This window comes from Hyperolius riggenbachi, chromosome 3 (assembly GCF_040937935.1).
Source record: "Hyperolius riggenbachi isolate aHypRig1 chromosome 3, aHypRig1.pri, whole genome shotgun sequence".
Lineage (NCBI taxonomy): Eukaryota > Metazoa > Chordata > Amphibia > Anura > Hyperoliidae > Hyperolius > Hyperolius riggenbachi.
The window spans coordinates 123,791,543-123,935,721 of record NC_090648.1 but is presented as its reverse complement, the minus strand read 5'-3'; the positions used below and the strand labels follow the sequence as shown (position 1 = coordinate 123,935,721).

The 144,179-nt window shown below is 44.9% G+C and overlaps 3 protein-coding genes across 7 annotated transcripts; 2 read left to right on the top strand and 1 right to left on the bottom strand.

Annotated features, from left to right (window-relative positions):
• Positions 1-10,432: 10,432 nt before the first annotated feature.
• On the top strand, positions 10,433-21,949 carry LOC137562989 (histone H2A.V). Its single transcript, XM_068274877.1, has 5 exons — positions 10,433-10,597; positions 19,165-19,242; positions 20,974-21,087; positions 21,272-21,401; positions 21,596-21,949. Exons 1-5 carry the CDS (start codon positions 10,595-10,597, stop codon positions 21,655-21,657), a joined length of 387 nt encoding a protein of 128 aa, XP_068130978.1. The 5' UTR covers positions 10,433-10,594; the 3' UTR covers positions 21,658-21,949.
• Positions 21,950-31,196: 9,247 nt separating this feature from the next.
• POLM (DNA polymerase mu) lies at positions 31,197-84,380 on the bottom strand. 5 transcript variants are annotated; one of them, XM_068272393.1, is made up of 14 exons: positions 84,230-84,299; positions 83,826-83,871; positions 71,910-72,016; positions 68,450-68,642; positions 66,955-67,147; positions 62,753-62,857; positions 61,749-61,919; positions 57,496-57,567; positions 55,200-55,320; positions 54,995-55,127; positions 53,042-53,144; positions 50,172-50,444; positions 31,513-31,596; positions 31,197-31,417 (listed from the first exon to the last, which is right to left on the bottom strand). In XM_068272393.1, the coding sequence occupies exons 4-14, from the start codon at positions 68,632-68,634 to the stop codon at positions 31,331-31,333; spliced, it is 1,527 nt and encodes a 508-aa protein (XP_068128494.1). In that variant the 5' UTR covers positions 68,635-68,642; positions 71,910-72,016; positions 83,826-83,871; positions 84,230-84,299; the 3' UTR covers positions 31,197-31,330. The 5 variants fall into 5 exon arrangements, with proteins under 5 accessions (XP_068128494.1, XP_068128490.1, XP_068128493.1 ...); XM_068272389.1 differs by lacking the exons at positions 71,910-72,016; positions 84,230-84,299 and adding an exon at positions 84,342-84,380 and having other exon boundaries at positions 31,198-31,417; XM_068272392.1 differs by lacking the exons at positions 71,910-72,016; positions 84,230-84,299 and adding an exon at positions 84,346-84,367 and having other exon boundaries at positions 31,198-31,417.
• A 110-nt stretch (positions 84,381-84,490) lies between these two features.
• SH2D6 (SH2 domain containing 6) lies at positions 84,491-140,744 on the top strand. Its single transcript, XM_068272388.1, has 12 exons — positions 84,491-84,981; positions 92,091-92,116; positions 92,215-92,252; positions 101,315-101,331; positions 103,464-103,572; positions 105,025-105,083; positions 108,790-108,811; positions 112,508-112,648; positions 122,632-122,660; positions 135,454-135,537; positions 136,441-136,584; positions 140,505-140,744. Exons 1-12 carry the CDS (start codon positions 84,841-84,843, stop codon positions 140,619-140,621), a joined length of 927 nt encoding a protein of 308 aa, XP_068128489.1. The 5' UTR covers positions 84,491-84,840; the 3' UTR covers positions 140,622-140,744.
• The last annotated feature ends 3,435 nt before the right edge of the window (positions 140,745-144,179 follow it).

The following is a 144,179-nucleotide window of genomic DNA, read 5'->3' as shown; positions in this document are numbered from 1 at the left end:
ATTACTATTAATAAGCTCCAATGTAGCCAGACATTCTTACGTCACAAGCTGTTCCCTACCAACTCATCGCATGTCAACAGTTTCCATCCTCCTTTCCAGATTTGCAGTATACCTCAGTTACAAGCCCACCCAGCAAATTGTAATGCTCCATACCAGAAATGTTCTCAGCACCTACACATAAACAAGTACCTTTCACCAAAATAACTGTGGACTTGTACCCCTCCAGCAGCAGGTGGCCTTCCGCACACTACAGACTCACTTGTAATTCACCTGCAAGTGGCATCTGGAACTTAGAGCTTCGGTTTCACCCACAGGAGGTTCTCATGACATTTGCATGAACTTTGACCTTTTTCTTGTTGGCTTGCCAAATGTGTCCCATTTGTTGTTGTATATGTAGATATCAATTGTATCTGTCTACTAGTGATTTGTAGCTCACCTGTGTTTTCAGTGGCACATGGTGCACTATTTACCATAAACATTTTCACATGTAAGAGGTGTCCAGTTCTAAGTGTATTGACACAAGAGTGTTAAACTGCTAACTTTCTGTGACAGATTTTTTTTTTTGTATAGGACACTAGTGCATGAGGGGCAGCGATGCTTGCTTTTGGCCCAGTAATATATAAGGTGTATTGTATGGGTGCCAGAAGCATGGCAGGCTACAACAGTGGCTACATCATGTAACGGACATTTACATTATTTTATGTTGAGCCAATTATTTGACCTGTCCATAATATCTTATAACTAAGAACATTTTTCACCATAGAACGCAAATGACCAGTTATATCCAGCCCCATTGGCTGCTATTCAGCCATGATCTACTAGGGAAAATTTGGACACGTACAAAAACACGTAACACATCCCAAGCAATTGTTTTAGCAGACTAGAGTCCAGTGTCTTCCATTAATAAACTTGCTTCCTTCATTCCTTGGATTCTGTTACAAAACAGCCCCAGGTTCTTACGCTTGTTTCTTCTACAGAGGTCCAGCTCCAGAGCAGGTGATGTGACCACGATTGTTATAGATAAGTGTCATGATGGCCACACTTCTTATTGGACTGCTGACAGATGTACTTCCTGGCTGTGAGGGTCAGTGCAGGAGGAGGCTGAAATAAGTGTGAAACTTGGGAGTATTTAGGAGACTGTTTACATGGGTAATTAACACACAACAGACCAAGAAGTCGGTAATGACAAGTTAAAGTAAAACTGAAGCGAAAGTTGTATACTTACCTATGGATAAGGAAGGCTCTGGAGCCGATAGAGCCTATCCAGTCCTCTCATGGTAAACTCATTTCAGCACCAAGAGCGAAGGTGGCAAATTTTAACCTGGGACAGCTCTGGGATGCATGTGCACTACAAATGTGTGACATGTGCAGAACGTTTCTAGCCGCGGGTGCGTGATCAAGGGTGCGTGTTGCTGGACAATGCATACGCACTGCTCACTGACCCTCCCGACCAGGACGTATCTTCGGGTTAGGGGGGGCGCCTATTAAAACATAACAAAGGGGAGCAGAGGAGAATGGTGGGCATGAGGAGAGCATCGTACACATGCTGTAAATTTGTCAGATCAGTAAGGTTTCCTTTAACCACTTCCCGACCGCCGTATGTACAATTGGCGGCCGGGAAGTGCACCCCGCAAGGACCGCCGTATTGACAATTGGCGGCGGTCCTTGTAGGGGCATGGGCGGAGCGATCGCGTCATCCGTGACGCGATCCTCCGCCTGTCACCGCTCGCTCGCCGCAACACCCCGCCGGCTATACGGAAGCGCCGGCGGGATGTTAACCCCACGATCGCCGCATACAAAGTGTACAATACACTTTGTAATGTTTACAAAAGTGTATTATACAGGCTGCCTCCTGCCCTGGTGGTCCCAATGTCCGAGGGACCACCAGGGCAGGCTGCAGCCACCCTAGTCTGCACCAAGCACACTGATTTCCCCCCCCCCCCCCCCCTGCCCCAGATCACCCACAGCACCCATCAGACCCCCCCCCTGCCCACCCCCCAGACCCCTGTTTGCACCCAATCACCCCCCTAATCACCCATCAATCACTCCCTGTTACTATCTGTCAACGCTATTTTTTTTTATCCCCCACCCTGCTCCCCGCCCCCTCCTGATCACCCCCCACCCCTCAGATTCTCCCCAGACCCCCCCCCCCCCCCCCCCAGACCACCCGCCCTGTTTACTGTATGCATCTATCCCCCTGATCACCTGTCAATCACCTGTCAATCACCCATCAATCACCCATCAATCACCCCGTCACTGCCACCCATCAGCCAGCCCCTAACCTGCCCCTTGCGGGCAATCTGATCACCCCCCCACACCAATAGATCGCCCGCAGATCCGACATCAGATCACCTCCCAAATCCATTGTTTACATCTATTCTCTCCTCTAAACACCCACTAATTACCCATCAATCACCCCCTATCACCACCTGTCACTTTTACCTATCAGATCAGACCCTAATCTGCCCCTTGCGGGCACCCAATCACCCGCCCACACGCTCAGATTGCCCTCTGACCCCCCCTTATCAATTCGCCAGTGCAATATTTACATCTGTTCTCCCCTGTAATAACCCACTGATTACCTGTCAATCACCTATCAATCACCCCCTGTCACTGCCACCCATCAATCACCCCCTGTCACTGCCACCCATCAATCACCCCCTGTCACTGCCACCCATCAATCACCCCCTGTCACTGCCACCCATCAATCACCCCCTGTCACTGCCACCCATCAATCACCCCCTGTCACTGCCACCCATCAATCAGCCCCTAACCTGCCCCTTGCGGGCAAACTGATCACCCACCCACACCAATAGATCGCCCGCAGATCCGACATCAGATCACCACCCAAGCGCAGTGTTTCCATCTATTCTCTACCCTAAACACCCACTAATTACCCATCAATCACCCCCTGTCACTGCTACCTATCAGATTAGACCCCTATCTGCCCCTAGGGCACTCAATCACCCGCCCACACCCTCAGAATGCCCTCAGACCCCAGCCCTGATCACCTCGCCAGTGCATTGCTTGCATCTATTCCCCCTCTCTAATCACACCTTGAGACACCCATCAATCACCTCCTGTCACCCCCTAGCACACCTACCCATCAGATCAGGCCCCAATTTGCCCCGTGTGGGCTCCTGATCACTCGGCCAATCCCTCAGATCCCCCTCAGACCCCCTTCCGATCACCTCCCCAGTGCATTGATTGCATCTATTTTCCCCTCTAACCACCCCCTGAGACACCCATCAATCACCTCCTGTCACCCCCCTAGCACTCCTATCCATCATATCAGGCCCAATACAACCTGTCATCTAAAAGGCCACCCTGCTTATGACCAGTTCCACAAAATTCGCCCCCTCATAGACCACCTGTCATCAAAATTTGCAGATGCTTATACCCCTGAACAGTCATTTTGAGACATTTGGTTTCCAGACTACTCACGGTTTTGGGCCTGTAAAATGCCAGGGCGTTATAGGAACCCCACAAGTGATCCCATTTTAGAAAAAAAGACACCCCAAGGTATTCTGTTAGGTGTATGACGAGTTCATAGAAGATTTTATTTTTTGTCAAAAGTTAGCGGAAATTAATTTTTATTGTTTTTTTTTCACAAAGTGTCATTTTTCACTAACTTGTGACAAAAAATAAAATCTTCCATGAACTCGCCATACACCTAACGGAATACCTTGGGGTGTCTTCTTTCTAAAATGGGGTCACTTGTGGGGTTCCTATACTGCCCTGGCATTTTAGGGGCCCTAAACCGCGAGGAGTAGTCTAGAAAACAAATGCTTCAAAATGACCTGTGAATAGGACGTTGGGCCCCTTAGCGCACCTAGGCTGCAAAAAATTGTCACACGTGGTACCGCCGTACTCAGGAAAAGTAGTATAATGTGTTTTGGGGTGTATTTTTACACATACCCATGCTGGATGGGAGAAATTTCTATGTAAATGGACAATTGTGTGTAAAAAAATCAAACAATTGTCATTTACAGAGATATTTCTCCCACTTAGCATGGGTATGTGTAAAAATACACCCCAAAACGCATTATACTACTTCTCCTGAGTACGGCGGTACCACATGTGTGGCACTTTTTTACACCCTAAGTACGCTAAGGGGCCCAAAGTCCAATGAGTACCTTTAGGATTTCACAGGTCATTTTGCGACATTTGGTTTCAAGACTACTCCTCACGGTTTAGGGCCCCTAAAATACCAGGGCAGTATAGGAACCCCACAAATGACCCCATTCTAGAAAGAAGACACCCAAAGGTATTCCGTACGGAGTATGGTGAGTTCATAGAAGATTTTATTTTTTGTCACAAGTTAGCGGAAAATGACACTTTGTGAAAAAAAACTATTAAAATCAATTTCCGCTAACTTGTGACAAAAAAAATAAAAACTTCTATGAACTCACCATACTCCTAACGGAATACCTTGGGGTGTCTTCTTTCTAAAATGGGGTCATTAGTGGGGTTCCTATACTGCCCTGGCATTTTAGGGGCCCTAAACCGTGAGGAGTAGTCTTGAAACAAAAATGACCTGTGAAATCCTAAAGGTACTCATTGGACTTTGGGCCCCTTAGTGCAGTTAGGGTGCAAAAAAGTGCCACACATGTGGTATCGCCGTACTCGGGAGAAGTAGTATAATGTGTTTTGGGGTGTATTTTTACACATACCCATACTGGGTGGGAGAAATACCTCTGTAAATGACAATCTTGATTTTTTTACACACAATTGTCCATTTACAGAGGTATTTCTCCCACCCAGCATGGGTATGTGTAAAAATACACCCCAAAACACATTGTACTACTTCTCCCGAGTATGGCGATACCACATGTGTGGCACTTTTTTGCACCCTAACTGCGCTAAAGGGCCCAAAGTCCAATGAGTACCTTTAGGATTTCACAGGTCATTTTGAGAAATTTCGTTTCAAGACTACTCCTCACGGTTTAGGGCCCCTAAAATGCCAGGGCAGTATAGGAACCCCACAAATGACCCCATTTTAGAAAGAAGACACCCCAAGGTATTCCGTTAGGAGTATGGTGAGTTCATAGAAGATTTTATTTTTTGTCAAAAGTTAGCGGAAATTGATTTTAATTGTGTTTTTTCACAAAGTGTCATTTTCCGCTAACTTTTGACAAAAAATAAAATCTTCTATGAACTCACCATACTCCTAACGGAATACCTTGGGGTGTCTTCTTTCTAAAATGGGGTCATTTGTGGGGTTCCTATACTGCCCTGGCATTTTAGGGGCCCTAAACCGTGAGGAGTAGTCTTGAAACGAAATTTCTCAAAATGACCTGTGAAATTCTAAAGGTACTCATTGGACTTTGGGCCCTTTAGCGCAGTTAGGGTGCAAAAAAGTGCCACACATGTGGTATCGCCGTACTCAGGAGAAGTAGTATAATGTGTTTTGTGGTGTATTTTTACACATACCCATGCTGAGTGGGAGAAAGATCTCTGTAAATGGACAATTGTGTGTAAAAAAAATTAACAAATTGTCATTTACAGAGATATTTCTCCCACCCAGCATGGGTATGTGTAAAAATACACCCCAAAACACATTATACTACTTCTCCTGAGTACGGCAATACCACATGTGTGGCACTTTTTTGCAGCCTAACTGCGCTAAGGGGTCCAAAGTCCAATGAGCACCTTTAGGCTTTACAGGGGTGCTTACAATTTAGCACCCCCCAAAATGTCAGGACAGTAAACACACCCCACAAATGACCCCATTTTGGAAAGTAGACACTTCAAGGTATTCAGAGAGGGGCATGGTGAGTCCGTGGCAGATTTCATTTTTTTTTGTCGCAAGTTAGAAGAAATGGAAACTTTTTTTTTTTTCCTCACAAAGTGTCATTTTCCGCTTACTTGTGACAAAAAATAATATCTTCTATGAACTCACTATGCCTCTCAGTGAATACTTTGGGATGTCTTCTTTCCAAAATGGGGTCATTTGGGGGGTATTTATACTATCCTGGAATTCTAGCCCCTCATGAAACATGACAGAGGGTCAGAAAAGTCAGAGATGCTTGAAAATGGGAAAATTCACTTTTTGCACCATAGTTTGTAAACGCTATAACTTTTACCCAAACCAATAAATATACACTGAATGGGGTTTTTTTTTAATCAAAAACATGTTTGTCCACATTTTTCGCGCTGCATGTATACAGAAATTTTACTTTATTTGAAAACTGTCAGCACAGAAAGTTAAAAAAAATCATTTTTTTGCCAAAATTCATGTCTTTAATGCTGAATATAATAAAAAGTAAAAATCGCAGGAGCAATCAAATAGCACCAAAAGAAAGCTTTATTAGTGACAAGAAAAGGAGCCAAAATTCATTTAGGTGGTAGGTTGTATGAGCGAGCAATAAACCGTGAAAGCTGCAGTGGTCTGAATGGAAAAAAAGTGGCCGGTCCTTAAGGGGTAGAAAGCCCTAGGTCCTCAAGTGGTTAAGAGGCAGCTTTAGTGCTGAAGCCCACTAGGAGTGCCTCTGTAGCATTTGCCATTGGTCAGCAATTAGCAAAGCACTACGACAGTGGAACCCTATAAGGAGGATTCCACTACAGCACTACAATTTCTATGAAATTGCAAAAGCTACAGACCGATCGCACTAAAAAGGAATGCAGGGGCAAAGTCGCATACCTTCATATCACTTTGAAAATCACTTGGTATTTTGTATAACAAATTGCAAATGCTTGGCGTTTACAATTCGCAAATCCTAGTAATTTCCAGTCCTTACCCGCATTTTGAGGTGTACAAAGCCAATACTCACAAATCAGTGCACACCACTTTTTACAGATTATATGGCTATGCAGTGTGCTAGGGACACCTAGCCATCCAGAACTGGTCCTTCTGATGAAGTGGCCACGCTATGCATTAAGGGTCACATTATTGCATAGAATCCCTTCTCCAGCCCTCACTACCCACAGGGTCTGTACTTTGTCACTGCAGGTAGTATCAATTTACCGGGACCTGCACTGCCATTGCATTGGGATTATTGATTTTTCATTGCCCTTTAATATTTTTTTTCTGTATGATCTCTATATGCACTTAAATATAGAGCGAGTGTCAAATTTCAATATCAATTATAAAGTCATTGTGATATTAGATACTCATTGCTGCAGAGTAGTGATGGGCTCACAAGTAGTTACCTACTCGAATTCGTGCTAATGAGGCTTAATTGCGCCAGTAGTGTGCTTGGGAGATGGAAGGTTAATTACCCAGAATTCAGTTAGCTTTTATGCGTCCCAAACATCCTGCACGCGGCCTATAGGATGCGTTGCAAGACTACCGCACACTTCCTCCTTCAAGCCGGAAGGAGGAAGTACGCGGTAGTCTTGCAATTCATCCCATAGGCAGCGTGCAAGACGTTTGGGACGCATAGAAGCTGATGGCATTCTGGGTAATTAACCCCCCCCATCTCAGGCAATTAATCCTCATTTGAATCACGAATTCATGTAGGTAACTACTTGTGAGCCCATCACTACTGCAGTCACCCATCCCATAACCCGGGTCATACTCTTGTATGGGCCTTTAATAGCCCCTGCTGGAGTGCCTTTTCCTGCCTTATTATTGTACATTTCCCGTTGTCCTGGTTGGTATGGGCCTTTGGTCCTCACAGTGTTTTTAAAGTCTGATTACGTCTAATGGCTATGAATAAACTTTTGTATTGATTGAAATTAATACATTCGACTGGTCGAAATTTTTGTGGGCGATTTATAATATGACAGTGTAAAGTGGCAACTACTGTTATTAAAAAAACATCAAATACATTAACAAACCTCAAAATGCTATGTGCAAAAAAGAATATGTTCTCTTGAAACAGCATGTTTCAAGAGAACATATCCTTTTTTTGCGCATAGCATTTTGAGGTTTGTTAATGTATTTGATGTTTTTTTATAACAGTAGTTGCCACTTTACACTTGACGGCTAGCTGACACCATTACACAAATATATCTTCTTTACATGAATTATTATTAGCACTTTTTTTTAGCATCAGCTCTCCGCTCGGAGATGAGCAGAAATAGCCGATCGCTGTCAGGTCCGCTCTACTGTGCAGGCACAAGTCTCCAGCGCCTGCGTAGTAGAGCAAACCCGACAGAGATCGCCTATTTCCGTGCTGAGAGCCAAGCGGACCCGCTGGAGCCAGGGAAGGTAAATATGTTAACCATGCCAGGATTGCAGGAGACTTCGGGGGAGCCAACACTGGATTGCCTGCAGCTACAGCGGAAGCTTCTTTAGGACCCTGAGGCTTCCCCTACCGAGGTGAGTAGCCCCCAGGGGTCATTTTTTTGTTACAGGTTCTCTTTAAAAAAAAATATTTTTTAACCAGTTCACCCCCAAGGGTTTTTACCCTAACGGACCAGAGCAATTTTCACATGTCAGTGCTCCTCCCTTTTATTCCCTAATAACTATATTACTACTTATCACAAGGAAATGATCTATACCTCATTTTTTTGCCACCAATTAGGCTTTCTGTGGGTACTACATTTTTCTACGAATTTTTTTATTCTAATTGCATTTTAATTGGAAAAAAAAAAATTGGGAAAAAAATCATTATTTCTCAGTTTTCAGCCATTATAGTTTTAAAATTAAACATGCTCCTGTTGATAAAACCAACACATTGTATTTGCCCAGTAGTCCCGATTATTAAACCGTTTAAATTATGTCCCTATCACAATGTATGGCGACAATATATTATTTTGAAATATAGGTGTTATTTTTCTGTTTTGTTTTTGTTCTGGCCATAATTACAAGCCCCTATGTAATAAAGTAAAATTATTTTTCTCAACCAGGAACCCCAGGGTTCCTTGAGTACTCTGCAGGACCCCCTTGGCAGGGGATCCTTGGGTTCCTTGAGTACTCTGCAGGGGATCCTTGGCATCCCCCCCCCCCCCCATTGTGGGGGAAGTATAATAGGCCTGGTGCACACCAAAAACCGCTAACAGATCCACAAAACGCTAGTGGTTTTTGAAGAGTTTTCTTCTTCTTATGAAGCGTTTTGCGGTTTTGTGTAGCGGTTTTTTGTGTAGCAGATTACATATATTGTTACAGTAAAGCGGTTACTGAACAGCTACTGTAACAAAAACGCCTGGAAAACCGCTCTGATCTGGCGTTTTTCCTATACTTAACATTGGAGGCAGAAACTCCTCCGAAATCCAAAAAATGCTGCAGCCCAGGAGTAAGTTTCTGCAAAACGCCTACCGCTCTGGTGTGCACCAGCCCACTGAAATACATTACCCAAGCGTTTCCACATCCGCAAGCGGTTCTAAAAACGCGACCAAAACTGCTCGGTGTGCACTAGGCCATAGAGCACATTATATTGGGGGGGGGGGGGGGGGGGGGGAGATTTATAAATAAGCACTAAAAGCTTTGCTTTAGCGGATTTACATTCAGACATTTATCACATGGTAATATTTTTACTGCAGGCAGGTGATGTCACTGGAAGGCGATGCTGTTTGCGGAGTGGGACATCTAAGAGTGGAATCATAGCAAGGGGCACAGGAGGACTTCAGGGGGCTAGAAGAAGCCCCAGCTAAGTATATAGGCATTGTTTCCCCTTGTCAATAAATAAGTGACATTTCGATGTCAAAAAAAAAAAAATGGATGGTCATGTTGGGGACATAAGGAAGCATGCTTAGGCAACTTAGATTATAACCGTGATGGGACACAAATCTCTTCTCCAGACTGTTTAAATACTGTAATTGTAAGAATTACTTTAGTTTTCCTTTCAACCACCATGAACCATGTATGTATCAGATAACACTTTTTTTTTATATTATGGATTGAACACAATCACAGCATCGCACACAAGTGACTTAATTTTATGATTGTATATGCTGCCAAAAAAATGGATTTGTTTTTAAGTATTATAAAATAGAAAAAAATGTACACAATCCCCGTGATCCCTGCTCAATTTTAAAACCTTGCCAAAGCGCTTTTTGTCACTCTTCATCCACAATAACGGAAAGAAACAGCAGGAATCAGCAGCATTCTACGTATTACGCGGAAGCCACCACAGGACTCATTCCCCCCTCACTGACACTAAACATCAAGCGCCATTTTAGCTTTTCCTAAAGCAAACAAGACTACGAGGGCGGGAAAGGGACGGCCCAGCCTCACTCCACAAGCCATTCATACTATTGGACGGTAATCCTGTCATAATGCTGCCTAACGCGCCCACAGGGAAATCCCTGCCATGATTCGTTAGCTCGCTCGTCAGTCACAGCAAGCGCTCCGTTCCGATTGGCTCTTCCTCTCCCGCTGACGCGATATTATCACGCCTACTCACTTGCGGGCCGTGTGCAAAAGCAAGCTGAGAGGCCTTGGGAGGGAAACAGCCGTTAAGGGAAAGGGGCGGAATCTTGCGAAGCACCTGGGAAACAAGAGGGCACGCGATAGGCCAACACGCGGTTTCAAACCAGGAAGGCTCGCTGGGATTGGCTGCGTGGCGTCCTGTCGCTCGGGCCTGACGGGCGGGGGGGTTATTGTGTGTGTAAGGCTGAGAGTGCGCGGTACCGGTGGCAGAGAGGAACACAGGCACGGGGGAACTTTAACCGGACCTTCTTACGGTGACGCTCGGAGTTCCGGAACATGGTAAATGGCTCGTAGGGCACCACCAATGATGTCGGTGTGTAGCAGCTACTGAGCTCCGCACCAATTCCCGGGAAAAGGCGGGAAGAGCGCCGTACGCTGCCCCGTGAGGGAGTAACTGTCCCGCGCGGGTCTGTCCTACCTGTGACCCTATGGAGAGCAGTACTGCGGGCTAGGATGCCCTCGCTGCGGCTCTGCACCATAAGCTCCGCTTACTGTTGCTGCTGCCTCCCAGTGCTGTCCAACCCCGCACTGGCTCCCGGTGCCCACCACAGACCCAGCTGTCACCTGCTAGTCATTATCTTCCAGTACGCCTCGGGTCAGCGCCGTGCCCTGTACCCACCACCCGCACTGTCCTGTTACTCTACCCAGCATCCTACCCCGTACTCACAACAAATGCTGCCCTATCACCGGCTACTTGTCAGTGCCATCTGCCCAGCATGTATTCACAACAAATGCTGCTGCTTGCAGCCACTGTCCTGAACTAACTACCAGTGCCTTTACCCAGCATCCTGCCCTGTGTTCACATCAAATGCTGATACTCATTTCTTGTACGATCTACATGCTGTACAATTTTCCACACTATTCACAATTAAAATGCTTTTGGCTCCCACCATTCCTAGTTTTCTATGCCATCTATCAGGACTTCAGTCTGCTACACCCTTGTCACATTCAATCCTGCTTACTTGTAGCATCTATTAGACTGCCTTATCCTCGATTTCGAGCCCACCTGAAATGCTACTACATTCTCCCAGCCCAACTTCTCTTTAGGCACTTGTTGGCTTTATGTTTGCCAAAAAGCTCTGCACAGCCCTTACCTGTACTCATCGCAAATGCTACTGCCCCCTCCAATGGTTACAGCAACTGCTTCTGCTTGTTCTTCCTAGAAAAGTATAATTGCCTTCCACCCCCTTTCCTTCTGTCTTTTCTGTACTTTTGTCTCTGCCCCCTCCCACTACCTTCTATAACTGCTTCTGACCTGTCTACTTTGTAAACAAAACAGCTGCTTGTGCACACTGTGTTGGCCCCTGACCCCTCTCCATCCTCCTACCAAACTTTACAACTGCCTCTGCACCTTTTCACATTTAGTATACTCAATGCCACTTTCTTTGCTACATCTGTACAAAGATACAAATTTGGGTACCTAATACATAGGTAAACATTTTTGACAACCAGAGTAATTTAACAAAGCATGCAGCAATGACAGGAAACAATTTGGAGGAGGGGCTCTGTCTGTACTCCCTCCCCTCTCCCATTAGAGTCTCCTTTTCCATGGAATTCTGCATACTTCCCATTCAGATACAGGCAGTGCTTTTCTGCTACAGCAGCATCAGCTGCAGGTCTTGAAAATCAGAATTATACATAGCTGTTGTAATGCAAACTGACCATCTCCAGTTTGCACAAATAAAATCTAGCCACAGATTAATTTTTTTTTTTATTCTTTATTTATACAAAGACATATTTTCCAAACTCTTGCAAAAAATCCAATATACAATCTTTACCAAGTGTGTTCCAAAAGAAATCTCTTTTCCTCCCCAACATAGCTTATCCCAAGCTTGACCCATTAATTTTCAAAATATTTGTCTTGTTTGTTTTAACCGTCCAATTTATACACATACATGTCCAGATTGCACTTGGTTTGGAAAATTAAAGTCAAATCACAATTGGATACATAGTGGTGATATCACTGTGCTCATTAGTAAAGGTCACTTACAGTTAGGCCCCGTTCACACTTGCGGTTTTGTAAAAACCAGAACGGATGTCCGGACCTGATCCGTACGGTTCCGGATCCGGTCCGTTTGCATCCGTTTTCCGTGCGGTATGAACACGGTTGCGGTCCGGATCCAGTTTCTTAAAGAGATAACAACCTGTATAAATACGTGGGGTCTGGGAGGTCAGCAGAAGCTCTGGGGTCATTGTTGGATACAGGTGGACGTGTGGAGACCATCCGTGGATACAGAGACTGCAGTTGGTCCGCATCCCCCTTGTCCCACAGGGCTGGTATCTGCTGCACCTGTAGGATGAGGTCTTCTGCTGTGTAGGGCCTCACCTCCTCGTTATCAGACATATCATCAGACATGTTGCTGCCAAAGAGCTCCAGCATGAATTCGCTGCTGCTCCACTCTGAACGCTGGGCCCATGTGGTCCCCATCCAAAATGGCCACTATACCATAGAAAAAGCATAGGAAGTGGGGTAGAACGTCCGGTTTTTACAGCCAGTGTGTTGTGCACTCTCCATTTCTCATTGGTTTGTATTGGCCGGATGCAACAGTCAGGCTCCGCTCCGGATACGTCTGCCGGAGGAGCCGGACCAAAAAATAGCGCATGTTGGATCTTATGCCCGGTCCGGCTCCGGACGAAACGGACGCATAGACTTTCATTGCTATGCCGTGCGTCCGTTCCGCATGCGGTCCGGCACAGCAATTCTGGACAGCGACCGCTAATGTGAACCGGGCCTTATTTACACAGCCTAATGGAAATTAAAGGCCAGTTCACTTCAGATTTCTAATGTTGTGCCCCAAACATTAAAATGTACCTATAGTACAAGACCTCATCTTCTCTAAGACCCCGTTCACACTTGCGTTTTGGCAAGTAAACAGACCGGATCCTGACCTGATCCTGATCAGAACCGTACGGTTCCGATCAGGATCCGGTCCGTTTGTATCAGGCTGCCATCCGGATCCGTGGGCAAAAAATAGTTAAATATAAATAAAAAATGTTCGGGTCAGCAGAAGGTGCACATGTACAATCCGGTTCCTCCGCTGTAGGCATCACCTCCACCTCCGATATTCTGCCAAACAGCTCCAGCACGTCTGTCACTGCTGCTCCACTCCAGACATGCTTGGCCCATGTGTCCCCATCCGAAATGGCCGCTTGGATACGCATAGGAAGTGGGGTAGAACGTCAGGTTTTTGTAGGCAGTGTGTTCTGTCCCTTCCGTTCCCCATTGGTTTCTGTGTTCCGGATGGTGCTCAGTGTTCTCCCCAGGCTCTTTTAGCCGGGTGCTCCACCCGGCTAGATTTGGTGACCACCCGGCTGTCATCGGCTCACCTCCTATGCTGTAAGCAGAGTTGCCCTGCATTTTCCTCTCAACCCACCCGGCTACTTTTTCATGCCACCCGGCTACTTTTTCATGCCACCCGGCTGGAAAAAAATTCTGGGGAGAACACTGGTGCTGTCAGGCTCAGGTCCGGCTCCAGTCCGGGTGCGTGGGCCGGAGATCCGGACACAAAAAATAGCGCATGTTGGAAAAGAGTCCGGATCCGGTCCGGCTCCGTACTGTACGGAACGTACGTATGTATGTGAACGTCCGCATAGCCTTTGCATTGCTATGCGGAACGTAACTTCCGTTTGTACAGTATGCGGTCCAGTTCAGATCCGGAAAATCCGGATAGCGAACGCTAATGTGAACCGGGCCTTTGGGCCTGTTTCCACTATGGCAAATGCACATGCATTAGCCGCAATGTATTTCAATGGGCCCATTACAGGTGAAATTCACTCCCACCGCAAGTGAAGAAAACAGTCTCCTATAACAATTTTCCACACGGTTTTTGCAGGTACACACACATCTTTGTTTACACGTGCGGATGTCAATAAGGATGAATAGCAACAGGAAAATAGAAAAACAACTTGGTATTGCATGCAAATTTGCATGAAAATGCACGCAAATTTACAAGTGTATTATTTCCAGGCAGATTTGCCTAGGCATAGTAGAAACGGTCCTAAAAGTATCATACAATAATTGCACCAAACTATTCTACATTATAACCATCCTACAATAAGCATAATTTTACTTCATAATGTAAATGGTTCAATGTATCACATTTGTGCAGACTCTTACTTCTTTCAGAGGGCGTATTAGATTGTGAAATCAAATATTTATCATTACTGAAAAATATATCAGTACAGAAATGCTCGTTTTCTGATGGAAATCAGAGGTTGCTTGTTAGTGTTGTAAACACAGGAAGATTCATCCTATATAATAAAATGCACGTGTCTCTGCGTGTCCCTGCTTATAACCAAACTGCGCATGTGCACAGAGACACTGAGGGGGAGTAACGTGCAGCTTCAAGGGGCGGACGGGGCCAACGGGCGAGCATGTGCGCGCAGAAGTCGCAGTGACAGACCTAGAGCCAGTTTTTAAACAGGCTTAGGTCAGCTAGTATACTATAATTAATAAAAACCTAGGCAGGGGTCACCCTTGCTAGAATCGTATGCATTTTGCTGTATTACCATTGAAGTCAGTGGCCTGCTTGGTAATTGGAAACATTTTGCATTCTTAGGCCAGAAACCCACTAGGAGCGATTTCTAAGTGCTAGTGATTTGAAAAAGCTCTTGCTAATGCAATGCTATGGGGGAATTTTCTTAAAAATCAAAATTGCTCTAGTGTGATCACACCCATAGCATTAAATTAGCAAGAGTTTTCAAAGCGCTCAGAAAAAAAATCGCTCCTAGGGAGTTTCTGGCCTTATTCCAAGTTTTTAAAATAAGACAACCTTCTGCTTTTTTTCCCCACAAAAAGTGCACATTTTCAATAACAGTCTTGCTGCGGTCCAGAAAATTGGGAACAAACATGGAAAAATTGATTAAAACGCCATTGAAGAGCACCAGCAAACCCAAAATCGCATGGGGAAACCAGGACTGTGGAGTCAGCTCAATTTGTGGGTACCTGGAGTCAGAGGTTTAATAAACTAAGGGAGCTGGATGATTTTTGTGCATACGTACAAAAAGGGCACCCGGACAAAAAGGGCGCGGGGTGTAAACGCTAATAATCATTAATAGCGTTTATAAAAATAGTGTGCTATATTTCGTTTACAAATATTTTACAAAATTATAAATCATTAAATGTTTATGAAATCGGCAATTGTGAAAACGTTAATCTTCCCTGTTTCAAAAGTTAAACTTATAATTACGTTTATTAAAAAAACAATATTATATGTTTAATTGGTATAATTGTATATTATTTTGAATAACCTTCATTTATGGTTTGTTATAATAAAATCTGAAAATATTCTTTATAACGATGATATAAATATAACTACGTTCGTAATAAGTGTTGTAAAACATTAGTAAGTATTACTAAAATTTTACTAAAACTATACCTAAGCCTACTCTTACACAGAACCCTCCCTGTACCTATCCCTAACCCCTAGACCCCCCTGGTGGTGCCTAAGACCCCCCCTGGTGGTGCCTAAGACCCCCCCTGGTGGTGCCTAAGACCCCCCCTGGTGGTGCCTAAGACCCCCCCTGGTGGTGCCTAAGACCCCCCCCCTGGTGGTGCCTAAGACACCCCCCCCTGGTGGTGCCTAAGACACCCCCCCCTGGTGGTGCCTAAGACACCCCCCCCCTGGTGGTGCCTAAGACACCCCCCCCTGGTGGTGCCTAAGACACCCCCCCCGGTGGAGCCTAAGACCCCCCCCCCCTGGTGGTGCCTAAGACCCCCCCCCGGTGGTGCCTAAACCTAAGAACCCCCCCCCCCCCGGTGGTGCCTAAACCTAAGAACCCCCCCCCCCCCCCCCGGTGGTGCCTAAACCTAAGAACCCCCCCCCCCCGGTGGTGCCTATACCTAAGAACCCCGCCCCCCGGTGGTGCCTAAACCTAAGAACCCCCCCCCGGTGGTGCCCAAACCTAAGAACCCCCCCCCCCCCCGGTGGTGCCTAAACCTAAGACCCCCCCCGGTGGTGCCCAAGACCCCCCTGGTGGTGCCCAAGACCCCCCTGGTGGTGCCCAAGACCCCCCCTGGTGGTGCCCAAGACCCCCCCTGGTGGTGCCCAAGACCCCCCCTGGTGGTGCCTAAACCTAAGACCCCCCTGGTGGTGCCTAAACCTAAGACCCCCCCCTTTATTATGTGGATAATAATGTTTTACTAATTGTGGCTGCAAAAAATATATTGCAATTTACGTTACGTACTGATTGCTTTATTTTGTGAATAATAATGTTTTACAAACAGTAAGGGATAAAACTTTAAATAATGTTTTAATTAGTTAAAGATAAATATGTTTAGTATTTTTATAAACGTTATTTGGCACGGGTGCATTTTATAAACGTAAATCACCACAAGCACACTTATAAATCATTAAAAATCTCCGGGCGCCGTTTGTAAACGTTATTTATGTCCAGCGCCCTTTTTTCCTGCTCAGCGCCCATTAAACGTTATTTATTATGAGAGTGAATGGCAGCGCCCTTTTTGTCCACTAGCTGCCTGCGCCCTTTTTTCCCAGCTCAGATTTTTGTACCCACTCCATAGCACTTCAAGGGCTAATTTCAAGGGATAATTTTGGTTATCTGAGTTGGAGGTTTCATAAATTGAGTTGCAGTCGGATTATTTTTGTGTTTTGAGGAAACGCACAAGCAAGTATGACTTATGTACATTTTAGTAGTTCAGAGTATACGCACTGCCATGCGCATTTAGGCAGTGCGTATAGTGTGCGACACGCAAGAACGGTAGAAGGGCATAGACAGCCCATATGCGATGCGCAGCAGTGCGCTGCGATGCGCTATCGCACTGCTGCATGCATTTTCGTGAATCAGAATACCATTAGTGAATGGGATCTGTAGCGCAGATGGCATGCGATCGTATGCGTTGCAATCACACAGCCATCTGCGCTAAATGATTTGAACGAGGCCTAATACTAAAAATTCTGCACACAAAAAAAAAAGGTTTAATCTATCATATATACACATTGGTTCATCAAAGAAAACCCCTGGTTCATCTTAAATATTTCCATAATTAAAGTGACTAACATTTTTTCACCAAAAATGCAAAAGCTTACAGCTAGGTTAGGGGATTTTTATTTATTTAAATTAGTCCCGGATTTACTTTCTGTAATTACTGTACATTCCGGCGTATAAGATGACTGGGCATATAAGACGACCCCCAACTTTTCCAGTTAAAATATAGAGTTTGGGATATACTCGCAGTATAAGACTACCCCTCTTCCAATGCACACCAAATTAAAATAAAAAAATCATGTACTGGTGCTGTGTATGAACAGATACTGTTGCTGTACTGTATGTGTTACCCAGTATATAACAGTATTTAGGCGATTGACTTGTTGCATTGGTCAACTCTCCTTAAATAGACTGGTCAGCTCTCCTTGTCTACCTGTTTATCAGAGCGGTATGGAAGAATAGATTGCGCTCCCTCAGCAGGGAGATCTGAGAGACGGTAACAGGATAGGGCGTATCACCCAACATCAATGACACCCGGCGTATAAGATGACCCAACTTTTCAGAAGATTTTCAAGGGTTAAAAAGTAGTCTTATACGCAGGAATATACAGTATATGGAACAGAACAGTGGCTATTTCCATAAAATTAGAAACTTGCAAGTTAACCTACTTGAGTCTACACAAACATTTTATTTCAATATTTATTCAGCACTGATGCAATAATAGCTGTTCTGTGAGCTTTGTAAACCATTTCAATCTATTACTGTCCTCAAAAAGAGCTCACAATCTAATGGGACAGTTTTGTGAGGGGTTGAGGTCAGTGCTGTTGAAATACATAGTAATGTTCCAGTCTCAAACAGCCAGTTTAGTCATTAACCAATTAATACCATGTTTTAAGCTCGAGTGTAATTTAATTCATAATTCAGAGAGGTTATGAGAGGCAACCACAGGGAACCATTCAATATTAGGACCAGGGTCCTAAAGCCCCATCTACATGATACGATTCTTAGTACGATTCGATTACTGTTCTATTTACCATCCGATTGAATCAGACATGTCCGATCGGGATTCAATTCTATTCGATTTGCCATTGCAAAACAATGGCAAATCGAATCCATCGGACATGTCGGATTTAATTGGATCGTAAATAGAATTGTAATCGAATCGTACTAAGAATATCATGTAGATGGGGCTTTAGGACCCTGGTCCTAATACTGATTGGTTCCCTGTGGTTGTCCCTCATAACCTCTCTAAAATATGAATTAAATTACACTCAAGAGCAATTACTAAATCTCTCAAAAGGAGTAGTTATAGTTTTGACACCTCATTTAAAATCAGTATTTCTCAACAATGTAATAACAGGTGGCGGCCATTTAAAATATTCCAGCTTCCTTATCTGTGATTGGTTGTTTCAGCACTATTGCCTGACAAGTCTCACATACGACTTGATGCAGCATATGGAGAAAGGGTTCACAGACTATAGGTGGAACTCGGACTAATGGAGTCCTGTAGTGTTGTCAAAATCCACCAGGCAGGGAGTGGAGTCAGTCGAAGACATTGGTACACACAAGATTTAATGCTGGAAATACACCATAAGTTTTTTGGCAAATAGATGGCTCGATAGATAATTTCTGACATGACCGATCTGATTTTGATCATTTTTCTGATTGATTTTCTCATAGAAGTGAATGGAAATCAATCAGCCAGTAAGCTGCTGAAAAAACTCGTGTATTTCCAGCGTAAGGGAAGTACTGGTGTTGTCAAAGTTCACAGAGTTCTCAATAGGGTTATCAACCTGTGTATTTATTTTATTCATACAAACTACTGTGAAGTATAAAATGTGGATATTAAATAAAATTTAAAACAAAAAACTTAATACTCTTCTTAATTCCTTATATAGGCTGGTGGTAAGGCTGGGAAAGACAGTGGGAAGGCTAAGGCCAAAGCTGTATCTCGCTCTCAAAGAGCTGGACTTCAGGTGATTTTTTTTGTCTATTGTTGTATGGAGTCTTTTAAAAAAAAAAAAAAGCACGGAAATGCATTTACTGTAATTGTGAGGCTGGGAAAAATGAACACAGCGTGCTTTGTGTGGGTTGTTCTTGCATGAAAAAACAAACCCTATTGAAGTGAGAACTAACTAGGAATTTATGCAGATTTTATATTGTTTGCTTATTTGAAACTCCCAATAGAAACAAGGTGGTTTTTAATAAGCCATTTTACATGATACAGTCTCATTAAAGTACTTCTTGTCAATTTCTATAGTTCTGGCTTCTGCAGTGAACTGTCCTGATTTGTACAGTGGAGAACGGAAAATTGCCTTTTTGTAGTCCATTCCTTAAAATCGGATTGCCCTTTTGTGTTACTTAAAATGGTAATCAGTGTTTTTATGGTTGTACTGTGACCTAAACTGCCAATATGCAGATCCATTCACTTGGGAGTAATATTACCAGCTACCAAAAGTAGCAGTACATAGCCCACAGAAGTACACCATTGCTGTATACCACTAATTATGATCTGCAGTAAATGCAGAGTTCAACTTCAGCTCTCTGGAACCAGTTAATGTGAATCTGTTAATAGTGGTGAGTAGTTTCAAGTTAGTTTGACCTGAAATCATTTCCCTTTATGTTTACCTAGCAGCAATTAATGCTTTTGCTTGGGGAATCTACTTAACATTTACTTTAACTGTAGCTTTCTGTAATAAGCTAGAAAAAAAAACCCACACAAAAAAATCAGATCCTTCCCTAAGGAGAGGGAAGGCTCTGGGTCCTATAGAGCCTTCCAACTGCTCTCACGGTCCCCTAGTTTCAGCACTGGCTCCCCCGGTAGCAGTATTCAGATTGGTTGAATAAGGCTCTTTGCCACCACAGGAGGCTTCGGGAGCCCAAGTGCTCCATAAGATGGGCGGCTCCGTACTGCGCAAGCACCCTCTCTTGTGCACTCACACATGCGCAGTACAGAGCTGTCTGTGTTCGGGAGCATTTGGGGTCCCTTAGACTAAGAGACTCTAACATCAAAAACCTCCCCTGGGGGTACTCACCTCGGGTGGGGTAAGCCTCCGGATCCTAATGAGGCTTCCCACGCCGTCCTCTGTCCCACGGGGGTCTCGCTGCAGCCCTCCGAACAGCCGGCGACAAACACGACTGTAGATTCAATATTTACCTTTGCTGGCTCCAGCGGGGGCGCTGTGGCTGCTTTCAGCACGGAAATAGACGGAAATACCCGATCTCCGTCGGGTCCGCTCTACTGCGCAGGCGCCGGAAACTTGCGCCTGCGCAGTAGTGCAGACCCTACGGCGATCGGCATTTCCGCCTACTTCGGAGCAGACAGCCGTCAGAGCGCCTGCGCAGGAGCCGGGAAGGTAAATATTGATGTCACCGCTGCACGGAGGGCTGCAGCGAGACCCCCTGAGGGATGGAGGACGGCGTGGGAAGCCTCATTAGGATCCGGAGCCTTCCCCCACCCGAGGCGAGTACCCCTCGGGACGTTTTGTCGTTACAGTTCCTCTTTAAGAAGCCTCCCACTGTGGGAGATTTAAACGGGGGAGACATCTGTGGAACGTGGGGACCATGAGAGGATCTGGAAGGCTCTATAGGACCCAGTGCCTTCCTTCTCCATACGGATCGTATTTGCTTTTTAGCATAACACTAGCTTGCAGAAAGAAATTGGTAAGAATGATAAGAACTTTCAGCGTAACTTGTTTCTGCTTTAGTTCCCAGTGGGTCGTATACACAGACACTTGAAGACTCGCACTACAAGTCACGGAAGAGTGGGTGCCACTGCAGCAGTGTACAGTGCAGCCATCTTGGAATACCTCACTGCTGAGGTAGGTCTCAGCTCGACAGATAATGTGCCATCAAAATATGTTTCAGTTGAATACCTGCTGCGACTGCAATATAAAATATACATGCATGGACTCAATTGAAAAGAAAAAAAAATACCTTCATTTTAGAGAACATACGGTTGCAAATCTGGGGTCATTACAGTCCCTTTTTTCTCTTTGAATCCAGGTATTGGAGTTGGCAGGAAATGCCTCTAAAGATCTTAAGGTCAAACGTATCACTCCTCGTCACTTGCAGCTAGCCATCCGTGGTGATGAAGAGTTAGACTCCCTCATCAAGGCCACCATCGCAGGAGGAGGTGCGTTGTCTGACAATCTGTCTTTAATCAGATCTTGTTAATACCAATTCAAACGACCAAGCATTACCCAACTATGAATCAATACCCCTAATTCAGGGTGACATGAACAGCAGTGTTAATGTTAGAGATTATACTGTCCATGCTGAAAAGGTTTAAATGATTAGTGACCTGTACTCTTCACCATTTCCTTACAGGTGTTATTCCTCATATCCACAAGTCTCTGATCGGAAAGAAGGGACAGCAGAAAACTGCATAAGGAATAGGGTCCTGCTGCCATCTACCATTGTACTGTAACTGGGACAGAAGAAAGATGGGGATATGTGGAATTTTTGTTTATTTTCGTTGAAAATTTTCATTTTCTAAAAATAAATAGTTAATGGAATAGACAGCAGAGTGTAGACTTAAGAGAAAACCTTTGTATGTTGTTTAGGTTCAAAGTTTGAGACAAAGTTCCTGGAGTCTTGTAAATGGAATCTGTGTGTTGATTGGCTAGGTTTCTCCCGTGTGTTTTATACAAAAATGGAACAGATAAACCATTTTTTACATAAGCTTGCCTCTGTGTGATAAATCTTTTAACTAGCCCTCAGGCCTAATTTCTGGAATAGTTTTTAAGCTTCAGCACCATCTTTGAAATGTACTGAAATACTTTGGGCTTTATCTTTCAAAAATGAAAAAAAAAATGTGCATCTCTTAAGTAGTAGCTTAACCTGCCTGGCGTTCTATTAAGATCGCCAGGGAGGCTGTGGGAGGGTTTTTTTTTTTAATAAAAAAAATATTTCATGCAGCCAACTGAAAGTTGGCTGCATGAAAGCCCACTAGAGGGCGCTCCGGAGGCGTTCTTCCGATCGCCTCCGGCGCCCAGAATAAACAAGGAAGGCCGCAATGAGCAGCCTTCCTTGTTTTGCTTACATCGTCGCCATAGCGACGAGCGGAGTGACGTCAGCCGACGTCCTGACGTCAGCCGCCTCCGATCCAGCCCTTAGCACTGGCCGGAACTTTTTGTTCCGGCTACGCTGGGCTCAGGCGGCTGGGGGGACCCTCTTTCGCCGCTGCTCGCGGCGGATCGCCGCAGAGCGGCGGCGATCAGGCAGCACACGCGGCTGGCAAAGTGCCGGCTGCGTGTGCTGCTTTTTATTTGAGCCAAATCGGCCCAGCAGGGCCTGAGCGGCAGGCTCCGGCGGTACTGGATGAGCTGAGCTCGTCCAGACCGCCCAGCAGGTTAAAGGAACCTAAACTGAGAAGGATATGGATTTTTCCTTTTAAAATACAAGTTGCCTGACTCTCCTGCTGATCCTGTGTACTTTCAGCCACAGCCCCTCAACAAGCATGCAGATCAGGTGCTCTGACTGAAGTCAGACTGGATTAGCTGCATGCTTGTTCCAGGTGTGCAATTCAGCCACTACTGCAGCCAAAGAGATCAGCAGGACTGCCAAGCAACAAGTATTGTTTAAAAGGAAACATCCATATCCCCCTCAGTTAACTTCCCTGGCGGTAAGCCCGACTGTGTCGGGCTAGCCGCCGCAGGGGATCTCATGGCCCCGGGAGGATTTTTTTCATAAATTTTGTTCAATTTTCTTCAGCTAGCACTTGACTAGCTACCTGTGCCCCCCAAGTGCCTCCGCTCTCCCCCAATCCCCGCCGCAATACATACCCCCCAGGGATCCCACGATGGCGCAGCCTCCCGATCAGCTCCAGGCTTCGCTATGGGGAGGATCGGGACTGCGCATGACATGTCTGATTGTCGCCATAGCGACAACTGAAGCGAATTGGGAAACTGTGGCTCTCGCAGGATCGCGGACGGGTGAGAGTTGCCGGCGATTAGAGAAGCAAATAGGTGGCGGGGGACTTGGGGACACAGGTAGCTAGCCTAGTGCTAGCTACGAAGTTTAAAACTACTTTTATTCTAAAAATCCCTCCCGCGGACGCAGCCTCACTGAGTACCGCCAGGGCGGTTAAGGTTCCCTTTAAAATACCGTATTTTCCGTTGTACAAGATGCACTCTCCCCCCAAAATGGGGAGAAAATTCCTGCGTCTTATACGGCAAAGGCAGGGAATCCCCAACTTACGAACGTTTGCTGATATGACCCCAACGCCACTTTAGGGGTTCCCTGCATGTATGTTCGCTCCCAGTGTGTAGCTACAGCTGGCTTACCTAATCTGCCATGTTCGCGGGGATTGCAAACCAACGGCTCCTTCACGCGGCTCCCCCTAGTCAACAGCTTGTACTGACGTCATCAGCACAAGCTGTTCATTAAAGCCAGCCACGGGTGGGAGACGGAGGTCTGCATGGCAGATTAGGTAAGCCAGCTGCAGCTACACACTTAGCATACACAAGGGGAGTGGAGACACGCTGGGACTGAAGGAGCCACAGGACAACATCATTTGGGGGAGAACATGCACAAGACGCTTCTTGCACATGGACACACCATGTTTAGTATTTAATTTTTTCCCTGGTTTTTGCCCTCTGAACCTAGGTACGTATTATATTCTGGAGCATCTTATACAGCAATCCTGAAATGAAAATAAACTGATAAAGAATATCAATCTTTCCAATCCTAAATGGAATCCCATAGTCTTATTTTATATTTTCACCACTGAGTGTTTTTTTTCCCCTTATGAACAAGAGCAATTTTCACCTTTCAGCGCTCCTTCCATTCATTCACCAATAACTTAATTACTAATCACAACAAAATTATCTACATCTTATTTTTTTCACAACCAATTAACCATTCTTATGGCGCCCATACACATTACAATAAAAACGTTACATTTTCCCGTTTATGCGATCTAAATGATCGAATGAAAGTTGAAAAAAAAATTTTCAGATCAAGAAATTCAAACTATTATCCTGTTTTTTGAGAAAAATCTGATCGGACATGCTGGAAAAATCTTTATATTCAATCTAATGGATTAATCGAACTAAATTATCTAATTGAAAAAAATAAAAAATTGCACCATGTATGGGCACCTTTAGGATTGTACATTTTGCTAAGAATTATTTTATTCTAAATGCATTGTTAACGGGAATAAAAAGAAAGAATGGAAAAAATTCATTTCTCAGTTTTTGCCATTATAGTTTTAAAATCATACATGCTACCGTAATTAAAACTCACATTTTATTTGCCTCAGTTTTGCGTCCATCACCATTTACAAGCCCATATTTTCAAAAATAACAGTAACAATACGCTCTTGACATACATATTAAAGTTCAGTCCATACTTTTTTTTAATGCAAAATGTATGCGTTTAAGTATGGTTATTTATGGGAGAGTGGGAGGTTAGGAGTTAATTTTAAAAATGTGTAGGTCTTTATTGAAATAAAATGTAGATGTAATTTTACTATTTGGCCACAGGATGTCCTCACTCATTTTCTTCCTGCCACATAGTACGCTAACAGGAAATAATGCGTGCATGGGTAATTAAGTTTGTGTAAGTTTGTAATAAACTATAATGGCCGAAAATGGAGAATGAATTGTCAATTTTTTCTAATTATTCCCATTAAAATGCATTTATAATAAAAATTCTTAGCATAATGTACCACCCAAAGAAAGCCTTATTGGTGGTGAAAAAAACAGATCATTTAGTAGTAATTAAGTTATTGGCGAATGAATGGAAAGAGCGCTGAAAGTTAAAAATTGTTCTGGTCCTGAAGGGGGAAAACCATCGCACACATTCAATTTGAATTAGCCAATCACTGACCAATCTTACCACACCCTCGTAGTATGAGGGCCAACAAATTTTGAATACTATGAACAGATTGTGTACTTCTGATGAAGTTGTAAAATTGGTCAATCAAAACTGGATGTTGCGTACCAGGCTTATAGGAGTCATCAGGCCAAATATAATAAAATAGATGCTACTTACCGGGGGCTTCCTCCAGCCCCAAGCTCCCAGCACGTCCCTCGCCGCACCTCTGCAATCAGCCGTTCGTTGCAGCTCCATCCCTGTCCCTGGCAATGGCGTCAGAGCGACCTCCAGCAGGGCCGCTCGTGCAGGCGCAGTACAGAGCAACCTGGAGGTCGCTCTGACGCCATGGCCGGGGACCGAGACGGAGCTGCGGCGAACGGCTGATGGCAGAGGTGCGGCGAGGGACGTGCTGGGAGCTTGGGCCTGGAGGAAGCCCCCGGTAAGTAGCACCTATTTTATTATATTTGGCCTGATGACTCCTTTAAGGAGAGGCCTCTGGATCCAAGAGCTTGTCCGATTCCTTTGTGGGGTCTGTGTTTGGCAACGGTGGCCTAGAGGTTGGCATGGAAAGCCTCTACAGGAACCAGAACTTTCCTTCTTGGTTAAGTATTTAACTTTTGACCCAAGGTTCACTTTGGGCACACTTAAAGAGAACCTGTACTGAGTAAAAATATTTAAAATAAACACATGAATTAACTTCAAATGAACATTACAGAGTTACCTTGCCATCAGTTCCTCGCAGAAGCTCACCATTTGCTTCTGACAATCCCTTCCAGTTCTGACAATATTTTGTCAGATCTGAAATATATCAGTTGCTGTCAGTAAAATATCAGTTACTGTCAGTTATAGCTGAGAGGAAAACTGATGTACCAGGTAATGTCCATGTTTCCCTATGGCTCAAGTGGGCGACAGTTAAACTGTGTGCTGACCAGAAAGCGGTTATGGGTAATGACTTTTCAAAATGGAGGACGGAAAATCCCCTTGATCACAGTGAACAAACAGGACACAGGACAGGAGAAAGACACTGAGGAGTAGACTACATGGAAGGTAAGTATGACTTGTGTATGCTTATTTTGACTTAAATTTTCAGTTCAGGTTTTCTTTAAATATTGTAAAAGAAAACAATTAGCTTTTTTCATGTACATCAGCAGGTTGGTATATTTCCCAATTACCGTAGTCTTTGTGCGTAAAATATTCAATAGATTTATACACACTGGTGTGCAAAATTAGATTTTGAAAGTCTGATCTGCAGTAGATTTGGGCTCAACCACACTATAAACGCTTTTCTGAGCACTTTGTGATTGATTAGCGCTTTCAGTGCGGATTTTAAAAATCACTCCCATTCACTTTTATTAAAAACACAATAAAAAAAATTGCAGCGATTTTTACCATGATTTTAATGAAAGTGAATGGGGAGATTTTAAAAAAGCGTTTAGAAAGCACTAATCACAAGCGCTCAGAAAATCGCTTATTAGTGTGGCTGAGCCCTAAGGGTGGCCACTAACGATCCAATCTTTTTCATCCAATCTTACCATTTCTATGTAATATAAGGGACTGCTTATAGTATCTATTTAATATATTCACTCAGTTTACTCTTCTACTACATAGATTTGGAAAGATTGGATGAAATAGACTGGATTGCTAGTGGCCACCCTAAAGCTCACCACACACCGTACAATCTTGGTTGTACAGATTTACCAAATCTATGTAGTATAAGGGCCAACAGATTGAAAATACCTTGAATAATTGATTGGATAAGCTCTTATACTACATGAAAGTAGTAAGATTGAACAACCAAGATTGTATGGTGTGTGTTGAGCCTAAGATACTAGCAGTAAGTGACACAGGTGGTCCAAATTTATGCAAACTGCATAAGGCCTCTTTTCCACGAACTGTTGAGCTGTGTGCTCAGCACGCAGTTGCCAGGCAGCAAGCAGTTACCAGGCATCAGCAAGCAGTTGTGAGAGTGAGAGGCATTTCACTGCCTGTAAACAGTTTGTGGAAAAGAGGCCTAAGAAATGCAAAGCTGGGATTGATTACTATGATGCAGGGCTCTTACAGAGTACCACATTCAGTCATTGGCCTCAATTCACTAAGCTCATCTCCTGTCTTTAATAACTTCTAGAGTTGTTACCATGGTGATAAGGCATGTAGTATTCAGGAAACATTTTACCTCAGGCAAACCTAAAGTTAACTCTTCTGTCTTTAAGTTAACTCTTTAATCCTTAAAATAACTCCAGAGTTAAAGACAAGCTGTTCATTAACTGCGTGTGAAAACAACTACAGAGGAGGTAAATTAACTACAGAGGAGGTAAATTAACTACAGAGGAGGTAAATTAACTACAGAGGAGGTAAATTAACTACAGAGGAGGTAAATTAACTACAGAGGAGGTAAATTAACTACAGAGGAGGTAAATTAACTACAGAGGAGGTAAATTAACTACAGAGGAGGTAAATTAACTACAGAGGAGGTAAATTAACTACAGAGGAGGTAAATTAACTACAGAGGAGGTAAATTAACTACAGAGGAGGTAAATTAACTACAGAGGAGGTAAATTAACTACAGAGGAGGTAAATTAACTACAGAGGAGGTAAATTAACTACAGAGGAGGTAAATTAACTACAGAGGAGGTAAATTAACTACAGAGGAGGTAAATTAACTACAGAGGAGGTAAATTAACTACAGAGGAGGTTAACTACAGAGGAGGTAAATTAAGGAATGAAGAGATAAGATAACTCTCACTATGTGGAGGTAAGTTTTCTCTTGTCTTATCTCCAGCATGATCTTAGTGAATTGAGGCCATTGAGAGGAAAAAAAATCACTAGGATTCTTGTAGAGGGTCCAAAAGGGAACGGAAAAGGCTATGTAAAATACAATTTGCAAATATTTAACTTCATGTGATCGAGAAGTTTACATTCATAATGCATTAGTCAGGGTAACACCTTGACCTTGTAATTCCTACCCATTGAAACATTCCATACATTGCACTGATGGTCAGATACCATGAAGCAGTAGTCTGCAAGCTGGATTATATGACCCTGTAAAATAAGTTTTAGACATGCTGTATACCAGTGGTTCAGGGTATAGCCTTGTTTTACAGGGACAAATAGGTTTGCATATTCACTCTCCAACTTGAAGTAATGCATTATGGGAGTAACCTCTTGCTCACATGCAGCTAAACATTTTTTCAATACCATTAGCACATGTGTATTTCTTCATGCAAGGAAGGAGGATGATGGCACAAGTACACCATGGAGCAGCTTGGTGGGCAGGGTAAGGAGTAGGATAACCCTATGGCCTACACCATCCAATATCCTCTCACAATCGACAAATGATTTATCAGTCATTTCATCTGGAGTGACTCTCTGCCAACCAATTGGAAATGCAGGGGAAAGAAAGCTGTAGCAAGTTGGCACTAGTGTAACAAAGCTGTGAGTTGTGCACAGGTGGCTAACAGATGTCCTCTATAAGTGCTGACAGCGTGCTCTAGCATACAGATTGCATCAATATTGCTTGAAGAATGTGGAAAGCTGGCAGTGCTTAAAACATGATGCATAATATACATAGGTGTGTAATATGAAAAGTGAGCATACCAGATGGATGAAGAGAGGCACACTGAATGGCAGTGGGTGCAGGGCACAAAAGCCTGATGGCCCCTGAACGGCCCATCTGGTATATTGATGACCTATGTATATTATGCACCAGCGAAGTACAGCAGATTTGAATTAACAGCGTTTTATAGCACTGCCAGCTTTCCACATTCAAGCAAAATGGAAATGCAGGGGAACCTAGAGCCAGTGATGTCCACTTTAATAAAGCAGCGATAATTGATTAGATTTTATGCTAAAATATAGTAAAAATCGTAGTGGCAGTAGCAGATATCCCTTTCTGATCAGATATCTGAGAGGGATCTATCTTTTTGGCTCGTTGGGGGAAACTGCCAGTGTATAAGTACCCAACAGAGCAAACCATACTGCATGTTAAAGGGGTTCTCTGGTATTTCTAAAAAAAGCTAAAACTGACACTTGCCTTGGGCTTCCATCAGCCCCCTGCAGCTGTAATGTCACGCGCAGTCGTCCTGATCACCCGATCCCCCGCCGCTGGTAACCTGCTAATTATTTGTCTAACTAGACAAATAGAACTGCGGCTGCACGGCCTGTGCAGTAAGCGCCCAATGACACGCACGGCTGCGCAGCCGCAGTTCTATTCGTGTAGAGAGACAAATAATTAGCAGGTTATCTGAGGTGGGTAACTGAGCATCGGAGGACGGCGCGTGACATTACAGCTGCAGGAGGCCGATAGAAGCCCCAGGTAAGTGCCAGAGAACACCTTTAAGAACATAGGCCTTAGAATTGCAACTTTAAACTCCCATTCAATTCCTTAATAGCAGGCGAGAGCATTTACTAATTTATATACTGTTTTGCTATTATTCACAAGTCTGGCCTTAAAGGGAACCTAAACTGAGAAGGATATGAATTTTTCCAGGTAAGTAATACCAGTTGCCTGACTCTCCTGCTGTTCCTGTGCCTCTAATACTTTTAGCCACAGCCCCTGAACAAGCATGCAGCTAATCCAGTCTGACTTCAGTCAGAGCACCTGATCTGCATGCTTGTTGAGGGGCTGTGGCTAAAAGTATTAGAGACACAGGATCAGCATGAGAGTCAGGCAACTGGTATTATTTAAAAGGAAAAATCCATATCCTTCTCAGTTTAGGTTCCCTTTAAGCCGCATCTACACGCGTAGATGCGGCTCCGATCCTCCTTATCAATCGAGCCGCTGATGCGGCTCGATTGATAAGATCCGACAGGATGGATCTTGCTTCCGCTGATTCCCTGCACGCTCCCCGTGAGGGGACAATGGCAGGGAATTGAGCAGAAGGTAAGCGGCGCCGGCGGGGACGTGCGGGGAATCGAATGCGACGCACGCGCGGGGACGCGGAAGAGACGATCCGGCGGCTAATCGAGCTGCCGGATCGCAGCCTCATCTACACGTGTAGATGAGGCTTTACTGGCTTCTCCTGCATAATATGCAGCCTTACAACCCATGAAGATTACAGTGATCCACTACAGGATTGCTTTAACAGATGGGACCATGGTTTGTTTTCTTCCTGTCAGCTGTGGAAGCTTAGAGCATGAAGAAACACTGACAGGTGGAGTTGTAGTTATAGGGGGGGGGGGGGGGGGGGGGGGGGACTATGGCCTCGATTCATCCTCTTTGCGATAACTTTTTCCAGTTTGTTAAATTACCGAATTCGAAGTTTAGCGATTTCTAGTTGTATTCATCAAGGTTTTTCCTCATTCGGTGTGAATTCGATAACAATTCGGTAACGTGTCGATATTTCCATTTTACAGCGGTAATTTAACACAAGGCCATAAGATTCCCATGGAATTGTGGGTAAAAGGCAGTCCTTTGAGCACTACGTAGCAACATTCTGAATAGGGCGTAACACCTGGACCAGGATTCTGAAAGTGGTTGGGACAATCCCACAATTTGATAGGAGCCTTTTCTAAAAAATTATAGTGCAGCTAGCAAAATTAGTTAACCCTGACACTGCCTGTGTTCTCTTACAAGATGATTCAAGAGAAATGCAGATGTCGTGTTATAGCAAATAAATCTATTCTCTTACAAATTTATATGGTTGCAGACCTTATTCTTGCCCTTCTGCGCCTTTGAATCACTCTCAGCTGATACATAACCACTTCAAATGGCTCCATCTTCTCTGTCAGCAATGATCTGACAGGAATAACGACAGAGCAGTGAAGGAGATAACTAATCCTAAATGTAACGCTAAACCACGCCCACTTTCTTTTTCATGAATTGCACTTTATTCCGTTTTAGCGAATCGTTACCGAATCGTTACCGAATGTTCGCTAACAGCTGTAGATAACTTTGATGAATCCTGAAATGAAGTTAACAAATTCGGTATTTTACCAAACTGTTAACAAATTTGCTAAGTGTTGATGAATCGAGGCCCATGTCCATTAAGTTCAACCTCCGAGCACCCCAATCCAGAGGACAGAAGAGCCATGGTGCATAGAGACATCGTCTTTCCATACCAAACAATCACACTTGTGAATGCCGCTGAAGAGATACTTAATCCCCAACTAAAATAAATTACGTCTACTGCAATTTTTTTTTTTCCAAAACAAATTACATTAAAACTCTGAATGTACAAAATAGAATAACTTTACAAGTCTTCAGTTTAAAAAAAAAAAAAAATACCTTCATCACCCATACACTTATCAGGCATTTCTGTCTGACGGAGGCACATACTGTAGACCTAAATATGTAAAGATGTCTTCCTCTGAGGTGGCCGAGATGAAACACTTCTGTGAACAGCAAATAGAGGAGTGTTAGAGAAGATGTGCTCAGTCCTTATACTGGAAGCCAATGTACTGTATCTTTATATTGTATCCTATCATACCTTTCCTGCATCATGGAGTCCATGACTGTTAAGAGTCAGTTTTTTCTTATCCCATGTGAAACGCCGTAGCTCTCTCTCAAAGTGCTGAAAGAAAGATAAATGCATGAGCAGCATTTCACACAGGCACACTGCTTCCCATAAGGGTACGGATATACACAGCAGGACAGTCCAGTGTGCAGCCATGACCTTATGTCCTCCTGTGGCAAAACTATTTAAAGAGTAACTGTTATCCCCAAAAATGAAATTTAAATCTCTATTGCAATGTTTTATTTACTGTTTAAGTGAGCCAAAAAGGCAATGCAGAAGTTAAAAATCAATCTAATTTTTTTACTATGTAGCCTTTTCCCCAAGCTCCGGACGCAAAGCCGCATATCAGATACTGCTGAGCATGCAGAGCATGCCTATGTCTGGCCCCCCTCTCCCCCCCAGGCAGGGCCGCCATCAGAAATTTTAGGGCCCCTCACACAACATCAAGCCTGGGCCCCCCTACAGACTGCTGTGCACGCCCAGTACAGTGCCCCAGTATAGCCAGTACAGTGTCCCAGTACAGTGTCCCAGTACAGTGTCCCAGTATAGGGTCCCAGTACAGTGTCCCAGTATAGGGTCCCAGTATAGCATAGTGCCCAGTATAGCCAGTATAGTGCCCCAGTATAGCCAGTATAGTGCCCCAGTATAGCCAGTATAGTGCCCCAGTATAGCCAGTATAGTGCCCCAGTATAGCCAGTATAGTGCCCCAGTATAGCCAGTACAGTGCCCCAGTATAGCCAGTACAGTGCCCCAGTATAGCCAGTACAGTGCCCCAGTATAGCCAGTACAGTGCCCCAGTATAGCCAGTACAGTGCCCCAGTACAGTGCCCCAGTACAGTGCCCCAGTACAGTGCCCCAGTACAGTGCCCCAGTACAGTGCCCCAGTACAGTGCCCCAGTACAGTGCCCCAGTACAGTGTCCCAGTACAGTGTCCCAGTACAGTGTCCCAGTACAGTGTCCCAGTACAGTGTCCCAGTACAGTGTCCCAGTACAGTGTCCCAGTACAGTGTCCCAGTACAGTGTCCCAGTACAGTGTCCCAGTACAGTGTCCCAGTACAGTGTCCCAGTACAGTGTCCCAGTACAGTGTCCCAGTACAGTGTCCCAGTACAGTGTCCCAGTACAGTGTCCCAGTACAGTGTCCCAGTACAGTGTCCCAGTACAGTGTCCCAGTACAGTGTCCCAGTATAGCATAGTGCCCAGTATAGCCAGTATAGTGCCCAGTATAGCCAGTATAGTGCCCAGTATAGCCAGTATAGAGCCCCAGTATAGCCAGTATAGAGCCCCAGTATAGCCAGTATAGTGCCCAGTATAGCCAGTATAGTGCCCAGTATAGCCAGTATAGAGCCCCAGTATAGCCAGTATAGTGCCCCAGTATAGCCAGTATAGTGCCCCAGTATAGCCAGTATAGTGCCCCAGTATAGCCAGTATAGTGCCCCAGTATAGCCAGTATAGTGCCCCAGTATAGCCAGTATAGTGCCCCAGTATAGCCAGTATTGTGCCCCAGTATAGCCAGTATTGTGCCCCAGTATAGCCAGTATTGTGCCCCAGTATAGCCAGTATTGTGCCCCAGTATAGCCAGTATTGTGCCCCAGTATAGCCAGTATTGTGCCCCAGTATAGCCAGTATTGTGCCCTAGTATAGTGCCCCAGTATAGCTAGTATAGTTGCCCCATAGCCAGTACAGTGCCCCAGTATAGCCAGTACAGTGCCCCAGTATAGCCAGTACAGTGCCCCAGTATAGCCAGTACAGTGCCCCAGTATAGCCAGTACAGTGCCCCAGTATAGCCAGTACAGTGCCCCAGTATAGCCAGTACAGTGCCCCAGTATAGCCAGTACAGTGCCCCAGTATAGCCAGTACAGTGCCCCAGTATAGCCAGTACAGTGCCCCAGTATAGCCAGTACAGTGCCCCAGTATAGCCAGTACTGTGCCCCAGTATAGCCAGTACTGTGCCCCAGTATAGCCAGTATTGTGCCCCAGTATAGCCAGTATTGTGCCCTAGTATAGTGCCCCAGTATAGTGCCCCAGTATAGTTAGTATAGTTGCCCCCACTATTGTGCCCCAGTATAGCTAGTATAGTTGCCCCCACTATTGTGCCCCAGTATAGCTAGTATAGTGCCCCAGTATAGCCAGTACAGTGCCCCAGTATAGCCAGTACAGTGCCCCAGTATAGCCAGTACAGTGCCCCAGTATAGCCAGTACAGTGCCCCAGTATAGCCAGTACAGTGCCCCAGTATAGCCAGTACAGTGCCCCAGTATAGCCAGTACAGTGCCCCAGTATAGCCAGTACAGTGCCCCAGTATAGCCAGTACAGTGTCCCAGTATAGCCAGTACAGTGTCCCAGTATAGCCAGTACAGTGTCCCAGTATAGCCAGTACAGTGTCCCAGTATAGCCAGTACAGTGTCCCAGTATAGCCAGTACAGTGTCCCAGTATAGTGTCCCAGTATAGCTAGTATAGTGCCCCAGTATAGCCAGTATAGTGCCCCAGTATAGCCAGTATAGAGCCCCAGTATAGCCAGTATAGTGCCTATGTCTGGCCCCCCTCTCCCCCCCAGGCAGGGCCACCATCAGAAATTTTAGGGCCCCTCACACAACATCAAGCCTGGGCCCCCCTACAGACTGCTGTGCACGCCCAGTACAGTGCCCCAGTATAGTGTCCCAGTATAGTGTCCCAGTATAGTGTCCCAGTATAGCTAGTATAGTGCCCAGTATAGCTAGTATAGTGCCCAGTATAGCTAGTATAGTGCCCCAGTATAGCCAGTATAGTGCCCCAGTATAGCCAGTATAGAGCCCCAGTATAGCCAGTATAGAGCCCCAGTATAGCCAGTATAGAGCCCCAGTATAGCCAGTATAGTGCCCCAGTATAGCCAGTATAGTGCCCCAGTATAGTGCCCCAGTATAGCCAGTATAGTGCCCCAGTATAGTGCCCCAGTATAGCCAGTATAGTGCCCCAGTATAGCCAGTATAGTGCCCCAGTATAGCCAGTATAGTGCCCCAGTATAGCCAGTATAGTGCCCCAGTATAGCCAGTATAGAGCCCCAGTATAGCCAGTACAGTGTCCCAGTATAGCCAGTACAGTGTCCCAGTATAGCCAGTACAGTGTCCCAGTATAGCCAGTACAGTGTCCCAGTATAGCCAGTACAGTGTCCCAGTATAGCCAGTACAGTGTCCCAGTATAGCCAGTACAGTGTCCCAGTATAGCCAGTACAGTGTCCCAGTATAGCCAGTACAGTGTCCCAGTATAGCCAGTACAGTGTCCCAGTATAGCCAGTACAGTGTCCCAGTATAGCCAGTACAGTGTCCCAGTATAGCCAGTACAGTGTCCCAGTATAGCCAGTACAGTGTCCCAGTATAGCCAGTACAGTGCCCCAGTATAGCCAGTACAGTGCCCCAGTATAGCCAGTACAGTGCCCCAGTATAGCCAGTACAGTGCCCCAGTATAGCCAGTACAGTGCCCCAGTATAGCCAGTACAGTGCCCCAGTATAGCCAGTACAGTGCCCCAGTATAGCCAGTACAGTGCCCCAGTATAGCCAGTACAGTGCCCCAGTATAGCCAGTACAGTGCCCCAGTATAGCCAGTACAGTGCCCCAGTATAGCCAGTACAGTGCCCCAGTATAGCCAGTACAGTGCCCCAGTATAGCTAGTATAGTTGCCCCCACTATTGTGCCCCAGTATAGTGCCCCAGTATAGCCAGTACAGTGCCCCAGTATAGCCAGTACAGTGCCCCAGTATAGCCAGTACAGCGCCCCAGTATAGCCAGTACAGCGCCCCAGTATAGCCAGTACAGCGCCCCAGTATAGCCAGTACAGCGCCCCAGTATAGCTAGTATAGTTGCTCCCACTATTGTGCCCCAGTATAGCCAGTACAGTGCCCCAGTATAGCCAGTACAGTGCCCCAGTATAGCCAGTACAGTGCCCCAGTATAGCCAGTACAGTGCCCCAGTATAGCCAGTACAGTGCCCCAGTATAGCCAGTACAGTGCCCCAGTATAGCCAGTACAGTGCCCCAGTATAGCCAGTACAGTGCCCCAGTATAGCCAGTACAGTGCCCCAGTATAGCTAGTATAGTTGCCCCCACTATTGTGCCCCAGTATAGTGCCCCAGTATAGCCAGTACAGTGCCCCAGTATAGCCAGTACAGCGCCCCAGTATAGCCAGTACAGCGCCCCAGTATAGCCAGTACAGCGCCCCAGTATAGCCAGTACAGCGCCCCAGTATAGCCAGTACAGCGCCCCAGTATAGCTAGTATAGTTGCTCCCACTATTGTGCCTCAGTATAGCCAGTACAGCGCCCCAGTATAGCCAGTACAGCGCCCCAGTATAGCCAGTACAGCGCCCCAGTATAGCCAGTACAGCGCCCCAGTATAGCCAGTACAGCGCCCCAGTATAGCCAGTACAGCGCCCCAGTATAGCCAGTACAGCGCCCCAGTATAGCCAGTACAGCGCCCCAGTATAGCCAGTACAGCGCCCCAGTATAGCCAGTACAGCGCCCCAGTATAGCCAGTACAGCGCCCCAGTATAGCCAGTACAGTGCCCCAGTATAGCCAGTACAGTGCCCCAGTATAGCCAGTATAGTGCCCCAGTATAGCCAGTATAGTGCCCCAGTATAGCCAGTACAGTGCCCCAGTATAGCCAGTACAGTGCCCCAGTATAGCCAGTACAGTGCCCCAGTATAGCCAGTACAGTGCCCCAGTATAGCGCCCCAGTATAGCCAGTATAGTGCCCCAGTATAGCCAGTATAGTGCCCCAGTATAGCCAGTACAGTGCCCCAGTATAGCCAGTACAGTGCCCCAGTATAGCCAGTACAGTGCCCCAGTATAGCCAGTACAGTGCCCCAGTATAGCCAGTACAGTGCCCCAGTATAGCCAGTACAGCGCCCCAGTATAGCCAGTATAGTGCCCCAGTATAGCCAGTATAGTGCCCCAGTATAGCCAGTATAGCCGGTATAGTGCCCCAGTATAGCCAGTATAGTGCCCCAGTATAGCCAGTATAGTGCCCCAGTATAGCCAGTATAGTGCCCCAGTATAGCCAGTATAGTGCCCCAGTATAGCCAGTATAGTGCCCCAGTATAGCCAGTATAGTGCCCCAGTATAGTGCCCCAGTATAGCCAGTATAGTGCCCCAGTATAGCCAGTATAGTGCCCCAGTATAGCCAGTATAGTGCCCCAGTATAGCCAGTATAGTGCCCCAGTATAGCCAGTATAGTGCCCCAGTATAGCCAGTATAGTGCCCCAGTATAGCCAGTATAGTGCCCCAGTATAGGTAGGTGGTGCCCCCCGCTCGCCCCCGCCGCTGTTACCTTCACAGCGGCCGCTCTCCCCTCTCCGGCGCTTGTACTTTCCAGCAGTATCTCTCGGCTGCTGTGTGTGATGATGCAGCACGAAGCAGAGCAGCGGCTTCCTGTAACGGCGATGTGTATCGCCGTCACTATGGGAACCGAGCCATGCTTCCTGTCGCATCATCACACACACAGCAGCCGAGAGATGCTGCTGGAAAGTACAGGCGCCGGAGAGGGGAGAGCGGCCGCTGTGAAGATATTAACAGCGACGGCCGCTGGGGGAGGGGGGGGCTGGAAGAGACAGCAGGTTGATGCCTGGCGGGGGGGCCCCGAGGCTGCGGGCCCTGGGCCCGGCCCCGTGACGGAAGTCACGGTTGTACCCCCCTGATGGCGGGCCTGCCCCCAGGACCAGGTGCCGATATAGTCTCACCCCAAACAGCTGACCGCTCTGACACGGAGAGAGAGCAGGAGCACTTCCAGCGCCGCCACCGCCGTGCCTTTAAAGACGCGGGGCCTGGGGCGATAAGTGTAGGCCATATACCACCATGCTCACGGGCTTGTCCACCTCTAATGCGGTATGCTTTATTATTGTTTAGAAACTTGTTAAAGGCCACTAAGCCAACCAGTATAGGAACAATTACAATACGTAATGTAATCAAACGCCAATAGTACTTCTATTTGCTGTTTGATAACATTACGTATTGTAATTATTCTTATATTGGTTTAGTGGCCTTTAACCAATTTTCTTATAAAATAATATCGCCCAATATACGCTCTATGCAAATCCAACCACCATCCTGGACACAGCTCAACCTGGATGCAGTGTCCACATGACATGAATCCGCTTGCCAGCCCATCTAATCATGCTGGAGAAGGTGAAATGTTTGAGGCATAACATACCTGGGGCTTGATTCACAAAGCGGTGCTAACTTAGCACGCCTGTGAAAACTCCCTTAGCACATCTAAACTAGCTTTTCGCGGGTAAAACTTTATGCGCGTAAAACTTTACACGCGCACTGCACAGAGCGCAGGGCGCTCCACGCGAACGGCCCATTAAAGCCTATGAGACTTAGCGCGCGCATAGGACTTTGCGCGTGGTACTTAGCGCACGATCTGATTGAGAAAACCAGTGCTAACCTACTTAGCACCCTGGTTAGCGCGCCTAAAGACTTTAGACGTGCTAAGTAGGTTAGCACCGCTTTGTGAATCAAGCTCCATGTGGGCACAGAGCCAGTGCATCCAGGTCAAGCTGTGTGACTAAGCATTCTGCTTGTAAATATGCACGTGGCTTGCATCAGGGAATACTACACTATACTAACATTTACTATCAATACTTTTTCTTTACTACAGGTTCCCTTTAACTGGGAAGGAGCAGAAAGGAGTTATATGTGGGGCAGAATATAACTATGTTGAGAACAGTAGCAATCAATTTATGTAGCATAATTTCCCTAACATGAGTAGCTATAACAGATGTAAGACAACATAAAGGTCCTCATGACAAACAATGGTTAGCAAAACATATACAGTATATTCTGGCGCATAAGACTTATTTTTTAACCTTTGAAAATCTTCTGAAAAGTTGGGGTCGTCTTATACGCCGGGTGTCACGCCCTATCCTATTACTACCTCTTAGATCCCGCTGTTGAGGACTGTAGTGAAGCGGCGCAGGCGCACATGTGCGAGATGTGAGAGGCAGAGAAGGGGTAAATGGGATACAAGGGTTGGCCAGAAGGGTGAAAGAGGCGTGTTTTATGGGCACAGTGCGATCTATTCTTCCATACCGTTCTGATAAACCGGTAGACAAGGAGATCTGACCAATCCACTTAGAGAGTTGACCAATGCAACCAGTCAACCGCCAATATACTGTTATATACTGGGTACCACATACAGTACAGCACCACTATCTGTTCATACATAGCACCAGTATATGATTTTTTTATTTGGTGTGCGTTGGAAGAGGAGGTAGTCTTACACGGCGAGTATATCCCAAACTGTATTTTAACTGGAAAAGTTAGGGGGTCGTCTTATACACCGAAATATTTAGTGCAAGTATAAGAAGAAAAAAAAGTGAGAAAACACTGTCCATGGGAGCATAAAAATCTGAAAATAACACAAGGAGGAAACGAGAAGCAAGCAAGCTATATATCAGAGCACCGAGTTCCCAAGTCAGATCCCTCAACACGCAGAACGTGGTCATTGACTGGAGGGAATGACCTTAGATTATAGGTTTGCCAGAAAAGTTGAGTTTTAAGGGTATGCTCAAAGGTGTGGAAAGTGACAAGTGTTTGGATAAAAATTCTGAGAAAGAAATCCTGTATAAGCCAATGTGATGATTTTAGTGGAGGACGGAAGGTTGTGTGCAGAGCACAGGTCACAGTGGTACTGTATATGGAAATTCGTGAGGCGAAATGAGGCAGACAAGATCATGTGAGTATATGAGAGGAGCATGAAGTGAAACCTACATTACTACATTAACCACTTAAGGACCACAGTCTTTTCGCCCCTTAAGGACCAGAGCCTTTTTTTCCCAGACCACTGCAGCTTTCACAGTTTATTGCTTGGTCATACAACCTACTATCTAAATGAATTTTACCTCCTTTTCTTGTCACTAATACAGCTTTCTTTTGATGCCATTTAATTGCCGCTGCGAGTTTTAGTTTATTATATTCATCAAAAAAGACATGAATTTTGTCAAAAAAAAAAAAAAGTTTTTTTTACTTTCTGTGCTGACATTTTTTCAAATAAAGTAAAATTTCTGTATACATTTTTGTCCAAATTTATTGTGCTACATGTCTTTAATAAAAAAAAACAAAAAAAACATTCAGTGTATATTTATTGGTTTGGGTAAAAGTTATAGCGTTTACAAACTATGGTGCCAAAAGTGAATTTTCCCATTTTGAAGCATCTGTCTTTTCTGAGCACCTGTCCGGCTTCATGAGGTGCTAAAATTCTAGGATAGTATAAATACCCCCCAAATTACCCCATTTTGGAAAGAAGACATCCCAAAGTATTCACTGAGAGGCATGGTGAGTTCATAGAAGATTTTATTTTTTGTCACAAGTTAGCGGAAAATGACACTGAGGGAAAAAAAAAGTTTCCGTTTCTGCTAACTTGTGACAAAAAAAATGAAATCTGCCACGGACTCAGGGCCCGTTCAGATCAGAAATGCGGATGGCCATGCATGCGGAACGCGTGCGGACCGCAACGCGTACGAACGCATGGCCATCCGCGTTTGTGTGCGTTGCGTGGCTGATCCCATCACTGAAAAGTGAATAGGACAGCCACGCGTTTTGTCAAAATCTGTGTGCAGCATGCGTTCCCGGACCGCACAGGTCCGGAACGCATGCAGTGTGAACATCAGACAGTGCACTCTATGCACTGTCTGATGTCATGCATTTCGGCCTCCTGCACGCGTTTCCAAAACGCGGCTGGAAACGCGTGCAGTGTGAACGGGCCCTCACTATGCCCCTCTCTGAATACCTTGAAGTGTCTACTTTCCAAAATGGGGTCATTTGTGGGGTGTGTTCACTGCCCTGGCATTTTGGGGGTGCCAAATTGTAAGCACCCCTGTAAAGCCTAAAGGTGCTCATTGGACTTTGGGCCCCTTAGCGCAGTTAGGCTGCAAAAAAGTGCCACACATGTGGTATCGCTGTACTCAGGAGAAGTAGTATAATGTGTTTTGGGGTGTATTTTTACACATACCCATGCTGGGTGGGAGAAAGATCTCTGTAAATGACAAATTTTGGATTTTTGTTTTACACACATTTGTCCATTTACAGAGATTTCTCCCACCCAGCATGGGTATGTGTAAAAATACACCCCAAAACACATACTACTTCTCCTGAGCACAGCGATACCACATGTGTGGCACTTTTTTGCACCCTAACTGCGCTAAGGGGCCCAAAGTCCAATGAGTACCTTTAGGATTTCACAGGTCATTTTGAGACATTTGGTTTCAAGACTACTCCTCACAGTTTAGGGCCCCTAAAATGCCAGGACAGTATAGGAACCCCACAAATGACCCCATTCTAGAAAGAAGACACCCCCAAGGTATTCCGTTAGGAGTATGGTGAGTTCATAGAAGATTTTATTTTTTGTCACAAGTTAGCGGAAAATGACACTTTAGCAGAAATTGATTTTTTTTTTTTTTTACAAAGTTTTTTACAAAGTGTCATTTTCTGCTAACTTGTGACAAAAAATAAATTCTATGACCTCACCATACTCCTAACGGAATACCTTGGGGTGTCTTCTTTCTAAAATGGGGTCATTTGTGGGGTTCCTATACTGTCCTGGCATTTTAGGGGCCCTAAACCGTGAGGAGTAGTCTTGAAACCAAATGTCTCAAAATGACCTGTGAAAGGTACTCATTGGACTTTGGGCCCCTTAGCGCAGTTAGGGTGCAAAAAAGTGCCACACATGTGGTATCGCCGTACTCAGGAGAAGTAGTATAATGTGTTTTGGGGTGTATTTTTACACATACACATACACATGCTGGGTGGGAGAAATATCTCTGTAAATGACAAATTTTGGATTTTTGTTTTACACACATTTGTCCATTTACAGAGATTTCTCCCACCCAGCATGGGTATGTGTAAAAATACACCCCCAAAACACATTATACTACTTCTCCTGAGTATGGCGATACCACGTGTGACACTTTTGCAGCCTAGGTGCGCTAAGGGGCCCAACGTCCTACTCACAGGTCATTTTGAGGCATTTGGTTTCTAGACTAAAATGCCAGGGCAGTATAGGAACCCCACAAGTGACCCCATTTTAGAAAGAAGACACCCCAAGGTATTCTGTTAGGTGTATGGTGAGTTCATAGAAGATTTTATTTTTTGTCACAAGTTAGTGGAAAATGACACTTTTTGTGAAAAAAAAAAAAATTCCGCTAATTTTTGACAAAAAATAAATTCTATGAACTAGTCATACACCTAACGGAATATATTGGGGTGTCTTTTCTGAAAATGGGGTCACTTGTGGGGTGCCTATACTGCCCTGGCATTTTATGGGCCCAAAACCGTGAGTAGTCTGGAAACCAAATGCCTCAAAATGACTGTTCAGGGGTATATGCATCTGCAAATGTTGATGACAGGTGGTCTATGAGGGGGCGAATTTTGAGGAACCGGTCATAAGCAGGGTGGCCTCTTAGATGACAGGTTGTATTGGCACTGAAGTGCAGGATGTTCTCAAATCGTGACCTGGACATGGCAGCAGAGAACCCATGTGATTGATGGGTGTCTCAGGGGGTGATTAGAGGGGAAAATAGATGCAATCAATGCACTGGGGAGGTGATCGGAAGGGGGTCTGAGGGTTTGGCCGAGTGATCAGGAGCCCACACGGGGCAAATTAGGGCCTGATCTGATGGGTAGGTGTGCTAGGGGGTGACAGGTGATTGATGGGTGTCTCAAGGTGTGATTAGAGGGGGGAATAGATGCAAGCAATGCACTGGTGAGGTGATCAGGGCTGGGCTCTGAGGGCGTTCTGAGGGTTTGGGCGGGTGATTGGGTGCCCCAGGGGGCAGATTAGAGTCTGATCTGATGGGTAGCAGTGACAGGTGGTGACAGGGGGTGATTGATGGGTGATCAGTGGGTGATTAGATGGCAGAACAGATGTAAACAATGCACTTTGGAGGTGATCTGAGGGTGGGTCTGCGGGCGATCTAATGGTGTGGGTGGGTAATCAGATGCCCGTAAGAGGCAGGTTAGGGTCTGATCTGATGGGTGGCAGTGACAGGTGGTGACGGGGTGATTGACTGGCGATTACAGGGGAGAATAGATGTATACAGTACACGGGGGGGCGGGTGATTGGGTGCCCTATGGGCAGAAAGGGGTCTGATCTGATGGGTAGCAGTGACAGGGGGTTATTGATGGGTGATCAGTGGGTGATTAGATGGCAGAACAGATGTAAACCATGCAGTTTGGAGGTGATCTGAGGGTGGGTCTGCAAGCGATCTGATGGTGTGGGTGGGTGATCAGATGCCCGTAAGAGGCAGGTTAGGGTCTGATCGGATAGGTGGCAGTGACAGGTGGTGATTGACGGGTGATGATAGATGTATACAGTACAAGGGGGGGGGGGGTCTGGGGAGGAACTGAGAGTGTGGGGGGTGATCAGGAGCCCCGAGGGGGGCAGTTTAGGACCTAGTAAAAAAAAAAATTAGTGCCGACAGATAGTGACAGGGAGTGATTGATGGGTGATTAGGGGGGTGATTGGGTGTAAACAGGGGTCTGAGGGGTGCTGTGGGCGATCAGAGGGAAGGGGCAGATCATTGTGCTTGGGTGCTTACCTGCGTGGCTGCAGCCTGCCCTGGTGGTCCCTCGATCACTGGGACCACCAGGGCAGGAGGCAGCCTGTATAATACGCTTTGTATACATTACAAAGCGTATTATACCTTTGTATGCCGCGATCTGGGAGCTAGTAACCCGCCGGCGCTTCCAAACGGCCGGCGGGTTACTGCGCAAGGGGGCGGAGCCTGTCGCTGATAACCACGGCCGCCGCCGATGGGCGGTCGGCAAGTGGTTAAGGAGCCATAAAGAAGATATATTGCTACTTCAGAATGCTCTATAAGACCGTAGATAATATTTGTATAAAATTGGTTTTCCTTTAAAGAGGCACTTAAGTGAGAAAAAAAAATTGAGTTTTACTCACCTGGGGCTTACCTCAGCCCCCTGCAGCTGATCGGTGCCCACGACGAGTCACTCTGATGCTCCGGGTCCTGCCGGCGGCCACTTCCGGTTTCGCCGTCAGGCTGGGGAACGCGGCTGATTCTACGTGTTCCCAGCCAAAATAGCACCCCTATGCGGACATATGGCCGCATAGGGGTGCTATTTTGGCTGGGAACGCGTAGAATCAGCCGTGTTCCCCAGCCTGACGGGTCCTGACGGCGAAACCGGAAGTGGCCGCCGGCAGGACCCGGAGCATCAGAGCGACTCGTCGTGGGCACCGATCAGCTGCAGGGGGCTGAGGTAAGCCCCAGGTGAGTAAAACTCATTTTTTTCTCACTTAAAGAGAATATGTATTGTTAAAATCGCACAAAAGTAAACATACCAATGCTCTAGGGGACATCTCCTATTACCCTCTGTCACAATTTCGCCGCTCCTCGCCGCATTAAAAGTGGTTAAAAACAGTTTTAAAAAGTTTGTTTATAAACAAACAAAATGGCCACCAAAACAGGAAGTAGGTTGATGTACAGTATGTCCACACATAGAAAATACATCCATACACAAGCAGGCTGTATACACCCTTACTTTTGAATCTCAAGAGATCATTTGTGTGTTTCTTTCCCCCTGCAGCTATCTTCCACTGAAGTGTCAGACTGTTTCTTCCTGTAGAGTGCAGACAGCTCTGCCTGTATGTAATTCCTCAGTATGTGAAAGCCCAGTCAGCTCAGAGGAGGATTTATCCAGCTTGTAAAAGATGAGAGAAGAGAGAAGCTGCTCTAATCTAAATAATACACAGGCAGTGTGCAGAGAGGGGCCTGGAGGGGGGAGATGCATCACAGAACCACAACACTGAAGAACTTGGCAGCCTTCCAGACACAGGCTGACAAGTCTGACAAGAGAGAGATAAGTTGATTTATTACAGAGATGGTGATAGTAGAACGTGCTGCAGTAAGCCAGAACACCTTAGAATAGCTTTTGGAACTTGTAGGATGATAAAAAACAGGATGCAATTTTTGTTACGGAGTCTCTTTAAGGTTCACTTTAACATATGTGGACATCTCAGCCACAACACTAAAGCTGATCAAGTCCCTTCAAGCAACAGTTGTGCATGTGTACGCACCTTAAAAGGACAACTGAACAGAGGGATATGAAGGCTGCCATATTTATTTCCATTTAAACAATACCAGTTGCCTGGCATTCCTACTGATCTCTTTGGCTACAGTAGTATCTGAATCACACACCTGAAAAAAGCATGCAGCTAATCGTCAGACTTCAGTCAGAAACACCTGAACTGCTGCATACTTGTTCAGGGTCTATGGCTAAAATCATTAGGCTAGGTTTACAGCAGTGAGTTGCGGTGCAGTGTAACAGCCTCATTGTAACACACCACACCAGTGTGCAGCATCGTTACGCACTCCATGCAAAATGCACAAGTAGACAGTAAGAGGGACACATATTTCTCTGACTATATGCTTCACTGTATGTTATGCAACGTGCTGATAGCTTGCAGCACCCTCTCCCATTGCATTGTGTTCCTGCTGTCACAAAGAATGCCATGCAACTCCCACTTAGAACCTAGACTTATAGGCAGATATTCAGCAGGGTGGCCAGGCAACTGGTATTGTTTGAAAGGAAAGAAATATGGTAGAGTCCATATCCCTCTAAGTTTGGTTGTCCTTTAAGGCACTAGGTATCAGTGGTGCAATGAGTCTTAAAAGGAACCTAAACTGAGAGGCATATGGATGTTTCCTTTTAAACAATACCAGTTGCCTGGCTGTCCTGCTGATCTCCGATTGCAGTAGTGGCTGAATCACACACCTGAAACAAGCATGCAGCAAATCCAGTATGACTTCAGTCAGAGCACCTGATCTGCATGCTTGTTCAGGGGCTGTGGCTAAAAGTATTAGAGACACAGGATCAGCAGGAGAGTCTGGCAACTGGTATTTTAAAAGGAAAAATCCATATCCATCTTATGGTGGCCATACATGGTACAATTTTTTTCATACAATCTTACCATTTCTATGTAGTATAAGGTTAAATTAAGTGAATATACTGAAAAGATAATTTAGGCAGTTCCCTTATATTACATAGAAATGGTAAGATTGTATGAAAAAATTGTACCATGTATGGCCACCATAAGTTTAGGTTCCCTTTAACACAACACATCTTTTGTTGTGGGACATGCTATTCATTAAAAGAATGGTAGCACTTTTCCAGGAAAAAGCTGGCTGCAGGACTAATTTGCTGCTTAACAGTGACCTTGTGTGAAAGTGCCCATAGCAAAGCTCAGGTCCACTTTAAAAGCTATTACACATACGTAGTGTAGGTTATATTTGTCATGTGTGCATGATCAATAGAATTTTAATTATTGGGTAGAAGTTTGCAAATGCCCAGATTACCCAAACATACACTGTATATGTCACCATCTACCAACTGCTAGCATGACATTCTTTAAATTATACTGTCATGTGTCATTACTTCCAGAAACTCACATGACATTTGACTGCTACAGCATATAAAACGATGAAAATCTCATAGTTGCGGTTAAAATTTGAGTCACACTGCTGCAGTAGAACTGGTCAGGACTACAGAGCCTGGGCTTTCTTGATATAGCATGCAATATTTTGCTTCATAGCAGATGTACAACTCCCAGCATGCCCCACCCTGATATGCAGGAATGCTCCAAGTATTCACACAACTGTGAAATGTACAACATACCGTATTTCGCGCCGTATAAGACGCTCCGGAATATAAGACGCACCCAGGTTTAGAGGGCAAAAACCAGTGAAAAAAAAAATGCTAAACCTGGTGCGTCCATATTCCAGGAGCGTCTTGTACATGTCCTTCTGTGTGTCCTCATGTGTGCTCCTGTGCCCCCCATATCCCTATGTGTCCTTCTGTGTGTCCTCCTGTGCCCCCATGTGTCCTCCTGTGCCCCCATGTGTCCTCCTGTGCCCCCATGTGTCCTCCTGTGCCCCCATGTGTCCTCCTGTGCCCCCATGTGTCCTCCTGTGCCCCCATGTGTCCTCCTGTGCCCCCATGTGTCCTCCTGTGCCCCCATGTGTCCTCCTGTGCCCCCATGTGTCCTCCTGTGCCCCCATGTCTTTCTGTGCCTCCCATGTGTCCTCCTGTGCCCCCCATGTGTTCTCCTGTGTGTCCTTCTGTGCCCCCCATGTGTCCTCCTGTGCCCCCCATGTGTTCTCCTGTGTGTCCTTCTGTGCCCCCCATGTGTCCTCCTGTGCCCCCCCATGTGTCCTCCTGTGCCCCCCATGTGTCCTCCTGTGTATCCTCCTGTGCCCCCATGTGTCCTCCTGTGCCCCCCATGGGTTCTCCTGTGTGTCCTCATCTGCCCCCATGTGTCCTGTGCCCCCCATGTGTCCTGTGCCCCCCATGTGTCCTGTGCCCCCCATGTGTCCTGTGCCCCCCATGTGACCTGTGCCCCCCATGTGTCCTCCTGTGCCCCCCATGTGTGCTCTGTGCCCCCCCATGTGTGCTCCTGTGCCCCCCCCATGTGTCCTCCTGTGCCCCCATGTGTTTTTCTGGTGCCTCCTCATGTGTGCTCCGGTGCCCCCATGTGCCCTCATTTGCCCCCCTGCCTTCCTCCCTCCCACCTGCCCGAGTCTCCTGGCCCCCAGATTGAGTGTTAATAGCGGCAACAACTTACCTTTGCCAGGCTCCCGCGCTGATCCTAGATCATTGCACTGCCCCCCGCTAGCCTCCTCTGCCTCCCCCCTCTGTATCTGGCCCCCCCGGGTGTAGGAATAAGTATCGGCAGCTTACCTCCGCAGTGCGCCCGCGATGACTGCAGACGTCCGTCTTCCAGGCACTTCTCGCTCTAGTGGCCGGCTTGAACTGATGACGCGCAGTTCAAGCCGGCCACTAGAGCGAGAAGTGCCTGGAAGACGGACGTCTGCAGTCATCGCGGGCGCACTGCGGAGGTAAGCTGCCGATACTTATTCCTTCACCCGGGGGGGCCAGATACAGAGGGGGGAGGCAGAGGAAGCTAGCGGGGGGCAGTGCAATGATCTAGGATCAGCGCGGGAGCCTGGCAAAGGTAAGTTGCCGCCACTATTAACACTCAATCTGGGGGCCAGGAGACGCAGGCGGGCACAGAAAGGCAGGCACAGAAAGGCAGGGAATCCCCAACGTGGCGGCGGGTCGGCGGTTCGGATCGGCGGGCGTTAAGTTGGGGATTCCCTGCCTTTGCCGTATAAGACGCAGGGACTTTTTCTCCCCATTTTTGGGGGAGAAAAAGTGCGTCTTATACGGCGACAAATACGGTACCTAGTAGCTGTCTGACTTCACACACAGAGACAGACATACGGAACATACGGTCATCGTATCTTCCACGCATACCAAGAAGCTGCATAAAGCTTGGTAAATGCAACTTTTGCACACGACAGAAGGAAAACAGAAATGCACCTTGCATGTATTTAGAGAGTTTAGCCTGTTTAATGGCCCCTCATGTGTGTCTAATCACTAGTTGCAATTTGATCTCCCCATGTGTCACATGACTGCCAATGGTAGATAAGACAGTTTGAAAGCACAGGCTGTTAACATTATGTCTGCTTCCATCAGTCAGGAAGTACAAACAGTGCAGATTTATTTTAGGATTTGTATCAGCTGTAACAAAGAAATGTTTTTGTTTAAAGGTTATGCTATGCATCTTTTAGAGCAGAGAGGAAGTTTTGAGTTCAGGTCCGCTTTAAATGTAAATCTAGTTTTTAAGTGAAAATTCAGAAAACGCCCTGCATGTCAATTTTATTATAATTTAAAACCTTGGTTCCAAGGGACTTCCCGGGAACCTGGCAGCCCCGCTGATCTATTTGGCTGCTGAAGTGTCTGAATAACACCAGAAACAAGCCCAGTGTTCTCCCCAGGCTCTTTTAGCCGGGTGCTCCACCCGGCTAGATTTGGTGACCACCCGGCTGTCATCGGCTCACCTCTTCACCTCCTCCTATGCTGTAAGCAGAGTTGCCCTGCATTTTCATCTCACCCCACCCGGCTACTTTTTCATGCCACCCGCCTACTTTTTCATGCCACCCGGCTGGAAAAAAATTCTGGGGAGAACACTGAAGCCTGCAGCTAATCTCGTCAGATCTGAATGTCAGAAACCCCTGATCTGCTGCATGCTTGTTCAGGGTCTATGGCTGAAATTATTAGAGGCAGAGGATCAGCAGGACAGCCAGGCAATGTGCATTGTTAAAAAGGAAATAAATATGTCAGCCTCCATATCCCCCTCTTGCTTCAGTTGCCCTTTATGTTTTCTAGTCATTTTGTAGCAGTCTTTTGTTGCTGATCCCTGTGAGGCCCCTTACCCTTGCCGCAATATCCGCTGCGTTTATCGAACCGCAATGCGACGCGATCTGCTGGGACCTCAGAAACGCATAGATTGCACTTTTTGATGTCTCCAGCCATGCATTGCAATTCACAGCAGAATCGCGACACACGGTGGCCAAAAAAACTACACTACTGCAACGCCATTTCCAATCATTGTATGGATGAAATTGCAGTCGCATTGCCGAAAACTGCATCTTAACAGAAGTGCTGTGCGTTGTGTCAGCACTTCTGTTTTACAATGCATTCAAGTGGAGAAGGGGCTTTAATGTCTTACAAATACTGCATTTATTATTTTCACAACAATGTACAGAGGCGCCGGTAGGATAAAAGTTGCTAAAAGGTTTAAAATTGTTTCGGTTGCGGTGGTGGACCAGCCAACCAAAAACAGACAAGGCTGTCGAAATTCAAGAATATGCAATTTATTCAATTACTCCCAATAAAAAGTCGCAACGCCTTTCACAGAGGTGCCAAGCAACTTCTAGACTACACGCTGTGTATTGCTCCTGTCCTTTATTGCCTGAAGAAGCGGGTCTATACCCGTGAAACGCGTTGCGACTTTTTATTGGGAGTAATTGAATAAATTGCATATTCTTGAATTTCGACAGCCTTGTCTGTTTTTGGTTGGCTGGTCCACCACCGCAACCGAAACAATTTTAAACCTTTTAGCAACTTTTATCCTATTGGCGCCTCTGTACATCTTTGCGCATTCAGAAGTCCACCCTTGGTGGAAGGGTGATCCGCCCTACAGTTTCCTCCTATCCACAGAGAGCGACGTCTTAATCCTGAGTGGGGACAGGCTTGTTCTCCCCACCTGCCTGAACAGTGGTTGCTTTGGAGGCAACCCTGGTTTGTGAGTATAACACTTACACTTTATAATACATTCCACTCCCTTTTAATACATACTACACTATATTGGGCTCTCGGTCTTCCACTTTCTTATTTTCACAACAAGGCCATGGCATGGATGATAAAAGGCAGTAAATGTTAATTGATTCGGCCTGGACCTGTAGTCTGGCTAGCACCAGATGGGCGATTTAGATCTTTTTAATATAACCGCACATTTAAAACTCTACCCCACTGGACTTTGTTTTTTAATTTCATAGTGCTGGTAGAGACTGTGTCACAGGGTTATCCTCATTAGCAATAGTAATGATTGGCCATACACACTACATGGCCTGATGGGACTGTATTGGGACTGTACTGGGACAAGAAGGAAACCATGGCCTGTAAAGCACAAGTCTGGCCCAGCTGGTGGATACAGGCACACATCGAACACCAATAAGTAATTCAATCATTCTGCACAAACTTCATGAACCCAGCTGGCCATTAAACATGTATACGAACGTTTTCCACTAACCTTTGATCCAGTCCAACCCAAAAGAGCATATGGGTATTCTGAATGCGGCGTGACCACTAAATCCACCCTGACAGCTCTCCAGTCATGAGAAGGGACATCACTGGCACATGAGCCATTCAAGCTCACACCAGGAACTTCTGATTTGGACTCCTCCACATTGCTGGCAGGAAGTGCAAAAATGGCATAGCACGTTTCATGACCATCCATACCTCCTTTGTTTGTTCTAGGAGGCGCATGAGAGCGTTTCTTCATGTGCTGGTACAGCAGCAAACCCTACAATTATACAGGGTTGAGAGTCATTACTTATTGCCACATAAGGTGATCGTCCAGAAAAAATACTGACAGGTGAAGTGCATGACACGACACTACTCCTACTCTGCCAAGGTGGAATGGATTGGTCCATTTTTGAGATGCACATATTTGCACAATTCTGCATTAACGCTGATTTGCACCTTCTTGACCATCTCTACCCGTGTAAAGCCTAACCTGACAAGAAAATGTAGGTGATACAGCACATTCCTAATTCACATGGTCTCAAGGGAACCCTACTAGATTCTGAAAAAGATAAGTTCACAATTCCTAATGCATCCTAAGCATCAGACTCCCTCCGACTCCAAAATGTAGTTCTCCCCCAGTTACTGTTGGCATGAATTCAGTTATTACTAGGAGTTCTGTATGTGTGCAAGGACAATGGGCCACCCTTCACTGCATGAGAAACCAGGCTGTTATTCAGAACACCACAGGACACCCTAATTTAATCACCATTAGTGATGGTCAATGAGATGCAAATGATTTTGAGTTGATGCAGCGTTATTTTTAATGCAAATTTATGCAGATTGAAACTGAACCAATCACATCCTACTGAGGTAAAATGTATTGGTCCATTGTCAAGCTGCACAAAGTTGCATACAAAATTTGCATAATCCTGCATCAACTCCAAATTATTAGCCTTTCATTGACTATCCCTTATCTCTATTGGCCAAAAGTAGTAGCAGGATCAGTTTGACCCATCACGGGAGCAGATTAATTTCTCCACACATCCCCACTGCCTCAGAGGAAATTAAGTCTACCAAATAATCTAATTGCAGGTAATCAGCTGCCAGCTAATTAGTGGCTGCTGCTGACTTTAAAGGGAACCTGAAACGAGGAAAATTATTTAAAATAAACACATGACGTAGCTGCAAATGAATATTACATACTTACCTCACTGTCAGTTCCTCTCAAAGGCTCACCATTTTCTTCTTACAGTGATCCCTTCCAGTTCTGACAACATTTTGTCAGAACGGAAATAAACCAGTTGCTGTCAGTTATATATCAGCAGCTGTCCATTACAACTGAATGTGCAAGGTAATGTCCATGTTTCCCTATGGCTCAAGTGGGTGATATTACAGTTTAACAGTGTGCTGAACAGCATGGAAACACTAAGGACACAGAGGCTGGGCATTGTATACAGAACATGCCTCTGTGTCCTAATATGCTTTCACAAACCCACCTCTAGTTCTCTTTAGATAAAACATACATTACCCTTCACCCACGCTCTTGCGCTGATCTTAGTGGCATTCTTACAGTGACTTGATGCTCGTGGCTATGTTTCTTCCTTCTCTATGAGAGCTGGCGGTCACATTTCCTAACTTGCTGACCCTCTGCCACCAGTGGACTACTGCAAGCCTATACTAAGGGAGCAGTTACATGTGGACCAGTGGAGTCAGAATGACCTTCCAGAGGAAACAAATGAGACCGGGACACCAGGAGCCCCTGATAGTGTAGTATATCAAAGCTATGAGCCAAATAAAATATATTCACAAGTGTGGGTTTCAAGACTCGCAACCACAGTATTAAAGCTAGTGAGGAAAGCCCAGCCTCACTCGGGCTCATCTCTATGATGTCACAGGTTCGCACTACCGAAGAAGATGGGGTTTCGGGGTAAAAAAAGAAAAAAAAGCTCTAACACTAACCTGCTCCCAATATATGGGGGCTGGTGTAATTAACACTTGGAGGGAGAAGAATACACAGGGAGGATTGCCTACCACAGATGGTGAGCCCTGTCCCTGGCTATTCAAGTGGGACGCATGCTACTGCAGGCTGTTTTCCTCACAGCCACAGCTAAGGAAGCAAGACCTGTCCTGGATAGGAACATTCACTGTTCAGTATACATGATGAAAGGGCTCTCTTTCCTCTACAGCTTCCCTCCCACTTCAATTACCCTTCAAAAGTGAACTACAGGAATAATCTACAGCCTCGATTATGCAGGTAAGATGCTTTGACTACAGGTGACCACACTATTGCTGGGTACACAATGAGATTTTCTGGCAGATTGACTGTCAGATCAATTATTTCCAACTTGTTCGATTTGCTTTCCGATTGATATCCGTGCACTTTAATAGGAAATCAATCGGAAAATGTTCGGAAATCGATTGGAAAGGAAAATCGGACATGTTGGAAATAATCGATCTGACAGTAAATCGGCCAGAAAATCTCAGTGTGTACCCAGCATAAGGACTGGTTCGCACTGGGGCACTTTTCAGGAGTGTTTCAGCACTTTGCTGATCAGCAGCAATGCATCCCTATTGGGACCATTCTCATTGCAGTGTTTCGGTCTTGAATAAATGACATTTCAGCCACGATTGTGAAGGGATTCTAGTTCCCCCGAATGAGAATTGCAAAGTGCAATTACTGGAAAATCAATGAAAATTCTTCATGCAAAAGGACAATCACTAAGCTATGCATCGTCCAAAAGAAAATTATAGTAATTTTCATATCCCTCTCACTGTTTTACTTTAATAATGAAAATAAAAGCATATTGTGAGTGACTATCCGAAGAGCCACCTAGCAACATTAGGGTAAATGTACACTGGAAACTTTCTACTTACCTTGCTGTCCATCCAGTCTACGGCATTTTTCAGCAAACCAGTCAATGTGCTGTCATCAGGATGTGTAATGAGGAAATCCACATCATGGCCCTGCTGCTTGCCCCTAGGATTTCCAAGGCAAATTATAACATTGATGTGCAAAACAGATGTACTATGGTCAGCCTAAACATAAATAAGACTATTTTAAATTATACTAATACTACAGCACTTTCCTATTAAAGATGGAGAAAAAAAAGATCTAATCAGTAAAAATTTGTGCTGTTTTGATAAGCTAATCATAAACATATGTGGGTGTCAAACACCCTCTAGTGAAAAGATACAGGAGACAACAGTGGGAGCCCAATAGTGTAGTATGTCAAAAACAATGGAACGTAATAAAAGTAAGACACTACTTATAAAGGTGGGTTGCAGAGGGGCAACCGACCACAGGAAGCAGGTGGAGACAACAAGCCCGACTCCACTCGGGGTGGTCCCTAGGGGCGTGGATGCTGCTCCCTTTGCCAAATCTGTCATTTAGTTTGGCACTGTTATTGGCCTGAGGAGGCGGGCTCTGACCCGCGAAACGCGTTGCCTGTGCTACTAATAAAAACCTTTGTTAAATACATATAAGATTTTTTTCATCACTGAGGTAAGCTACCTCAAATTTATTTCCCATTTAAACTGCTTTTAGATGCTTTTATTACACCAGGGCGCCTCCTATACCCTTATTGTATAATCATAATCAGTTGGAATGCAAAAAGTGAGACATACCGTTGATCACGTTTGTAAACAAAGTCTATGGTTTAACACATATTGCTCACATGCTTCATACATTCTCTCTGCTATTGTCAATATGAAAACTAAGGATGGTCACTGAAACTCTAATAACTGGCTTGCATGCCAAAGTGTATGCAGCTTGGAACTGGACCAATCAAATTCAACAGGAAATGGATTTGGTCCAAATTCAATCTGCATTATATTTGTATGCAAGCAGGAATTATTTGCATCTCCCTGACCATTTCTGATGAGAATTGATCATCCATAGTTCCAATTATAGATGGTGAACACCAGAGGCGTAGCAATAGGGGGTGCAGAGGTTGCGACCGCATCGAGGCCTTTGGAACAGGGGGGGCCCTCCTGCAACTATAGTATTAGCTCTCTATTGGTCCTGTGCTCATAATCACTTCTATAGATGCTTTGAATAGTGGTAATCATTAAACTGCTCCCCATCCCCTTCTTATACTTCTAACACTGTAGTTGCCATGGGCAGGTTTTAGTGGGCCGTATCAATTGTTATGTATAGAGTGCTTGGGGGTCCCATTGATAAACTTGCATCAAGGCCCACAGCTCCTTAGCTACGCCACTGGTGAGCACTTGGTAAACATGGAAGTAGGGGTTCTTCTGACCCTGCATGCTCTGTGGATCAGGGAGCAAGACCACGGGATAGTCCCCAAACATGTACATTTGCCAGGGAGATTAGCTGGGGCCTGATGATGTAGAAGAGTTTGTAAAGCTGCACATTAAACAATTTGATTTTTATATGGAAACTACAGATAAATGGCAACTCAACCAATGTTTTTGCGACTCTTGTCAACACCAAAAATGTTCTATTAAAGGAAGACTGCAGTTTAATAGGTCAATAACTATATTTAAAGAAATATTAAAACACTTCAGGGATTTGCAGTTTCAAGCAAAGTCACCAAATTCTTTCCTCTAATTCACAGAGGGGGGGGGGGGGGGGGGGGGAGAGACTGCCGTGGTCCCCTTCTGTGGTGTTTGGCATGTCCCGGTGAAGTGTTGCATGACCGGTTTCAGTGGGGTTTTATACAAAACGGTATGAAGCACTATGTGCAGCTTTTACTGTTTTTTTAGTGTATCCAAATGTACCTCTGTAATTGGGGGGGGGAGCCACTACTGGATGTAGAGCGCAGTTTATAGTTCTTGTTTGGAATACTACAAATGTCCTGGTCTCACCTGCGGAAGCCACCAGTCATTGTAATCTGAATGTCTGGGACAAATTTCTGCAGAGCTCCTCTCACCAGATCTTCGATACGGTCCGCTTCTCCCAGTGTTACAGGAAGGCGCAAGTCTGTAAAGTGTTCCAAGCCTAAATAGGAGCACAGATCAGATTACACAGGGTGACCAAACCTTCACCACGGCCTTTGTTTCTAGTCTTTACCTGCCCGCTGTTCTTCTGTCAGTTTCAAATTAAGACCTTGCAAATCTTTTAGATTTCGCGCCCCATCTTTGTACCATCGCTCTGCCGTCTGCACCCCAACTCCAAAAATGCTTGTGAACAGCTAAATGCCAAAGGGAGGAAGAGTTGATAAGTTCACTCATACTAGGTATGATAAAAACTGCCACCTACTGCATTCAGGATCCATGTATATGAATCCATTGTAGGCCTGAAAGATAAATCGAATTTAAATCGAAATCGCGATCACCAAGATCACAATTTCAGAATCGTCAAAGCGGCGAATATCGCGATCACGTCATTTCCACAAGAGGAAGTTTGAACAAGCGCCTTCAAACTTTCCCAAAGTCCCAGTGCCGTCAGCGTTTGACATACCTTCCATCCTCTATCGCCCTCTGCCGCCTCTTGTGCTTGGCAAAACTTCGGGTTCCTGTATGTCACATGATATACAGGAAGTATGCCGTGCATTAGAGCCTGCAGGAGGCAAAGTGGATAGACGGGCATCGCTGGACTCGTGCTTGAAGCTATGTCCAGAACTGATGCAACTTGGGGGACAGAGGAGGCACAGAGAGACACAGGAGACACAGAGGGGGCACAAAGAGAAACAGAGGGGGCACAGAGACACAAAGGAGGCAAGAGAAAGACCCAGAGGAGGCATGAAGAGGCAAAGGGGGCACAATGAGAGACGGGGACAGAGGGGGGACAGGCACAAAGGGGGGGAACAAAGCTTGATTTGAAGGAAATCGTGAATCAAATGAAATCGTAATTTTGGACAGAAATCGCTCAATTCAATTTTTTCCTAAAATCGTTCAGGCCTAATCCATTGTTATATGCTAAACAATGGCGTTTAATAAAAGGACAGAAATGTTTAAATATGTGCATGCATATGTATAAAATGTACATTTGTTCCAGAGTAAAATGCACTATAAAATTTAGTTTTTCCTATGTCGCTGTCACAATAGGTTTTAAAAATCTGACAGATTTTGGACTTATCCATTTCCTCATGGAGTCCATTTCCTCAGGTTTTCATTATTTTTAAAAGCACTTTCTTTAACAGCAGGTACTCCGTTAAACTACCAAAATAATGTGCAAGAACGTAGGCAGACTGCCAGGGATGTTTGTATAGATCCTTTCCAAGGAAGGCTTTTGTAAAGAATAAAGGGGATACTGAGACTGCCCTATGAAGATATAGACTAGTCCAAAACCTGTCAGATTTGTACTGCCTACTGTAAGCGACAGCAACATAAAAAAGTCATTTATAGTGCATTTTATTTTGGGAGAAATACATCTTGCAAGTCTGTATTGTAAATGTAGAGTTTTTTTATGATAGTTGTCTGTTAAAGTATACCAGAGACGGGGTGATCGTAAAAATGTATATATACCTGGGGCTTCCTCCAGCCCAATCCAGCCTGATCACTCCCACGCCGCCATCCTCTGCCTTCTGGATCCTCGGTAACGGGGCCTGTAAGTGCAGCCAGTCGGCGCATGCGTAGTGCGGCTGCACGCTCTCCCCCATCTTGATCCAGTCACAGGGAGCGTTCTGCTCCTGCACAGTACTGCGCAAGCACAGAACGCTCCCAGCTGCAGGAGCACAACGGGGGAGTGCATGCGCAGTAGGCCCAGACTGGCAAAACTTACAGGACCCATTACAGAGGATCCAGAAGGCAGAGGATGGCAGCGTGGGAGCGTTCAGTCTGGAGGGGCTAAAGGAAGCTCCAAGTATGTATAAGTTTCTTCTATCCCCCACATCTCAGGTTCCCTTTAAGTTCTTGTGGCTGGATGAGACAGAGGAAAAGGGGTTTTTGGATAAGAAACCCCATCTGTGCATTTAGTTACCGGTAACACTTGTATGATATTATAACCGTGTATAATCACGAATAAACGATCCCGTACAGAGTCACTTTAAAGGGAATGTTAAAGGCTGCTGTCCTGTGCCCTCGCAGCAGCTCCACTCCCAGCAGGTGGCTCGGGGTCCTCTCGTGCAGATGCCAACCTCACCAGGTCAGCATCTAATGCGCGAGCGCCCCCTGGTGACCGCGTTCAAGTGGTCTGGAGCGTTCTGTGCAGGTGCAGAAGTACTGCACAGAATGCTCCAGACCACGTGAGTGCAGTCGCCAGCGGCGAGGGCACAGTACGGCTGCCAGGGGCTGGAGGAAGCTCCAGGTAGTTTTTCTTTTAATGAAAACTTCGGACATTCCCTTTAAGCATACTTCTGAATCACCATTTAGGACAAGTTTTAGTTAGGGTAAATTTTCCCGCTAGTAATGGTGACCATACGCACCTCCATACACTGGTAATGTTCACTAGCTTTCAGCTCTTCTGCTTCTCTACATACGCCATCTTCCAAGATCTCCTGAACGTGAAAACCACAAAGTTATTTACAGACAGTGATTCACATTCTATTTATAGACAAACTGTAAAAACTGCATGTTCACATCTGTTCTCTGACTACTAAAGAAAATAGTGTGGGTGATAAGTTTTTAATACAGTATAATCTTGTTATAGTTAACCCCAAGGGACCGGGAAAAGTGGTTTACTATATCAGAAATTGTCCTATAAATGGTCCAGCATGCCCTGGTACAGGTTTACTATAACAGAAGTTTTAGTATATCCAGAATCACTAGGTAAGTACTGTATAAGGTGCTCAAAGAGATGACAAAGCCCTCTTACTAAAACAAAATAAAAAAAAAGCTATGCTAAATATATTTTTTCCTTCTTTAAACAAAAAGGTATTTGCAATAATCCAGCTTTCAGGTGATTAAAAAAAAATCCCCATGATGCATCACTGCTGAATATACAAATAATATGCCCCTAAAAGTCATGCACATATCCAGAGCCGCTGGTGTAGAGCTATAGCTTGTACGTTTTACAAAGCCATACCAATCAAACAAGCACACTGCTGTTCGATTTTTTTCATGCTCCTCGGTACATGGCAGGGCTGTAGAGTCAGAGTTGGAGCAATTTTGGGTACCCGGAGTCAGAGTTTGAAGATTTTTGTACCGACTCCACAGCCCTGGTACATGGCATGGATTAATATGGCTCTATGGGATAGGGCTTGGACCAGTACTAAAGGTATTCCCTGATAGCTCATGGTGACAAAGAATCACTAGGACATTTTTTGAAACTTAAAGAATATGCGAACCAAGTGCACTGTGCTTGTGCAGTCTGCAAAGATTTAAACTGTGCAAGCGCAGAACGTTTTCGGCTATGGAGCACAATCAAGAGGTGCATGGACACGCATGTGCAGTAGCCCACAATCATAGCTCAGATATCCTTTAAAGGACACATCTGAGCGCGCAAAAAAAAAAAAAACTACACTTACACGGGGCTTCCTCCAGCACCTGCCAGTCGTCCTGTGCCCTCATTGCAGCTCTGCTCACCGCCCATGACCTGGGGTCCCCTCAGGACAGTACTGGCACAGGTGCAGTAGTTCTGGGCCAGCACAGTACAGTCCGGATGACGTGAGCCGCATGCTGGAGCGAATTAGAAACTGACCAAGATGCCGACCTGGAGAAGTCAGCATCTGCACTGGAGGGGACCGGGAGCCACGGAGCTGCGGCGAGGGCACGGGACGGATGCAGGGGGCCCAAGAGGTAAGTGGATTTTTATTTTTATGGTGCCCGGACCTTCCCTTTAAAGAAAAAACACTGAAGAAGTTTATTTTTGACAAATACAAGTGATTAAACTTATTTGAGCTGCATTGATTTCAGTTGCGTTGTCCGCAAAGTATATGAAGAGCATCTCCAGCTTTTTCCAGTCTTTGGGCTAAAAGTAAATAGATTTCCTCTTAAAGGGGAACTGAAGAGAGAGGTATATAGAGGTTGTCATGTTTATTTCCTTTTAATCAATACCAGTTGCCTGGCAGCCCTGCTGGTCTATTTCTCTGCAGTAGTATCTGATGAAAACCAGAAACAAGCATGCAGCTAGTCTTGTCAGATCAGACTTATAAGTCTGAACCACTGAAACACCTGATCTGCTGCATGCTTGTTCGGGGGCTATGGCTAATAGTATTAGAGGCAGAGGATCAGCAGGGCTGCCAGGCAACTGGTGTTGTCTAAAAGGAAATAAACATGACAGCCTCCATATACCTCTCTCTTCAGTTCCCCTTTAAGGATTCCATTTCCAGTGCAGCATTCACTAGAATATAAGCAATTCCAAAGGCCAGAACTGACACAGGACTATGACCATTTCCTGCAAATCATGTCTATGCCAGAGGACAGGAGATTCAGACCATTACAGTACTTTCCCAAAAGCAGCTAGCAATGCCTAAAACAAACTAAAATTTGGCCTCAAAGTCAAACCTCCATAAACACACCAGTGGAGAGCAGTATCAGGTGTGCATTTGTCTGTTCAATCAGAAATTAATAATTCATATTTTTTCATTCTACAATTTTGTCTGAGGACATAACAGCCAGAGGCGATACTCAGCACAGCATTCTTGTAGAGTTCACAAATCACTTCAAAATACCGTATTTTTCGGACTATAAGACGCACTTTTTCTTTCCCAAAAGTGGGGGGAAAATATCAGTGCGTCTTATAGTCCGAATGCTACATTTTTGGTCCTGCACCTCCCTTCCCTTGTTCTCTATCCCGTGTCTGCATGCCCCTCCTGTGCCCCAGTGACTGCATGTCTCCCTGTGTTGCAGTATCTGTGTGTCCCAGTATCTGAGTATCTGTGTCCGCATCGCATGTACTCCTTTGTCCCTGATGTTTGCGTGTCCCGATGTATCAAACACATACTTGCAGCTGCCACTTGCTCAACAGGCTTTCCCTGGTTTACCTCTCTTGAAGCTTTAATCATCGTGGTGTCCCCCGGTATCGCCGCACTTTGTATCGATCAGGAAGTCCTGGGAGCGTCCGTGCCGACAAATGCACCAATCAGGCGGCGGCACTAGCTTTAATCGCCAATCACGCTGCGCACTGCTCAAGTGATGTCTCGAGGGCGGGGCCACCTTTCCGTCATTGGGGCCAATCACAGCGCTCCCCGACTGATCGGTGCATTTGTCGGCACGGACGCCCAGGACTTCCTGATCGATACAAAGTGCGGCGATACCGGGGGACACCACGATGATTAAAGCTTCAAAGGAGGTAAACTGGGCAGCCTGATGAGCAAGTGGCAGCTGCAAGTATGTGTAATCGGGACACCCGGGTACACGCAAACATCGTGTATTTGGGACAGGGGGACAGCCTGATGATGAACAAGTGGCAGCTGCAAGTATGTGTAATCGGGACACCCGGGGACACGCAAACATCGTGTATTTGGGACAGGGGGACAGCCTGATGATAAGTGGCATGTATGTGTTTAAGACACCAGGACAGCAGACACCGGGGGCATGGAATACATGCAGACACAGATACTGGGACATAGGGGGACACAGACACTGGGACATAGGGGGACAGGTGGACATAGGGGACATGCAGACACTGGTACAAAGAGACATGTAGACAGGGGGACGGGACACAGGGATAGCAAAATCTGGGACAATGGGGATAGAAGACACTGGACATGGAGGAAACAGTGGACAAGGGGCCAGAGGAAGGAGGACAGAGCATCAGACACCAGGTAATAGGACACAGGTGGACAGAGGACATGGAGACACCAGTGGACACAGGGGGCAGAGGACACAAGGGGGACAGAGAAACATAGGAGAACACAGGGGGGGGGGCACAATAAGTATAAGAAAGACATAATTGGGGAAAAGGTCCATAAGACGCCCTTGCACCATGGACGCACCAGGTTTAGTATATTTTTTCCCCTGGATTTTGTCCTCTATACCTAGGTGCATCTTATAGTCCGAAAAATACAGTAGGTCAAGTACACCACAATACAAAACTGTAATAGCATGACTAATACCTGGTACACATAATGAGATTTTTTGGCAGATTTACGGCCAGATCGATTACTTCCAAGATGTCCGATCGGATTTCCGATCGACGTTCCGATCAATTTTCCATAGAAATGATCGGAAAGTCAATTGGAAATCAAATCTGACATGTTGGAAATCGATCTGGCAGTAAAACTGTCAAAAAAAAAATCTCATTGTATGTACCAGGCATAAGCCAGTGCAGAACATGCATGCCTACTATCGCCTCTAATGCCTGGTACACACCATGCAATTTCCCATCAGATAGATGGGTCGAATATTTCTGAAAGGGCTGATCTGATTTCCAGCTGTTTTTCTGATTAATTTTGTATAGAAGTAATCTGAAAATCGATCATAAAAATCAGAAACCAGACTGGACCTGTCCAGAATTCGACTTGACCCATCTGACAGGAAATTGCATGGTGTGTACCATGCATAATAAGCCTGGCCAGGAAACACTCTGCTTACACCTGAAAGAGAGGACTGTCAAGTTCTACATTTCAGAAGACCATTTATAAATGATGGGGGGGGGGGGGTCTGGATAAACTGTGCAACTAAATTCTAATCAGTATAAGAAGAATAAAGGGACTTCTGTAACCAACAGCGCCACATTTGTTCCACGTTTCTAAAAACGATCATTACTGTCTACTTATGGCTGTGAATGACATACCCGGATAACAGCCTTGCAGTGCCCACCACACATTGGGAGGTCCTCCGCTTCTTTGGCAGACTGTAGAGGGAATGGCAGAGACTTGAGTACAGATGCCGCCCTGGTAAAACCCAGTTGACGAACCTCAGAACCTTGGAAAGAGGCTGCCCGTGCCAGAATCTCCAACACGTCCTGTGAATTGTGAAAGGCTCAAGCCCAAGCACAAGTAAACAACACATTCAATAAAGCATGCCAGACTATCAAACACTCCCCCCGAAATGTTAAGGTTCCCATACATCAGAGGATGTATGGTAAGATCGACCAAGAGAGATCTTTCTCATGGAATCAGATAGGATAGAGATCAGTTGGCTGCCCATGCGCTACAAGCAGATTCCAGATCGATTTCAGCATGAAATCTCTCCAGAGTCGACCTTGTGACAGCATACGATGCCCCCGCAACTGTCTCCCCTAATGTAAAAAGTGCTCCTCCAGCAGTATACTTTGTCCTGTCTGCTGCTGGCTCCGTGGTCCGTCCGCATACACCCGCCCCATGTGGTTGCTGGTGTTAAGTGGGCACATGTGTGGCGATGCTCTGCTGCGCTCTCCTCCCTCCCATGGCCCCCATGCTCTGCTGCGCTCTCCTCCCATGGCCCCTCGGAGTGAGGAAAAGAGCAGAACAGAGTATGGGGACATTGAGGAAGGGAGGAGAACCCAGTGACAACTAGGCCAACAGGCATTCAAACCATAAGACGCACCAACATCCCCCCCACACACTTTTTTTTGGGGGGGGGTGCTGGGGTGGGTGTGAAGTGTGTCTTAGTGTCCGAAAAACACAGTATAAATATTTTATACAAAGCTGTAAACCCTAAAAATACAAAGTGCAAGTATTAGAGAATCACTGCACCTCCCGAGACTGTGTGATGGGTATGATGGAAAAAAGAAGCAGGTCCTTCTAGTAGAGCCTTTGGAGTAACATATTCAAAACCAGAAGAAACATTTTTCTTACAATTAGAACTCATACATACAGTGATCTGTGCATTATGATGGATCAAGGGAGTCCTCCGCTGGCAGCCATAAGGCTGTATGGTTGAAAGGTCAGCTTTGTCACTGGAGGGTGCAGGCATTATGCCCTGGAATGAGAAACAAAATATGTATTCAAGATTGGTCAATTATCTGACAAGATCATATGAAAAAAAAACTGCAGTTTTGTATTAACTATCTATATACAGGTCCTTCTAAAAAAATTAGCATATTGTGATAAAGTTCATTATTTTCTTTAATGTACTGATTAACATTAGACTTATATATTTTAGGTTCATTACACACAACTGAAGCAGTTCAAGCCTTTTATTGTATTAATATTGATGATTTTGGCATACAGCTCATGAAAACCCAAAATTCCTATCTCAAAAAAATTAGCATATTTCATCGGACCAATAAAAGAAAAGTGTTTTTAAAACAAAAAAAAGTCAACCTTCAAATAATTATGTTCAGTTATGCACTCAATACTTGGTCGGGAATCCTTTTGCAGAAATGACTGCTTCAATGCGGCGTGGCATGGAGGAAATCAGCCTGTGGCACTGCTCAGGTGTTATGGAGGCCCAGGATGCTTCGATAGTGGCCTTAAGCTCATTGTTGGTTCTTGCGTCTCAACTTTCTCTTCACAATATCCCAGATTCTCTATGGGGTTCAGGTCAGGAGAGTTGGCAGGCCAATTGAGCACAGTAATACCATGGTCAGTAAACCATTTACCAGTGGTTTTGGCACTGTGAGCAGGTGCCAGGTCATGCTGAAAAATGAAATCCTCTCAATAAAGCTTTTCAGCAGATGGAAGCATGAAGTGCTCCAAAATCTCCTGGTAGCTAGCTGCATTGACCCTGCCCTTGATAAAGCACAGTGGACCAACACAAGCAGCTGACATGGCACCCCAGACCATCCCTGACTGTGGGTACTTGACACTGGACTTCAGGCATTTTGGCATTTCCCTCTCCCCAGTCTTCCTCCAGACTCTGACACCTTGATTTCCGAATTACATGCAAAAGTTGCTTTCATCCGAAAAAAGTACTGTGGACCACTGAGCAACAGTCCAGTGCTGCTTCTCTGTAGCGGCACCTGTAGCCCATTTCCTGCACACGCCTGTACACGGTGGCTCTGGATGTTTCTACTCCAGACTCAGTCCACTGCTTCCGCAAGTCCCCCAAGGGACGTTTTCTGCCACACTTATTCCTTCTCACAGACTTCCCACTGAGGTGCCTTGATACAGCACTCTGGGAACAGCCTATTCGTTCAGAAATTTCTTTGTGTCTTACCCTCTTGCTTGAGGGTGTCAATGATGGCCTTCTGGACAGCAGTCAGGTCGGCAGTCTTACCCATGATTGCGGTTTTGAGTAATGAACCAGGCTGGGAGTTTTTAAAAGCCTCAAGAATCTTTTGCAGGTGTTTAGAGTTAATTAGTTGATTCAGATGATTAGGTTAATAGCTCGTTTAGAGAATCTTTTCATGACATGCTAATTTTTTGAGATAGGAATTTTGGGTTTTCATGAGCTGTATGCCAAAATCATCAATATTAAAACAATAAAAGGCTTGAACTACTTCAGTTGTGTGTAACAAATCTAAAATATATGAAAGTCTAATGTTTATCAGTACATTACAGAAAATAATGAACTTTATCACAATATGCTAATTTTTTTAGAAGGAGATAGAGACCCACACACACTAATTTTATAACGTGGGCTGAACTCTGCAGCTCACAAGTAGACAGATCAGTGTAAAAAGTAATCTGGTCCATTTTACTACCAGTAGATGGCAGGGTGGTTAAAAACATAACATTATCAGACAGAGTATTCCTGCTTTGACTAATTTAGGTGGACACATTGTAGTATGCCAAGTACAATTTTGCCTTAAAGCAGACATGAACGAAGAACTTCTCAGCTCTAAAACACTAAAACATAAGCACCAGCATAATACCTTCATGGAAGCAGACACATTGTTAACATCCTGTGTTTACCAATTAGCTCTCTGCCGTAGCAGGCAGCCGACACAGCTGAGGGATCAAATTACAACTAGTGCTTAGTCACAGATGAGGGGAAATTAGACAGGCTAAACTCTCTAAATACCTGCATTTCTGTGTTTTTCTTCTGTCCTGTGCAAGTTCAGGTCCACTTTAAAATTAGGTAGATTAGCCTAGCTAGAGTTTTAGAGTCACACTGCACCAGATTTAATTTTTTTTGTATGCATATTTTCCAACTTGAGTCTAAAGGTGCCCATCAGGGCAATATCTGCATGGAGTGAGTACATTCTCTCCCTGTGTCTGTGTGGGTTTCCTCTGGGCACTACAGTTTTCCCCCACATACCAAAAACATACAGATAAAGTTAATTAGCTTCCCCCAAATTGGCCCTAGACTACAATACATACACTACATGATAGACATAGCTATGGTAGGGATTAGATTGTGAGCCCCTCTGAGGGACTGTTAGGTGACAAGACAATATACTCTGTACAACGCTGCAGTAATACTAAAAAATAATTAATGGTGCAATCTACCGAACTATCAAGCATGCGATTAATTGGATCGGATACCATTAATGGTGTCAATTGATGACAAACATTCGTCCCGCTGATCAAAGTTTCAGAAAATTTTTTAGTCTGATCAGATTTATTTTATCATTTTCCCCTGCGTTGGTGGTCCCGATCAATCGCTGGATTGGATCGTTAGTGGGCACCTTTAGGCTAATTTGAATGGAGCTAATTACCTCAGGGACTGACATTAAGTTTTATGCTGCATTAAAGCATTAGGTGAACTTTTACTCATTCTTTTGTTTGTTTAAATGGTAGTAATATTTTCTACCCCCCATGAGGACTCAGGGTGAGGATGGCAAACAGTGTTCCAGCACAGAGACGCATCATTCAACCTTATGCATATTGATAAAGCTCTGGTAAGAATCAGAAACCACCGATAAGTTTCTCAGGTTTTATCTTTTATAGCTGCAAGAATTGAGCTGAACAGCGTTGGCTTACTTTTTAAAGGGAACCTAAACTGAGAGGGATATGAATGTTTCCTTTACAAAACCGGTTGCCTGACAGTCCTGCTGATCTTTGGCTGCAGTGGTGGCTGAATCACACACCTGAAACAAGCATGCAGCTAATCCAGTCTGACTTCAGTCAGAGCACCTGATCTGCATGCTTGTTCAAGGGCTGTGGCTAAATGTATTAGAGACAGGATCAGCAGGAGAGTCCGGCAACTGGTATAATTTTAAAAAGAAAAATCCATATCCTCAGTTTAGGTTCCCTTTCAAGAGACTATAAAGTTTAAAACACAATCTTGATTCATATGTCTTGCAGGCTAGTGCCACAAACGATTCATGCCTTGCAGGCAATTGCCATGGTACTTTCTGTATCGGACATAGTATGCCACAGAAGCGCCACATCACTTGTCTGCAATGTGCTGGAAGTCTGCAGCAGCAGACCTGTGCCTCCACCATCCTGGACCGATCCTAGGTTCCTCCACCGCGGCTCACTTTTTTCCCGTAATGGAGGTAGACTTATAAGTCAACCTCCATTGTGTCCTGGCCACCCATATCCTAGTATGCATTCCTGTAGCTAGGAGCGCCCTGCGCTGGCGCAGTATGAGAAAATCTATACTGCGCCTGCGCAGTATGCTTCCGGCTACAGGAACAAAAGAGGAGCAGGCACAGTTCCCCGAAACTGCGTGACGTGAAAGTGAGCTGCTGCGTGGGACCCGAGCATCAGTGAGTGGCGGAGTGGGGACAGATCAGCTGCAGGGGGTTGGCAGATGCCCCAGGTAAGTGAAAATTTACAGTTCCGCTCTAATCAGTACCTCAAAGCAGAAGGAGCACTCGTGTAGGACAGTGGCATGGAATGGTGGTCATACTCAGAAATACTGATTTAGGAATACACTGCAGTGGTCTTTTTTCCAGAGCTGTATTTATTGAGCTTTGGTTCAGCTTTAGGATAACTCCACTTCTGATGGAAGCTGCCAATGTCTGATTTACAAGCAGCATGCTGCAACTGCTGACTACCTGACTTACTGCGTCTGGACCTAAAGTATCATTCGGAAATGAGTGTGTTAAGCGTACACTATAAACTTCATATCTCTGACCACGTCTGTTCCCAGATAACACGTGCCTATTGTCTTATCAAAACAGTCAAATGTACATGCAAATTCTCTTCTGAAGAACAACAAGATGACATGCCAGATTGATCTACCTGTAAACAGTGTCTGTCCTCTACTGACACAGGTCTTCCTGAGCTCATGCTCTCTGTAAACCAGCTGATGTCCAGGTAGTGTGGAGACCTCTGCTCTCCTGCACACTGCCCTGCTCTGCCAGTCTTCCTCTCCAGCCAGCTGAGGACCTCATCCAGAGAGTTCTGTTCTGACACCACATGTGTCACTCCATCGCTGCAATACCACCCCATCAGGACAGAAAGTCAGATATACTGCTGGAAATTAATTTATCAAATGCAGAAATGTAACCTTTATAGATATGAAATGCACAAGAAAATATTTAGGTCTCCTGCAGTACTCAGCAGTTAACATTAACAAGCGAATAAGCCATGATTTCAAGCTCAGTTTGCCAGAAGTTTACACGAGGCGATCCGGCGGCTCGATTAGCCGCCGGATCGCCTCTTCCGCATCCCCGCGCGTACCCGCCACATCCCCGTGCGCCGGATTTGATCCGCCCTCGTCCCCGCGCCGCTTATCTTCTGCTCGATTCCCTGCCATTGTCCCCTCGTGGGGAACGAGCAGGGAATCGGCAGCAGCAAAGTCGGACCTGACTGATCTTATTAATTGAGCCGCATCAGCGGCTCGATTGATAAGGAACATCACTCCACTCCGTATAGTCGGAGCTTTATAATTCTGTTTATTTAGTGCTGATATCTCCCACGGCACTTTACAGAGCATGTAGTCTTGTCACTAACTTGACCTCAGAGGAGCTCACAGTCTAATCCCTACCACAATCAAAGTCTAATGTCTGTATCTAAGTCTGGGGGTGAACCAATGAACTTAGTATGTTATTGGGGCAGCACAGTAGCATAACTGTTAGCAATCTGGCCTTGCAGCGCCGGGTCCCCAGTTCAAATCCCAGCCAGAGCACTATCTGCAAGGAGTTTGTATTTTCTCCTCAAGTCTGTGTGGGTTTCCTCCGTGCTCTCTGGTTTCCTTCCATGTCCCAAACATACAGGTAAGTTATTTATCTTCCCCCTAAATTGGCCCCAAACTACGATACATACACTACATGATACATAGACTATGGTAGGGATTAGATTGTGAGCTCCTCTGAGGACAGTTAGTGACAAAACTAAATATACTCTGTACAGCGCAGCGGAAGATGTCGGCGCTGTGTAAATACTAAATAATGTCTTTGGGTTGGGGGGGGGGTGAAATAAAGGGAGAACATTCAAATTCATGTGGATAGTGTCTGCTCAGATTTGAATCGGGGAGCCTAGAACTGCAAGCTGAGAGTGCTATCCAGTATGGTATGCTACTGTGCTGCCCAAATTATCAATATACGAGAATAGTCTGCTACCATCTTTACTAACGGCTGGGGGATGCACAACTGAATAGTAGAAACGATTGTTTAGCAGCAAAATAATGAATTGCATGTCATTATGAATGCAAACACAGGCAAGCAGTGAACACTGACTGTACATTGTGTATCAGCCACAGTAAAGCCCTCCCCAGGTCTCCTGAGACACGTACCTAAACTCTGGTGCCACAGTGAATCCTTTCCTCTGTGCCAGCGCAGTGAGGAAGCCCCGTCGTGCTGCACCCATCCTGCGCTCAACCAGGAAAATGCAGAGCCCAGGAAACAAACCAGGTGGAGCGTGTAAGTCATTGGGAGTCGGGCTTTCCTTCTTCCTCCTCTTCACAGGGATTGGAAGCATTGCAGGGCCTGTCCAGGAAGATGTCACAAAATACATCAGATGCACTAAACTGAGCAAAGCAGGATGTTGCCTTATTTTACATAGCATTTTAGTAATGAGGCTTTTTGATCCCCTTCAGTCCCTTATGCCTAGCACACACAATGCAATTTTCCATCAGATTGAGGGCTCAGACATAAAGCATTCCCTCATGCGGTAATGCCGAAAACATTTGACTTTACAGAACACTTCAATTCATAAAAGCAGTTACCGCATGAAAAGCTGAAATTCCTGAGCAGTGCAGTAAAATTACCACTTTGTGCTGTAATTATCTCACCACGTCACTAAATGTCAATTCATAAAGATTAGAGCAGGCGGTATTCTCCGTGCCATTACCGTCTGCTTTGAAGAGGTGATAAGAGCGATAACAGCAAAGTTAATGGGGACAGATCTCCCAAGCAGCAGAGCGGTGAAGACGGAAAAAAACAAGGCTTCCCTGAATACCCCAGGCTGTGTTTTTTAACCTCTTGGGTACCTGGTTTCAGATAGATTTCACATCAAAGCCTGCATGTGTAACATTTTTGAAGTTCTCTAAGCTGTGGCAATTAAATAGACTGTTTAGAAAGACTGAGATTCAGCACAGATTCAGGGCAAACAGAGGCAGTATAACAAAAAATTGCACACCTAAAGGGAAGTTGGGGATGCCTCTTATTGTAAGGCTGTCTCTGCACGGAGCAATGTAACAACTCAGGCAGCTTCTCATGTTGCCGTCAGCTTGGTTCGGGAAATCCCTGCATTTCTATCGTAACTGTAAAGATTTTTATGAATTAGCACACAAGTCTAAAATACAGAATGCTTTATTTTCCCCGACAAGATTTTTATCCCCGTGCAGCCTTTTATGAATTGACCCCAATAAGCGCTTTTCTGAGCGCTTTTGGGCCTCCAGAACAGAGCTTTTTAAAAAAAACGCTCCCATTGACTTGCATTAAAATCATGGTAAAATCGCAAGATTTTACCGCAATTCTAATGTAAGCCAATGGGAGCGTGTTTTTTTTTCATCTCAGAAAGCTCTGGAGGCCAAAAAGCACTCAGAAAAGCGCGTATAGTGTCTCTGAGCTCTGACTGTTAATCGATCATTTCCGACAGGTCCAATCTGATTTCCGTTCGTTTTTCTGATTGATTTTCTGATCACTTGTATACAAAATTAATCAGAAAAAAATGATCAGAAATCAGATCAAACCTGTCAGCAATAATCGATTTGACCATCAATCTGATGGAACATTGCATTGTGTGTACCAGGCATCACACTTCTAGGACTTCTGGTTCACCATGAGCTTTCTGGGTAATCTGTTATACTGAGAAAAAGTTACAAGGCCATGTGGTGGTCACCCGTGGGTAACTGCATTTCTTTATTCACACAGGTTTTACTACATGTAGTGAAATCCCAGACTGCCATTACTCCGCATGGAAATGGAAACGATTTACCAATAGTGACAAAAATGTAAATTCTAGTCCAACAAGCATGGTTACTTGAAGGGCTGAATTAGAACTTGCAGGGGCTAATCAGATCTGGGAACTGGCAATGAACCATGTGTCAGTTCATTAATGGCAGCTAATCGTATTAGCCCTCTGCATAGTTTCAATTCAGCCCTCTAAATTCCAGTCCCTGCTGAAGCAGATTATGGGATGGGGAGGACATTTGTGCAGACCTAATATTTTATATAGTGATGGGCATTGTGGACAATCATGGAGTGTGCGGAAGGTAGATGAGGAGCACTGATCAATTTTCATTCTAGGAGTGTTCGATTGATTGCTGAATAAGGCTGTTATTAATGCATGTATGACTAGCAGCTTTAACTGCATATTCATGGACTGTCCAGCCAAACTATTGCATTTAGGAGACATTCATTGCTCCCAAGATGCTCCTGGTCGTGATTTTCTAGTTGGTGATCAAATTGGGCATAACGAAATTTGGAACATAGGAATACTCCTGAATACACTTCAGCACCGAACAAGAGGACAGTGTCAGGAAGAGGCATACACACAATTAAGGTGACGGAAAATTTGGGCGCAGGGTAAAGCCAAAAAACTGCTCACCATGCTCCTGCAATTGTGCCGGAAGCGTTTATAACTAGTGCACCTCTAGGCCGCCACAGACACTGGGTTAACACACAATTCAGCTTCCAGCCATTGCTGACGGCTGAATTACACTATCATCGTAATTTGGGCTCAGTCTTGACAGAGCCCAAATAACTGACTAAGCGCAGCTGTACCTGTAATTCACATTACAGCCTATGGTGGCACCAGCTGCACTCAAATTTCCAGCACCATTTTTGCCTGATTCACAGTGAGAGTTCCCTACCTGGGCTTCATGGTGCGTTTCATGTGACTCCAATACTTCCTCCTTCCAGGTTTGAAAGGAGGAAGCATTAGAGTCATGCGAAACGTGTCGTAAAGTGCAAGCCATGAACTCCCCCTGGAGCTGAAGTGTAGAGTTAAGGAATGTTCCTGTGTGTTCCAAATTTGTTAAAGGGCAACTGAAGCGAGAGGGGTATGGAGGCTGCCATATTTATTTCCTTTTAATCAATGCACTTTGCCCAGCTGTCCTGCTGATCCTCTGCTTGTAATAGACCATAAGCAAGCATATACAGATCAGGGGCGACATTGTCAGATCTGACGAGATTAGCTGCATGCTCGTTTCTGGTGAGATTCAGACACTGCTGCAACTTAAAGAGAGTCTGAAGCGAGAATAAATCTAGCTTCAGACCTCATAAATAGCAGGGGCATGTGTGCACCTGCTAAACCGCCGCTATCCCGCGGCTTAAAGGGGGTCCCTGATCCCCCAAATCCCCTCCGTAATGCGGGGGAGCGCTTCCTGTTGGGGCAGGGCTAACCACCGCAGCCCTGCCCCACGCGCGTCTGTCAGCACGCATCTCCGCCTCTCCCCCGCCCCTCTCAGTCTTCCTTCACTGATAGGGGCGGGGGAGAGGTGGCGATGCGCCGCTGACAGACGCGACTGGAGGCAGGGCTGCAGCCCTGCCTCCAGGAACAACCAAGTCTGCGACCAAGTGTCGCAGTGGGGGGTTTGGGGGTGAAGGGACCCCCGTTTAGCGGCGGTTTAGCAGGGGCACACGTGCCCCTGTTAACTATGAGCTCTGAAGCGAGATTTATTCTCGCTTCAGAGTCTCTTTAATAGATCATCAGGGCTGCCAGGCGACTGGTATTGTTTAACAGGAAATATGGCAGCCTCCACATTCCTCTCACTTCAGTTGTCCTATAAGGCCAATTCGAACACTGACACTTTGTTCTTCAGGTTACTGTGCCTGTTTTCCTGGGGCAACCTGATGGTTTCACAACGGAGGAACTGCCAAGAAAATGAGAGCTCATACATCTGTGTGAACCTGGCCTAAAAACAAAGAAAGCCCAGTGAGTTTTAGCCACAACTTATACAAAGCAAAAATGCCTTATCCTAAAGGTAAAAAGTATAGATTTGATTTTTCACATTAAATTGGAGAGGTTCCCATTTGCAAGCTTTAGCTTCCAATTCAAACAATTGCAAGCTTCATATTATTAATGCTTGCAGAATATCTAGAGAACTAGTAAGCAGAGGTTATCTGAAAGGGAACCTAAACTGCAGATAGGTTGTTTTTTCCTTTTAAAAAACCAGTTGCCTGACTCTCCTGCTGATCCTGTGTCTAATAAGTTTAGCTACAGCCGCTCAACAAGAATGCAGATCAGGTGCTCTTAGGTCCGACTGAATTGGCTGCCTGCTTGTTTCAGGTGTGTGATTCAGCCACTACTGCAGCCAAACACCAGCAGGACTGCCAGGCAACTGGTATTGTTTAAAAGGAAACCTCCATATCCCTCTCTGTTAAGATTCCCTTTACTTTCAACCTACATTTATCAGAATAAGCGAGTGCTGAACTGGAACACTGCACAGGGCTAATCAGATTTGGAAGCAAATGATTAACTGGCAGCTGGATTAAAGTACACCTGAAGCAAAATTAAAAACTAAAATTAAAAGCTTCATGTTTTAAGCACAATCCGTGCCCCAAGCACATTCGCTGACCACAAGTGCCACAACTACACCCGGGAGGGGGCAATAGCTTTCTTTCGTGTGCCCCACAAAGATCAAAACATGCATATCTAACAAGACATCACACGCAGGAACCGCGGCCACTTAGTGTGGTAAACTGTGTTAACCAGCATGTTCACTGCCATAAGGTTTGTACACTTGCAGTAATGGTCATCTGAAATGATCATTCCTGATCTTTTTAGGCAGTCTTCTGTAGGAAGACACTGCACGGCTATTTGGAAGAGGTAGAGATGAGTAAGCTGCCAAGACACGTGGCAGGAAACAGATTGGATACGGTTAGTCCAGTCTTTCACAACCAGTGTTCCCTGGAACCCCAGGGTGCCTTGAGTACTATGCAGGGGTTCCCTGGCATTTTTCCTCTACGAGGTGAGCTGCCTCAGTTGGCAGGTTGAGAAAGTTTCAAAATGATCTCCCTTCTTAATGTCCTCTTCACTCATTTTCTGCCCATCCCAAGTTCGAGCTTCCCATTTGTTCTTCACTAGTGCAATGGCCATGTGAATTATGACATATCACATTGGCAATGAATAAAACAAGGCATGGGGATGTGTACAGTGGATGAAAACCCCAACCCCGGACTACTATACTGGGATTGCAATAATGGAGGGCATGAAATGGGCGCCCTGTAAAGGAGAGGCATGAAACCAATGTTAGTTACCTGGTAACATCCTTTTTAGTAACCTCCAGGACAGGTCCACCACGAGAACGACAGGCTCCTCCCAGGAACAGGAAACGTCCAGATAGAGTACTCTATAAATCTTTGTCCAACCCCTTGATCCTCAGTCAATTCCAAGTACTGTTCCTAAAAACAAAGGGGTTTTAATATTCATACTGCATATACATATACTTTTCCTGTACTTATATACACATATAAATCCTTTACTTGGGTGGGTTACGGACCTGTCCTGGAGGTTACTAAAAAGGATGTTACCAGGTAACTAACATTGGTTTTTCCATTAACCTCCAGGACAGGTCCACCACGAGAAGATGAGCAAGAATCTTACCAATTTTGGGTGGGCTGACTGCCTGCAGGATTTTCCTTCTAAATGATTGCTGCCTTGCAGACATCAGGTTGATTCTGTAGTGTCTAGAGAAGGTGCTTAGACTTAAACATGTAGCCGCTCTGCAGATTTCTTCTGGCGTAGCACCCGCTCTGTAAGCCCATGAAGTGGCTGCTGCTCTGGTTGAATGGGCTCTAACTGTATCTAACACAGTATTTCCTGTAATCCTATAGGCTTCCTCTATGCATAGTTTTACCCATTTAGCTATAGATACTTTTGACATCTTTCCGCATCTTGTAGCACCTGAAGTGTTTACTAGCAAGGCTCTAGAACTCCTAAACTCCGCTACCCCTCTCTAAATAGCATATAAGACCTCTTCTGACATCTAACCCCGGCTCTTCTTCAAATGACGGTAATACAATGTCTTGAGCTCTATGAAAATTTGTAGCTACTTTAGGCAGAAAATCATCACAGGTCTTCAGTATTACTTCATCCTTTATACAAAAAGGTTCGTCGCAACATAGGGCCTCTAACTCACTCACCCGTCTAGCCGAGGTAATAGTTATGAGAAATACAATCTTCCTTGTTAGGAGTCTGAAGGGAATTTCTGATATGGGTTCAAAGCGGAGCAGTGCTTTTCAGCGCTGCTAACTTTGGGCGCAGCCAGCGCCGCCATAGACTGTAATGGGAATCAGTCTATAGCGGCGCTCAGTGAGGAAGGTCGGCTCCGTCAGAAGACGGAGCCGAAGTTGCTTAAAAAACACAATAATTCGGCCTCCAGCAATCGCTGGAAGCCGAATTATTTCATTCCCCCACTATCCATGGCGGCCTGGAGGGGGAATAGTAATTAAAACGCCCCGGACCTGTGCAGAAGCAGGACCAGCCATATAACAGCTGGATCCTGCGCCCAAGTCTACCAGCGCCAAATTCACATGTACGCGTTCAAAGGGCTCTCTTTTCAATACCTTCAAAACTAAGGATAATCCCAACTAGGAACTTTCCTATTTACCATACCTCGTTTGGATTCAAGGAGTAAAACCTCCTGCACTCTGTGTCTTCCTTGTTTGCAAACATGTCTAAACGCGGCCGACCCCACTGCTTGGTAAATTTTCTGAACATCCTCTTTGATATCTCCATTTGTGTTTTTGACATTCTGTGTCTGCTCAGAAAGTCTGCCATCGTGTTCAATGACCTCTTCAGATGTATTGCTGACAATGAAAGGAAGTTTTTCTCTGCTATTGTTAATATGTCCATGGCCAGGTCCATCAGCTTCCTTGACCTTGTACCCCCTTGCCAATTTGCGTTTACTCTGATGTTCTCGGCTGCTGCGTCAGTTATATAGTCTGTGGCTTTGGAAACTACTTCTAATGATTCTAGAATCTTTTTCCTTAGAAGCTCCCTTATCCACTTTTTCTTCTACTTTTTTAACTTATAGGGATAGAACTCTTGCTACACATGTTGTAGCTGCTGCTGGTCTAAAATTTGCACCTGCTGCTGTTCAGGCCTCTAAGGGCAGATTCTACTTTCTTATCTTGTGGATCTTTCACATACCACAGATCCTCAAAAGCTAATTCGTTGTCTTTATTAACCTGTGAGAATGCTGTATCAAGTTTAGGACATCAATCCCAAGTCTTAACATCTTCCTCTGTAAACTGAAACCCTTTCATAAATCCCTTTGACATAAACAACTTTCTGTCCGGGTATTTCCACTGACTTAATATGGTATTCTTTGTAGATCTGTGTATAGGGAAAGTCAAAGATTCTTTTGGCTTCCTTCCCTGATATAACCTATCATGCATAGATACCTCTTCCGACTTCTTGGATTCAGTATCTGAAGTTTTATTAATAGCCAAGATAAGCTGCTAAGTCTCATCAGCCGGAATCTAAACCTGGATATCTTCTTAATCTTAGTCTGGCTGTCCATATTTTTAGTAGAAGAGTCTGATTCATCATTATCTTCCTCTTCACCCTCCATATCTTCTTCCTCAGAGGAAGATACAATATTTCTCTTTTCACTTTTATGTTTAATAGGCTGAGACTCAGCATTTGGTATCTCCACGGCCGGCATGGTCGTACTCGTACCTGGAATTACTGCCTTTGCTGCTGGGGGGATAGCAGAGGCAAATACTTTCTTTAATGATTTAATTGTGTCAGCCATTTCCCTTTTAATAGCTGACATTAATTCTTCCTTTAAACCCCCTGATTGTCCCTGTATTAGCTTTACTAAACAAGGTTGGAAAAACTGCACATTATAATTATGGGCCATCTTTGCACCACAGAGCGGGCACCGCCTTCTTGGCTTTGTCGGCTTAGTAGACTCCGGGCCCTATAACATAATCAAACAACAAAATTAATGTCATCCCTCTTTCTCAAACAAAAGGGAAAACACCCTGGTGCACAAATATCAAGAGTGATAGCAACCCTGAGACCAGGAAGGAAGGAACATGTATAGACATATCACATACATATAATCCATCTGATATCTATAATATATATTTTCTTTGCATATAGTCGTCCAGGGAGTATATCATAAAGGCCAATCATATAACGGTTATGCTGCCCATACACTAATGATTTACACATATATACCCATATATATCTATGAGGCATTAATATCCAACCATATATATATACACATCTCCTTATATCTCCCTGAATAATCTGCACCAGCATTCTATTCTATGCATAGTTATACAGACCTCAGATCAGACGCTAAGCAGGCTGTTATGTTATACTGCATAGTCTCAAAATTAATAACAGACCTCAGTACAGACGCGGCATAGGGCGTACAGCTCATACCATATAGGTCACCAAGCCTCCGCCACGCTTACCTTTCCTGGCTCCTGCTTAGCGTCCATCCCGCTCCGTTCAGCACACGAACTGCCGAACCATGCAGGCTTCCGGCGTCTCTTCCCCACGCGCCCGGAATTGACGCTGCGTAAGGGCGGAAGTACGTCACGCGTACGCCGCCATTGAGGGCAATCAGCTGCCTACCCTCTGGAGGCCCGCATGACTATCCACGTCACTTCCTGCGCGCCATTAGCCTCCGCTCCAGGGGAATCATGGACGCCGCGCGTGTCCTCCGGATCCACCGCAACTCGGGCAGCCAGGACAGCCATGGGAGAAGGTAACCATCGCTTTCTCCCCACCAGACCCCAATACCTCTCTAGGCAGGTCCACCATCCGCCGCCAACCGGGTCCCAAACACACCTGGTCTGAAGGACCGGCGAGCGACAAGAGCACTCCTTGTTCCCTGGAACAGGAAACGTCAACTGAGGATCAAGGGGTTGGACAAAGATTTATAGAGTACTCTATCTGGACGTTTCCTGTTCCTGGGAGGAGCCTGTCGTTCTCGTGGTGGACCTGTCCTGGAGGTTAATGGAAAAATGGGCATTATTACAATAAACTTAGATTGCCCAAAACAATAATTCGTAATAATTTTGGGAAGCTAAACAGTGTGTACAGGTGGCTGCCTATTGCCAATCGATAGACTAACCCAGGCCTTCTCAACTTTTCTACCCTGGATTTATGTCCTAGTAGGATTGGTCATTAAAAGTGGGTGAGGTTTAAAGGGATACTGTAGGGGGGTCGGGGGAAAAGGAGTTGAACTTACCCGGGGCTTCTAACGGTCCCCCACAGACATCCTGTGCCCGCGCAGCCACTCCCCAATGCTCAGGCCCCGCCTCCCGTTCACTTCTGGAATTTCTGACTTTAAAGTCAGAAAACCACTGCGCCTGCGTTGCCATGTCCTCGCTCCCACTGATGTCACCAGGAGTGTATTGTGAAGGCCCAGTATGGTCTGGGACTGCGCAGTACGCTCCTGACGACATCAGCGGGAGCGAGGACACGGCAACGCAGGCGCAGTGGTTTTCTGACTTTAAAGTCAGAAATTCCAGAAGTAAACTGGAGGCGGGGCCGGAGCATCGGTGAGTGTCTGCGTGACCACAGGATGTCTGTGGGGGACCGTTAGAAGCCCCGGGTAAGTTCAACTCATTTTCCCCCGACCCCCCTACAGTATCCCTTTAAACCTCACCCACTTTTAATGACCAATCCTACTAGGACATAAATCCAGGGTAGAAAAGTTGAGAAGGCCTGGGTTAGTCTATCGATTGGCAATAGGCAGCCACCTGTACACACTGTTTAGCTTCCCAAAATTATTACGAATTATTGTTTTGGGCAATCTAAGTTTCAGTGTAAACAGGCCTTACAATTACAGGAATATGGAGGCTGCCATTATGCCATTTCAAGCAATGAAACCATTGCCTGGCTGGACACGTACGTGAGCAGCTGGACTGATGTCACCCGTCCGGGATCGTGTGAGCGCCCCAACCCCAGTGCAGTCGCAACTTCTGCATCCCCTATTGCTATACCATTGGTAGCCATACACAACTATTAAATACCTGACTCAAAGTCTACACACTAGATATTATCCTGTTTACAGGACATAAAATATAACTTATCAAGAAATAAAATTAAAAATAACTAGAAGCCTACAAAAAGGCTGCTATTTTACAAGCAGAACTGAGTTGATGCAAAGTCTGTGGGTACTAAAATAAGTATAGGAGTCAGAAGGTGAGGTATTAACCTCACCCACGCATCAGACCTGCAGATAAGGCTAATATCTAAAACACTACCCCCACCAACAACCCGACATGTTTCACTTCCATAAAGGAAGCTTTATCAAGGGAAAGTGCTAAGTGCAAGAGTGCAAATAAACAGTGATAAGGTGCATAAATATAGCAATAACTATATACAAAATTCAGTTCATAGTAACAGCATAATGGCTGTATAGTAGCATACACAAGCAAGCCACAGATGAAGAAAACATTTCCTCCGTAATCGGGCAGCAGCTTACACAGGAAGCATAGGTTACACGGGCTGGTGCTTTTGGAGTGATTCCACACAGGGTCAGAGAAGCATGCAGACAGGAAGCAGGCTACAAGTGGCTGCCAGTCCACCCATCGTCATGGGTCTCCAAGTGACGTATGAGACATGCGCCAGCCCACTTTCCACTATAGCCGGATACAGCATACCGCAGGATCCAAAAAAACAGGTTCACTATAACAGATTATACAGGTTTACTATACCAGGCTACTCCCCATATACTTATAATGGTGCTTGGCCGGGACCTGGACATTTAGCTTACTATACCCGAAGGTTTACTACATCAGAGTTTACTATAGTGAGATTATACTGTATTTCTATTGCCCAGGCTGATCACTCATTGTCTCGGGCAAAAATAAAGCATTGGCCTAGGTGTTTCCTAATGCAGTTTCATGGTCTGCTGTGTCAGATCACCAAATGACAGACAAACCACCACTATTGTTCCCCATCGCCCTGCATCAAACCTGTGATCAAAAAGATACCCAATCGTAAACCTGCTGAATATTCATTAACAGCCAAGGAAGTTAAACATTTTCGGCATCCTAAACAAGATGTTGTGGTAAAAACCACCACAGGCACACTGCTACAGCATTAAAGGACACCCGAGGCAAAAATAAACGAATGAAATAAACAATTGTATCTATCTTCCTTCTACAAAAAAATGACTAAGATATTCCACAGTTTTATGTTTAAATCTACTTTTTTTTTTCAAATACTTTTATAAGTTATAACTGTTTTATTGTTTTTGCTCAATGACACATTCATTGAAGTATGCCAGAGATAAAATCTATGAACTATTAAACCTTTTTATCTCTTTCCTGCTCTTAGAAGACATTTTCTGCTAGGAAAGTGTTTTATAGTTGGAATTTCTTATCAGTGAGGGTCACACTGGAGTCACTTCCTGCCTGAGTCAGAACTAAGTCAGCCACTTACATACCTGATTAACTCTTTCAGGCAGAGACAGAAAAAAGGAACACAGCCTAGTTATTTGTGTGCTAGGCACTGTACAAGCACTGGTGTGAGCAACATCAGAATCATATATGCTAATGCGGCTGATTCTGATGCCACATGGCATGGTAACCAATTTAAAATGTTTGTTTCTGCATTTAAGTATCGGATTCTCTACTAAGTGCTGGCCTTGCTTGAACTGTTTACAGATAGCATCATCCGATCACATTTTGTGTTCTAGGGATTCCCCTACACAGATGAACAAATGATATCTACGTAATCATTTCAAGTATTATGCTCACCATACACAAAATCATAGGATGATCGGTCTCAAACATTGACAGATATCAATAGTGTAAATAGAGGTGCCCAAGCACTGGCAGATGGTGCAGCAGAACCAATCAGATAAATGCCGCTCTGATCAAATCTGATTAGGGAGATCGATCGCCGCTACACATCTGCACACAGGTTACCAATAGATTTCAGCATTAAATCTATTGGAAAATGGAAATCTGTGGAGCTGCCTCTGAGACAGACCCCACCCAAGCTGTGTAGAGTGTTGCTGGCTCACCTGTGTCCGGCATCTTTCTCCATTTCTGCCTTGGAGGGTGCCTGTGCCCAGTGACCCCGACATATTTACTGCTTTCCTGCCCGCTGCCTGGGGGGCCTGTACCTAGTGACTCCGCCATGTGCTGCCCCCTGTGCCACACCTCTTTTGTCCATTGCTGCCTGGGGGACCTGTACCTAGTGACCCTGCCACGTGCTGCCTCCTGTGCCCCACCTCTTTACTCCATTGCTGCCTGGGGCACCTGTACCTAGTGACCCTGCCACGTGCTGCCTCCTGTGCCCCACCTCTTTACTCCATTGCTGCCTGGGGCACCTGTACCTAGCGACTCCGCCATGTGCTGCCTCCTGTGCCCCACCTCTTTTCTCCATTGCTGCCTGGGGGGCCTGTACCTAGTGACCCCGCCATGTGCTGCCTCCTGTGCCCCCCCCCCCCTTCACTCCATTGCTGCCTGGGGCACCTGTACCTAGCGACTCCGCCATGTGCTGCCTCCTGTGCCCCACCCCTTCACTCCATTTCTGCCTGGGGCACCTGTACCTAGCAACTCCGCCATGTGCTGCATCCTGTGCCCCACCTCTTTTCTCCATTGCTGCCTGGGGGGCCTGTACCTAGTGACCCCACCATGTGCTGCTACCTGTATCCCACCTCTTTCTCCATTGATGCCTGGGGGGCTCCTGTATCTGGTCTCTTTCTCCATTGCTGCCTGGGGAGACTGTACCCAGTAAGCCTGCCATATTTACTGCTCTTCTGTGTGGCACCTCGTGTCCCGCCTCTTTCTCTATTGCTGCCTGGGGCACCTGTACCCAGTGACCCCACCATATGTACTGCTCTCCTGCCCGCCGTCTCCTGTGTCCCGCGTTTCTCTCCATTGCCGCCGGGGACTCCTGTACCCCTTCACATGTACTGAAGCCACATAGATGTGTTGTAGTCATAGGGTACAGTCACTCCCCGGCGGCAATGGGAAAATGACAAAACGTGCGTGTCCCACATCAGGAGGCAGTGAACAAACGGACAAGTGAGCATGTAATACTCTACACCAGTGTTCCCCAACCCTGTCCTCAAGGCCCACCAACAGTGCATGTTTTGTGGATATCCACACAGGTAGTTAATCAGCTCTGCTGAAACACTAATTACCCCACCTGTGCAAGTTTGTGGTTTCCTGCAAAACATGTACTGTTGACGGGCCTTGAGGACAGGGTTGGGGAACTCTGCTCTACACGGCCCAGGAGGTACACATTTTACACGGGGGAGGGCAGACCAGCCAGGAGTTAGTTGGTGGTCGGTAAATCGTCGTCACACACCTGACTGGTCCTTTCAAGCGAGATCTTTCTAGCTTGCTGAATCGATTATTTTGATTGATTCGGCATGCTGGTAAGATCTCCCTCAAAAGGGCTTTGTCGGGCGCATGTCGGCAGTGGTGTTTGATTTTCCAACAGCCGACACCATGCTGCAACATTGTTCTCCAGCAGATTCGATCACTATGACTGAATCTGCTGGATATCAAGGCCCCAAATCGAGAAATGCATGGGCACCTGTACAGAGCAAAAAAGAAAGCTCCATCAGGGCGGGAACCCACTAGAGTTATTTGACCATTTAGGGAGCGCTTCAAATCGCTAGCGCTTTCCTTAAACGCTCTGCCAATGTAAATAAATGTAACAAATTCCACAGTAGCGATTGCGATTAGCAAAATCGCAATCAGAGGACATGCAGCATTTTGGGAGCGTTTGCACTTCAATGTAGAGTACTGAAGCGCTGGCAAATCACTCATAAATTGCTACACAGCGATCTGAGTGTGATTGCAAACTGTAAATACAATTATGATACATTGAAAGGACCAACCAGAAATCAAATCGCTAATTGCTACACAATCGTTGGCAAAAAGCTTACACTTTTTAAAATCGCTCCCAAAAGCACCAGAAAACACCCATGAAATTGCTTACAAAATGCTAATTAAAAACGCTAGCGATTGCACTAGTGATTTGCGATTTGTAGTGGGCTTCAGGCCTAACTCTTAGTTTGGATGGCCTGAAACTGTTTTTCTTGCTTCACAGGAAACTAAATTTACCTGGGAGGAAGTAGAATCAGATACAGAAAGTAACCTTTTAAGGTGCCCATATGTTTTCCCGCCGATAGACAGTAGATTCGATCACTGATCGAATCTACTGTGAAATCGATGCGCAACCGCTGACCGATTTCCGTCCGAAATCGATCATTCCCGTCGATCTGTCCGTGTGAAAGATTTCGCTCGATCGCCGGCGGGTCGGGAGTGCGTCGATAGCGGCGGTCGAATGTCCGACGACCAACGCTAGCGGCAATACATTACCTGTTCCGCCGGCGCGTGTGCCCACTCTCCCTCCTCCGCGCTGGGCTCCGGCTGGCTTCACTTCTTCCTGTCCCGACAGGAAGTTTAAACAGTAGAGCGCCCTCTACTGTTTAAACTTCCCCCAACAGGAAGTAAAGTGAAGCTGGAGTCCAGAGCGGAGAAGGGACATCGGAGACCGGGGGGACTCGCACCGGCCTGATCAGGTAATGTATGCAGGGGGCAGCGGCACCAGCAACTCCAGATTGTGAATCGGTTTCATAGTGAAATCAATTCAAAATCTGTTTGCAGTGTAGGCAGCCAATAGATCCCTCTGATCAGATTCGACCACAGAGGGATCTATCTGCTGGTCAATCTGGTGGCAATCGACCAGTGTATGGCAGCCTTTAGTTTATTAGTCAATCAGGCTAACAGGTAAAAAAAATAACCACCTGAATCTGATTAATCCTGTGCAAAGATCCGGTTTAGCTAATGAAAGTTATCATTCATTACAAGGAACAACTACATTGTCCAATTTCACTTCACGACGGCTCATACTCACGGGCAACTTTTTGGCCTGTCGCCAGCACACGTGAGCGTGTGCGCGACAGGCCGGCGACAGCTCGTCGTCAGGTCCCTTCGCATACACACGGCGGAGGGACCTGGCAACTGATGCGGCGGAAGCTGTCGCTCCTCCCCCCGCCGGAAGCCCAATGTATTTCTTATCTTGTTGCTGTCGCTAGTCCGCGTACTCACGCGGACTAGCGGCGGAGTTGCGGCGGCGACTGTCGCCAGGCGATTGAGCGGTTCAATCGCCCAGCGACATAAGCGACGAGCGACAGTTCGGGATGCACGCCCGTGCAACGCCGCATACTCACGGGCGACCTGTCGCTGCAACACGCGCGTGCTGCGTGTTGCGGCGACATTTGTAGCCCGTGAGTATGGGCCATAAGACATATTTTTTAGACTTTCCACTGAATAATAATTATTTTCTGTTGCAAAATATATATTTCTTTTGCACTTTCAATTATTTTACAATCAAAATTTTACAAGGACAACTATTTTTTACATTTGATCCCCCATATGCTTTAAAAAATGTAATTACATTTGATTTGCTTAAGATTTGATTAAACTGATGGCAAAATTAATCACAATTTTCATTTAATACAGAGAAAATATGTTTTTTTTGTTTTTTTTTAATTCTAATCAGCAACTTAGTTTTTTTTATTTCAATGAACAGAATTATAGGAGGCTAACTGGCACTTCACACAGGGCTAATCGAATTCCAGAAGCAAAATATTAGTTGACAGTTTGATGAAGTCAAGCAGTTAACCTCTCCTGGATTGTGAGCTGCCATGTGTAAAGTTCTGGTTCACTCCTCTAATTCTGACTTGCAAGCTCCTGTCTGGTTTGGCATATACTCACCTTGAGATAACTTGCAGGCACACAGCTATGTTCCAGTCTCAGCAATCTACAGAGAACAAAACCAGTTATATAAGCTAGTAAACACACTAGAGTATAAATAGTCATGCACCTAACTTCAGAAAGCTATTTCCTGCCAGCTTAACACAGATGCACAGCACTGCCCTATATACAACGTTATCACCTAAGCTAGTGATATCCTCCCACATATAAAATATAGCACCAGGAAAGGCTGCACCTCTCCCCCAAGACCCAGACTAGCCTCCCCACCCTGTATAAATCCCCATCCCTTCCTTGATTATGCCTGCTGTTTGCCCACACTACAGGATGTCACTGGATGAACCCATGCCACATATTTACAACAGCAGCAGCACTCCTAAACCAACTCCCAATATGCCTTCACCTACCTGCAGCACATCTCTAATACTCCTTCCCCCTGTTACACCCAAATCTCCCTCCATACATGCTTTTCCCATTCCCACACACCTGCCCTCCAAACTTAGCCCTCTCCCAACCAACCTACTAAGCAGCCAAAGGGATTTCCGGTTTCATCGCCACGCCCCTTAGATAAATTTACTTCTACTCATTATTCTGGAGGCAGAGTCTATGACACCTACGGGAGGGCGGGGCTCTGACTAAAGCGAGATACCGCCGATTGCCACGCCCACCTACGGAGTTCCCCTCCCCTACCTATTGCTGCTTCTTCCTGCTTTCACAGCTTGGTTAATTATCACCAGGCCGACGTGAGGGAGACCTGGGGGGGTCGCTGTTCTGCAGCTAGTATCAATGCACAAAGTGCTCTGCAAAGCCTGCCTGTCTCTATTCAAATCATGACCCGGCTGGCTAGAGTAATACCTGATGGTTCTCTGCTGCTGCTTCCATACACATGTCATACACATCCCAGTTATTAGATGCAAATAAAACACAAATAGAATGAACAATAGCCATTGTGTAAATACAATAAGGCAGGGAAATATGTACCCAGATTCATTAATAGTGCACAACATCATTATAGTGCATGCCTGCCGTATGCTTAGTACTCCACACAGAGTACAATCACTACAGAGGCAGCTTACAGCATTACTCATTTGTCAGAACATTCCAAAGGAAAATCCCACGGAACTTTCTGTGCAGAGGTTACCTTCAATTTTCACTACAGGTGAGAAATAGTATGTTACTATTGTTATTATTACAAAGTCTTTTTCTTCTGGGCAGTGAACAGTATTTATTCCGATCAGCCACAAAAGGTGGCCATACATCTTGCAAATTTGCTGCACATTCGACCATTCGATTTAAATCATTTTATCGAATCAAGTGTGTCCCAGTCAGTATGCTGAAAACTGGCTGTTGTGTTGAATCGACCCACAGCATATATCAAGCAGGATGGAAGACATTGGTTGATCGTAGAGGAATTGGCTGCTAGTGTTTACATGATTTTGATCGGAAAATAATCGATTTTTGGTTTCAGAGCATAGAGGCACAACATTGTTCAGGTGTAAAGGAGAATGGTATAGGTATAGGATTTTGGTTGTAGTGTGTGGGCTACAAGTAGATCGACATTGGATCAACCGCACTGTAGTTAATCTTACGTTGATCGAAGCAAAATTGCTAGATGTATAGTTACCTTAAGGGTCTTTTTGCACTGTACACGCTGCAATAGCAATGCAACAGTGCTAAAAAGTCATACTATGCACGTGTGGAAACACGCACGTTGCCCGGTAAATGCACAGCATACACCGTCAGAAGCAGCCGCACTGCACTCCGTGTGAAATCACCATAGAAAAATTATATTGTCCATTGCGACTAAACGCTATGAGCACTGGGGTGTTTTCACTAAACTGCAGTAAGCAAAATAACGTGCAAAAAGTCTTACACAAGATGAGTAGAGAGTAATGTTTTGCGCTACGAGGTAAGACTTTACGTATGCTATTCTGCTTATTCCAGTTTAGTGACTACACCAAACCACTGGCAGGTAAAGTGAATTACATTAATTATCTTTTTGCAGTCGCACCTGTCACCTGAGCAATATTAAAGGACAACTGTAACATAAGGAATATGGAAGCTGCCATATTTATTTTCTTTTAAGCAATACCAGTTGCCTGGCCATCCTGCTGATCCTCTGCCTCTAATTCTTTTAGCCACAGACCCTGAACAAGCATGCAGCAGATCAGGTGTTTCTGACATTATTGTCAGATCAACACAATTAGTTGCATGCTTGTTTCTGGTGTTATTCTGACGCTACTGTAGCCAAATAGATCAGCAGGGCTGCCAGGCAACTGGTATTGGAAAGGAAATAAATATGACAGCCTTCATATACCCCTCACTTCAGTTGTCCTTTAAAGAGACACTGAAGCGGAAAAAAAAATATGATATAATGAATTGGTTGTGTACTATAAATAATTACTAGAAGATTAGCAGCAAAGAAAATATTCTCATTTTTATTTTCAGGTGTGTAGTGTGTTTTCTAACATTGCATCATTCTCTAATATGTGCAGATTACACAACACTCTGCATTCAAAATGATTATTTCAGAGCAGTCTGTGAACTAATGACCTCTCCTCTGGCAGATAAAAAGAAAACTGTTCACTTACAGTTGAGATAATAAAAGTCAGAAGACAGCCCTCTCCACGACTTTGAAAGTCGTAGAGATTAATGGCTTTTTTGCATAGAGATAACTGGAGTTTGTTAACTCTTCCTGTACTGGAAACAATTACACTGATGTATCTGATCTTAATGTTTTATTTCTTAGCTGTGCTACACATACAAATCATAATATCATAATTTTTTTTTCGCTTCAGTGTCTCTTTAAGCAACAAGTGAGTTTCATGTGTTGAAAGTGGTACAAAGAGGTAAGCTTTCACACTGCATCTGTTGCATTGCAACATAAAAAATATAAACGCAATGCAATTATATTGCAATGGTAAATTTACATCTGCATGATATAATGGTGCGATGCAGTGAATTCCATCGGAATGAAGCGCAGCATGTTGTGCGTTTACCGAATGACATACAAATTATAATTGCAGTGAAGCATACTACTATGCACTGTATGCAACGCACTCATAATACGCAATTGGGATTTTCAACCTTTGTGTTCCTGTTTTTCAGTATGCACAACACATCATTGTCAGACTTCCCTTATGCTAGGTACACACTATAAAAGGTAGCCTTAAACTTGATGCTTATGGGCAGAATCGACAAAGAGACAAATTTATCTCTAATTGAATTTGATTAGAGATAAATTTGTCTCTTGTCGATTCTGCCCATATATTACAGGCCGATTCCCATCCGATTTCTGCATGAAATCTGAAGGGAATCAGCTGAGCCCGCTGCGTCCACACCGCCGCTTCCCCAGAATGTATAAATGTGCCCCCCACACCCGTGTGTGCATGTATACGTTACCTGTCCTGTTGCAGCCTCCGCGCTGTGTCCCGTAACCTCCGGGCGGCTATTCGTACACGCTACTGGCGCATAGCATCTGACGTCAAATGCTAGGCGCCAGTAGCGTGTATGGAGAGCCGCCCGGAGGTCACAGGACACAGCGCGGAGGCTGCAACAGGACAGGTAACGTCTAAACATGGGGGCACATTTATACTTTGCGGTGGGGGTTTCATCGCCTCGTCGCTCATTCTGGAAATCGCTGCCGTACCGCCGCGCACCCCACCAAGAAACTTTTCGTCCCGACATCTTGCAGCATGCTGTCATTCTGTCCCGAAATTGGTCGATTTGTCAGTCGGGCATGCACTTGGCGACGATTTTCATCCAATTCGATTATAATAATGGAATTGGATGGTCGATCGGCCGCCAAGTCGCCTGATGTATGGCCACCTTAATGCTAGGTACACACTATGAGATTTTCAGACAGATTTACTGTCAGATTGATTATATCCAACATGTCTGATCTGATTTCTGATAGATTTCCGATCATTTTCAGATCGTTTTCTGATGGAAGTGAACAGAAAATAGTTGGAAATCGATCAGAAAACAATCGGAAATCAGATCGGACATGTTGGAAATAATCGATTTGACAGTAAATCTGTCTGAAAATCTCATAGTGTGTACCTAGCATTAAGGTGGCCATACATCAGGCGACTTGGCGGCCGATCGACCATCCAATTCCATTATTATAATCGAATTGGATGAAAATCGTTGACGCCAAGTGCATGCCCACAAAATCTCATAGTGTGTACTTAGCATCAGATTTTCTGTCAGATTGATTATTTCCAACATGTCCAATCTGTTTTCAGATCGTTTTCCAATAGAAGTAAATGGAAAGTACTCGGAAATCAGATCGGAAATCAGATCGGACATGTTGGAAATAATCGATCTGACAGAAAATCTTATAATGTGTACCTAGCATTAAGGTGCCCACTAATGATGCAATCTTGATTGTACAAGCTACTGTCGGCAGAGCGGCCGCCCCGCGGGAGGGTCTGATGGATCCGTCGTGTGTAAAAATACGGCGTGTGTACATGCCTTAACTATTTGACATTCCTGGACGTGAAACTCACGTCCAGGAAGCCATGTGCGCTTCTGCACGTTCCCGCGGCCGATCGCGTGCTCCCGGCCCGCGGTTTGTTAGCCAGCGAATCAGTGAATCGGGCAACTGTGCCCGATCACTGATTCCTCTCCCCCGCAGAAAAAGCGACAGCTTCTCTCAGAAGCCTAGCTTTTTCTACTTCCTATTTCCCCTACGTCACTCTAAGCGTACGTGTTACGCTTAGAGTGACGTCACTGTAAACAAACTCATGGCTGCCATCTTGTGGCCAGAAAGTAAACTACAGCTAAATGTTAAATAAAAATAAAAATACACATATTTACAAAAAAAAATACAATTTAAATCCCACCCTCCCAAAAATACCCACATAAAATGTTTAATTGAAAAAAAACAAAAAAAAACATTACAATTTAAAAAAAAAAAAAAAAAAACAACAAATATTTACCTAAGGGTCTTAACTTTTTAAATATCTATGTAAAGATGAAATATTTCAATTTTTTTTTATTATAAGCTTGCAAATAGTGATTAATGCAAAACGGAAAAATGCACTTTTATTTCCAAATAAAATATTGTCGCCATACATTATGATAGGGACATAATTTAAACGGTGTAATAACCGGGACAAATGGGCATATACAATACGTGAGTTTTAAATATGGAGGCATGTTTTATTTTAAAACTATAATTGCCGAAAAGTGAGAAATAATGATTTTTTGCCGTTTTTTTCTTATTGTTCCTTTTAAAATGCATTTACAGTAAAGTGGCTCTTAGTAAAATGTACCCCCCAAAGAAAGCCTAATTGGTGGCGGAAAAAACAAGATATAGATCAGTTCATTGTGATAAGTAGTAATAAAGTTATAGGCTAATGAATGGGAGGTGAACATTGCTCGGATGCATAAAGTGAAAAACGACTGAATGCGAACTGGTTAAAGAGACACTGAAGCGAAAAAAAAATTATGATATTATGATTTGTATGTGTAGTACAGCTAAGAAATAAAACATTAAGATCAGATACATCAGTCTAATTGTTTCCAGTACAGGAAGAGTTGAGAAACTCCAGTTGTTATCTCTATGCAAACAAGCCATTAAAGAGACTCCGTAACAAAAATTGCATCCTGTTTTTTATCATCCTACAAGTTCAAAAAGCTATTCTAAAGCAGCCCATACACTCAGCCGATTTTCTGGCCGACCGATCGATCCCGATCGATCGATCGATTGCAAATCGGTTGGCCAATCGACCGATCGACGGCCGATTTCGATCGATTTCGATGGATTTCCATCGAACTTGCAGGGTGGAAAATTTAGGTCGATCTGATGAGATTGCTTATCAGTTTGCATTGGCCTTAATGGAAATCTGATGGCAAAAAAATGCCATCAGATCGAATTTCAATAGATTTCAAACTGAAATCTATTGGAATTCTATCCTGGTAAAAAATGTTCTAAAAACGCATCAGATAGATCATCAGATGCATTTCTTATCTATCTGCTGCCAATCTGACGAGTGTATGGGCACCTTAATGTGTTCTGGCTTACTGCAGCACATTCTACTATCACCATCTCTGTAATAAATCAACTTATCTCTCTCTTGTCAGACTTGTCAGCCTGTGTCTGGAAGGCTGCCAAGTTCTTCAGTGTTGTGGTTCTGCTATAAACTCACCCTTCCAGGCCCCTCTGTGCACACTGCCTGTGTGTTATTTAGGATTAGAGCAGCTTCTCTCTTCTCTCTTATCTTTTACAAGCTGGATAAATCGTCCTCTGAGCTGGCTGGGCTTTCACATACTAAAGAATTACAGACAAGGGCAAAGCTGTTTGCAGGAAGAAACAAGCAGCCTGAAACTTCAGTGCATGAGAACAGGGGGAAAGAAACACACAAATGATCTCTTGAGATTCAAAAGGAATGCTGTATACAGCCTGCTTGTGTATGGACGTATTTTCTATGTGTGGACATACTGTACATCAACCTACTTCCTGTTTTGGTGGCCATTTTGTTTGTTTATAAACAAACTTTTTAAAACTGTTTTTAACCACTTTTAATGCGGCGAGGAGCGGCGAAATTGTGTCAGAGGGTAATAGGAGATGTCCCCTAACGCACTGGTATGTTTACTTTTGTGCGATTTTAACAATACAGATTCTCTTTAAGCTCTCCGACTAAGTTAGTCGTGGAGAGGGCTGTTATCTGACTTTTATTATCTCAACTGTTCCTGGACTATTTACTTTTCCTCTGCTAGAGGAGAGGTTATTAGTTCACAGACTGCTCTGAAAGACTCATTTTGAATGCTGAGTGTTGTGTAATCTGCACATATTAGAGAATGATGCAATGTTAGAAAAAACACTATATACCTGAAAATAAAAGTATGAGAATATTTTCTTTGCTGCTAATCTTCTAGTAATTATTCATAGTACACAACCAATTCATTATATCATATATTTTTTTTTTTGCTTCAGTGTCTCTTTAAGATACACTAAGTGATAGTGTCTCGTTTTTCCCCCAAAATGATTTGGTGCAATAGAGACCAATTATGTGAAGCTGTGTTTGCCTTTGCCTAAGGCCACTTTCACACTTCTAACCGGTGCTATAGGTTAATGTTAAAAATGGACTTCGGAGATTACTGCAGCAATGCGCAGTAATCTCCCATCTGGCTGCAAGCCACGCAGGAAGTGAGGTTCTCTAGTGCTCACTTCCTGTAGTGTAGACGAAATTAGAATTGCGTGGAAGAGTATAGAAAAAATAAGCTTCCGCGCATGTGCGACACAATTCGAACAGTTAAAAAGATGCGTCACCATAGACTTACATTACTTCCGGTCGCAGCACCTCACCGCGCATGCTGGCCCCTAATGTGCTGTTGCCTGCACATCAAATTGGAGACTTCCGGCGCATTGCATCACTCTAGGTATGAAATAGTGATGCTCAAATCCGGATCCGGGTGACACCCGGATAGTTGCTATCCGGATGTCTCCCAGTAAACCTGGGCGGGGGGAGGAGGGGCGGTCAATCTTACCTGTCTGACGTCTTCTTCGTCTGTCCCTGGCACCTCCCACGATGCGCTCCACGCGCATCACGTGACTACAAACACTTCCTCCTTCAACCCGGAAGGAGGAAGTGTTTGTAGTCACGTGACCGTTGCGTGGACCGCATCGTGGGAGGCGCCAGGGACGGACGAAGAAGATGTCAGACAGGGAAGATTGACCCCTGCCCACCCTGCACAGGTTTACTGGGAGATATCCGGATAGCAACTATCTGGGTGTCTCCCGGATCCGGATTTGAGCATCACTGGCCTGCGGCAAAACAGGGTAACACAACCCGCCAGTGTGAAAGGGGTCTAAGGGTGAGCTCACAGTGCTCAGCCGTGTTGCAGAATATTTCTGCATGTCAGCTCACTGCCCATACAATTCTATGCGCCTCTTCACAGTACTGTGTTGAACTGATGGCGTTATTCTAACTCGCTGCATGCGGGCTTTGTATTAAAGTCTATGTCTAGGCTCCATTGCAGTTCACAATCATTTGTGTTATGGAACTGACCACTGTGAATCTAGCCTCAAACATTCAGTCATGTAGAGGATGTTATTTTCTTTTAGTTCCGTTTCATGACTAGAGAATTCCTTCACTTCTAATTATCAGTCATTTTTACAGAGCTCGACAGTAAAACGAATATTCACACACAGATTAGATGCTATCCTCATGTTACCTAGAGAATGTTAGTTATGTAATTAGTCTTATTTTCCTGCCTGTCCAAATAATGAAATAGTTACTTCATTCTTCCTTCATTTAGAATATGCATGGGAGTAACAAGAAACCGTAAGTATAGACTTCCTAACACTTATATACATTCTAGTTATTTGTTTTCTGATACCTGTACAACAGCCCACATATTGTCCCTTCTGTCTTTATTTCAGGACTTGTCAGCCTCCACAACCTAAATGCAGCAGCTACGGTAACACAGATTCCATACATTATTCACAACATCAGACACAGAGTTAAAGTAGAACACAGGCCCAAATTTTGTTTCTATATCTACAGTATATGATTGCAATCTGTTGGTTCGATTGGTTCTTGGTTATAAAACACTTACCTTCCTCCCTTTTTTGCACCTTGTGCTATTCTCATCCTTTGACGCATCCCCAAAACTATCCTTCCCCCAAATGTGTGGCAACAACTCAACTTTAAGCATTTTCCTAACACCATCCCCCACCTTGTATTCCCCCAATTCGGAAATTGACCGGCCACTACCCAAATTGGACAGGCTATATAAATAAATCCTGGAAACATTTAAAAATTATATTGGAACCTCTGCAGATGAAACTCCCCACGCACATAGTGGCCAGTCATTTCTTGAAACTTGGACTTCATATGTACGAGACCATCTGTGTTTAGTTACATTGTTACATAGTTATTTGGGTTGAAAAAAGACATACGTCCATCGAGTTCAACCAGAGAATAAAGTACAACACCAGCCCACTCCCTCACATATCCCTGTTGATCCAGAGGAAGGCAAAAAACCCTTACAAGGCATGGTCCAATTAGCCCCAAAAGGGGAAAAAAATTCCTTCCCGACTCCAGATGGCAATCAGATAAAATCCCTGGATCAACATCATTAGGCATTACCTAGTAACTGTAGCCATGGGTGTCTTTCAATGCAAGGAAAGCATCTAAGCCCCCTTTAAATGCAGGTATAGAGTTTGTCATAATTACTTCCTGTGGCAATGCATTCCACATCTTAATCACTCTTACTGTAAAGAACCTTTTCCTAAATAAATGGCTAAAACGTTTTTCCTCCATGCGCAGATCATGTCCTCTAGTCCTTTGAGAAGGCCTAGGGACAAAAAGCTCATCCGCCAAGCTATTATATTGCCCTCTGATGTATTTATACATGTTAGTTAGATCCCCTCTAAGGCGTCTTTTCTCTAGACTAAATAAACCCAGTTTATCTAACCTTTCTTGGTAAGTGAGACCTTCTATCCCATACATTGCCAATGATTTATTTATATTTAGGTGTTTTAGGTATTTTTGAATGCTTCCATCAATAAAGATCATGGCTGTCAATTAATTATGCTAATGGTGTTGTTTGTTTGTAGACATCAATGTTTACGGTATTTTGTTCTATGCAAAACTTTAAAAAAAAACTTTTGGCTAATGGTAGGCTTAAACTACAGTGATTCCCTTTGGATCAACGTTACTGGTTGAATTCGATGGGTGGATTTTTTTTTCAACCTAACTATGTACTAACTATATAACTACAATATCTCACAACATTGAGTACACCTCTCACATTTTTGTAAATATTTTATTATATCTTTTCATGGGACAACACTGAAGACATGGCATCACATGGTACAATGTAAAGTAGTCAGTGTACAACTTGTATATCGGTGTAAATTTGCTGTCCCATCAAAATAACTCAACACACAGCCATCGGTGTCTAAACCGCTGGCAACAGAAGTGAGTACACCCCTAAGTAAAAAATGCAAATACTGTGTCCAATTAGACATTTTCTGTCCTCCAGGTCATGTAATTCAATAGTGTTACAAGCTCTCAGGCATGGATGGGGAGAAAGTGTGTTAAATTTGGTGTTATTGCTCGCATACGCTTATACTGGTCAATGGAAGTTCAACAAGGCACCTCATGGCATTGAACTTGCTGAGGATGCTCTACATAAAGATGACCTAGGCTATAAGAAGATTGCCAACACCCTGAACCTAATCTGCAGCACGGTGGCCAAGACCATACAGCGGTTTAACAGGTCAGATTCCACTCAGTGAACAGACCTCGCCATGGTCAACCACAGAAGTTGAGTGCAGATCCTCAGCATCATATCCAGAGGTTGTCTTTTGTAATTAGATGTATGAGGGCTGGCAGCATTGCTGCAGAAGTTGAAAGCCTGTCAGTTCTCAGTCCATACACCACCCAAACACTGCATCAATGATGCACAAGAAAGCCCACAGTTTGTAAGCAACTAAGGGCATGAATTACTGGAACCATGCCCTTTTGTCTGATGAGACTAAGATAAACATATTTGGTTCAGATGGTGTCAGGCGTTTGCTGGAAAATAATGGTGGGCAATCAAAATACAGTATTGACACTGAACTCTGATATTGCTAATTTTTTTTGCCAGCAGCTTAGACATTACCCTCCTTAGCAGTAATCACGAGTTCAGCTCGGGGTGGGAAAAACCCCTGGCATAGGGGCGGTAACCCCGAGCTGAACCCGTGGTAGCCGCCGGGAGGTCTATGCAGAGCAATGCGCCCAGCGGGCGTTTTACCTCATCTCCCGGGGGATCCTGAGGTCGGCCTCCGCCATTCTTCTTCCTCTCCTCCAAGGCTCTGCTTCCCCCTGGTGAGACAACAGCCAGCAATCTCACTATAGGGTTACAGTGCCACCCTGAGGATGGAGGGAAAACTGCAGTGCTGGATCCCAGGGAGGTGAGTGAGTGCTGGGCTGCTGCAGAACTCCCTAGCAGCATGCTTTTTTCCAGGTGTTAGGCTCTAAAAGCATGCAAAAAAAAATTGCACCCTAAAATCCGTAAAGAATCATAACGCCAAGGAGGTGAATGGCTGTGTGTTGAGTTATTTTGATGGGACAGCAAATTTACACTTTTGTACAATCTGTACACTGACTACTTTCCATTGTATCAAAGCGTCATATCTTCAGTGTTGTCCCATGAAAAGATATAACATTTATACAAAAATCTGAGAGGTGTACAGACTTGTGTGAGGTACTGTATATGACTTAGATATGCCCCAGTTTTATCATGCATGTACCATGTTTGCCAGATATGTTTATTCTCTGCATAAGCCAGGGGACAGTTTAAAGAAGAACTCCAGTGAAAATAATGTAGTAAAAAAAGTGCTTTATTTTTACCGTCCACAAGAGGAGGGGACTTATATGAGAGGTTATTGAGGAAAGAGGCAATGCAGATTTTTAATCTGGGTACCAGGGTTCCGCATGGCCTGAATACAAGGTGGGATCTAGCCTTAGTTACCTGACGATTCTAGTTTACATGCATTATCTTCAGTAGGACTGTGGGTTGTGTCCTTCCCTCTTTCTTCCTTTTTTTCTCCCCTCTTCTCTTCCATTCTGGACTTCCTGGCTTGTTCTACATGTCCTACATGGTGCCGAGTGTCCCCTTCCTTTAGCAATATTATTCAGGGTTTTGCTCCTTTTTTGCGTTGCCTTTTATACATTTTTTCTCATTTAACCTCTGTATATTTGTATTTTTTACTTGTATTTGCATTAAATTGTATATTTGGAGGATGAGGACCTTGTCAGCACCTCCTTCTGCTCCTAGACCACTCCCATGTTGGGGGATGGACTTGGGGCGGACATTTTTGTACTGACATTTTTATATATATGTGTGTGCTGCCAGTTATGTGTGAGCTATGAATAAGGACGGTTAGTCCGAAACATGTCAGCTATGTAAAGCCTGCCGTGGAGATTTTGGATACATCCACAATAAAGTTCTATGCTTCACTGCTAAGTGCGGACCATTTTTCCTTCTGCTGAACACATGACGTAGCTGCAAATTAATATTACGTACTAACCTCACTGTCAGTTTCTCTCAGAAGCTCACCATTTTCTTCTTTCAGTGATCCTTTCCAGTTCTGACAATATTTTGTCAGAACTGAAATATACCAGTGTGCTGACCAGGAAGCTGTTAGGGGGTAATGACCATTTTTAAAATGGAGGATGGAGAAATCCATTGATCACAGTGGACAAACGGGACACAGGAGAGGAGAAAGAGATTGACGAGTAAACTACACAGGAGGTAAGTATGATCTCTGTATGGTTATTTTGACTTTTTATTCTCAGTTCAGGTCCTCTTTAACCATTTAAGCCTTCTGGACGTAGAGGCTACTTCCAGAAGGCCATGTGCGCTCCCGCGGCCGATTGCACGTGTGCACGCGCGTTCCCGGCCGAAAGATCGTTAGCCCAGGAATCAATGAATCGGGACATGGTGCCCGATCATGGATTCCTTTCCTCGGCAGAAAAAGCGACCGCTTCTCTCGGAAGCCTCGCTTTTTGTGCCTCTTACGTCCCTCTAAGCGTACATGTTATGCTTAGAGTGACGTCATGTAAACAAACTCAAGGTTGCCATCTTGTGGCCAAAAAGTAAAACTACATCCACATGTAAAAAAAATAAAATAAAAATAAACATATATTTACATAAAAAAAATTACTATTTACATCCCACCCTCCCAAAAATACCCAAATAAAATGTTTAATAAAAAAAAAAAAATTACAATAAAAAAAAAACGTAAATATTTACCTAACGGTCTAAACTTTTTAAATATTCATTTAACCACTTGCCGACCGCACGCTTATACCGTGCGTCGGCAAAGTGGCAGCTGCAGGACCAGCGACGCAGTACTGCGTCGCCAGCTGCAGGCTGATTAATCAGGAAGCAGCCGCTCGGGCGAGCGGCTGCTTCCTGTCAATTCACGGCGGGGGGCTCCGTGTATAGCCTGCTGGCTGCCGATGGCGGCTCGCAGGCTAAATGTAAACACAAGCGGAAATAATCCGCTTTGTTTACATTGTACGGCGCTGCTGCGCAGCAGCGCCGTAAGGCAGATCGGCGATCCCCGGCCAATCAGCGGCCGGGGATCGCCGCCATGTGACAGGGGACGTCCTGTCACTGGCTGCACAGGACAGATAGCGTCCTGTGCAGCCCCGATCCCCAGAGGAGACCGATAGGAGAGGGAGGGGGAGAATGTCGCCGCGGAGGGGGGCTTTGAGGTGCCCCCCCCCCCCCCGCAACATGCCTGCAGGCAGGAGCGATCAGACCCCCCCTGCACATCATCCCCATAGGGGGGAAAAAAGGGGGGCGATCTGATCGCTCTGCGTGCCTGCTGATCTGTGCTGGGGGCTGCAGAGCCCACCCAGCACAGATCCCAACAAACAGCGCTGGTCCTTAAGGGGGGGTAAAGGGTGGGTCCTCAAGTGGTTAAAGATGAAATATTTCTATTTTTTTTTATTATAAGCTTGTAAATAGTGATGGATGCAAAACGGAAAAAATGCACTTTTATTTCCAAATAAAATATTGTCGCCATACATTGTGATAGGGACATAATTTAAATGGTGTCACATAGTTACATAGTTACATAGTTATTTTGGTTGAAAAAAGACATACGTCCATCGAGTTCAACCAGTATAAAGTACAACACCAGCCTGCTCCCTCACATATCCCTGTTGATCCAGAGGAAGGCGAAAAAACCCTTACAAGGCATGGTCCAATTAGTCCCTAAAGGGAAAAATTCCTTCCCGACTCCAGATGGCAATCAGATAAAATCCCTGGATCAACATCATTAGGCATTACCTAGTAATTGTAGCCATGGATGTCTTTCAACGCAAGGAAAGCATCTAAGCCCCCTTTAAATGCAGGTATAGAGTTTGCCATAACGACTTCCTGTGGCAATGCATTCCACATCTTAATCACTCTAACTGTAAAGAACCCTTTCCTAAATAAATGGCTAAAACGTTTTTCCTCCATGCGCAGATCATGTCCTCTAGTCCTTTGAGAAGGCCTAGGGACAAAAAGCTCATCCGCCAAGCTATTATATTGCCCTCTGATGTATTTATACATGTTAATTAGATCCCCTCTAAGGCGTCTTTTCTCTAGACTAAATAAACCCAGTTTATCTAACCTTTCTTGATAAGTGAGACATTCCATCCCACGTATCAATTTTGTTGCTCGTCTCTGCACCTGCTCTAAAACTGCAATATCTTTTTTGTAATGTGGTGCCCAGAACTGAATTCCATATTCCAGATGTGGCCTTACTAGAGAGTTAAACAGGGGCAATATTATGCTAGCATCTCGAGTTTTTATTTCCCTTTTAATGCATCCCAAAATTTTGTTAGCTTTAGCTGCAGCTGCTTGGCATTGAGTACGATTATTTAACTTGTTGTCAATGAGTACTCCTTAGGCCCCGTTCACACTTGCGGTTCTCTGCCAAACGGACCGGATGACCTGACCGGATCCGGATCGGAACCGTACGGTTCTGATCCGGATCCGATCCGGATCCGGTCAGTTTGCATCAGGTGTTCATCAGGATGCGATCCGGATCCGTTTGGCAAAAGATAGTAGAAAAGGAATAAAAATGTTGGGGTCTGGGAGGTCAGCAGAAGGTGGACCTGTGGAATCAGGCCCTCCGCTGTTTAGCACTCACCTCCACCTCCGACATACTGCCAACATCTCCAGCACGTTTAAAATCACTGCTGCTCCACTCCAAAATGCTTGCCCATGTGTCCCCATCCAAAATCGCCGCTTCAATACGCATAGGAAGTGGGGTAGAACATCCGGATTTTTAGCCAGTGTGTTGTGCGCTCTCCGGTTCTCATTGGTTTGTATTGGCCGGATGGTGCAGTCCGGCTCCGCTCCGGATACGGCTGCCGGAGGAGCCGGACCAAAAAATAGCGCATGTTGGGTCTTATGCCGGAGTCCGGATCCGGTCGCATGTGAACGGACGCATAGGCTTTCATTGCTATGCCGTGCGTCCGTTCCGTCCATTCTGCATGCGGTCCGGCTCCGGCACGGCGATTCCGGACGGCGACCGCTAATGTGAACCGGGCCTAAGTCCTTCTCCAAGTTTGATGTCCCCAACTGTATCCCATTTATTTTGTATGGTGCTAGACCATTAGTACGTCCAAAATGCATGACTTTACATTTGTCAACATTGAATCTGCCATGTATGTGCCCATATAACCATCCTATCCAGATCCTGTTGCAATATGGCACTATCTTCCTGAGAGTTGATGATTCTGCACAATTTTGTATCATCTGCAAAAATAGCAACATTGCTCACTACTGCATCTACTAGGTCATTAATAAATAAATTAAAGAGCACTGGACCCAGAACAGACCCCTGTGGGACCCCACTGCTAACAGTCTCCCATTTTGAGTACGATCCATTGACCACAACTCTTTGTTTTCTGTCCATTAGCCAGTTCCCTATCCATGAACACAGACTCTTCCCCAGTCCTTGCATCCTCAACTTTTGCACCAGACTTTTGTGGGGAACAGTGTTGAAGGCCTTTGCAAAGTCCAAGTATATCACATCTACAGCATTCCCAATATCCATATTAGCATTCACTACCTCATAAAAGCTGAGCATGTTAGTCAAACAGGACCTGTCTTTAGTAAACCCATGTTGATGCTGAGAAATAAGATTATTTTCTACTATGAAGTCATGTATAGTATCTCTTAGTAACCCCTCAAATAGTTTGCATACAACTGATGTTAAGCTTACAGGTCTATAATTTCCTGGATCTGATTTTTTGCCCTTCTTAAATAATGGGAAAACGTGGGCTGTACGCCAATCCACTGGGACTCTGCCAGTTGCAAGAGAGTCACAAAAGATAAGATAAAGGGGTTTATCTATAACTGAACTAAATTCCCTTAGGACCCGAGGATGCATGCCATCCGGGCCAGGTGCCTTGTCTATTTTTAATTTATTTAGTCTCGCCTTCACTTCTTCCTGCGTTAAGTATTTAATATTACAGTTAGAAGATTGAGACTCTTCCGCCTCTGTAGTTTGCAACAGTGTTGCTTCTTTTGTGAAGACAGAAGCAAAGAAAGCATTTAATAACTGCCTTACCTTGGTCATCCACCATTGAGTTCCCACCCTCATCCTTTAGGAGTCCTATACAGTCAACCTTTCTTTTTTTAGCGTTAATGTACTTGTAAAACTTTTTTGGGTTAGATTTGATATCCTTAGCGATTTGTTTTTCAGCTTTAATCTTTGCCTGCCTAATTTCTTTTTTACAATTTTTATTGCACTCCTTATAATTGCTTAGTGCAGCCTCGGTCCCCTCCTGTTTTAAGACCTTATAGGCATTCTTTTTCCTCTTCATTTTATCTTTAACCTTTCTATTCATCCATAGAGGCCTTTTTTTTATTCCTAGACATTTTGTTTCCATATGGGATATACATACTACAATATACCCGGGACTATTAGGCAAATACAATACGTGGGTTTTAATTATGGAGGCATGTATTATTTTAAAACTATAATGGCCGAAAACTGAGAAATAATGATTTTTTTTTTAGTTTTTTTTTCTTATTCTTCCTGTTAAAATGCATTTACAGTAAATAGCTCTTGGCAAAATGTACCACCCAAAGAAAGTCTAATTGGTGGCAGAAAAAAACAAGATATAGATCAGTTCATTGTGATAAATAGTGCTAAAGTTATAGGCTAATGAATGGGAGGTGAACATTGCTCGGATGCATAAAGTGAAAATGACTGAAGGCTGAAGTGGTTAAGTTCTGACAAAATGTTGTCAGAACTAGAAGGGATCACTGTATGAAGAAAATGGTGAGCTTCTGAGAGGAACAGACGGGAAGGTTAGTATGTAATATTCATTTGCAACTACATCATGTGTTTATTTTAAATAATTTTACTCACTTCAGGTTCCCTTTAAAGGGGTTCTGTGACAGTATCTAAAAACAAAAAGTGTCACTTACCTGGGGCTTCTAACGGCCCCCTGCTGATATCCTGTCCCACGCCGTCACTGAAGATTCCTCTCTTCCCTGCCAGGGGGTCACCGTCCAATTATTCATCTAACTAGATGAATGTCACTGCGGAAGTTCATCCTCGCTCCCGCTCGCTTCTCTGGGATCTTACTGCGCAGTGCGAGAAAACTTTGTACTGTGCGTGCGCAGTAAGCTCCCAGAGACGCAAGCGGGAGCAAGGACGCGCACGGCCGCGCAGCCGCAATAACATTCATCTAGTTAGACGAATAATCAGACGGTGACCCGCGGCGGGGCACGGAGGATTCTTCAGTGACAGCACGGGACAGAATATCTGCAGGGGGCCGTTAGAAGCCCAAGGTAAGTGACACTTTTTGTTTTTAGATACTGCCACAGAAACCCTTTAAACCATTCCTGCATCAAAATAAGCTTTATGTAGAACAAGAGTATTGACTTTATCAGTTACCAACTCTTGTTTACTTGGTTTAAAGTTCATCACATAAGGAGAGCTGATGCATTTTCTGCTTTCTTTACAGAAAATGGATCATTAGAGGTAAGTGGCTGCTTCTGTACAGAAGAATTTCACTATGCATTGAATGAAAGAATCCCCAAATTATATCACTTTTGTAAGTTCATTCACTTCAAAGAAACCTAAAGTGAGAGGAATAGGGAGGCTGTCATTTTCATTCTCTAATAAACAATGTCGGTTGCCTGACTTCTGTACTGATGCTCTTCCTGTAATACTGTAAGTCACTGGCCCAGAATGAGCATGCAGATTAGATGTAGCGTAGTATGGATACAGAGGTGCCAAAAGGATAAAATAATCTAAAAAGTTTAAAGCATGAGGAGGCAGCGGTGGACTTACCTCCTCCAAGCAGACACAAAAATTGCCAATGTGTTTGTCAAATACAAGAAGTTTAATTACATACTCCAGCGGACAATTCAACGCGTTTCGCAGGTTTGATCCCGCTTCATCAGGCAATAACAAAGGAGCACTAGCATATGTGGTCAGTAGAAGAGCCAGGGACCTCTGACAGAGGTAAGTCCACCACTGCCTCCTCATATTTTAAACTTTTTAGATACTTTTGTCTTTTTGGTGCCTCTGTGTCAATACTACGCTATATCAAGTCCACCCCTGGTGGAGGGGTGTTATCCCCCTTTTTTCCTCATCTACGGAGAGCGACTTCTTAATCCTGAGTGGGGTCAGGTCTAATCTCACCACCTGCCATACTGTGGTTGGCTTTGAGGTAACCCTGCATTGTAAGTATAGCTACCTACTACCAGTACATACTAAACTATATTTGGCTCTTGGTGTCCCTACTCTATGCAGATTAGATGCTTTGACTCTGGCTGCATGCTTGTTGCAGGTGAGTGACTCAGAAACAAAACTAAAGCTTAAAGCTCAACATGACGACCAGGAAACTGGCATTGATTATAAGGGAATGAAGATGGTATCTGTTCTTCCGCATGATTACTCTGTTGTCTCCTAATCAGTTAGTCAAGCGATATGCTTCTCTAGATACGTTTCTGTCTGATTCCCAGAATGAAGGCATAGTCTGAAGAATATTCAAAAGTTTTACAACTCATAAAACTTGAAAAGCATTTTTTATTCGTTATGAACAGTGTTGGACTGGGAGGTGGAAAAGCTGAGGAAATCCACTTGCTGGCCAAACAGCAGTAATCAGGTGTTGCTGCTCACATTAAAGACTCGCTACAGGTTTCTATTGCGAGTGATAACAAATGGTTTCTGCCTGACCAGCAGGTGGATTTCTTCCGTTTTTCCACTTCCCAGCCCGACAATGGTTATGAATTACAAATATTATTCATATGCAATGCCCAGTCCAGTGACACTTTGTGAAATCTCCTTTAAATCTTTCAACTTCGAACAGGATGAATGTTTAAATCTTTGAACTTTGAACAGGATGAATGAAATGAGGCCTTGCAGTGTTCTGTTGCTGCTTGCATCTTTGCCAGGAAAAAAAATCATAGCTCTTAAAATTCTCCATAGAGCGTATTACTCTCCAGCAAAGTTACATCGGTTTAGCGCCAGTGTCCCTGACTCTTGTGGCAGGCATGGATACCAGGATGCTGGTTTACTGCACACTTTATGGTATTGCCCCCTTTTGTCGTAATATTGGTTGGAGGTTGGGAGATGGGTCCCAAAAATATTTCCTAAATACGTTATTCCGGTAGAAGGTAAGCCCGTTATTCTATCGTGATCAACTCTACGATGAAGGGGGATCCCAAATGTCTTCTCTATCGTAATTTCCTATTTTATACTAAAAAAACTCATTCTCCTTCATTGCACCCAAGCTACTCCTCTGGGTAGTGAGCAGTGGTTGGTGTATATAAGAGGGGAACTATCTATCCTCAAAGCGACTCTCAACAAATTTGAGAAGTTATGGTTAAGGTGGTTGGATGCTCAGGAAATAGTCCTTGATTAGAATACTTGAATTCTAGATGGTGCTCAGTGAAGGTGGGCTCGCTGCACTCTTTGGTGTTTTGTAAATGAGGGGTTGTCTTTGTTCTGCTGTATATTTCAGTGTTGTCTCTGTGTATTGTGTGCCAGCCCATTGGCTGGCTATTGTTGTAAAATCTAACATCCAATAACATTTGACTTTAAAAAAAAAAATCTTTTCAACTTCCCAGGGACATGTCTCTGTTACCACCCTTTCTGTTCTTTAGGAAGATGAGGACGAGGGTGCAGACTTGTATGAACCACCCCCCTGTGATCTGGAAAGCAGGGCCATCCCATGTGTGTGGAACCCTCAGCAAAACCACAGTCTATATTCAGGTATAGAAAAGATTGTCTAGAAGGACATGTCCTTGTTGTTTTAAAGAGTACTACAGTATATTTCCAGTTGTAAACTGTTGAACCCCAACAGCTAGCAATTTTTAAAGCTTAACTAAGCACATAATTTTACAAGGCAAATCCTAATTGCAATCATGATAAATAAACAGTGCATAAATATACCCTTTTTTCCAAGCCAAGTGTGCTTGCCGGGGCAGTACGACTTACTTTTTATCCTCTCTGGATTAAGCTGGTGGGTGGGTAGGTCAATCAGGTGTGACTCCCAAAGTTGGATGTAGAATCGACACCGTTTCCCAGCATTCCTGAATAATAGTAAAAATAATGCGTATACATCAGGAGGCAGGGCCTGTAGTTCAGGGGAAATAGAGGGTGAGGAGCAAAGCCCCATACACATTCTAGAAGGTTCTTGGGTGAGGCAGAAGGTTCCATCTCTGCTTAGAATCTAGTGCGTGCGTGTACAGCTAACCCAATGCACCGCCCAAAAATCTGGAGTACCCTTACTGCTGGAAGCCGCTTTGTCATGCACTGCACCACTGTTCACCCTCCACAGCAACAGAGCCTTGTGACACATCAGTACAACACTTGGCCATAAACTGTCGCCTGATGGATGAAGCCCCCATCCCTGCGGTTGACATTCTTTGTGATTGTGTACACACCTTTAGAACTCAAATGGCTCAGAGGAAACTAGGACATACAGTAGATAAGGTCTCAACCCTGTGAGGAAAAAAGTTAAAAGATACTCACCTAACTTGTGGGAAGCCTCTGCATGGTGCAGAGGCTTCCCAGATACTCCTCTATCCCACTGATGCTGCCTGGGTCCCTCTTGTTCTTGTGGCCGTACTTTCATGCGAGTACAAGCTTCTCCATACATGGTATGGGTGTGTAAGGTCTGTGCATGTATAGTAGAAGTAGAACAAAGTGTCTTGCGCATAGAGGAAAAAAAGCTGTGCACAAGCTGCTTCTACTGGGCATACATGGACCTCACTCGCATATGCCCAGGAATAAGAAGCTTATACTCAGACAGGAGCGCAGCCACGAGAGCGCTTGTTAAATATGTTCAAAGGCACCCAGCACTGGAACGGTGGGCACCAGGGGGATCCGGCAATCCTCTGGACTTAATACTACTGATTTAAGTATCTAAATTTTAACTTTTTCTTGCGCTTGTATGGTTATCTGTAGGGAAACAGAACTACAAAGCTGAACAGTAGATTATTCTGTTTGAAACAGTTCAGTTCCAAAAGTTATAGTTATAATTTACATTCATCAGTATCATTGCTTTCAGAATTTGCCTTGTCCGGTTTTAGGTTTAGTTTTAATAAACCCTGCTTGTTTAGCAAGATCACTTTTGTTCTTGAACATTATTAAATGAGCTCCTCACCCCCATGAGACGGTGAGCAATTTCCTAAGTATAATAAACGTATCGATTCCTTGTAGGTTGCTCTGTAGAAGGACCTAGTCTGCAGAAACCCCCCATTCCAAATAGAGCTCAGCAGGTAAGTGAATATAATATATAACGGCTGTTGATGATTTCAGTGGCCTAGGAGGGTTAACAGGTTTCACCAGGAAGTACATAGAATACTGTTGTCCTTAGATGGCTTCCAAACTAAGGAAATAAGCAACAGAAGTAAGAATGCTGCTTTCTGTAACTTTCAAACACATTTAGGCATCATCCAAGCCAGAGGCGTAACAATAGACCCTGCAAGGGATGTCTCCGCAGGGGGGGGGGGGGGCAGAAGACACAGGGGGCCCGTGGGGGGAAAAGTTTGAGAGACTGACAGCTAAGGGCATGGAGAGAAAAAACGTTTTCTGCTCTCGCACCATTGTTATATTGACTGCATGTGTCCACCACACAGATAAGGACTCATACACACTTTGGAATTTGTACACTGTCCCTGCTCCCTAGGGTTCGTAAAAAACATCTGTCTCTCATTGCTGCAAAGTTCTGATGACTTCCTGTACAACCTTACAAATAAAGGAGTCACATTTTGAAAAAAAGTTGTAGATTGGCCCTTAATTCCTCAGAAGAGATTCCTAGATTCTTATCACACACAGGCTAGTGACCTTATGGCCTCTGATTACTTTTACAACACAATTGAGTGGGTAATAAGATTGATGTCTGACTGTCACTGCCTCATTGAGCGCTTGTTGTCTCATACTGAGTCCAAGATCCTGTAATAACAGTATCAATCAGTGACATTCTGAATGTATTGCCAAAGTTACAGTGAATACTATATCTTATGTTCAGCATGTCATTGTTGTTCCTCCATATAGCATGTGCTCTCATGTAGTAAAATAATAAGGCTGTGTGTGTGTGTGTGTGTGTGTGTGTGTGTATGTATGTACTGGGAACAGAGCTGCAACGAGGGACATGTCGGCTGCAAGGGGCTGGAGGAAGCCCCGTGTAAGTAGATCTGGGGGTAGCATAGATTGCTTGACATTTCCTTTAAGTCTAAGTGTTTTTATCTGCATGGGGAAAACACATTGGTCCTCAGTTTTCCTGTGCAGAAAGCAAGGGAGGTGGGGGGGGCCCCATCCAAAGTTTCACGGGGGGGGCCACATCCAAAGTTTTGCAGGGGGGCCCAGTGATGTCTAGTTACGCCCCTGGTCCAAGCGCTGGCTTTTACATTAGTGTGAACACCAAGGTAGGATTCATGTCAATATCTCTGAAAAGTCAATCTGATTGGTAAAGGGGCAGAGCCGCCAGTGGCTTCCTCCTATGAGAATGAAGGGGCGCTGTTTCTATTCTGCATACCCGTTAAAGAGAGTATTGCTGCAAACAGCACATGAAGAGGAACTGAACTTTAGAGCTTTTTACATATTGCACCCTCAGCATTATAAATAGAAAATATAACTATACCACTACTAGCTTAACCCTCACCCACTGTGAAATTTTTTTGATAAGTAGTTCTAGGGGCGTAACTATACTGAACAAACTCCTGGGATTCCCTAAGATTCCCGTAGGCTTCCATTACCCAAAGCACCGTGCCTTAAAGAGACTCCGTAACAAAAATTGCATCCTGTTTTTTATCATCCTACAAGTTCCAAAAGCTATTCTAATGTGTTCTGGCTTACTGCAGCACTTTCTACTATCACCATCTCTGTAATAAATCAACTTATCTCTCTCTTGTCAGACTTGTCAGGCAGTGTCTGGAAGGCTGCCAAGTTCTTCAGTGTTGTGGTTCTGTGATGCATCTCCCTCCTCCAGGCCCCTCTATGCACACTGCCTGTGTATTATTTAGATTAGTGCAGCTTCTCTCTGCTCTATTATCTTTTACAAGCTGGATAAATCGTCCTCTGAGCTGGCTGGGCTTTCACATACTGAAGAATTACATACAGGCACAGCTGTCTGCACTCTGCAGGAAGAAACAGCCTGACACTTCAGTGGAAGATAGCTGCAGAGGGAAAGAAGCACACAAATGATCTCTTGAGATTAAAAAGGAAGGGTGTATACAGCCTGCTTGTGTATGGATGTATTTTCTATGTGTGGACATGCTGTACATCAACCTACTTCCTGTTTTGGTGGCCATTTTGTTTGTTTATAAACAAACTTTTTAAAACAGTTTTTAACCACTTTTAATGCGGCGGGGAGCGGCGAAATTGTGACAGAGGGTAATAGGAGATGTCCCCTAACGCACTGGTATGTTTACTTTTGTGCGATTTTAACAATACAGATTCTCTTTAAAGAAAAGCTGTACTGAAAAAAAGTTCCCCTGGTGGGTACTCACCTCAGTAGTGGAAAGCCTCTGGACCCTATCGAGGCTTGCCCCGTCCTCCTGTGTCTCACGGCGGTCTCGCTCCAGCCCCCGGAACGCACAGGCGACAAATCCGACAGCCTGTGCAATATTTACCTTTTCGGGCTCCAGCAGGGGCGCTGTTGCGGCTCTTCTGACGAAGATAGGCGAAAATATCTCAGTCGGGTCCGCTCTACTGCGCAGGCGCAGGAGACTTGCGCCTGCGAAGTAGAGGGGCCCGACGGAGATCGGCTATTTTCGCCTATTTCTGTGGGAAGAGCGGATACTGCACCTGCGCTGGAGCCAAAAGGTAAATATTTACATCGCCGCCGCTCCGGGAGGATTTTCTCCGCCGCCGTGGGACCGAAGAGGATGGGGAAAGCCTCAATAGGATCTAGAGGCTTCCCCCACCCGAGGTGAGTACCCAGGGGAGTTTTTTTCATTACAGATTTTCGTTAAGCGTGGTGCTTGCGGTAATGCGCTGCAGGCTGTGCGGCAGGATTGTGGCGGGATAAACACTTACAACATAACTCAGTAAGTGTAAAAGGCCCCACTGAGTTGCATTGCTATTGTGTTACTCTGCGGTAAAACAGGGTAATGCAACGCACAGTTACAATGCAAGTGTAAGGGCCCGTTTCCACTACAGCGAATCTGCATGCGTTTCCTGCATGCAGATTCGCATAGACAACAAAAGTGGATGGGACTGTTTCCACTTGTGCGGGATTCTGTGCGGTTTGTCGTGCAGAAAAATCTGCACGACAGACCCATCAGAATTCGCACGCTGCACACCCGCACGCGTTTCGATGGTATTGTAACTAAATAGGAAAACTGCAAGCATTTTAGTCTTGCGGTTTTCCCGGCGTTTCCGCATGCGTTTCCATTTAAAAACCCATGTCAATGCTTGCCAGAACTGACATGGTTAAAATCACGTTGTACAAACCGCGAGCAATTCCGCATGAAAATCCGCATAGAAACAGCAATGAAACCGCATGCGGATTTGTTGCCGCGGTTTTCCCGTCAAAATCGCACAGCAGTAGTAGAAACGGGCCCTAAAAGAGGCCCGAATGTACAGACCTCGAGTAAAGCCAGTGGCCATTATTTCAATGTCTGGCTTGAAATAATATGAGAATTGCCAAGTGCTTTATGCAGACATTTGTTAGAGACATTCATTTAATAATTTACATCTGTGTTGTGTCACGACTGGGACTCTTTTTGTCTTAACTGCTATGTAAGTTACTACTCAACAGGGGTTTCAGCTTATGTCATAACTACAGTACCATTTTCATTCTCTGCTTGATATGCACAATAGTTGTCAACTTTTGCACCTTCTAGAGTCTACTTGCCTCCATGTGGTCCATATTTGGTTTATGGACATAGTACATCCAGCTCACAAATTTGGACCTTTTGAAGGTGATAAAAGCATGGAAGGTCATGTAGGTAACATGTTTGCTTCTGTTTTGTTTTTCAGAGTCGTTTACAGCAGAGAACACGTAAGTTTGACCATTTTTTTTTTTGTGATTATGATCAAAGCAAATGCTATGCAACCATCTCCAAACTGCAACCGTTTGCCATGAAGCTCTTGTAGTTTTTGCTTAGTGACTGATGTAGGTGGTTTAAATAAGGATTTTCCATTTAGCTAGAACGATATGGGAAGAAGCAAAAAAAAAAAATTTGAGGGAAAATAAGAGAGGACAAAGAAGGGGTGTCATTACTTGGTTAGGGCAAAGGAAAAGGGGTATGTATGGGCAGGTATGGATGGGATGTAAGGCTGGAACGAGGTGGGGCGACAACTGGGAGATGGAGTAGGAAAGGATGCAAGGGAATGAATGGGGAGTGATTAAGGTATGGTAGGATGAATGAACTAGGCGTACACAATTTTTTTGTAATATCTATATTCTGGTTTGTTGAGACTAAGCTTGATGATGTACTAGTCTTTTTGATTTTTTTTTTCCTTTTTGTAAGCAAATAAAAAAAAAGTAATAGAAAAAAAGAAAAGAGAGCAAAAACTATTATCAAACGATGATGCAAAATGAACCCAACATAAGAGGGCTTCAATAAAGCATGTTTGACCTAGTTGGGTACAGTACAAAATGTACGCTGAGTTTGAAAAAAAAATAAAATAAAATTGTGCATGTGGTTCCAGGGCAGTTGTGTATCCAGGATGTCCATAGCAGCTGCAGAGCTATGAGTACAGTTATGCTTTCAGAGGGTGACAGTACTAGAAATGTGCAGGAACCTAATATGGAAATTATATCAACATGCAGGTTACAGGGTTACAGTTTAATTCCACGTGAGTAAATAGTGATATCCACAATGCATCCCTCCAGGATAGTCAGTGGGGTATGCTAATCAGCTCTCTATGTCTGAAAACAGAGGGATGTACAATTCTACTCAATGTTGTTATATTTACTACCCTCAGCAAAACCAGTTCCTTCTCTCCAAGTTGTTTTTATGAACAGTAAGGCTACTTTCACATTTTATGCGGTGTGATCGGCCTGTGGCAGGAGAGCCTGGGGCAGGACGATGTCTCCATGCATATAACCCTGCAGCAGAGTGTGCCAACAAAGTAATATGCGTAGTGCCGTCCCCCTGGGAAGTACTCCCTGCTGGACAGGAAGTACGTCACTGAAGTTTTGTAGCTCTGCGCCTACGCTGCTACCGTGATTGGGCATATACCCCGATCCTCCTCAAGCTCACCACTGCTACCCAGGCCCTTCTTTTTCTTCAGGAGCATGCGCACTCCTGTGTACAAGTGTATCCATACTGGGCATACACAAATATGGCCCATGCATGCCCAGTAGAATGAAGATGCTACTGGAGGAAAAAGCTATGATTAAGAGCTAGTATAGCTCGAAACATGTCAGCTTCTTGATGCACGTGTAATTATTGGATATGTCCTGAATAAAGAATTGGAACCTTGGACAAGTGCGGACCTTTGCTTCTATACTGGAGGAAAAAGCAAGCGTTCTACTAGGCATGCCCAGATCAAACGTGTGCATGCTCAGTACAGATGCGCTTGTACATGGACAAAAGCAGGGCCACAACAACATTATCAACAAGCTCTCATTGCACATGTTCAGAGGGATCCTGCGCTGCAATGGAGGGCTGCAGAAGGATCGGGGAAGCCTCTGGACTGTCCAGACGCTTCAGACTACTGATGTAGGTATCTATTTTTTTATCCATTCCTCACTTAAGGTTTTCTTTAACCGTAGGTTTTTTTTTAGTAAGAGGGCTTTTTATCTCTTTGAGCCCCTTATAACATCCAAGTTGTTGTGGCTCACTGTGAGCTGTCTGGGTACCCAGTGTAAGTTACAGAACATTTGGAGCAGCCTTTATATGCTTTAAAGAGACTCCGTAACAAAAATTGCATCCTGTTTTTTATCATCCTACAAGTTCCAAAAGCTATTCTAATGTGTTCTGGCTTACTGCAGCACTTTGTACTATCACAGTCTCTGTAATAAATCAACTTATCTCTCTCTTGTCAGACTTGTCAGCCTGTGTCTGGAAGGCTGCCAAGTTCTTCAGTGTTGTGGTTCTGCTATGAACTCCCCCTTCCAGGCCCCTCTATGCACACTGCCTGTGTGTTATTTAGATTAGAGCAGCTTCTCTCTTCTCTCTTATCTTTTACAAGCTGGATAAATCATCCTCTGAGCTGGCTGGGCTTTCACATAGTGAGGAATTACAGACAAGGGCAAAGCTGTTTGCAGGAAGAAAAGAGCAGCCTGAAACTTCAGTGCATGAGAGATGCAGGGGGAAAGAAACACACAAATGATCTCTTGAGATTCAAAAGGAAGGCTGTATACAGCCTGCTTGTGTATGGATGTATTTTCTATGTGTGGACATACTGTACATCAACCTACTTCCTGTTTTGGTGGCCATTTTGTTTGTTTATAAACAAACTTTTTAAAACTGTTTTTAACCACTTTTAATGCGGCGGGGAGCGGCGAAATTGTGACAGAGGGTAATAGGAGATGCCCCCTAACGCACTGGTATGTTTACTTTTGTGTGATTTTAACAATACAGATTCTCTTTAACCACCCTGGCGTTCTGATTAAATCGCCAGGGTGGCTGCGGGAGGGTTTTTTTTAAATTAAAAAAAAACTATTTCATGCAGCCAACTGAAAGTTGGCTGCATGAAAGCCCACTAGAGGGCGCTCCGGAGGCGATCTTCCGATCGCCTCCGGCGCCCAGAATAAACAAGGAAGGCCGCAATGAGCGGCCTTCCTTGTTTTGCTTATATCGTCGCCATAGCGACGAGCGGAGTGACGTCATCGACGTCAGCCGACGTCCTGACGTCAGCCGCCTCCGATCCAGCCCTTAGCGCTGGCCGGAACTTTTTGTTCCGGCTGCGCAGGGCTCAGGCGGCTAGGGGGGCCCTCTTTCGCCGCTGCTCGCGGCGAATCGCCGCAGAGCGGCGGCGATCAGGCAGCACACGCGGCTGGCAAAGTGCCGGCTGCGTGTGCTGCTTTTTATTTGATTAAAATCGGCCCAGCAGGGCCTGAGCGGCGACCTCCGGCGGTGTTGGACGAGCTCAGCTCGTCCAGACCGCTCAGGTGGTTAAGGAACACTATCGATTTACATATTTTTTTCAATTGAGATAGGAATTGTTTGGGAAGTGCTGCTAAATACTGGTGTATACATTTCACTGGTAACCTCTTTGTTTACCGTTATCAAAATACTTTCAAACTTTACTGATGCCAAAACTGATGGCAGAATGAGCCATGAGGAGAGGGGAAATTCCCCTCACACTTGATCAGTTAACCCTGTGTGTAACTGTGTGTGTGACAGAGAGAGAGCGCTCCCAACAGCTGCAGCTTCTGTGTCCTGTGTTTCTGACTGAAGTGTCTGAAGAGAGCAGAGGAAACTTGTTATGAACATATGTAATTGTCACAGCTTTTCATACTGTTTTTGCTTTCAGAGAAAAATACTCTGTAGTCTGATATGCAACTCTGGCTGTGCATTGAAGCAGACACCCCTTCTGCAATTGATTTGTCCCAATATAGCTAAATCCTACGCTGAATAAATTACAGCTTTTGCCTCTGATATTTAACATGAAAAGTAGGAAAATGTTTACACAGCTACTTAGACATTAGTGGTACGTTGTTATTTTATAACACTTGAGCATTGATAGTATTCCTTTAAGATTTGAAGTGAAATAACCTCTAGCTTGTGTCATTCTTCTGCAGCTGTCAAACAGGCCAGACCTCCACCACCCAGCAAACGTCCGGGGCCTCTCCCCATTCCTGACCGCAGGATGTCTCTTCCTTGTACGGCTCTACGGTCACCACCAATACCAAGCTCTAGCAGTTATCCCCATGGAATGGATGGTGAGCTACACCACTATCAATTGTGCAGAAAGATACTGTTATTGCTTCTCCTGAGAAATAATGATATTGCTGTTTTGGGGGCATCAAGTAGTAACCTTGGATGATGGTAATTGCAGGCAAATAGCCTGCAATACTTTGCATAGAAAATAAATCAGACGACATTTAAGTAATAGTTGTGCAGGGCCTATAGTCCTATAGACCTTCCTGGCCAAACAAAACAATTTCTCCATGGCGTAAATTGCCCTGCTGGCTGTCTGTGACACACGCGATCCGTCGGCAGTTCGGTTCTACGCAACACGTTGCGGCAAGGGACTCAGAAGACACCTAGGAATTGGAAGAAGCCCCAGGTAAGTAAAGATAGCTTTTTAATTTTACCTTGTGAGTCCTTTAAGAACAAACCTACATTCCCTATCTCATTTGTTAACCAGGGGTATACTGTATACAATACACTAAGACTATAGATAGGTGCTACATTTTTGCTCCTGAGATAATTGTTCTTTATTGTCTCAGGCATAAAGCTAGAATCAGTGTAAGTTTTTGGAATACCCTCGTCACCACTTCCTGCATACCTAGGCCCAGTGTTATGCCAGAACAATGGAGGTCCAGCAGCACACATGTGGAAAGTTCATACAAAAGTCAGGGATATATGAGATCCGGCACTGCATCAATTGTAATAAAAGTTTTCTACTGCCATAACACATGTGGAAAGCCTGAAGACTGAATGCTGTCTGACACCATCTCATAAACACCTGCCTGTGATGCCACACTTCCCAGAATTCCTCAGGCTTTGGCTCTTCACCAGACATTTCTCTTCCTGCCTTACATGGCCAACAGTTGGCCAGGAGACAGACTAATCTTTTTTTGGAAATGTCTTTTCTGGTGAAGGCACCATCTGTCAGTGGCAGCAGGGTTTGGAGTGTGGGAATATACAGTTCACTGTAAACTGCTTGTTTCCAAATATATTTGCAGGCTGGTGCATTAGATAGACAATCCAGTAATCAGACCAGCATGAAAAAGGTGCAGAACTGAAAGGAGAGATGCAGATGTAGTAATTGCAAAAGCCACATTTTATTGTTGTGTATTTATATAGCGATGGCATCTTCAGCAGTACTTAAAAGATATCCAAGCTGGGTGGGGAAAGGTTAGATCTACTTACCTAGGGCTTCTTCCAGCCTTAGCAGTCTACCAGGTCCCTCTCTATAGTTCTGCTGCCTACTAGGGTGTCCCTCCAAAAGATCCCTGACCACAGCTGTGGTTGTGGGCTACTGCGCATGTGCAGGCATGTCCGCACCTCTCTGGATCACGCTCCTGTGGCTGGGAGCATTCTGCACTTGCGAAGTTTAAAGAGAAAGTCCGACCAAGAATTGAACTTTATCCCAATCAGTAGCTGATACCCCCTTTTACATGAGAAATCTATTCCTTTTCACAAACAGACCATCAGGGGGCGCTGTATGGCTGATATTGTGGTGAAACCCCTCCCACAAAGAAATTCTGAGTACGTACTCTTGGCAGTTTCCTGTCTGTGAACCCTGTTGCATTGTGGGAAATCGGTTTACAGCTGTTTCCAACTGCCAAAACAGCAAGCAGCAGCTACATCACTTGCCAGCAGTAAAAATGTCACGATGGGCTTGATTCACAAAAGAGTGCTAACTGTTAGCACCGCCGTTTTCGCGTGAATTTTCGCATTGCGCGCGATTGCGAATTTTCACGCGAAACGATAATGTTTTCGCGTGCAAACGTGAATTTTACCGCGAAAACGTTATCGTTTAGCGCGAAAATTCGCGCTAAAACAGCCGTGCTAACAGTTAGCACTCTTTTGTGAATCAAGCCCAATGTGATAAATGACAGAATATAAATCATGTATTTAAAAGATTTTACAATGGGCAAACAATGACTAAATCATTTAAACAAAATTATTGTAAAAATGAAGCACTTTTTTTATTACATTATTTTCACTAGCATTCCTCTTTAAGTCTTTGTGAACTGCACAATGCGGGAGTGTGATCGAGAGAGTAGCCCATGACCACTGATAGTCAAGTTACTCAGTATCCCTCACAAGAGCTCACAATCTAAACCCTAAAGTTCTGTGTCCCTTGCAACTAGTAGAGATTGCAACAGCCAGACTCATATTTATTTATTCATTTATTCAAGTATTTATATAGCGCTGACATATTATGCAGCGCTGAACAGATTATATATAGTCTTGCCACTAACTGTCCCTCAGAGGGGCTCACAATCTAGTTCCTACCATAGTCATATGTCTATAAAATGTAGTGCATGTATCATAGTCTAGGGCTAATTTAGGGGGAAGCCAGTTAACTTATCTGTATGTTTTTGGGATATGGGCAGAAAATGGAGTGCCCGGAGGAAACCCGCACAGACACGGGTGAGAATATACAGACTCCTTGCAGACAATGACCTGGCTGGGCTTCAAACAACTGGGGACCTAGCGCTGCAAGGCAAGAGTGCTAACCACTACGCCACCGTGCAAACTTGTGAGGATGCAAACCCCATCCCCCCCGTCCCGATTTGAAATGATTGCACGGCACTCGACAATTTGCTCTGCTTCATTTACTGTTCTCACATGACATGCTGCAGCTCAACACAATAGCACACTGGCTGGCTGTGAGTCTCGCCTCTCCTCCTACTCTGACTGCATGCTGTTAGTGTAAACACAGTACAAACATGCTGCCCCTGTAATCTCTGCACCTGATGGAAATGTTTCACCTTGCTTCATGAGCAGGGGCGTCGCTAGCCCTGTTTTGGGGGGGCACGTGCCCTCAATCTATCCTGGGGTGCCACGGATCTCCGCCCGGCCCCCTCAGGCAGCGGCTCCCTCCAGCCGCCGCGTCACTCAGACCTCAGGATCAGGCGGCGAGCCGGCGACCAATCGTGCGGGCGCTAGGACCCAGCGCCCGCACTGATATGCGGAAGTGACATCACTTCCGCATATCGAGCGGGTGCGTCCAGCGCCCGCTCTTACTGGTCGGGTCGCCGCTGATCCTGAGGTCTGCTACAAGGTAAGGGGGGTGGGGGGAGCGGCGGCGGGGGGGCCTCCCTGGCACTCACTCACTCCCTAAAGGGGCTCCCTGGCACTCACTCACTCCCTAAAGGGGCTCCCTGGCACTCACTCACTCCCTAAAGGGGCTCCCTGGCACTCACTCACTCCCTAAAGGGGCTCCCTGGCACTCACTTACTCCCTAAAGGGGCTCCCTGGCACTCACTCACTCCCTAAAGGGGCTCCCCCTGGCACTCACTCACTCCCTAAAGGGGCTCCCCCTGGCACTCACTCCCTAAAGGGGCTCCCCCTGGCACTCACTCACTCCCTAAAGGGGCTCCCTGGCATTCACTCACTCCCTAAAGGGGCTCCCTGGCACTCACTCCCTAAAGGGGCTCCCTGGCACTCACTCACTCCCTAAAGGGGCTCCCTGGCACTCACTCACTCCCTAAAGGGGCTCCCCCTGGCACTCATTCACTCCCTAAAGGGGCTCCCTGGCACTCACTCACTCCCTAAAGGGGCTCCCTGGCACTCACTCACTCCCTAAAGGGGCTCCCCCTGGCACTCACTCCCTAAAGGGGCTCCCTGGCACTTACTCCCTAAAGGGGCTCCCCCTGGCACTCACTTACTCCCTAAAGGGGCTCCCTGGCACTCACTCACTCCCTAAAGGGGCTCCCCCTGGCACTCACTCCCTAAAAGGGCTCCCTGGCACTCACTGACTCCCTAAAGGGCCTCCCTGTCACTCACTCCCTAAATGCCCTTCCTGTCACTCACTCACTCCCTAAAGGGGCTCCCTGGCACTCACTCACTACCTAAAGGGGCTCCCTGGCACTCACTCACTGCCTAAAAGGGCTCCCTGGCACTCACTCACTGCCTGAAGGGGCTCCCTGGCACTCACTCACTGCCTGAAGGGGCTCCCTGGCACTCACTCACTGCCTGAAGGGGCTCCCTGGCACTCACTCACTGCCTGAAGGGGCTCCCTGGCACTCACTCACTGCCTGAAGGGGCTCCCTGGCACTCACTCACTGCCTGAAGGGGCTCCCTGGCACTCACTCACTGCCTGAAGGGGCTCCCTGGCACTCACTCACTGCCTAAAGGGGCTCCCTGGCACTCACTCACTGCCTAAAGGGGCTCCCTGGCACTCACTCACTACCTGAAGGGGCTCCCTGGCACTCACTATCGGGGTCCCTGTCACTCACTACCTAACTGGAGGCGCCTGTCACTCACTAGCTAACCTGGGGGTCCCTGTCACTCACTACCTAACGTGGGGGCTACCATATTAAGGGGGGATTCTGCCTATTTATGTGAAATGCTGTCTATTTATGTGCCTCATGACTGCTGAATTTGTCTTGTTGGGAGCCTTATGATTTGTTGGGGGCTTCAAGATTGCTGAATTTGTCTTGTTGGGGGCCTCATGATTTGTTGGGGGCCTCATGATTGCTGAATTTCTTGTTGGGGGCCTCATGATTTGTTGGAGGAATCATGATTGCTGAATTTGTCTTGTTGGGGGTCACATGATTGCTAACTGCGAGACTATGGGAAAAGCTGAATCCTTATCATATGAGACAATAGCATTAAACCTACTTTTTTAGCTTTTTAAAACAGAAAATAAAACTGGGAGGTTCTAAAAAATTGAATACATTTTTCAGGAGTAGGATGGATGAAATTGTTTATCTTCACAGTTTATTTTCAACTTGGATTTTCCATAATGTTCATGTATGAGTTAAAACGTTTGTACAGTATTTAGTTTAAATTGCGGTTGCCACTTTGCGATAGATAAGTGACTTTTCAGTTGCAGTTTGGGCACTCGGCCTCCAAAAGGTTCGCCACCACTGTCATAATCTAATGTCCCACCATTGCTAGGTTCATGTAAATTTGTTTCCACCCGGCCGTTACCACACCTATATTCTGGTCTATGGCCCACCCATTTTTCGGTGCGGCACGATAAGCACGCCGCACAACGTGATCCTCATATTTTTGGCAAGCTAGCTGCAGTGTGCTGAATTCTGCTGCCTACAGTATGTACAGTATACGCTATTCTCTAGTGCCTGCACTGTGTGCGGATTTACCTCCAGTGTGTACAGTGTAAGGTGTTACTCTGTCCCTTTACTGATTGTAAACCAGCTATATTGTATGCTGATCCCTGCTACTTTCAGTATGTACAGTATTAGCTGTAAAGCCTGGTACACACATACAATTTTGATTAGCCAATTTTAGCTCTGTTCATAAAATTCATTGTCTGTTGGCCCACTTACTGCACGGGGGTGGTAAAATTGGGGGTCAGTAATTGACCAATCAATATTGTATGTGCGTATACATCTTTGATCTATGCCTATACTGATTGTAAATTATCCAAATAAAGGACAGGGGGCTCCATCCAATATTTCGATGGGCAGGCCCGTTATCTGTAGCTTACACCGCTGCTAAGTTCATGTACATTTGGCCCCACCCATGGCCACTCCCACTCACCGCATGGTCACGCCCATTTTTTGCCAACTCCCCGCCTGGTGCCCACAGGTGCCCCCGATCTCCAAGGACCCTAGAAACGCCCCTGTTCATGAGAGAACCGGCCCTGCCTCCCCGCAGCTCACACATCTTCCTAGTACTGCAAACTCTTTACTGGTTACCAGTAAAATGTAAAATACATTTTAAGATCTGTCTGCTGACATTCAAGACTCTAAACCACCTGGGACTCAAGTACTGTACATATCATAGAACTCACTTCCACAATCAGTGCGAGAGGTTCCTTCTCTGGACAGCTTTAAGAAAAGGCTTAAAACCCACCTCTTTTTCTGAGCCTTTGAGATTGCAGAACGCAGGGTCACAGTGCTTTGCGTCCCCAGGAAGATAAGCACTATAAAATATAATAATAATAATTATTATTATTATAATAATTATTATTATTATTTTAAAGAGCCTGTATGCTGCCTCTGTAAAGGGGTCCACTATTAGCGAATGCTTAAAAATACATACTAATTCCACATCAGAAGGTGTGTATTCCACTAGGAACACAATTTTATAGACTTGTAGTTACATCTTTTAGGCAATAGGTGGTGCCCTAACCCCAATCTAAACCATATTCGGTATTCCAAAATGTGTTGGTCAGAAAAAAATTCTTCACATAACCTTGTCTCACTTCACTTAAAGAGGAGCTGTTAGGTATAAGGTCTCAGAGAAAATAAACACATATATCAGTAGCTAAAGATTGGCTGTACTTACATTACATATGCATTTCACTGTCCACGTTTGGATTTCACAGAATTTTTATATAGTATATGCAGAGAATGATGCTCCTGACAGCCCATGGCAGGTTCCATGTTTGTGAAGCCAAATGTGTCGTCATGTCCTGCCTGCTTCTGATCACAGAGGAGCTAGTACAGAATAACACAGTGTGCAGTGAATATTAATGAGCCATGTGGCTAGGAACAATAGCGGACTCCTGCAGTGTAATCTGCCCAGGAGATTTATCTGTGCTGTGGCTGGACTGCGTTAGAAGCTGCTGAAACTTGATCCCGTCTTCTCCTTAGCAGCCGAGGGGAGGGCCCCAGAATGCTTTGCAGTATGGAATGCAGCTTGCGTCCTCCTTAGGAGCTTAACTGTGCTGATAAGCACACATTAAATGTAAGAGAGATCTTTATCTTTAGTAATGTCTTTTTGGCTTCTGTCTAAACTGTTTAACACAGGAGAATAGAGGTTTAAATTAGCTTCTGCAGCCTGACAGTTACTCTTTAAGGTAGGTAATCTAATTTGACACCTGTGCAGTAGAGCGGATCCGATCGGGCTCTGCTATTTCCACTATTGCACCTGCGCTGGAGCGGAGAAGGTAAATATTTACTTTGCCGCTGTTCAGGGGCTGCTAGACCTGGATCCCAGGAGGTGAAGAGGATGGAGGAAGCCTCATTAGGATCCAGAAGCTTCCTCCTTCCAAGGTAAGTACCCCCAGGGTAAGTTTCCTTTATTACACATTCACTTTAAAGAGAATCTGTAATCTAAAATTCTTACAATAAAAAGAATACCATTCTATTCATTATTCGTTCTTCTGGGCCCCTCTGTGCTGTTTCTGCCACTCCCTGCTGCAATCCTGGCTTGTAATTGCCAGTTTTAGGCAGTGTTTACAAACAAAAGACATGGCTGCTAAACAGCTTGTGATAGTCTGTGACTCACACAGAGCCTGCAGGGGGCGTGGAGAGGGTGTGTATAACTTCTATCCTATCACAAGCAGAGCAGCATATTCCTGCCTGAGTGCGACAAAGCTGACAAAGGAAAGAAGATTAAATTATATAACAGAGATAATACAGCCACTGTGCAACTAGGAAAGGCTGCAGTAAGACAGACCACATTAGAACAGGTATAGGAACTTATAGAAGAAATAAGGCTGAACATTTTGTTACAGAGTTACTTTCCTAGGTCATCCCCGACCTATGCTACCAATACCAGACCGATCCAATACGCCTTGTCCTCAGATCAGCATTCCAAATATGGCAATAAACATCAAATAGGCACAACCATTTGCAATTAAAAATATTGACAATCATAGGCAACCAGTGCGCACAGTACAGAACTATCAGTCGATCATAATTTATTCAAGTGAGCTGGGGCAATAGATCATCAGCAGACTTTATCAAAGTGGTTGAAACAGCCACAAAAGTCAACCCGTGCATTGCCAACATTTCCTGAGTGAAATGTCTGCTGTGTAAATACAAAACCTACGGTAGTAACCTCTGACCGAAGTGATGAGAACATAAAGTGTATTATTGTACTCAGCCAACATTAACAACAAACAAGTGCACCTGTCCTCCCAGAGACACATGGTGCAACAAACAGCTGCTCAGCTCACCATGAGGTTTCCAATTCATGTCTCATCTTCACTCCATTACTATGCTGTACATTTAGGAATAGCAACAGAGACAAGGGCCCCAGAATGAGCCTTCTCAGCACTTTACATAAAACAGTGATATAACACGTGCTAAAAATGACATTCTCAAGCCTGTCATATGAAAGGGTTATAAGCATGGTGAGTATAGTTTAATTATCTCCACAATGTAAACCTTATTACCTTTATAGCACCAATGGAGATGTAATGCAGTGACTGAAGGAGGGCCCTAGTGAGCTACTCTTGACCAGGGGCCTTGGTGTGGTTGCCAATAGTGTTGGGCCGTTCGCGAACGAGCTGGCTCTAAGAGCCGGCTTTTTGCTGCGAACGACAAGAGCTGGTTCTCAGTTTTAAAAGAGCCGATACCTCAGCCGCCCCACACAGCTCTGCTTTGCTTTGTAATAAAGGGCGCTGAGGCATGCTGGGAGATGTAGTCCTCCTCTTTCAGCTTGTAGGAGTGTATGGGGTGGAGCAGAGCAGTAGCAGGAGGGATTGCCCCAGTCAGATAAGCAGTCTGTAATTGTCATGGAGACGGGGGCGGGGCTTTTACTCCGATTCTGGGTGGTATCTAGTGATATTTAATGAAGAGCCGATTCAGAGCCGTAAGAGCCGGCTCTTTAATGGGAGCCGATTCAGAAGAGCCGATTCTATGAGAAGAGCCGGAATTCCCATCACTAGTTGCCAACTCTGCAATGGAGGTGAGCAGTATAGGCAGAGTCCCAAGTGCTCACACCTCCCGGAGAGCCCTCCCACAAGCTACACACCAAGGGGGAGGAAGTAGCCCTGCAAGCACCCCCACCACCAGGGAGAACACCAACCTTTTGAAATATAGAACACAAAAAATGGCATGCACTCACTCCCAGGCAGCACTTGGCTATTTACCGGCACATAATCTGCAGGGTAAGCCTGTGAGCAATTGGAAGGCACAGCAAGCATACCCTGATGATTCTCAGTGCTGCTCTTGGCACAGGTTGTCAGAAGCTTTATGTTAATCCTAAAGGAATGGTTAGGGTGAGGCACCAGGAGAGGGTTTTTATCAGAGGCAAGGTCAATGTGAGCCAAACAATCAGGAATCAGGAAGGAATCAGGAATAGTTTATTTCGCCAAGCATGACTGGGTCATGCCCGGAATTGGGTTTGGCACAGTACATTTGGCTCAGAAGAGACATCAATCGATAACATAGATAAGCAACAGGAGCAGAAATTTACAGTTACACATGTCAGTAGCAGACGGTTGCATTTCAATAACATTTACATTTTACTTTACATTTGCATTTCCAGTTTACATACTAGAGCAGCAGTTTGCTCTGTCCGTGACAGTTCTATATGTCGTGGGGGTGCCCTGATGGGAGTATGTGGAGGAAGTTCAGGAGGCTGACAGCTGAGGGGAAGAAGGAATTACTGTGCCTAGCCGTCTTTGTGTAAATGGCCCGAAGCCTCCGTCCCAATGGCATCGGACTGAAGTAGCAGTGGCCCGGGTGAGAAGGGTCGTTAGCGATCTTCAGGGCCCTTGATCTCAGTCTTTTGTTGTGTAGGAGGGCAAGTGAGGGGAGAGGTCTTCTGATGACCCTCTCCGCCGCCCTGATGACCCTCTAAAGTAAGTGCCTGTCGCTGGCGGTTGCGCCAGCGTACCAGACCAGAATGGATGAGCAGAGGATCGACTCAATGGTAGCGGAGTAGAAATTGGTCAGAATCTCTTGGGCCATGCCAAACTTCAATGTGGGAAAACAACAAAACTACCTCTGAAAACAGCATGACGTAACCATACCCCTTGTTAATAATTTCAAGGACAACTGAAGCGAGAGGGATATGGAGGCTGCCATTTTATTTCCTTTTAAGAAAAACCAAGCAAATACTTTTAGCCATAGACCCTGAACAAGCATGCAGCAGATCAGGTGTTTCTGACATTATTGTCGGATCTGACAAGATTAGCTGCATGCTTGTTTCTAGGGTTATTTAGAAACTACCACAGCCAAATAGATCAGAAGGGCTGCCAGGCAACTGGTATTGTTTAAAAGGAAATAAATATGGCAGTGTCCATATTCTCCTCACTTCATTTGCCCTTTAAAACGTTATTGAAGCTCTAATCCATCATCTTTTTCTTTCTTGACAGACCTGTATTTGACACTGCTAGATACTCCGGTAAGGTATCCCTGCATGCTTTCTGTAGAATAAGAAAAAATTGCACTGAATTTAGAAATGACCTTTTAAAACAAATTGTGCTTACACAGTATATTAATATTAGACCCTAATAAGAAAAAGTCTAAATGCATCTTTTATCATTTAAATATAAAATCAGATTTTCTTGTGTTGTTATTTGACTATTTTTTTCTGTCTAGCTCTAATAGGTATTAGTGGCTTTTAAATTGTACTTAATGCATAATTAAAATGTTCCAAGGATTTGTTTGCCGTGAGAGTCTGTTGATATAGTAACATAGTTATGGCTTCAATCCACTAAGCATTACTGAACGCCTTACCAAACAATCGGTAATATTATGAATGCAAAAAATGTACAATTCACTAACAAATACTGATCGGTTTTACCAACAGCAGCAGTATTGTTTTGTGTACGCTTTCAATAAATGTGGTAATACTGCAAAAAACGTGATTCACTAAGTAAACATGGGTGTGTGTGTGAGCAATCGGTAACTAACAAATATTTACCTCCTACATCTAGCTGTTGGTATTTCATTTTGCTGTCAGGTTCTGAGAGGAAAGTTGGAGCCATTTCAGTCGACTATGACTAAAAAGTGATCAAAAGTACAGACTGGACAGGACAGAAAATCAAGGTCTGTCAGAGGCTCAGCAGGAGCTATGGTAGATCGACAGACTATAGCGTTGCACTGAAACAATCAGTCTTCAATAGATTCCTTGCTGGAATCTATTTGTGCAGTGTGTGGTAGGAATCTATTGTTTTATGAAAAAAAATGGTGTCACGTGATCCTCGTAGCCTGAAATCACTGCGTTTCAATATTTTACGGGAAAATACCTCAATTTTATGGAACTTCCTCATGGCTACGGCACTGTTACCTCATTATTACCGAACACTTCCAATTTCTTACCATACTTCAGAACACACAACAAGCAATCATTCTGCAGAGATGCACCTTGCCAGCAGTAAAGATGAAAGATTTAGAACTTATATCAGGGTGAGGAAAGATTTCACAATGGACAAACACTGACTAAATAATAAAGTAATAATGTAAAAAATAAGCAGTTTTAATAATTAAGTTTTGTTGAGTAAAGTTTCTACTCCCTGGAGCCTTCTAAAGTACCCCCTGGGATATGTATAACATATGTTGAGGGCCAAGGTTGTAGGCAAAGGTCACATGCTTATCAGATTCCCAGGCATATTCCATAATGTAATATTACATAACATAACATACCTGGTTTGACATAATATGTAAACCAGGGGTCTCAAACTCAATTTACCTGGGGGGCCGCAGGAGGCAAAGTCAGGATGAGGCTGGGCCGCATAAGGAATTTCACAATCGCGGCGCATCGCCGCCTCTGCCCGCCCCTCTCACTCTTCCTTCACAGAGAGGGGCGCGGAGAGGCGGCGATTGACGTCAGGAGGGGCGGATTGCCCCCCGGGCGATTTGGGGGCTCTGCAGCCCTCGTTTAGCGGCGGGGATGTGGCAGATTACTTGGGAGCGCTGAAGCGAACTATAAGGAAGCTTTTGCCGGCGAGGGCCACAAAATATTGTATCGAGGGCCGCAAATGGCCCGCGGGCCGCGAGTTTGAGACCCCTGAAAACAGTCCAACCAGCAATAAGTTTCTCGCACAAAACACATGTATGTTTATAGATTTCAGCAGGGTCATCTCCCACACAGATGGATACTAAGAAAAATGTTGAACTTTACACAAAAATACTGTGAATCTTTTAAATGGAACCTGAACTGAGCTTAAATCTGCAGTCTTTTACTAAACCAGGGTTTCTTCCAGCCGCGCCATAGTCCAAGAGGTCCTTCAGCATCTTCTGAGTCCCCTGTGTTCTCCCACTGTGAATGTGCTGCTTGAATGCGAGTTGCAGTGCGTTCTGTGCTTGCTCATTTCTTGAAAGAATGAACCGCACATGCGCAGAATGCTACTGGTGACGGGAGCGCAATCAAGACGGGGCATGGACAGGGCAGCGCATATGCAGTTACCACATCTAACTGAGCTGCCAGCAGGAGAACGAAGGGGACCCAGAGGATGCCAAAGGATCTCAAGGACTACAGGGGGGCTGGAAGAAGCCCCAGGTAAGTAAAGGCACGTGCACATGCTGTACTTTTTCAAATGACGGTTGCACGTGAGTACAAGCTGTCGGTCAGACTGATAAGACAGCTGACAAGTCAAAAATAGTCTTATCAGTCTGCCTACAGCTTGTACTCACGTGCAACTGTCGGCAGAACGACCGCCCCGCGGGAGGGTCTAACGGACCCATCGTTTCAAAAAGTACGGCGTGTGTACGCTCCTAAAAAGACTGCAGATTTAAGCTCATTTCAGGTTCACCTTAATTCCAATTTGAGTTATCTTCTAAGGTGCTTACTGTAGTGCAGGAACAACACGTCCGTAATATCATTATTGATAATAATGATAATATAGGGGCACTATGGCAAAAAAAAAAAACAAACAAACCTGTAAAATGTATATATCCCATGTATTTATACTTCCCACTGTGTTACACATAGTAGACATTATAATCTACCAACAATGAACCTCTTACCGACCGGTTTTGGACAGGTCAGTCACCTCAGGGGTGATTTTTAGGATTTCTTTTATTTTCAAAAGCACACCTTGAATGACAATGCAACAATCCAGATGCCAGGAAGGCTTTCTGGGATTTCTATAAAGGTTGTTGCAGGTAGTGCTTTATAAAACAATGAACATATACTTTTATTATCCCCCATGAGGAGAAGGACTAGTCCAAAACCTGTCTGTAAGAGGTTCAGAGCTGTCAGATATTACATTTTCTAAGTGTCAGCTATACAGGAAGTAAAGAAAATAGGGCGTGTTTTATCTGGGACAAGTGTATGTACAGTATGCAGACATATATATTTTACAGGTTGCAGTTCTTCATCATAGTGCGCCTTTAACACTATCCATTCTATATCTGGTGACTTTGATTCCTGTGGCACCTCTGGCTGATGACGTCACATCCCCCACCCCACCATGTCCCCATGGACACAGTGGGAGGATGACAACTTAGGCATTAACAGTGACATCCAAGGTTAGATGGTAAAGACGGTGGCTTCTAGGGAATTAGAATAGCAGAGGGTTAATTGTATCATCAGGTTAAGACAAAACAGAAGTTTTCCCTCTTAAACAGACGGGACCGATAATTACACACTCCTAGGAGTTCTGGTTCACCATGAGCTTGCTGGGCAATCTGTAACGCAGATTAAGACAAGACACTGGAAGCTTAGCAGTTTCTGGCACAGTCAGATAGAGAAGGATTAATGTGCCAGGCTGGGCATTGTACTTATAGAGCACTCAGCTGGAAGCAGGGTTGGCTGTAAAATTCCAGCAGCTCTCAAAGGAAGTTCTGATATTAACCTCACCATGACCTTCTATAGCAGCTATTAACTGGACTTCCATTGAGACAAGCCTGGATAGAAGGCTACAGCAAGCTTCCTGCTGTGGGCTCCGAATAATGCAGTGTAACCCGATTTATCCGTTAGCACCAGGCACTCGGCTGAGTGGAATCCACCAGACACTGACTGAGATAAAATGATCAAAGATTTATTTGTGACCTAACCGTGGTCACGGTAGAATGAATCAACCAAATACACTTCAATGTCACAATACACTTTCCTTGCACATCAAAGGTCAAATAATACAATCTTCTGCAGCTTTAACTGCACTCCGGATTCTCTCCACCCAATATTGTAGTAACATGTTGGTACCATCAAACTTTGGCAAGTATGTCGCCAACAGGCCCACAGGTATCATGCTGAAAGCGGCTGAAACTGCTTCGGGTCTTTCCCCTGCGACTTGTGAACTGGTTCCTGGGGTCGTATCTTGACCTTCTTGCTGTAGCTCTTCCTCCATCCTGCAGACTAAGCCAAAATTATGTAACCCGATTTAACCATTAGCACCAGGCACTCGGCTGAGTGGAATCCACCAGGCACTGACTCCGATGAAATGATCAAAGATTGATTTGTGACCTAACCGTGGTCACGGCAGAATGAATCAACCAAATACAATTCAATGTCACAATACACTTTCCTTGCACATCAAAGGTAAAATAATACAATCTTCTGGTCTTCACTGCCGGTGCACCGATAAAAGCCGCGGAATAAAAAGGCTAGTTACAGACAAAGTATTTGAGCTACAAAGGTCTTCCCGTACAACAATCCACTTTACAGCATATACAATAAAGCCTTATGGAGAGATAAGAATTAAAATTTAACTTTTAATAAGATATCTAAAAGGAGCTACATATACATTACTACCTATGATTGACAATGTGATACAGTCGGGTTGGCGGATACGTGGTTGCTGGTCATAAAGACCGTCCTACCAATCTCCCACTGTATGACTAATTATATACCCCACACCAATACCCTACATGTTTCGTTTCATAAAGTTGAAACTTCGTCAGGAGTGATTGCTATCTAAAGTGCAAGAGTGCAAAGTGCTAAAATAATATAGACATATTAATAAATCACAAAGTATACATAATAGTAGGTAATGTGGCCGCAAGCAGCAGCCAAGAAGAGTATGACCGTCCAGGCTGCCCTTTTATAGTGTATTGTTGGTCGCAATGGATGCTGGGGGAGGTGGTGTCCGGATACGCCCACCTATCCGCCCATCAGGGACCTTACCATTGGTCACTGATATGGTCTATCAGAAGATTGGCCAATCAGAAGGCACATCCCAGTCCACCATTATATTGTATAGAAGGTGAAAGAGGTAAATTACAGTGCCTATTTTTTCTTGGCCAGGTTCCTCTCAATACATCCTATGGCCCAATGTCCATGACGTCGTCCCTACATACACTCCCCGGCCAAGAAGAAGTAAAAACGGGTCCCTCCGTAAATAGCGTCATCTGATTGGTTGTGAAGTTAGTTAGAAGGTAGTGCCCGGTGCGCCAATCAGAACGCATCTGCTGCGGGACTCGGCCAATCAGAAGGCGCCTTGTATACTCGCAGGCTCCACCTAGCCCGCCGCATATCTCCGAGCAGTGCATAAATTAAATGACGCCATGCCGTCGAGCGGCCACAACTACGCATATGCTTAGAGCGTGGTTACCAGGGCAACCTATAAACATAAACAAAGGAAACCAGGAAGCGCTAACAATGGGGACATCCACGAATTCCTGGCTAAAATATAAAGCATCTACCAGGGGATAGCGTGACAGGAGTGTAATGTCACTAAGTCCTCTTTGAAAATACAATATATGTATATAGCAATCATGGTTAACAATCTACCATAATGCTTATAAGCCTCAACGATACATGAAAAATCCGCAGGGTATATTCATCACCTGCTATTGTAAAGCATATATAAGCAAATTCACTATGAGGATACTGCACTCTCTGATTCTAGAATAGAAATTAACACGCTATCCTTAGTATTTTAATATATATATAGATGCACAAAGGGGGGGGAACAAGGGATTTGATCATGCCATAGGGATAATACACTATTAGCAAGGGACTGATAATCCTGACTTAGTCATACCATTCACAAAAGAGGTCTCCAAAAAATCCAAAGCAGGACCTGATTATAAGGGGAAGGCACGTAGAGAAACAAAAAACAAAAAAACAACAACCCTGTATGGTAGATAGGTTATATAAAGGGAGCAAAGGTAAACCCTTCGTTTAGGCCACCCGGATTCAGGGTGCCCAATCTATAGATCCATCTGGCCTCTAATTGTCTCAATTTTTGGTCCAGATTACCTCCTCTCGGACCCATTTTCCATCTCTGTATGACCCAGAATTTCAAACTATTGGTGTTCCCCTCATGTTTTTCAACAAAGTGTTTTGCTACTGAGGTTTTACGTTTGTGGTGAATATCACCCAGATGTTCCATTATTCTGGTTTTAACCATCCTCGTAGTTTCACCTATGTAAAGGAGGGGGCAGGGGCACTGTATTGCATACACCACCCCTTCTGTATCGCAGTTGAAAAAATCGTACAACTCGAAGATACGTCCATCCTTAGGGGCAATAAATTCCTTACATTTGTGCACATTTGTGCATACTTTGCATTTACCACATTTGAACATTCCTTTCAAAGGACTGCTCAGCCATGTTTTTTTCATCATTGGTCCAACATTCTCCCCCTTAACAGGTACCTGTTAAGGGGGAGAATGTTGGACCAATGATGAAAAAAACATGGCTGAGCAGTCCTTTGAAAGGAATGTTCAAATGTGGTAAATGCAAAGTATGCACAAATGTGCACAAATGTAAGGAATTTATTGCCCCTAAGGATGGACGTATCTTCGAGTTGTACGATTTTTTCAACTGCGATACAGAAGGGGTGGTGTATGCAATACAGTGCCCCTGCCCCCTCCTTTACATAGGTGAAACTACGAGGATGGTTAAAACCAGAATAATGGAACATCTGGGTGATATTCACCACAAACGTAAAACCTCAGTAGCAAAACACTTTGTTGAAAAACATGAGGGGAACACCAATAGTTTGAAATTCTGGGTCATACAGAGATGGAAAATGGGTCCGAGAGGAGGTAATCTGGACCAAAAATTGAGACAATTAGAGGCCAGATGGATCTATAGATTGGGCACCCTGAATCCGGGTGGCCTAAACGAAGGGTTTACCTTTGCTCCCTTTATATAACCTATCTACCATACAGGGTTGTTGTTTTTTTGTTTTTTGTTTCTCTACGTGCCTTCCCCTTATAATCAGGTCCTGCTTTGGATTTTTTGGAGACCTCTTTTGTGAATGGTATGACTAAGTCAGGATTATCAGTCCCTTGCTAATAGTGTATTATCCCTATGGCATGATCAAATCCCTTGTTCCCCCCCCTTTGTGCATCTATATATATATTAAAATACTAAGGATAGCGTGTTAATTTCTATTCTAGAATCAGAGAGTGCAGTATCCTCATAGTGAATTTGCTTATATATGCTTTACAATAGCAGGTGATGAATATACCCTGCGGATTTTTCATGTATCGTTGAGGCTTATAAGCATTATGGTAGATTGTTAACCATGATTGCTATATACATATATTGTATTTTCAAAGAGGACTTAGTGACATTACACTCCTGTCACGCTATCCCCTGGTAGATGCTTTATATTTTAGCCAGGAATTCGTGGATGTCCCCATTGTTAGCGCTTCCTGGTTTCCTTTGTTTATGTTTATAGGTTGCCCTGGTAACCACGCTCTAAGCATATGCGTAGTTGTGGCCGCTCGACGGCATGGCGTCATTTAATTTATGCACTGCTCGGAGATATGCGGCGGGCTAGGTGGAGCCGGCGAGTATACAAGGCGCCTTCTGATTGGCCGAGTCCCGCAGCAGATGCGTTCTGATTGGCGCACCGGGCACTACCTTCTAACTAACTTCACAACCAATCAGATGACGCTATTTACGGAGGGACCCGTTTTTACTTCTTCTTGGCCGGGGAGTGTATGTAGGGACGACGTCATGGACATTGGGCCATAGGATGTATTGAGAGGAACCTGGCCAAGAAAAAATAGGCACTGTAATTTACCTCTTTCACCTTCTATACAATATAATGGTGGACTGGGATGTGCCTTCTGATTGGCCAATCTTCTGATAGACCATATCAGTGACCAATGGTAAGGTCCCTGATGGGCAGATAGGTGGGCGTATCCGGACACCACCTCCCCCAGCATCCATTGCGACCAACAATACACTATAAAAGGGCAGCCTGGACGGTCATACTCTTCTTGGCTGCTGCTTGCGGCCACATTACCTACTATTATGTATACTTTGTGATTTATTAATATGTCTATATTATTTTAGCACTTTGCACTCTTGCACTTTAGATAGCAATCACTCCTGACGAAGTTTCAACTTTATGAAACGAAACATGTAGGGTATTGGTGTGGGGTATATAATTAGTCATACAGTGGGAGATTGGTAGGACGGTCTTTATGACCAGCAACCACGTATCCGCCAACCCGACTGTATCACATTGTCAATCATAGGTAGTAATGTATATGTAGCTCCTTTTAGATATCTTATTAAAAGTTAAATTTTAATTCTTATCTCTCCATAAGGCTTCATTCTGTGTGCAAATCGTAAATTCAGGTGTGTTGTTTATAGCATATACAATACACAGTACCATTGTTGGGCGTGGGCTGGGGATAAGGGGCTGGTCTGCTGAGCAATTCAGTTCAATTTCTAAATAGTTCTCAGTCCCTTCTAACCAAGTCCAAGCTATAATGCTCAGCAAAACCTGGGGAAACTTGTGACAGTTCTTGAGATGGTACTGAAACAATTCCGCTGGTTGGTCCTGAACAGGACATTCAACTTGTTCACAGAACTGTTAGGCTCTTTACTCTTTGTATGGTCACACCCAATTTACTTTACCTCCAAAACACCTCCCCTTGGGATAGGGCCTCCCAAAATAACAAACAAAATAAAATATAAATCAAATAACCAGAAAGGGTTAACGCAAAATAAAAGTAAATAAAATATAAAGTGACCGATGCACCCCTCTATACCATCAATACCACCCTCTTACAATAGAACTTTGTTTAAGTGCACTTTGTCGTCAAGGCTGAATAAGCTCTAATTTAGAGTTGATGCAAAACTTGTACTCCAACTTAGTTGACTTTGTATTTGGATCAGGTATCACCTGATTTCTCCTGCAGCACACTTTAGTAGATGCAATGTAACTTCTCCACTTTATCCTCTTCAATACTGTTAAGTTCTCTTTAAATCTCAAACTCTCTGTAATTCTGCAGAACACATCAATTGAAGAACTTATCACTTTAACTCCTGACTTGAAACGGATTTGACAGGAACAATGTCTCTTTATATATCCCAGGACTTAATGCAAAGCGGGAGCTGAATCAGCTATGCGGGTACTTTAGGGAGGCTACTAATGTCTTTCTGCAGCAGCAAGGCCTGAACACTCTATGCACTTCTTATAATCAGCAGTAACTTCTCTTAGCACAATGTCGCAGTGTGTGGAAGGCTTTCTCACACTAACAGTCTCTAGAAACACCACTTTAAAAAAACACACTCTGTGGCTTTTAGTTGACCCTCAGGCCTGTACTCATCTGTCTGTAGTCTCTGGCCTAGCTCGGGTCTGGGCAGGGTCTGCCACCTCGTCCTCCGGTCACTGTCCAACCTGCTGTCCTTACTGCTCTGCGCTGGTCACTTCTGTGGCCGCCGGGTTCCCTCTCACTCTCCGGGCGACTGCTACGGCCTGTGTCTCTCTCCACCTCCTGCCCGCTCCGCGCCGCCAGCTCCTGGTCTAAGTCCTGTCCTTCTCACTCTCTCAGGTGCACTCTCTCTCCAGTCTCAGCCAGTTCCCTCCGTCTACACCATTATTTCCGCCCCCTGCGCCTGCGAAATAGCTCTCTTACAGGCCGCGCGGGGCTTCTGGAAAGTTCCAGCAAGTTCCCTACTTTGTATACTCTGGTCACTTAGCAACGGTCTATGCGACCAATGCGGATGATTACTCTCTCTTCTCATGCGCCGTTTTAGTGTCACAAACCTGGCGTCTAAAGCTTAAAGGCGCCACACACATAAAAATACATTAGCACTTTGTAACCCTCTTTTGGGGGGTGACAGCAGTAGTCACACCCAATGAACGTGAGACAGTTGCAGTAAGGGAGTAAAAATAAACAGAAATGTAAAAAGAAAAATAATGTTATATGCTGACACCTCCCGCAATTTAAAGGCCATGAGATTGGCCCTCCAGTGCATAATGGCTCTGACACTGTGATCTCCTGTACAAGAGCAGGACAAATAAGTCATAGTGTCTGTGCTTGTTATAGTGGAAAGAGGGGTCAAAGTGGCTGCATTTGTTATAGTGGAAAGAGTGGTTATAGTGACTGCACTTATTATGGGGAAAGAGTGGTTACAGTGGCTGCACTTATTATGGGGAAAGAGTGGTTACAGTGGCTGCACTTATTATGGGGGAAAGAGCGGTTACAGTGGCTGCACTTATGTATAGAGGCTGCACTTGTGTGCAGAAGAGAGGTCACATTGGCTGCACTTATTATGGGGGAAAAAGCGGTTACAGTGGCTGCACTTATTATGGGGGAAAGAGCGGTTACAGTGGCTACACTTATTATGGGGAAAGAGTGGTTACAGTGGCTGCGCTTATGTATAGAGGCTGCACTTGTGTGCAGAAGAGAGGTCACTGTAACAGCTTTTTCCCCCATAATAAGTGTAGCCACTGTAACCGCTCTTTCCCCCATAATAAGAGCAGCCACTGTAACCGCTCTTTCCCCCATAATAAGTGTAGCCACTGTAACCGCTCTTTCCCCCATAATAAGTGCAGCCACTGTAACCACTTTTTCCCCCATAATAAGTGTAGCCACTGTAACCGCTCTTTCCCCATAATAAGTACAGCCACTGTAACCGCTCTTTCCCCCATAATAAGTGCAGCCAATGTGGCTGCACTTATTATGGGGGAAAGAGCGGTTACAGTGGCTACACTTATTATGGGGAAAGAGCGGTTACAGTGGCTGCACTTATTATGGGGGAAAGAGCGGTTACAGTGGCTACACTTATTATGGGGAAAGAGCGGTTACAGTGGCTGCACTTATTATGGGGGAAAGAGCGGTTACAGTGGCTGTACTTATTATGGGGAAAGAGCGGTTACAGTGGCTACACTTATTATGGGGGAAAGAGCGGTTACAGTGGCTACACTTATTATGGGGGAAAGAGCGGTTACAGTGGCTGTACTTATTATGGGGAAAGAGTGGTTACAGTGGCTGCACTTATTATGGGGAAAAGAGCGGTTACAGTAGCTGCACTTATTATGGGGGAAAGAGCGGTTACAGTGGCTGCACTTATTATGGGGGAAAGAGCGGTTACAGTGGCTGCACTTATTATGGGGGAAAGAGCGGTTACAGTGGCTGTACTTATTATGGGGGAAAGAGCGGTTACAGTGGCTGCACTTATTATGGGGGAAAGAGCGGTTACAGTGGCTGCACTTATTATGGGGAAAGAGCGGTTACAGTGGCTGCACTTATTATGGGGGAAAGAGCAGTTACAGTGGCTACACTTATTATGGGGAAAGAGCGGTTACAGTGGCTACACTTATTATGGGGAAAGAGCGGTTACAGTGGCTGCACTTATTATGGGGAAAGAGCGGTTACAGTGGCTGCACTTATTATGGGGAAAGAGCGGTTACAGTGGCTACACTTATTATGGGGAAAGCGCAGTTACAGTGGCTGCACTTATTATGGGGGAACGAGCGGTTACAGTGGCTACACTTATTATGGGGGAAAGAGCGGTTACAGTGGCTACACTTATTATGGGGGAAAGAGCGGTTACAGTGGATGCACTTATTATGGGGGAAAGAGCGGTTACAGTGGATGCACTTATTATGGGGGAAAGAGCGGTTACAGTGGCTGCACTTATTATGGGGAAAGAGCGGTTACAGTGGCTGCATTTATTATGGGGAAAGAGCGGTTACAGTGGCTGCACTTATTATGGGGGAAAGAGCGGTTACAGTGGCTACACTTATTATGGGGGAAAGAGCGGTTACAGTGGCTACACTTATTATGGGGGAAAGAGCGGTTACAGTGGCTACACTTATTATGAGGGGAAAGAGCGGTTACAGTGGCTACACTTATTATTGGGGAAAGAGCGGTTACAGTGGCTGCACTTATTATGGGGGAAAGAGGGTTACAGTGGCTGCACTTATTATGGGGAAAGAGCGGTTACAGTGGCTGCACTTATGGGGAAAGAGCGGTTACAGTGGCTACACTTATTATGGGGGAAAGAGCGGTTACAGTGGCTACACTTATTATTGGGGAAAGAGCGGTTACAGTGGCTGCACTTATTATGGGGGAAAGAGGGTTACAGTGGCTGCACTTATTATGGGGAAAGAGCGGTTACAGTGGCTGCACTTATTATGGGGAAAGAGCGGTTACAGTGGCTACACTTATTATGGGGGAAAGAGGGTTACAGTGGCTGCACTTATTATGGGGAAAGAGCGGTTACAGTGGCTGCACTTATTATGGGGAAAGAGCGGTTACAGTGGCTGCACTTATTATGGGGAAAGAGCGGTTACAGTGGCTGCACTTATTATGGGGAAAGAGCGGTTACAGTGGCTGCATTTATTATGGGGAAAGAGCGGTTACAGTGGCTGTACTTATTATGGGGGAAAGAGCGGTTACAGTAGCTGCACTTATTATGGGGGAAAGAACGGTTACAGTGGCTGCACCTATTATGGGGGAAAGAGCGGTTACAGTAGCTGCACTTATTATGGGGAAAAGAGCGGTTACAGTGGCTACACTTATTATGGGGAAAGAGCGGTTACAGTGGCTACACTAATTATGTGGGAAAGAGCGGTTACAGTGGCTACACTAATTATGGGGGAAAGAGCAGTTACAGTGGCTGCACTAATTATGTGGGAAAGAGCGGTTACAGTGGCTACACTTATCTAGGATAAGGGGTCATGGATGATGGCTGTATCTGTTATGTAGGGAAGAGGTCATGGTGGCTGTATTTGCTATGGGAGAATGAGGGGTCATGGTGGCTTCACCCTTTAATAGCAGTACGAGGTCTCATGAACGGTGGCTGCACTTGTTAAGACGAGGGGTCATAGTGGCTGTTATATGACAAGCATATCAATGTCTGCTTTCACCATGTGGACTGCAAGTAAACAACAGCTACAGCTTGCTTATTGAATCTCAGACACTGCGTCACACGGGGCTTATTCGTTTACTGGATAAGTATGGTGTACCAGGGTATTGCATTGGAGGACAGATGAGACTTTCTGAGATTTTCCATTTTAACCCCTGGTGTATTGATTTATAATGCAGAACATGAATCTGGAGAGTAACCCTTGGTATGGAGGAGAGATGGAGCGCAAAGAAGCAGAGAGAGCCCTGCGCACAATCAATAAGGTAAAAAAACTGGTTCTAAGGCTGGAGAACGGTGAGGAACCTGTGTGGGTCCAGCAGACCTGGAATTATTAAAGGGCAACTGAAGTGAGAGTGATATGGAGGCTGCCATATTTATTTCCTTTTAATCAATACCAGTTGTCTGGCAGCCCTGCTGATCTATTTGGCTGCAATAGTAACTGAATAACACCAGAAACAAGCATTCAACTAATCTTACAAGATCTGACAATAATGTCAGAAACACCTGATCTGCTGCATGCTTGTTCAGGGTCTGTGGCCAAAAGCATTAGAGGCAGAGGATCAGCAGGGCTGCCAGGCAACTGGTATTGCTTAAAAGGAAATAAATATGGCAGCTTTCATATATATTGATAGAACAACTTTAAAGTGGACCAGAACTCTTGCACAGGACAGAAGGAAAACATAGAGAAATGCACCCTGTATGTATTTAGAGAGTTTAACCCAGGCATGGGCAAACTAGGCCCTCCAGCTGTTACGGAACTACAAGTCCCACAATGCATTTGCCTTTATGAGTCATGACTGTGGCTGTCAGACTCCTGCAATGCATTGTGGGACTTGTAGTTCCTTAACCGCTGGAGGGCGAAGTTTGCCCATGCCTGGTTTAACCTGTCTAATTCCCCCTCATTTGTGTCTAATTACAAGCTGTAATTTGATCTCACCTCTGTGTCAGCTGACTGCCACGACAGATAAGCTCATTTGAAAGCACAATATGTCTGCTTCCATTAAATTTATTGCAGGATTTGTATCAGCTGTAAGAAAGAAATGTTTTTTCCTTAAGGTTATTATGCTGTTGCGTATCCTTTAAAGCAGAGAGGAGGTTCTGAGTTTCAGACCGCTTTAATGATAGTGCTGGCCCTTTCTGATAACTTGTTTTTATTACCTGTATAGGATGGTTGCTTCCTGGTGCGTCAGAGCTCAACACACCCGTACACCCTGGCAGTGCTCTACCACAACTACATCTACAACATTCCAATTAGGGCAGTGGGTTCCTGCGGATTCTCACTGGGAAAAGAGGGCAAGAGGCATGAAGAGGTTAGTGACCAGCTGACTATGTGCTGTTATACTGAAGTAAGATGCAGAGGTGGGGAAAAACATAAGCCTCACTCAACATGCTAGATAGAACTCAGCTAAGATAACCATTCTGAGAAGTCTCATAGAGACATTGACCCTGTGTACAGCTGCCCCATGACGTTGGTTAGCAATCCCATGGCGAATCACTAAACAGCCAGCAAGAAATTAGCACTTATGTTCTTTTGTTTCTGCACCACAGGATGGCGCTCCTTCATGCACTGCCTGTCATCTGTCATCCCTCCTTCCCTCTCCACTAAGCAGTGCACACTCCTCAGCTGTACCCAAACAGAGTGTCTGTACAACACTCATTCCTCAAAATTTGCTCCAACAATTGATGATCGATAACGTTAATTTTATGGAGGGTTCTAACAAGGTTTAAAGCATTATGAATCCTGTCCCAGAACAAAGCATCATGCCTAGCTTGCAAAGAGAGTACCAACTCCATGGATGTTTGTTTAGGACAAACAACTATTGCTTATATAAATTGCTTATTTTCACATTACAATAGTGTTGTTTTGCCAGCAGAATATTGTATTAGCTTCCCTGTAGCTTTTGTCAAGGAAACTTGTCTAGGCAAAAAATCCAGGGTCTGCTTCGTTTGGGAGAGAATGTTGTCATCAATATCATGCAGAGAGAGAAAGCATAGACTTATAATAAAGTAACAACAGTGGTGTAGCTAAGAAGCTGTGGGCCCCGATGCAAGGTGACAATGGGGCCCCCAAAGCACTCTATACATAACAATTGATACGGCGCACCAAAACCTGCCAAGGACAACCCCAGTGTCAGAGGTGCAAGAGGGGGATGGGGAACAGTTTGTTAATGATTACCACAATTCAAAGTGTCTATAGAAGAGATTATTATGAGTACCGGACCAATAGAGAGCTAATACTGTAGTTGAGGGAAGGCCCTTCGGGGCCCCTATGCGGTCGCAACCTCCGTAACCCCTATTGCTACGCCCCTGAGTAACAAGATGCTAGCCAAAGCCCTAGCACAAATCATAGAAGAGACACAAAAGCAAGTAGTTTGTTTGGTGTCCGTAGTGCCTAGGGTAATATACAAACCAGTTTTATATAATTAAATTTTTTGTTATCTGGCTGGCTGGTTTTGTAATACTGACTTCCTGTGGTAACGTCATTGTTTAAAGGTCCATACACACGTCGGATTTTTTTAAACGACCCGTCATTTGGACTTCAAATCGGGCGTGTGTACAGTCCGTCGTTCAGCTAATAAGACTAGTCTTGAGCGATCCGCCTGGCGGATCGCTCAAGACCAGTCTTATCAGCTGAACGACGGACTGTACACACGCCCGATTTGACGTCCGGACGACTGAACGATGGGACGTCCAAACTACAGGTCGTTTAAAAAAAATCAGACGTGTGTATGGGCCTTTAGGCTGTACTGAACAGCGGTCTATAAAATGTCCAACCCCCCCCCCCCCCCCCCCCATACCAACATCACCCACAGGAGCAATGCTCTACGTACTCACCGCCCGACGGGTCCAGCGACGTCCCCTTAACAGCGGTCGTCAAGTGAAGCCTCTTCCTGCTCGTGACTTTGCAGGGTGTCACATGACAGGCACGAACAGGAAGTAAGTGATCACGGTACTTTGCGCAGAGTCGTCAGGGATCTTAAAGATCCAATCTGCTGTGTCCGTCCCATATCGCAGCGGTGGGCAACATCGTTTAACATGCTTTTGTAAAACGATATTGCCCAATGTCGGAAGCTCCTCCCACTCTGCTGGCAGCTCATGTATTTTTTATGGTTGGCCAGGCTTCCTGTGTATGTCGTACCTTCACTGTTCCCCTTGCTGCTGGTGGAATATATAGTACACAGTGTTCCTGCCAGGAAATATGACAATACATGGCAGAGCCTTACTCGGTTTGTCTGTAAAGGTTTACTGTGCCACTCTGCAGTTGTGTAACCAGCTGTTTCCATAAAAGATGAACTAGGACACATTACCTGTTTCCATAAATCACTGTGTAATAGTTTACAGTATTTACTCCCAGTCCGCCTGAAGGTAAAGCATTATCATAGTCTAAGTTGCCGCCACAGAAGCTGCTGTACTGTCTCTGTGAAAGAGAACTGGTAGACACTAGTATCTTTAAATGTGGGAAGCTGGCAAGTTAACCACTTTGCATTCCCATGCTTTTAACCCATAAAAGACAACAGAACTGAAAAGGTAATGGAGGTTGCCATATTTATTTCCTTTTAAACAATGCATGTTGCCTGGCTGTCCTGCTGATCCTTTGCCTCTAATATTTTTAGTCATAGACTCTAAACAAGCATGCAGATCAGATGTTTGAATTGAGTTTGACTACATTTGCCACATGCTTGCTTCAAGTGTGTGATTCAGATACTACTGCAGCCAAAGAGATCAGTAGGGATGCCAGGCAACTGGTATTGTTTAAATGGAATTAAATATGGCAGCCTTTATATCCCTCTGTTCAGTTGTCCTTTTAAGGTGCGTATACATGCACAACTGTTGTTGCTTGAAGGGTTCAGGACTTGATCCCGTTTAGTGTTGTTATGCAGGAGAACAGAGGCACCAAGAGGATAAAAGGAAGCTAAATGAGCTTAAAAACCAAATTCTTGGTAAATATAGGAGGTAGTGGTGGACTTACCTCCTCCAAGTAGACACACAACGACTGTAGTAAAGACAGTCAATATATTTTATTTATGAACTCCAAATATGCAACGCGTTTCGCAGGTTTGATCCCGCTTCATCAGGCAATAACAACGGAGCAATAGCATATGTGGTCAGTAGAGCCAGGCACCTCTACTACTGACCACATATGCTATTGCTCCGCCTTAAAACGCTGCTTTGCGTCAAATCCAGTTTTTTCCCCGGGACTTTTGGCGTGTATCCCATCATCCATGCCCCCCTCCAGGTGTTAGACCCCTTGAAACATCTTTTCCATCACTTTTGTAGCCAGCATAAATGTTTCTAGTTTTCAAAGTTCGCCTCCCCATTGAAGTCTATTGCGGCTCGCGGAAGTTCGCGCGAACCGAACTTTTGCGGAAGTTCACGAACCGAAAATCGGAAGTTCGGGCCATCTCTAGTGTAGAGCTTCCAGACAGCCGATCAGAGGCTGGTTGGGTCTACACTGCATGGACAGCAGGTGGCAGCAGTGAGGATGGCTGTGGGAAGCTGCACTTCTCCATAGTTGTCATTGTCCTTACAGTGTGGAGCCCAGGATGCTGGAGGAAAGCCAGGCAGCTGAGGAGGGCAGTCTGGAAAAGAGCAGGGATAGGAAGGCCAGCAGAGAGTGGTAGGTGGAACCAGCACACATCATACATTACCACCCATCATACATTACCACCCACTACTGTACAGTTGTGCAATCACTGGGACTGAGCACACACTACTTGTCACCCACTGTATTTGTCACTGGTTGTACCCACTACCTGTCACCTGTGACCATCTGCCTGCATATCACAAACCACTTGCCACTAGATCGCTATTTACCTGCCACTAAAGGCCCATACACAGCTCAACCAAACTGCCTGACCGTCATCTGATTTTGGTCTGTTGGACAACAATCAGGCATGTATGCACGTGGCAAACGACTAGACAAGTGACTAGTTTTCCCGATCCATCCGGCAGGTCAACTCACATCCTTGTTGGGCTCATATCGTGCAGTTGGCCATGTGTGTACAGCGTAATTTCAACAACAGCGGCCATATAGTGCAGTCCGTTGTTTTGCTTGCATGCGCAGTATGTATATTTGGCAACCTGATAATGAAAGATATATTTCCCCAAAAAAGTCCAGTCCAGTTTTGTTAGTTATGTTCCCCACTCTTCTCCAGCTTCAGTAAATGACCCCCATAGCTGTAATGTGATTCTGTCTTCTCTAATGCCACCATCTCTGTTTTCTTATCAGGTTTTCCCCAGTGTTGTCCACTTGATTGAGCATTACAAGCACGAGCAGCTCTACCTGGTGAATCGTCAGACAATGGAGAGGGAGTCCACCAGCCTGCTCTTCCCTGCTCTCCTATAAGACCTCTCATCACCTGTGGCTGTCCCTTGTATCATAACTGGATTGTTCTGTATAGTAAACTGGTGTTCAACTGTCTACAGCTACCCCACAGCTGTCACAAGGAGTAATGGGGCCATTCCACCACACAGACTCTGCTGTCTCCTTTAGCATCATTCCTGACCACCTCACTTACCGCATTTTCACTTTGTATACTTTTACCCCTCGGTCCAGGGAATCAAACTCACAAACTCATGTTTCACAGTCAAGGGCAGTACCTCTGGATCATCTCAGCTCTCTAAAATAGCATTTGTATTTATGGACAATTCTTCTGATTTTCTGGTCTTTAGGGTCAATTCCTATAAACATTTTAAATGCATGTTAATGCAAATAAGTTCAAAGGTACCCGTACATTGATTGCCACCTGATGTGGCAAAACAAACATTTCCTCTCTGATGGGAATCGATTGAGGAATTGATACCCACTGCACACAGCACATACATTTTTAATATATTCTAACAGGGCCCCTCAAAAAAAATTAACCAAACAGACAAATGTCTCCCAAATAAAAACTAGGCAGCGTAATAACAAAATTAGGCAGACCCCCCCCCATAACATAATTGGGCAGGATGCATGTCCAGTGAAAAAAACAGAACCCATAATAGATACCATTAAGAGATGGCTTTCCTTTTAAGTTACAGCCCCCCATGACAGACCCCTAATTACAAACTTCCATTAAAAAAGTGCCCCCAAATAGATCTTTGGTTGCAAACTCCCCCCACCCACCTGTTGCCAACCCCCAGTGACAACCCGCCGGTAATAAGCAGCACCTCGAGGAAAAAGATAGGACCCCCAAGTAACAGACAAAACTCACAAGTAATAGACAGGTTTTATATTGTAGGTTTCAGGTACATTTTGCGTTAATATACAGAGCGTAGTTTTATCATAGGTGAAGCTGCAAACAGCAGTATTCTATATCAGTTAGTAATCTAGCAACAAAGATACATTTTTAAACACAATATGAACCAATTTATATACTGCCACCACACCCACAAACACACACAGTATACATTTGTGAGCCCTTCTGAGGGACAGTTAGTGACAAGACAATATACTCTGTACAGTGCTGCGTACTATGTCGGCGCTATAATATAATTAATAAATAAATACTTATACTGAACCTGTTGCTGCACCAAGCTCAGGCCTAATATGCCTGTAGAATGCACAGAGATAAAGATATTTTTGAATTGATGGAAATATTTGAAACACACTGACGTAACGCAGACTGCATATGGATTCTTCATCCACGTGAGGCCTAGGTATTGTGAAGCTTTTCAGCTTCCTTTGTCTAAAAAAAGCGGCTTTCAGAGTCTGCAAGTTCCTCAGCTGTCCAGTGGGTGGCATAAGTTTCTGACATATCTGTGGCCAGGCAAAGTGAACAGAGATCTCTCCTTACTAAATTAGTGTAGTCAGTGTAATGAATAATACAGGTCGGTCTAGGACAAAAATTGAGCACAGCCACATTATTATTATTATTATAATTATGAATAATAATAATAATCTATATAGCCCGAGTGCTCATATACATTCTACAATAAACAAGCTTAGCTCTCTGCTGGATGGCATTTCCTTGCTGAGTATGGCTGATGGATGTGCTTTGTCCTGCATGCTTTGCCTTTCTTTATTCAACTGAAGGTTAGAGTCTGCAACCAAACTGTATCAATAAAATCAAAGCTTTATTTCATCAAGCACATAACATTTGTTTAAATGCTTGTGTGCACCGCACATGGAAGAGGATACCTTCTGGTCATACAAGAGGGAGTCACACATGGAAGAGGATACCTGCTTGTAATATAAGAGGGAGTCACACATGGAAGAGGATACCTGCTGGTCATAGAAGAGGGAACCGCACATGGAAGAGGATACCTGCTAATAGAAGAGGGAACCGCACATGGAAGACAATACCTGCTAATAGAAGAGGGAACTGCACATGGAAGAGGATACCTGCTAATAGAAGAGGGTACCACACATGGAAGAGGATACCTGCTGGTCATAGAAGAGGTAACCGCACATGGAAGAGGATACCTGCTGCTAATAAAAGAGGGAACCGCACATGGAAGAGGATACCTGCTGGTCATAGAAGAGGGTACCACACATGGAAGAGGATACCTGCTGGTCATAGAAGAGGGTACCGCACATGGAAGAGGATACCTGCTGGTCATAGAAGAGGGAACCGCACATGGAAGAGGATACCTGCTGGTCATAGAAGAGGTAACCGCACATGGAAGAGGATACCTGCTAATAGAAGAGGGTACCGCACATGGAAGAGGATACCGGCTAATAGAAGAGGGTACCGCACATGGAAGAGGATAACTGCTAATAGAAGAGGGAACCGCACATGGAAGAGGATACCGGCTAATAGAAGAGGTAACCGCACATGGAAGAGGATACCTGCTAATAGAAGAGGTAACCGCACATGGAAGAGGATACCTGCTAATAGAAGAGGGAACCGCACATGGAAGAGGATACCTGCTAATAGAAGAGGTAACCGCACATGGAAGAGGATACCTGCTAACAGAAGAGGTAACCGCACATGGAAGAGGATACCTGCTAATAGAAGAGGTAACCACACATGGAAGAGGATACCTGCTAATAGAAGAGGTAGCCGCACATGGAAGAGGATACCTGCTAATAGAAAAGGGAACCGCACATGGAAGAGGATACCTGCTGGTCATAGAAGAGGTAACCACACATGGAAGAGGATACCTGCTAATAGAAGAGGTAACCGCACATGGAAGAGGATACCTGCTAATAGAAGAGGTAACCGCACATGGAAGAGGATACCTGCTGGTCATAGAAGAGGTAACCACACATGGAAGAGGATACCGGCTAATAGAAGAGGGAACCGCACATGGAAGAGGATACCTGCTGGTCATAGAAGAGGTAACCGCACATGGAAGAGGATACCTGCTAATAGAAGAGGTAACCGCACATGGAAGAGGATACCTGCTAATAGAAGAGGGAACCGCACATGGAAGAGGATACCTGCTGGTCATAGAAGAGGGAACCGCACATGGAAGAGGATAGCTGCTAATAGAAGAGGTAACCGCGCATGGAAGAGGATACCTGCTAATAGAAGAGGTAACCACACATGGAAGAGGATACCTGCTAATAGAAGAGGGAACCGCACATGGAAGAGGATAGCTGCTAATAGAAGAGGTTACCGCACATGGAAGAGGATACCTGCTAATAGAAGAGGTAACCACACATGGAAGAGGATACCTGCTAATAGAAGAGGGAACCGCACATGGAAGAGGATACCGGCTAATAGAAGAGGGAACTGCACATGGAAGAGGATACCTGCTAATAGAAGAGGGAACCGCACATGGAAGAGGATACCGGCTAATAGAAGAGGGAACTGCACATGGAAGAGGATACCTGCTAATAGAAGAGGGAACCGCACATGGAAGAGGATACCGGCTAATAGAAGAGGGAACCGCACATGGAAGAGGATACCTGCTAATAGAAGAGGGAACCGCACATGGAAGAGGATACCGGCTAATAGAAGAGGGAACCGCACAT

Bases quoted from the DNA above. Each gene is read 5' to 3' on its own strand.
- POLM (XM_068272389.1), bottom strand. From the start codon at position 68,634: ATGCTTCCAATCCCTGTGAAGAGGAGGAAGAAGGAAAGCCCGACTCCC. The intron at 55,321-57,495 runs GTGCGTATGGTC...TTTGGCATTTAG, and splicing joins AACATTACCAGTGTATGGAG to CTGTTCACAAGCATTTTTGG. The intron at 53,145-54,994 runs GTGAGACCAGGA...TGGAAATCCTAG, and splicing joins ATGACTGGTGGCTTCCGCAG to GGGCAAGCAGCAGGGCCATG.
- LOC137562989 (XM_068274877.1), top strand. The intron at 19,243-20,973 runs GTGATTTTTTTT...TTTCTGCTTTAG, and splicing joins CTCAAAGAGCTGGACTTCAG to TTCCCAGTGGGTCGTATACA. The intron at 21,402-21,595 runs GTGCGTTGTCTG...ATTTCCTTACAG, and splicing joins GGCCACCATCGCAGGAGGAG to GTGTTATTCCTCATATCCAC.
- SH2D6 (XM_068272388.1), top strand. From the start codon at position 84,841: ATGCCTGCCGTATGCTTAGTACTCCACACAGAGTACAATCACTACAGA. The intron at 122,661-135,453 runs GTAAGGTATCCC...TTTATAATGCAG, and splicing joins TGACACTGCTAGATACTCCG to AACATGAATCTGGAGAGTAA. The intron at 135,538-136,440 runs GTAAAAAAACTG...TTACCTGTATAG, and splicing joins CCCTGCGCACAATCAATAAG to GATGGTTGCTTCCTGGTGCG.